Source organism: Emys orbicularis, chromosome 2 (assembly GCF_028017835.1).
Source record: "Emys orbicularis isolate rEmyOrb1 chromosome 2, rEmyOrb1.hap1, whole genome shotgun sequence".
Taxonomy (NCBI): domain Eukaryota; kingdom Metazoa; phylum Chordata; order Testudines; family Emydidae; genus Emys; species Emys orbicularis.
Window position 1 is genome coordinate 293,350,923 of NC_088684.1, and position 144,179 is coordinate 293,495,101.

The following is a 144,179-nucleotide window of genomic DNA, read 5'->3' on the forward strand; positions in this document are numbered from 1 at the left end:
GAGCAAATGAGATGAGCTGTACTGTCTCAGTTCCCTGAACAGAAATCACCCATGGGAAAAGCTCATGGTTACCTTGCATTTCCTTGTAAGGCATCCTTCTGGAAAGACTCAGCCTGGGCAAGTGCAGCTGGAACTGCAGAGCATAAAAACATCTGCCATTCCAGGGACGCTGGGACAATTTGTATGGAGGGGCTCGGGGGGGGGGGCTGAGATTCACTGAACCAAACAGCAAACCCTGTATATGATGGAAACGACTTCAAGCCAAGGGGTGCAGCAGTACCCCCAGTTCCAGCACCTATATGCCTTTGTATTTAAATTGTAATGCAAGAAAGCAGCTCTCTTGGCCATATTTATGCATTTATTCATAGACTCATAGACTTTAAGGTCAGAAGGGACCATTATGATCATCTAGTCTGACCTCCCGCATGATGCAGGCCACAAAATCTGACCCACCCACTCCTCGAGTAATTCTCTCCCATGACTCAGCTGTTGAAGTCCCCAAATCGTGATTTAAAGACTTTAAGTCGCAGAGAATCCTCCAGCAAGCGACCCCTGCCCCCTGCCCCATGCTGTGGAGGAAGGCGAAAAACCTCCAGGGCCTCTGCCAATCTACCCTGGAGGAAAATTCCTTCCCAACCCCAAATATGGCGATCAGCAGAACCCCGAGCATGCGGGCAAGATTCTCCAGCCAGACCCACATTGACCATTGATACTAATTACCAGCGATGGCACGTTATTGACTTATTGACTAAAATCACATTATCCCATCAAACCATCCCCTCCATAAACTTATCAAGCTTAATCTTAAAGCCAGAGAGGTCTTTCGCCCCCACCGTTTCCCTCGGAAGGCTATTCCAGAACTTCACCCCTCTGACGGTTAGAAACCGTCGTCTAATTTCAAGCCTAAACTTCCCGACGGCCAGTTTATATCCATTTGTTCTCGTGTTCACATTAGTACTAAGCTGAAATATTCAACAGCCCCTCAAGCCCCTGCAAAGAGCTATTTTCCGTTCTCCACCAGAGGACCCAGAGCTGGCTAAACACGCTGGCGGAGAGAGTGCTTCTCCCTAAAGGTCGTTCCTCACACAGGCAGTCGGTCCTCATGGGGAATAGGAGCTGGAAAATGCTTCTACGGCTAACAGTGAATTTGTCTTTACATTATAACATTTATTTTTAGCCTCTCAACTACCTACGCCGTGATACAAGTGATCAGCAAAGGGGAAAAACAGCCCTTCCCCCACCCCATTAGCTTTAATAGCTCCGATTTTTCAAGTTACTCAGTGATGATCTTAGGTGCTCGGTAGCCGTCTCCATGCTGTGATGTGCTCAGGACCTTTGAAATGCTAACAAGTTACCTGAGCTACTTTCCGCTTCCTTTTTTGTAGAGGGCATGAGGCGGGGAAGAAGCTAACTGAAGATGGATGGGTGCTCTCTCTTGAAATTGAAGAATGGCATGACTGCAGTGTAACTACAAGGGACCAGATCCTCAGCCGGTGTAAATCAGTGCCACTCCTCTGATGTCAGTGGAGTGTGAAGGAAAATATGGTGGGCTTACAACTTTGGCCAGGCTTTTAGGCCTAAACTTTGGATAAGCTTGTTTCTAGGCTGTGTTGAACTTTGGTTCTGCTTGTCTCTGTGTATAAGGGGCAGAGAGGAGGGGGACAGAGTGACGAAAGAGTGATGGAAAGTTGCTTCTGTGTGTCAAGGGGTAAAAGGAGTCACAGTGGAAAATCTCCAAACAGAACCATTTGTAACAGCCCAAGCTAAGGAACTATATAACCTCAATAGCACTGTTAGAAAAGTCAAACTGCAAACGAACCAGACCGTGAATAATAAGAAGGGTGATTGTTCTTTTTGCTTTTGACCTGTATTAATTTTGCAATGTATTCCAAATAAGGTAATTAATACGGAAGTATGTGTAATTTGTCTGTGGTTTTAAGCTTTAAAAAGCTTGTGTGTTCCTGAAATCGGGGGGCAGCTACTGGGAGCTGTTACCCCCCTGCGCTTGTATCAATAAAGGAGCCTCAGGCTGATCTGATCCAAACTCAATGTGTGGTCAATTTTCCACAACAGGAGTAATGCTGGTTTACACCAGCTGAGCCTCTGGACCTGCAAATGAACCGTTCTCCGGCACTTTCCTTCTGCAGAACACTTTGTGAAAGAGAGGAACTCTCCCTCCAGGAACCCTGGCCTCTCCCAACATCACTATTTCCAAAGGAATGACTCGCACATCCTACATTCCACCAGGAACGGCTCACTGGTGATCTGAGGACCACAGTCGGAGACCCACTATCCCAGAAGGCATGGTCAAATCCCGCCTCATACAACCCTGCTCTACTGTGATGCCTACAGGAAATCCAACAACTAAAGATGGCTGGGTTGACCTCAAGCCAGAATTATATTGCTTATTTTTTAAAAAATAGAATCATTTAACTGAGCACAATTTGATCCTACAGAACCAAGCATTGTTGTTATTTATTTATGGAATAGGCAGCAGGTTGAAAATAAACATACGGCAGTACTTCTTCATACAACGCACAGTCAACCTGTGGAACTCATTGCCAAGGAATGTTGTGGAGGCCAAAATTATAATTAGATAAGGTCACAGAGGATAGGTCCATCAATGGCTGTAGCCAAGATGGTCAGGGACACAACCCAATGCCCCAGGTGTTCCTAAACATCTCACTGCCAGAAGCTGAGACTGGACAACATGGGATAGTTCACTCGAAACTGCCCTGTTCTGTTCATTCCCTCTGAAGCATCTGATATTGGCCACTGTTGGAAGATGGGACAATGGGCTACATGGACCATTGATTTACCTAGTATGGCCATTCTTATGTTCCTATAATAGAGAAAATCTTAGATGCCCCAACTAAGATCATGGCCCCATTGTGCTCCGTTCAGGCACATAGTAAGAGGCAGCCTGAAGCCCTAAAGAGTTACAGTCTAACTATAATCCACAGAGGGGTGAAGTGACTTGCCCGAGGTCACAATGGCACTAGAGAAGATGGATGGTCCAGTGGTCCGGGCACTAGCCTGGGAATTGGGAGACCTGCATTTGATTTCCTGCTCTACCACAGACTCGACTCCCCATGTGATGTTGGTCAAGTCATTTAAAGGCTGTCTACCCAGCGGGAAAGAGGCTGTGTTGCTAACTTGGGTTTAAAATAGAAATGAAGACTGGGCAGCTTGAATTCAACCCTAGGGGCTTAAATGCAGAGTTGCTGTGTCGTCACTGCTACATTAACCTGAGTTAAGAATACACTTTTTTTTTGCAATGAAGACATATGCCTTAATCTGCCTGGGCCTTTGTTCCTCATCCGTTATATGGAGACGATAGCACTTCCCTATGCCACAAGGGGGGTTGTTAACCTATGTGAGGGGTTGCAAGCTGCTCAGATAACAGGGGCATATAAGTACCTTAGATAGAAAGAACCCAACTCTCTTTATTCCCAGTACATTTCTTTAGCCTCTAAACCACCCTCTCTACCCTCACCACACCACATTCTTATTCGTGCTTCCCTCCCCATTGTTTGCTCCACCTACTTGTGGCATCTGGTTTCAAATTAGACTGTAAGCCCTTTGGGGCAGGTGCCATGTCTCGCTAGGTGTTTGCAGAGCACTCAGCACAAGGCGACCCCAATCCTGATCAAGGCCTCTTGTGCGCCGCCACCAGACGTGCAAAGCCCAGGATTGTGCCTGTCATAGGCTCCGAGCAAGCAAACAAAAGCTCTTTGCCCACCAGCCTGTGTGCACTCCTATGGGGCAAGGTATAGTCTCACCCCAAGTCCTGTTTTCTAGCTGAGATGTACGATAGAAGCCATTAAAGTGTCAACCACCACCACCGCCCACTTACCACCAAGATCTTCTTGGTTATGTGCAGGGAAAACCTGTGATAATCTCAGCCTGACAACGTTTGAACACCCCATTAGCAGGGGCTGGTTTTACTGAGAAAGGACTAAGTGGATTCTGCTGGTTCAGCAGGGCAGGTCACTGGTTAGTCCACCTGGAGGGCTGGAAAGAGGATCCAGTGTACGGGCTGAGCAATCCTGAAGGAGGAACTCTAGGAGCTCCCAAGCCTGGGAAGAAGGTGTGAGCTGATCTTTAAGTTGGAAGTGGAAGCTAGACACATTCAAAATTGAAATAAGGCACAAGGTTTTAAAAGTGAGGGTATTCAACCATTGAAATAACTTATCTAGGGATATAGTGGATTGTTCATCACCTGAAGTCTTTACATCAAGATTGGATGTCTTTCTAAAAGAGATGCTATAGGTCAACCAGAAATTATGAGCTTGATGCAGAAATGATTGGGTAAAGCTCTCTGGTTTGTCTTCTACAGGAGGTCAGACTAGATGATCAAAATGGTCCCTTCTGGCCTTAAAATCTATGAATCTATGTATGTTACCTCATGGCTGTTTTGCTTGTCAATAAAGGCACCGCCTGGGAAGGGATGAGTTTGGACTTACTATGCAGACTGTTTGTGGAGCAAGCAGGGATAGGTGCCTACAATATCCAGATACCACCATGTGGTTGGAAATTGCTGACTCATTCAGGCGACTGTGCAAGCCATTAGCCATGGATGTCCAGATCCTCAAAGCTATTCAAGCACCTAACGCCCACTGAAATTAATATAAATTAATTAGGTGTGTAAGTACCGCCGAAGATCCGGGCCTTATTAATTGGCCCTTCTCGCTCCATTGAATCCTTTGCTCTTAGGACCAGATTGCTTTGAAATGCCGGTGTATGCTCCATTTTGGGTTCTGAAAAGTGAAAAACTAGTCAATAAGGCCAATCCGTTCCCACAGTATTTCCAAGACTTGTAGACTCATAGACTTTAAGGTCAGAAGGGACCATTATGATCTTCTAGTCTGACCTCCTGCACAACGCAGGCCACAGAATCTCACCCACCCACACGTGTAACAAACCCCTGACCTATGTCTGAGCTATTGAAGTCCTCAAATCGTGGTTTAAAGACTTCAAGTTGCAGAGAATCCTCCAGCAAGTGACCCATGCCCCATGCTGCAGAGGAAGGCGAAAACCCCCCAGGGTCTCTGCCAATCTGCCCTGGAGGAAAATTCCTTCCCAATCCCAAATATGGCGATCAGCTAAACCCTGAGCATGTGGGCAAGACTCACCAGCCAGCACCCAGGAAAGAATTCTCTGTAGTAACTCAGATCCCACCCTATCTAGTGTCCCATCACAGGCCAACGGCATATTGGGCTGTATTAGTAGGAGCATTTCCAGCAGATCGAGAGCAGTGATTATTCCTCTCTATTCTTTGCTTTCTCCCTGATTCCCTGGTTCAAAAACAATTTGCCACTCCAGTCTCCTGCCAGGACAGATGGTGCAGGAGAGCCCAGGAACGGCAGATTGCAAACTGAGCTGAGCACAGCGTGAAATGGAAACAGCTTAGTCAGTTGATGAATACGGCGTATTAAAAGTCAGGATGGTTTAACCACAAAGTGCTCTCGGATTTCCCCAGATGGCGTGAGGAAGGCAAGGGGCTAAGCTGGCGGGAGTATGTGATACCAGCAGTAAATGAAATCATGCACCAGTGCAACTGATTTGTCTGCACCTGGTGACTGCTGTAAGAAATAGCAGCCAGTTGGGGTGTAAACCTGGTTGTAAAGGGATTTGCATTTCAGTACATTATATGCTTCCAGTGTCTGTGGCTCCAGGGCAGTCCTGCCATGCCAGGGCCTCTGTGTTCCTTTCAGTGGAACTGGAAGCCTGGAAACTCTGGTGTAGTAAGATGAGGCCCTGAAACACAACCTCTTGTGTCAGAGGCCCAGTCTGAGGCCTGAAGCCTGAACCAAAGTACTTCCAGGCATTGCTAAGCAAAAGCCGGGCTGTGAGCCAGATGTGGTACCACATCTGGGAGCTCCAGTTTTAGCTGGGGCTCATCTCCCACCTCTACCACTACCGTGGGGCCATGAGTTTGGAGGTCTGGGATGGGCTTCTAAGGTCTACAACTCCAGGGCAGCCCTATCCAGTTCCAGGGACAGCAGAGCTTCCAGACTCCCAGGCCAGCTGGCTAGCGAGTTCGGAAGCCCTGGTGTCCCTGGCCCTGAGGCTATCCACATGGTGGGGCTGCCCCACAGTGGGTGACTGTAGGAACCCTGGCTGCTGCTAAGTGAAACTGACATGATGCTTGTCAGTTTCACCACTGCTTGCCCCACTCCTAATGAGGTCAGTAATTGAACAAGCTGAAAAATTCAGGGGAGGAGAGGGAATTGCCAAAAAAAAAATAAAAAAAAAATCGCAGTCATTTTCATTCTGCAGCCTTTGGAAGGGATCTCCTTTTAGCTCATTCAAAAGTTGTGACAACCATTTTTATTGAAAAATATGTCTCAAATATTTTGTTTTTTTCATTTTGGGGGGGTGTTTTGTTCCATCATTTTCCCCACTTGTTTCCCTGCTTCCCTCCCTCTATGCTATTGTTTTTCATTTTGCCCCTGGGGGTTGTGGAGAAAAGAAAGAAGGAAATGGGCTAGAGGGGAAAAAAAAGAAAACTGGAAAAAAAGGAGAGAAAAGGATTTTTTTTTTTTTTTTTTTTGCTTTCCAATTTTGAAAAATTAGAACATTTAAAAAAATCATAACCATTTCTGATTTCAAAAAGAGGCTATTTCTGTCTTAACAATGATTTCATATAAAAATTTCCCCCCAGCTTTAATGAACAGTGATTGAGCCCAAAATGAATGTCAAACCAGTGGGGTGAAATATTCCACTTATGCTAAGGAAATCCTAAACCCATAGTCTCCTAGTCAGACTAGAACAACCGCTTTAAGCTTCCCTAGACTATTGCATGTTCTTTCTGACCTGCCTCCAAGGCACATTTTCTGCTTTGATGGTTTATTTTGGTCACTGACAGGCTGCATATGCATGGTCAGTTTGTCCTTGAAATTCTTCATCCAGCACCTGTTCAGCATTAAAACAGAAGACTCTTCAAACGAGCATTTCCCAACCAGACGTGAGGAACGTGGGAAACTCTGAACTCCGATGAACTCTCTTCTCCATTAACTTTTATAGTGGACGGTGTCCTTCATTTTTGAAAGTCGATTGAATGGCCTTGGTTAAAGAAGAAACAACCTTGAGATCGGTTGAGCTGCAAGCGGCTCCTATTGAAAACAAGAGCTCGGTCTAGCTTGCCTCTTTTAGCTTGCTGCAAAATTGTGGCCAGCATATATACCTATTGGAAAACAGTTGGTCTTTTGAATTGATGCTGCTTGCCTTGAAGGTGCCATGGGAAAGGTATTTTCCTCTTGGAAACGGAGACTAGAAACATGGAAAAAATAAGAAAAGAGAAAATAAAACTAATTAAACCCGAAATTAGGGGCTTTTGTCTCTCCCCGTATGGAAGCTGTTCTATATCCTTGCCCTTCTCTGAACCTTTTCCAGTTCCACTCTATCCTATTTGATACGGGGCAACCAGAACTGGACAGAGTATTCAAGATGTGGGTGTACCATGTGTTTATATTGTGGCGTTATGATATTTTTCTGTCTTTTCGATCCCTTTTCTAATAATTCCAAACATTCTATTCGCCTTTTTGGCTGCCGCTGCACATTGAGTGGATGTTTTCAGAGAACTATCCACGATAAGGCCAAGATCTCTTTCTTGAGTGGTAACAGCTAATTTCTCATCATAGATGCATAGTTGGGATTATGTTTTTCAGTGTGCATTACTTTGCACTGATCAACACCGAATGTCATGTGCCGTTTTGTCCCCCAGTCTCCCACTTTTGTGAGATTCCCCTATAACAATTCGCAATCAGCTTTGGACTTAACTATTATGAAAAATGGTGTCTCATCTGCAAACTTTGATACTTCATTGCTCACTCCTTTTTTGAGATCATTAATGTATATGTTGAACCATAGGCACCGACTCCGTGGATACTCCGGGGCTGGAGCACCCATGGGGAAAAATTGGTGGGTGCTTAGCACCCACCGGCAGCTCCCTGCCCCATCCCCCCCTCCCAGCTTACCTCTGCCTCCGCCTCTTCCCCTGGGTGCACCGCATGCCTGCTTTTTCCCCCTGGCTGCAGGCGCTTGCGCCGCAAAACAGCTGATTCACACGGCAAGCGCTGGGAGGGAGGGGGAGGAGGGGGAATGCAGCGCGCTTGGGGAAGAGGCGGGGCCAGGGTGGGGATTTGGGGAAGGGATCCAATAGGGGCAGGGAGGGGGTGGAGTTGGGGCAGGCACTTTGGGGAAGGGGTTGGAATGGAGGCGGGGCAGGGGCAGGGAAAGGGTGGAGTTGGGGTGGGGCCAGGGGTGGGGGGGCGCGAGCACCCACTGGCACTGGGGAAAGTTGGCGCCTATGTGTTGAACAGCACAGTTCCCAGTACAGATCCTTGGGGGACCCTGCTGTTTACCCATCTCCATTCTGAAAAGTGACCATTTATTCCTACCCTTTGTTGCCTATCTTTTAAGCAGTTACTGGTTCATGAGAGGACCTTTCTTCTGAGCCCATGGCTACTTAATTTCCTTAAGAGCCTTTGGTGAGGGACCTTGTCAAAGATTTTTTGAAAATCCAAGTTCACCATATCAACTGGATCGCTTTTATCCACATGCTTGTTGACACCCTCAAAAAATTCTAATAGATTGGTGAGGCATGACTTCTCTTTACAATAGCCTTGTTGACTCTTCCCCAACAAATCGTGTTTATCTACGTGTCTGGTAATTCTGTTCTTTAATATTCCATATATACTCGTTCATTAGCCCGTTCATTTATAAGCCGACCCCCCAAGATGGTGAGGTAAAAATAGCAAAAACTGTATGACCCTTTCATAAGCCTATATTTCAGGGGTTGGCAAACTTTGGCTCCTGGCCCGTTAGGGTAAGCTGCTAGTGGGCCTGGACATTTTGTTTACCTGGAGCATTCACCGGCACGGAACCCCTCAGCTCCCAGTGTCCGCGATTTGCCGTTCCCAGCCCATGGGAGCTGTGGGAAGTGGCACACCACTTCCCGCAGTTCCCATGGGCTGGGAACGGCGAACCGCGGCCACAGGGAGCCGAGGGGCTCCGTGCCTGTGAACGCTCCAGGTAAACAAAACGACAATGCATTAGATATTTAATTAAATGATTCCATAGAGTTTAAAATCACCAAAAATATTCGGCTTATGAACAAGTATATACGGTAGTGTCTACCAATTTGCCTGATACTGAAGTTAGGCTCAGTAATGGCCAGGGTTGCCTCTGGAGCTCTTTTTAAAAATCAGAGTTACATTAGCTAACTTCCATGCGTCTGGGACAGAGGCTTGTTTACATGCTACAGTTACATACTATGGGTGGCAGTTCTTCAATTGCATACCTGAGTTCCTTCAGGATTCTTGGGTGACTCTCATCTGGTCCTGGGGACTTATTCCTGTTTAATTTATCAATTTGTTCCAAACCCTCTTCTATTCCCTCCTCAGTGTGGGAAAATACTACAGATTTGTTACCCAGAACAACTAGCTCTGATGTAGGTATCTCTCCTGCATCCTCTGCAGCGAAGACCAGTGCAAGGAATTTATTTCGCTTCTCTGCAATGGCCTTGTCTTCCTTCAGTGCTACTTTAACACCTTGTCAGCTAGTGGCACGACTGCTTGTTTGGCCGGCTTCCTGCTTCTGATGTACTTAAAAAAATTCTTCCTGGAAGCTTTTGTGTCTTTAGCAAGTTGCTTGTCAAATTCTTCCTTAGCCTGTGTTATACTTTTTACACTTAACCTGCCCGAGTTTGTATGCCTTCCTATGATCATCACTAGGTTTTGATTGCCAAACATCAAAGATGCCTCTTTGCCTCTAACAGCCTCCATTACTCTGCTGTTTAGCCATAGGGGCATTCTTTTGGTCCTCTTATTGTCTTTTCTGATTTGGGGTACACATTTAATCTGATCATCTCTTATGGTGGTTTTTTAAAATAGCCCCCATGCTGCTTACAGGAATTTAACCCTTGTGACAGCTCCTTTTAATTTGCATCCTCAATTTTTACTAGTTCCCCATTTTAAAGTGAAATGCTACTGGGGTGGGGTTTTTTGGTATTATCCCCCCTACACGGATGTTAAATGTAATTGAATGATGGTCACTATTACTAAGCAATACAGCTATCTTCAGCTCTTGGACCAGATCCTGTGCTCCACTTAGGACTAAACCAAGAATTGCCTCTCCCCTTGTTAGTTCCAAGACTAGCCGCTCCAAGAACCAATCATTTATGGCAGTGACTCTCAAATTTTTGTACTGATGACCCCTTTCACATAGCAAGCCTCTGAGTGCGACCCCCCCCCCCCACTTATAAATTAAAAACACTTGTTTATATATTTAACACCATTATAAATGCTGGAGGCACAGTGGGGTTTGGGGTGGAGGTTGACAGCTCGTGACCCCCCATGTAATAACCTCGTGACGCCCGAGGGGCCCCGACCCCCAGTTTGAGAACGCCTGATTTATGGTGTCAATAAGTTCTATGTCTACATCACGCACAGAGGTGACAAATACGGTCTATGTGGGGATAGTTGAAATCACCCACTATTATTGCACTTTCTGCTTGTGTAGTCTGTCTACTTTCCTTAGCATTTCACAGTCACCATCACCTTCCTGGTCAGGTTGTTGGCAGTACATTCCTACTGCTATATTCTTATTGTTCAAACACGGCATTTCTATCCATAGAGAGTCTACGGTACAGTTTGTTTCATGTAAGATTTTTACCTTAGAATCATAGAATCATAGAATATCAGGGTTGGAAGGGACCTCAGGAAGTCATCTAGTCCAACCCCCTGCTCAAAGCAGGACCAATTCCCAACTAAATCATCCCAGCCAGGGCTTTGTCAAGCCTGACCTTAAAAACCTCTAAGGAAGGAGATTCCACCACCTCCCTAGGTAACCCATTCCAGTGCTTCACCACCCTCCTAGTGAAAAAGTTTTCCCTAATATCCAACCTAAACCTTCACCACTGCAATTTGAGACCATTACTCCTTGTTCTGTCATCTGGTACCACTGAGAACAGTCTAGATCCATCCTCTTTGGAACCCCCTTTCAGGTAGTTGAAAGCAGCTATCAAATCCCCCCTCATTCTTCTCTTCTGCAGACTAAACAATCCCAGTTCCTTCAGACTCTCCTCATAAGTCATGTGCTCCAGCCCCCTAATCATTTTTGTTGCCCTCCGCTGGACTCTTTCCTTATTTGACCCTATGCTGTCTTTTCCATATAGTGCGACTCCCCCACCAGCGTGACCTACTCTGTCGTTCCTATGTATTTTATACCCTGGTATTACCATGTGCCATTGATTGTCATCATTCCACCAAGTTTCCATGATGCCTAATATAGCAATATCTTCATTTAACACCAGGCTCTCTAGTTCACGCATCTTAGTATTTAGACTTCTAGCATTTGTATATAAGCACCAGTGTATTTTGTCAATATTCAGTTGCTTGGATGGGAGAGGGAAGAAAACTGTTGACTAAATGAAGCTACAGGGGTAAGCAGAATGTACTAATTACTCATCTGGAATATAGCCAGACCATTGGGGTTAACACCTTTATGCCTGTGAAAATTGGCACGGAATCCTTAATGGCCAGAAGTGGTGAGGACTTTGACATTACATTTTATTTGAAAGATACCACCTGCTCCAGCAACATGGCATCCTCTAACACTGTATGGGGCCAGATCCCGGGGAACATGACTTACAAGGAGAGGCTGAGGGAATTGGGATTATTTAGTCTGCAGAAGAGAAGAGTGAGGGGGGATTTGATAGCAGCCTTCAGCTAGGCTGTTCTCAGTGGTGGCAGATGACAGAACAAGAAGCAAGTTGCAGTGGGGGAGATCTAGGTTGGATATTAGGAAACACTATTTCACTAGGAGGGTGGTGAAGCACTGGAATGGGTTACCTAGGGAGGTGGTGGAAGCTCCTTCCTTAGAGGTTTTTAAGGTCAGGCTTGACAAAGCCCTGGCTGGGATGATTTAGTTGTTGTTGGTCCTGCTTTGAGCAGGGGGTTGGACTAGATGACCTCCTGAGGTCTCTTCCAAACCTAGTCTTCTATGATTCTATGATCCTCAGCTGGTGTAAATCTGCGTAGCTCCATGACCCAGAAGCAGTTCATAGGGAAGATCTTCTGCTATTGAATCACCACCCCTTTCTGCAGAACTTGAGTTTTCCATAGAGATCTCCCATCCGAGTTCTGCAAAGGACTTTCCTCCATTTAGGAGTCCATGGCCCTGGCTTGCTCAACAAGGGATGGGTTTGAATCTCAGTTTAAAACCACAGAAACCTGATGTTCAAACAGAGCATATGGACTAAATATTTAGTGTTGATCCCACAACGCTTGGGGTCAGCCCTTGGGAGAAGAGGGAAAGTTACATAGCCAGAGTCTCTAGTCAGCAAAATACACATGGGAGCTGACCTTGTAACAAATGGGAGTGATTTGGAAAATTACTGAGGCATTTGAGCAGTAAGCGACGCTGCTCCTCCAGATGGTGGGAGCTGTGTTCCCTTATCGTGATTGTATTGTCGTACTGCCTAGGGGCCTCCACTGAGATCAGGATCCCATTGTACTCGGCGCGGTTCACACGCATAGGTAATGAGAGATGCCAGCTTGCATACTAGTTACATAGACAAAGGAAATACGGTCAGCTCTGATTTACAGATGGGGAACACGGGCACAGAGAGATGAAATGACCCAACCAAGATCAAAAAGGAGACTTGCAACAAAAGCCTGCAAATGAACCCAGAATTCCTGAATCTGATGGCAGTGCCTTAGCCACAAGTTTTCCTCTGTAGCCCTAAAGAACTCTGGCCCTTGCTTTGAAGGTGAACCCCAAAGTAGGGGCAGCCAGTGCCTACCTTGAACGTCCTGCCCTAGAGAAAAGAACTCCTGGCTTTCTTCAATCATAAATGCTTCTTGTCTCCGTCTTGGACTAATTGATATAGTTCTTTTAAAATCTTTACAGCTTTGGGTTTGCAAGTCAATAACATTTCCCACGCTATTCCCTGTAACAGCATAAAATATATACTTAGTAAAGGGAATAGCTAGGGAGAATCGTGGTAAAGCTAATTGCCAAGGCATCTGTAAAGGGTTTAATGGTGACCCTTGTATAATGGCGTCACTGTTGCTGACTTTGGGAATTTGTTCCACATTTTCCACACCCCCTCTATAAAGAAATCCGTCCCAAATATTTTATTTGCTGCTTTGCCTCCAGCCCATGTCCTCTTTTTATTCAAATCTGCTGTAGAGAGTGTAGACCATAAGTAGTTGATTTACTCTGCCTAAATCTGTTAAGGTTCAGGCTTTGCACAAAGGTTTTTTTTTCCCCCAAGCAAATAAAGGGTTAATATTTGTGTTGATTGCACATAGGTTAGTTAGAACACTAACGGATCAGCCAAGTATTGTGTGAGAGCAGACAAAAGGTGATGCGCTGTTGCAACTAGTGTTCTAGCCAACACCTGCTTTGTGACTAAGTATGGACACCAGTCACCTTATACTGCTTCTGCAAAAAAAGTGAGAAATTATGCATAAAATTAAACACCTGCACATTTCATACTGATTTTAAAGTCTGAAACTGAGCACCCCACTGCACGGGTTCCCCAAATTCAGCAACTACCTGCACATACATACATCAATCCATCCTGCTCCCCCATAACTCTTATGTTTCCCCACAGGCCACGGCCCTGGCCTCTAAGCTCAGGGTACACAGAGCACCCTATCAGACAGCTAGAAGGGACCACAGCCTGTAGTGGGGTCAGTTACAGTGCAATCAACATCCGTTTAGCCCTTGACTTGCCTTCTGCAATTGACAACAAAGGTGCCAGTTACTGCACTGAAGTCCCCTCCTCCTTATTTTAAATAGGTCACTGATTAGCCATCAGGGGCTAACGACTTTTGGTTACTGCTCTCCTTAGCTAGCTTCAAACCAGTGACCTCCCTGTCACCTCCTTCTCTTGGTGCCAACCCCCCAAGGCCTGCAGTAGTTGCCTTCCCTTGAGCTTCTGCCATCAATAAGAGCTTATCCTGATCTCATTGGGTAGTGCTGGCCTTCATGCAACTCTCCTTCCCCATGGCTCTGCAGGCACTGGGGTTGATGGGACAGTTTTGGTCCTAAAGTAGGTAAGGTGCTTCCCCCATTACTGTAGTAATGTTCAGTGTTTAACCCTGACAGCCCCATTGCGAGGTAGGGCAGTGACATTGTCCCCATGTCACAGATGAGGAACTGAGGCCCAGATCCTCAAAGGTGTTTAGAATCCTAGCAGCATAGAAATGTCAGAGGAAAGGTTGAACAAAAAGGTTCAATTTTTCATTTTGAAATGGCTTTTCGAACCGAAATCCCTTTGTTTTGATACAAAACTATTTTAAAGCGTTTTTAAAAGGTTGAAATCAGAGCAAAGAGGTTTGGTTTTATTAAAATGAAATGTTTCAATTGATGCAAAATGAATTTTTTGAGGCATTTTGCACCAGGGGAAATTTTTGTAAAGTTTTGATTTTCCTTCCATTTCTGAATAAAAAAAGATTTCAGCACTGTGGACTTCCACAGGAAGTGCAAAATCCAGGTCCCACCCCGCTTTACCCAGAAGCTCCCTCAGAGAATCGTGTCTGGCTTGTCTTTTTGACTGAGAACAACAATAAGAGGACGCTGAGCAGTCAGGGCTGATCATGAGAGCAGCTCAGGACTGACAGGAAATGATGGCTAATGGAAAAGTGAATTTTCAGTGGAATGAACATTTTCACTGAAAGTGTTTGTTTCCCTTGAAAATTTTCGATTTTCCACTAGAAAACAAACAAACAAAATCAGAAAAAAACCCAAAACAAACAGTTTGGGCAAAAATGTTTTTATTTTGGGGGTTTTCAACAAAAAAGTTGATGGCTTCTGTGGAAAAATCCCCATCATTTTCCAACCAGCTCTATCTGCAGCTCCCAATTGGACTCCGTTCCCCACACATTTAAGGGCCAGGCTCCATTTTGGGGACTGTAGACCTGAACCTCCTTTTGAGGCCCACCCATTGAACCGTTGTGCCCTCTAGCATTGGTACGTTCATGTCATGAGGGTGTTCATACTCAGGTTAATTGCCCTGGGAGCCAAAACAAGCATTTCTCTGCTGCTGAGGTGAGAATAGGGTGACCAGACAGCAAGTGTGAAAAATCGGGATGGGGGTGGGGAGTAATAGGAGCCTATATAAGAAAAAGACCCAAAAATCAGGACTGTCCCTATAAAATTGGGACATCTGGTCACCCTAGGTGAGAATGACCAATAAAACCTGGTGAAAGGGCCGTCCCGTTGCACTGTTGAGAAGACACTTGCTTTGCGATTGACTCAGTGGATTTTTGGTTACAATGAATATCACACTACCCTCCTGTTGGGAGCGATGAAATGACTCCCAGGTCACTAATCCGCTGCTCTCAATTGCTGCCAACTGCCTAGGGATTCCCATCTCCTGCCCTCCACCGCTCACCCCCTTGTTTGCTGGCCTCTAAGAAACCCCTGCTTCTAGAGGTGCCAATGTTTTTCCAAACCTGTTAGGAAAGTTATTTCTGGAGAGGAGCCGATGTTTTTTAAACAGTTACCGGGGCCTAAAAGTAGTTCATGTGCACAGAATTCCCCCGCCCCCCAATGATCTATTAAAAGGCAGCTTTCGCCAATAGCAAGAACCCATTCAGAGGTGTGAGAGATTTGGGATTTAATATTTAACTGTAAAATAAATATCCTGCCAATTTATAGAGTGGGATTCAAATGAGCCATGACCTTTTCTGACTGAGCTTGTTTCCTCCAATTGATTGAGCTGGAGAAGGGGATTGTGGGGGGTGGGGGAGGGTCGGACGAAGTGGGTATTCACCCACGAAAGCTTATGCTCCAATACTTCTGTTAGTCTATAAGGTAGCACAGGACTCTTTGTCACCATATGCATATGTACATTTTATGCACAATATCCCAGGCTTTTTTGCTGCACCAGTGCAGGGGGGGCTTGTTCATAAAACATAGCTGAAGGGTAGAATATTAGTTGCAACAATGTCTCATCTTTTGTATGTTCCTAGGTGTTTACAGCTGACTGGAACACTGGGTTTTCAAGCTAAACCAGGTGCGATGGGCTCAAATTGCGGCTTTTTTTATTTGATGGAATAAACTATTGCCTTAAACACTTACCTACTAGCAGGAGGTAGGATGGATAGTTCAGTGGTTAAGGAATTAGTTTGGGATTTAGAAGAGCCAGGTACAATTCAGTGTTCTCTTACGGAGTTTCTGAAAGATCTTCATCTTTTCTGTGCCTTGATTTCCCTTCTGTGACCCAAGACATTAGCACTGTCCTACCTCACAAGGCTGTTGGCAGGCTAACTATATTAAAGATTGTGAGGTGTTCAGATACCATGGTGCCTGGGGCCATATCTAAGAAAGATAGCTAACCCATTGATTTAGACGCGTCTTTCTCATGGTCTACCCTCTGCAGTGTAATTTTAAATCAGGAGGTCATACAGGAAACAGGCCATCTGGGATGAGTTCCTTTCAAGGGGGATTGTGAAATGTGGAACAGACTTCCCAAGTCGGGTGATGGGTAGCAGATTGAAACTGACCTGTAATAGGCAAGGAGACAGTAATGGATATGGAATAACTGCTCCTTTTGGCACTGGTCAGTCAAATTCAGAAGGAGGAGAGAATGCCACGTCCACCCACTACCAGTCCGTTTGAAATCTGCCGTTTGCTGCCCTCCCAGCCTCAGCAATGCACTCCTGGCTTACGGCTCACAGTCCTGAGGTCTGGAGATGGGAGTATTTATGGAAAGAGGTGAGCTTTGGATTTCACATCTGCAAGAGTTTGGGGTTGGGGCAGGGGACGTGAATTTCTCGTGGTTTTTTAATTTTGCCTTTTACAACATATTTTCCCCTCTTTTGACATCATGGTTATATAGATGAGAAAAGAGTAACCAGCAGTTAGATATTTACCCTCAAACCACTAAATCCAAGCAGTGGAAATCTATTTGGTCGTTTCGGTGCACACAGGAAAGCTATTGATGAAAGTTATTCCTTGGTTTCACTGCTGTAACGTGGGAGCATGTGTTACAGCTTTGAGGTTCCCTGTGGACGGTCCCTTAGCAATTTTAATCCTGAATGTGGTCCATCGCAACGGGATTCTATTTATAATGCCTCAGAGCCCAGCCTTTGGCTGCCTGTCCCTGCTTTTCATCTTCTCCTTGTCTCTTCGATTAGCGTGGCTCAGCGGGATGGACGTAGCTCCATGAGTCCCAGGTAACCTAGGGCCAATCCAAATCAATGGAAGTATATGGAGTCATGGTCTGACACAGTCCAACCTGGGCCAGGTGACCCAACGGTGCCGGGACCGGGAAGGTGGTGGGGTGGGGGAGGCCCCTGCCTTTGCACTGTAACTAAACCCAACAGTCTGGAGCGGGGAGCTGGGCCAGCCCCATAGGAGCTGCTGTGGGGTGAGTGTGGGGCAGGCTCACTGTCCAACCACCACCCGGGCCTCCCCTCCCCCTTGGGGCAGGATCTGACACTTCCCCTTAGCCCCACACTTTAAATGGTGCTTCGCAGCCCCTGAATGGGAGGCTTTCCATTGACTTTGATGAGCTTTGGTTCAGACGCTCACAGCAAAGAGGGCTGTTACTGAACACGCCATTCATGTCACGACCTCTTTTTGCAGCCATTGGGCATAAAACAACAACAACAAAAACTCTTCCATTGGCAAGAGGGAAACTCTTTGGTGGGGCCTTTTCCTGGCATCTTTATTTCAAGAGGGAGCCGTGGTTGCAGCCCAATGTGCCCAAGAGGATTTGAAGAACAAAATCCCCAACAGCTGAACTTTAAAAATGTCCCCCCCCCAGAAACTCCCAACTCTGTGTGCAGGAGATGAGAAAGGGAATGAACTTAATTCCCATGTGTCTTGGCTGCAAGGCGGTACTGTACCTAGTTGAGGTCTGAGGTCACCTCATTTTGGGACCTCTATCTGCAAGGTGCTAAGCACATTCAACTTTCATAGTCCCAATCCAATATTATTAAATGATAAAAAAAAGATTTAAAAAAGAATACCACGTCGAGCTGAAACTGCAGTGGGACTACAAAATGCTCAGGGCTGAGTGTGGCCAGGATAAATGAGAATTACAGACCGACTCATGCAAAAAAGTGCCATAGGGCCATGGTTTTGCCAGTGTGTTTAAAATATTCATCTTGATCTCTATTGATATATACTCCTTAGATCATGTCACTAGACATCAATAGACTAAATAGCGCCTGCTTACACCTGCCATTGGGCCAATATGGAACAGCTTCCATACAAGGAGAGATTAAAAAGACAGGGAGCGGTCAGTTTAGAAAAGAGACGACTAAGGAGGGATATGACAGAGGTCTATAATTCATGACTGGTGCGGAGAAAGTAAATAAGGAAGTGTTATTTACTCCTTCTCATCACACAAGAACTAGGGGTCACCCAATGAAATGAATAGGCAGCAGGTTTAAAACAAAGATAAGGAAGTACTTCTTCACACAACACACAGTCAACCTGTGGAACTCACAAGTATAACTGGGCTCAAAAAAGAACTAGATAAGTTCATGGAGGATAGGTCCATCAATGGCTATTAGCCAAGACAGTCAGGGATGCAACCCCATGCTGTGTTCCTAAACTTCCAACTGCCAGAAGCTCGAACTGGACGACAGGGGATGGATCACTTGATAAATTGCCCTGTTCTGTTTATTCCCTGGCCATTGTTGTAAGACACTGAGCTAGAAGGACTATTGGTCTGACCCAGTATGGCCGTTCTTATGTTCTCATGCTTATGTTTTGATTATTATTATTATTTAAAATTAACACCTAGAGGCCCTGTAAGCGTCCGGACTCACCCCTGTGGAACCTCCTGCTGGTCGTCTGTGGGAATTAGCTCGTCCCAGCTCCAGAGCGCCCTCTGCAGGCCGGTGATCCACCTTACCGCTGCTGGACCCCGTGTCCCAGGACCCGGTGCCCCTTCACTGGGTTTCTGCCCCCCTTGCAGAACCCTTCAGGCTCAGGGTCTCCCCCTCCCAGGGGAACCCCCCACCCACTAGCCCCACTTTGCCTCAGTCTTGGCTACTGCCGGTCATCACTTAGCCCCCATTCACTGGGGCAGACTGCAGTGTATCAGCCACTCATCACCGGCAAAGGGCTTTGAACCTGCTGCCTCTGCCTACCCGTGGGCTGCCCCTTTGCAACCCCAGTACCCAGTTGGCCTTACCCTAGGCCTGCAGCCTGGGGGGTTTCCAGGCCAGAGCTCCCCAGCTCCTCTTGCCTTCCCCCAGCCCTGCTCCACCTTAGGTACCCAGGTACACTCCTTAGCAGCCAGGCCCTTCTCCCTCTAAAGGCAGAGAGAGAGTGTTTGCTTGAGCTCCTGGCTTAAGCCTTTATAGGGCCAGCTGGGCCCTAATTGGGGTGTGGACTCAGCTGAGCCTGCTTCCCACTCAGCCTGGGCTGTTCTCCCAGCCCTCTCCCTGGGCTGGTTTTAACCCTGTCAGGGCTGAAGCGGGTAACCACCCCGCTACAGGCCCCAACAGAGATCAGGGCCCAGGGACATCAATGGAAAGTCTCTCATCGACATCACTGGGATTTGGATCATGCTTCAAATAAACAGGAGACAGACCCCGGCCTCAAACTGCATGCCCTGTAAAGAGAAAAATAAAGCAGTGTTAACAGTCCCATATTATAGATCACAAGCTAAATATGAGTCAACAGTGTAACACTGTTGCAAAAAAAGCAAACATCATTCTAGGATGAATTAGCAGGAGTGTTGTAAGCAAGACACAAGAAGTAATTCTTCTGCTCTATTCCGTCCTGATTAGCCTTCAGTTGGAGTATTGTGTCCAGTTCTGGGTGTCACATTTCAGGAAAGATGTGGACAAATTGGAGAAAGTCCAGAGGAGAGCAACAAGAATCATTAAAGGTGTCGAAAACATGACCTCTGAGGGAAGATAGAAAAAATTGAGTTTGTTTGGTCTGGAGAAGAGAAGACTGAGAGGGGACATAGCAGTTTTCAAGTACATAAAAGGTTGTTACAAGGAGGAGGGAGAAAAAATGTTCTCGTTAACCTGTGAGGATAGGACAAGAAGCAATGGGCTTAAATTGCAGCAAGGGCGGTTTAGGTTGGACATTAGGGAAAAGTTCCTAACTGTCAGGGTAGTTAAGCACTGGAATAAATTGCCCAAGGAGGTTGTGGAATCTCCATCATTGGAGATTTTTAAGAGCAGGTTAGACAAACACCTGTCAGGGACACTCTAGATAATATTTAGTCCTGCCATGAGTGCAGGGGACTGGACTAGATGACCTCTCGAGGTCCCTTCCAGTCCTATGATTCTATATATGGAAAACTGAGGCGCAGGGAGATCAAAGCCACACAGAAACTCTGCACCAGAGCTAATAATTGAACCTGGATCTCCTGAGTCCCAGCCCAATGCCTTAGGTTCAAAACAATCCTCCCTTTCCTGGATGCTAGTAATGAAAATGAAGAAACTGATTGAGCGAGGCCGTCCCTAGGGACCCACTCCTGCTACATGCGGAGCGGCTCTGGAGAGTTAGTGGAGCATCTTGAGTGACCTGAGGAGACTTGGCACTGCTCAGGAGGTTCTCTGGGCTTTGCAGACCCCCGTAATGTATTCTTTCTGCAGAGTGACATTCACCCCTGTGCTGAGCCCCATCACAAGGTTCATGCTTCACTTAAGCCCTACGTAAGGCCCACATGGTCCTTGTGGTTAGCCTCTGCTTAATTACACCCTAAGCAGCGCAGAGTCTGCTCATTTGAGGAGCTGCTGAGTTGTCACCGGAGAGACAAACCCCAAACGAGCTGTGTGTTCTCGCCCTTTTTTGATTTTGCTGGTTTCCGAGGGCTCATGTGGGTGAAGGATATTTGCTGAGTGAGCCGAAGACCAGGCCTGCGGACTGGGCAAAGACCCTCCGAGAAAACATTTGTTCACCCTTAGGAAAATATTTAACTTGTCTGTCCTTTCCCATCCCCGCATCCCTTCATCTCACTGTATTGTAAGTCCTGGTAAAACGCACAGGCTATGACTTCTCTGGGAAGCCAGGACTGGGTGAGGAAACTGCCCCCCAGGAAGCAAATCCACCCAGAACGGGCAAACTGATCCATGTTTAGCACCGGTGTGGGGGCTTGGGTGTAGCCCAAAGCTGTTTTCTTTGGCAGAGTCACTCTGTCACCAGATGCTTTCGGTCTCTCTGAGGTTTCCTTCTTCCATACGGTAGCTGGCTCTTCCTTGATATTCTAGCTCCTTTCCCACATGGGAAAACAATTCTTTGTGTATCCAGTGACAGAGGGAGAAAGAGAGAAAAATAGGACCTTTCCATAAAAAATAACCCATCTCTCCACTAAATCTCCGGAGAACTCTTCCAAGGACAGTGCCCTGAGATAGACTGGCTTTTATGAATAGCCAGTGGCTTTAAAAAAAAAAAAGCTTCCAAAGCAAAACTAGCGATCCCAATTCCCCCCCCTTGCATTGCACACATCCTCCATTGAAGAAGAGAGAGGCTGCTGGAGTCTACCTGACACTGGAGATGGTATTTCCTTTTCATCTTTAAGTTATACAAGGCAGACCACCCTGCGTCCCAGCCAGCGTGCAACTGGGGACCTAGCCCGTGTTGTTGCTTTGCTTAAACACTGGGGCTCGGCTGAGTTCCTGCCACATCCTGCTTTGCTCTGGAGTGCTCCAGATGCCACGTCTTCCACTGGCATTGTCGCTTCCTTCCCACGCACCCTCTTTACAGGGTGACACACATTCACAAAAGTACATGGGCATATTTGCCCTTTAAATACACCCAGAAGCATGTATTCAGACACACCTGGAGACAGACACCCATGTGCACACCTGGACTCAGACACACACACATGCATAATCACCCAGATTGTCCACAGACACCAAAATACACCTGTATGTATAAGCACACATATGCAGAGAGGTACATGCACTGTTAGACCCAGCTGCATGCAAAAACATGTGTAATTATACATACACTCAGGTAAACACAGTACCCACGCACATAGAAACACCTGCACACACCTACTTGAAACACACATACATGTGCATATGGGGGGGAGTGGATTTGTTCATGAGTAGCTGAGGTGTTTCTAAATTATAGTATCATAGATTCTGACAAGAACAGGGATTCCGTAGAAGGGAGGAGGGAGCTGTAGACGGTTGGAGTTCATCTGACTCCAACCTTCAAGTCCACCTTGAGTCTAACCTCCCCAAGCTGAACTGTAAGGAGGTCCAGAGCTGAGCAAAATTTTTCAGCTGAAACTTTTTGGGGGGAAGGGGAAGAGGTGCTAAAAACGTAGATTCAGTGACACCAAAACTTCTGGCAAATTCATGTCAGTTTCACTGAATTGTTTGTGTCCAAAAAAAAAAAAAAAAAAACCAACACAAACTTCTGAAAAAGTCAAACTGTTTCATCTGGACATTTTTGAAAGGAAACGGTTTTTGTTTCAAAATGTCCTTCAATTTTATTTTTAAAAATTCAAAAACATTAACCAGTGGTTCAAACAAAAACAAAACATATGCTTTCGGGTCCAAGAAATGTCTCATTTCACCTTTAGAGATTTTTTTTTTTGACTTTTTGATTCACTGAAAACTTTGAATATTTTTGTTTTTCACCCAAAATTATTTTCTTTCCCAATTTTTCAGAATTTCCAGCAAATTGATAAATCTGGTATTTGCACAGCTCTAATCATGAATTGTGCAGCCTGGTCAGTTACAGGATAGCAGCCTACTATTGCAGGCAGCTAGTGGAGTTACTCTTTTAGCTCACTGTGACATACCAGGGTACAATCCAGACCAGTGAAGGGTTGTATCACCCATGCCCTGTAAACTGGGGTGCCTTGCAATGTTATAGCATCCAACCTGGACTTCTCAGCATCAGCCACCAGCATGCAGATCACTCTCAGATGTGTTTGTGTAACTGCAGCTTGCCAGTCACACCTTGGCTTTCACCACCCTTTGTTATACTGCAGAGTGACCCCAATATACTCCTAGTCCCGGACTTTCCCCCAGAAATGTGTGTCCTTCACTGCCCAGCCCTCCCCTCGACAGTCCAAATATATTAAGTATTTTATTCCTTTAAGGGAATAATATACAGCTTATTCCCTTATACAGAGTTACCCAGAAACTTCAATTTACACACACTGGATTAGATAAAACAATAAAACAAATTTGTTAACAACAAAGAGAGAGATTTTAAGTGAGTACAAGTAATGAGGCATAAAAGTCAGAAATGGTTACAAGAAAAATAAACTTGAAATGCTTTCTAGTGTCTAACTTAACAAAATAAGTTAGGTTCAAGCAATGTTTCTCATGACATGCTTCCAGCAGATTACTCGCCAAACACCCCCAGAGTCCAACGGCTGTGTCCTTTGTCTTCTCAGGTGCAGAGAATGCCATGGGCAGGAAGAGAGAGAGGTGTCCCTTGGGTATTTGCCCCTCCTTTTTATAGTTTCATTCCCAATCTTGAAAAACATTTCCAGCTGAGAACCAAGAGACAGTCTATGTGGAAGGATGTTCCCTGCTGGGTTTTTTTCACCTGTTTGAGCTTTCTTTGTTTTCCCTTCTTGCTTGATGACTCTGTTTACTGCTTATATGCAAATTAAGCAGTGCACACATTCCTTTGTTTAGGACAGACCTCTTTGCCAACTTCTGCCTGGGGAGGGCTGTGGGGTTTGGAACATGTGTTAATAACGTCATACAGGGGGGATCTTATAAGTTCATGTACAATGTTGTCACACATATTTTATCAGGACAATACTGACCAGCAAATTATGAGTTTCCAAATGATACCTTACAAAGCCTACCTTGTACAAAGATTGTTATAATAGTGTGTAGGGTGTATTCCATCACACTCACATGTAAGAGGTCTGTGCTGCGCTGCTAGCATGCCAGGTGTGAACCCTGCTGATGGGTTCTCTGAGGGGCGAGGGGGTTGTTACACCAAAATCTCACAGCTCCTTCTCTGACAGCAAAGCAGCCCCTGAATCTTTATCCACTGCTCCATCCATTGCCTTTTCTCTCCACTTCCTTTGGTTATTGAGTTCTCAATGGCTCTTTGAAGTGATCCTGGGCATAGAGCTGTGTTTGGCTGCTTCATATAAAACAGTGTCTTAAATTAGCTTCAGTGAGTTTCCACAGCAAGCTGCTTCGTTTTCTCATTGAAAGAACTTCTATTAAATTTTCAGTTGGTGGCTGTATTTTAATCCCAGCCTGGGAGCAGCTAAGACACACCCAAAGCCACCCACAATTACATACATTTCACACTCAATATAACCCTCATTGAGAGAGAGTATTTGTGAATTATTCCAAAAATATAAGTGTGACCCTAAGAGCCCCTGAATGGCAACTGGCAAAGGGTTCTCCCTTCTACAACAGCAACTCCTATCAGGCCAGACAAACTCACTACACATAACACACTGTTTTCCTAGTATTTATCCAGAAGGGGTTGTGAGAGGCATCTAATAAAAGCTTATGTCACACTGAGCCTCGTGACCGAAGGGAGATGTATGTACGGGTGATATGTAAGGAGTAGCAAAATATATTTTGCAGGCTGCGTCCCAGGCAGGGTTGGCGAGCAGGTTTTGCCAGACAAAGCCATGAATCTGCATCCACCTGCCTGCCGAGGTTCATATGTCAATTATGCATTGTAAGCCAATGCCAGGGGAACCCGTTTTGCACAGGGAGTCAACATGAGGATGTGAAGACAACTTGGAGCCAACACACCAGGAAAGGAACCCAGGGGGTTAGCCTGTCTCTGGGACAAACGATTAAGTTTTGGGGAAAATAAACAGAAGCAAAAGGACATGTTGTTATCCCTCACTGAGGTAGCAAAAAGGACAGCGCTTTTTGTATTCATGAAAGACGGATCCCAGCCAGGTTGGGTGGTGATGCTGGGAGATTGCTGTAGGGGAGAAATGACTTTAGACAGGGATGTTAGCCTACTGAAGTTAAAGTTAAACTCTAAGAAGTGTGTTATCCTTTTTGTTTTATATGTGTAAGCAGGGTCTGAATGAGCTCTCCACTGACATCTAATGACGAGCTGTGGAAGAGGACTTCAGGAGCTGATCTCGTTTGCACACCCACCCTGCCTAGGTGCTCAGCATGATGGGATTGCTTGCCCAAATGATCACTTTTGGCTGGTGTTGGATCCCCAGTCCCCTTGTTATTGGGACAGGAATTATAAAGGGTTGTTATCCTTGTTGTGAATCAAGGGCAGCAGAACTGTGCTTGGCATACCCTATTGAGGGAATCACCCTCAACTAAATGGCACTCCCTAGGCAGGGGACATGGGTTCCAAAGCCTGGTGGGTGGAGAAAAGGTGGGTTGTGTGTTAGGTGTCATGTGAGTCCCCTTCTTGCTACCATGTAATAAAAAAATAAAAAAAAAAACAACTAGTTAAGCCTCAATTGAGAGTTTTGTTATATACACTTGAACCAAAATCACTGATACCTATGTCTAGGCGTTAGACCTGTTTTGGGACAGTGTCTCTGATGCAAGAAATTGCCCAGTGTGCACCAGCAGTGAGGCTCCCCCACTAACAGCTGAAATCACTGAGAGCTGTGTTAAGTGGTGGGACCTGAAGACATCCTACTGCGAGGGTGGCCTGTGGAGGGGAATGGTAAGTGAGTGCCTGGACAGCAGAGTGAGCAAGGTGTCTTCTTACCTCCCATCCACCCAGGGTGGGAGGTGAACTTGGCAGATGCACCTTTGGGCCTGCACTGACCAAGGGCAACAACTGTGAGTGGGCTGTAGAGAAGGGACAGGCACATTGAAGGGACTTTTGGTTGCTGGACTTAAGTACCTGAGGGAAAAGGGCACTGCCCAACTTACTCGGGGGTGGGTCTTTTACTCATGGTTTATGTTATGAACCCTGTTTCCAGCATTTTCCCAAATTAATGCTGAGTTACTTCCCTCCTTTTATTAAAAGTTTCTTTGCTACACTCAGACTGTGCTTGCGAGAGGGGAAGTATTGCCTCTTAGAGGCACCCAGGGGTGGTTTGTAAATGTCTCAGGTCCCTGGATGGGGGCTTGAGCTGGTTTTTGTGTCGTATTGTTGAAGAGGAACCGCTAGATACTGAACCCGGCCCTTGTTGCTGCCAACTGTGACTGGCAGAAGGGTCACATATGTGACCATTTCTGTTTCCATTCTCCTTATTCAGAGATTGTCTGCACTCACAGCACTGCACCGGTGCAGCTGTAGCGCTTAGTAAATCATAGAATCGTAAAGTCGTAGGACTGGAAGGGACCTCGAGAGGTCATCTAGTCCAGGGGTTCTCAACCTTTTTCTTTCTGAGTTCCCCCCAACATGCTATAAAAACTCCACAGCCCACCTATGCCATGACTACTGTTTTTCTGCATATAAAAGCCAGGGTCGGCATTAGGGGATAGCAAGCAGGGCAATTGCCTGGGGTCCCACACCACAGAAGGCCCCACAAAGCTAAGTTGCTCAGGCTTCAGCTTCAACCCCAGGTGGCGGGGCTTGGGGCAGAGGGGCTTTGGCTTTCTGCCCTAGGCCCTAGTCTGTCTAATGCTGGCCCTGCTTGGCAGACCCCCTAAAACCTGCTCACGGCCCACTAGGGGGCCTCGGACCCCTGTTTGAGAACTGCTGATCTAGTCCAGTCCCCTGCTCTCATGGCAAGACTAAGTATTATAGATGCTTCCTACACCAACGGGAGAGCTTCTCCCACTGGGATGGGTACTCCAGCTCCCTGAGACACAGTAGCTAGGTCAATGGGAGAAGCCATCCTGTCAACATAGCACTGTCTACAGTGGGGGTTACATCCATTTAACTGCATTGCTCAGGGGTGTGGTTAAGTGGTTAGTGCCTTTACTGGAGAAAAAAAGGAATCTGTGTTCCATCCCATCTGTCCCCAGGAAGTGTTGAGGAATAGCAGCATTAGGACAAGCACCAGGTGATCACAAATTTGTTAAATCTTTACCTGTCTCCCAGGGGTGTCTTGAGGCTCAATAGCTGTGAAATATTCAGCAGGTGAAGAAAGTTATGGAAACATATGGAGCACAGAGTGGTAGCAGTGTTAGTCTGTATCAGCAAAAAGAACGAGGAGTCCTTGTGGCACCTTAGAGACTAACAAATTTATTTGAGCATAAGCTTTCGTGGGCCAAAACCCACTTCATCAGATGCATGCAGTGGAAAATACAGTAGGAAGATATATATATATATAATATACATACATGCACAGAGAACCTGAAAAAATGGGTGTTGCCATCTCAGCTGTAACGAGGGTAATCAATTAAGGTGGGCTATTATCAGCAGGAGGGGAAAAAAAACTTTTGTAGTGATAATCAGGATGGCCCATTTCCAACAGTTGACAAGAAGGTGTGAGTAACAGTAGGGGGGGGAAATTAGCATGGGGAAATAGTTTTTACTTTGTGTAATGACCCATCCACTCCCAGTCTTTATTCAAGCCTAATTTAATGGTGTCCAGTTTGCAAATTAATTCTAATTCTGCAGTTTTGTGTTGGAGTCTGTTTTTGAAGTTTTTTTGTTGGAGAATTGCGACTTTTAGGTCTGTAATTGAGTGACCAGGGAGGTTGAAGTGTTCTCTGACTGGTTTTTGAATGTTATGATTCTTGACGTCTGATTTGTGTCTATTTATTTTTTTGCTTAGAGAGCACTGTTTGTAAAACAGAAATAAATGGTCAAATAACCCTCCAATAACAAATTTATCCCCCATTCTTCACTGTGGATGTCTCTACCAGAGCTCCATAGATCCTGCCCCATGTAGTATGTCTACACTGCATCTGGGAACACGCCTCCCAGCGCAGATAGACAGACCTGCACTAGCCGCCCAAGTACGGCCCCAGGGAGCCAGATGGGCTTGCACTCAGGTGGCTAGCCCACGCCAAGGTCTGCACTAGTTCTAGCAGAGCTAGTGCAGAACGTCAACCCAGGCTGGGAGGCACATTGGCCACAGGGGCCATATCCCCCCATCTTCACCTCTCTTGTCCTCTGCCAGCCCCTTTCAGGAAGGCTAGTGCCATTTATCACTGGGCTCATCCAGGCAGGGCCGGCTCCAGGCACCAGGCACCCAAGCAAGTGCTTGGGGCGGCACCTGGTAAGGGGCGGCAGGAGGAGCGCGGCTCGGCATTCGGCGGGGGCGGGCTCCGGGGGGGGGCGGCGCTCGGCGGGGGGGGCAGCGCGGGGCTCGCGCTGGGGCGGGGGGGGGGTTCCGGCGGCGCTCGGCACGGGGGGGGCGGGCTCCGGCGCGCGGCAGTCGGCGGGAGAGGGCTCCGGCACGCAGCGCTCGGCGGGGGGGGGGGGGCGGCGCGGGCGCGGCGCTGGAAGGGGGGTTCCGGCGGCGCTCGGCAGTGGGCGGGGGCGGGCTCCAGCGGCGCGGCGCTCGGCGGGGGGGGGCGGCGCGGGGCTCGCGCTGGGGGGGGGGTTCCGGCGGCGCTCGGCACGGGGGGGGCGGCTCGGCGCTCGGCTGGGGGGAGGTCCGGCGCGCGGCGCTCGGCGGGGGGGCAGCGCTCTGGGGGGTGTTCCAGTGGCGCTCGGCTGGGGGGCGGCGCGGCCGCTCGGCTGGGGGGGGTGGCGCTTTTTTTTGCTGCTTGGGGCAGCAAAAAAGCTAGAGCCGGCCCTGCATCCAGGCCTTGCCCACAACGAGCACAAGGACTGGGGATGCAACTAGCCCCAGAGCAGGTCCACAATTGAATAAAGTTCTTGAATCCTTTTCCTCACCAACCTTCATGCACCTGTTCCAGCTAGCTGCAATCTAGCCCTATAGCGGCATCTACACTACAGAACCGAGCTCTTCCTAATTAAACTGGTTGGACTGCACTGGTTCAAGTCTGAGCAGATTCATCGCTCCCAAGGCCAGAAGGGACCACTGTGATCCTCTAGGCTGACCTCCTGCCTAACCCAAGCCAGAGAACTGCCCCAACACAATTCCTAGAGCAGAGCTTTTAGAGAAACATCCAATCTCAAATTAAAAAATTGCCAGTGATGGAGAATCCACCATGATCATTGACGATTTGTTCCAGTGGTCAATTACCGTCACCTAATAGTACAATGGGGTCCTGGTTCATGACTGAGGGTCCCAGATTTTACCGTAAAACATGTAATAGCAATTAAAATATACCACAGCTAACACAATGAGGGCCTGGGCCATAACTGAGTCTCCCAGGTGCTACCATAATACACCTAATAGCAATAAAAATGTACAGCACCTATCACAATGGAGGCCTAGGCCATCACTGGGGCTCCTGGTTCGCACCACGACACCAAAATTAAATAATAATAATAATAGTTAATTAATAATGTCTGCTCACTCCTGTTTTCTCTTCACTCCAAACACGGTTCATCGTACTATAAATTCATTCTGCTGGACTGTTTGTTCCTAGTAAACTCAGAGTAAATTTTACTTGTCCTATTAGCATGTCTCTGAAACAGGGTAACTGGACCCTCAAATGAAATCAGGCCCAGCATGCGTGTCCCAGTCCAGGTGCATGCTGATGTTGTATAACAAGGAGGGCGGGGCTGCCCTTGAGAGTTATGAATGAGAGACAGCCCAACAGCAACTGGAGTCCAGAGTCCTGAGAGGAATGAAAAGGGAAACTGAGGCAGACACAACATTTGTGCCATGGCCTGCTGCAGGACGGCATCCCAGTAAAACAGGAACATATTAGCATGGATGGAAGGTGTTCTATAAGCACAGTGTTGTTATTAATTTATTAGTAGCATCTAGAGGCCACAACTGAGAGCAGAGTAGTTCCTACTGCCATTCCTACAGCAGCTCCTTGGAGACTGGCACCCTGGGTGCTGATGCCCCTCTGCCCCCCTCCCAGCTGCTGTGCCCTGTCCTGCCCCCAACCCCCATCCCCAAGGGCCGGCACATGTGCTCCTGCCCCTCTGCAAGCCAGGTGTCTCCGACGGGACCAGTGGCACCTGGAAGATGTGGCCAGGCTGGGCCAGGGAGCACTATCCAGTACATGAACTTGGCACCATTGTTGCTAGCGTACTAGGCACTAGATATTTATGTAACTATACCCCGGCTAGTACAGATATCCCCATCTAGGACAAGATAAGATGGTTTGACAAAACAATGAATAGGGATGTTTTGCCCAAGACATCAGGAACAAGGGGAGGTAACAAACAAATGTCATGATATACGTAAGGCGGGGTGTAAATTGTGTATGTTAGTTGTTTGTTTTAGCCTATAAATGTCGGAATACTTCGCCTTCATTCTTTGTTTGGCCGAGGGGGCAGCGGAAGTTCCCGCCTCTGGCTGAGCCGTTCCTTGCCACAGGGCACTCATGTGTCAGCATAGCTGTAACCACGGAGCCAAGGCGCCAGAACTGATGCCAATAAACCTGGCCGAGTGCCTTTGTCACTGAACCGTGCCTGTGGTCTTTCTTTATAAGTAACATCAAGATCTGGTGAATGAACGTGCTGCACTATCTACTAATAATGTTGAAGCTTCAAGGACAGAAGGCCGGAGCAGCCTAAACTGTGTTATCGAGGTAACGACATTCCAGCCGTCAGTACTTAACAACACCGGGTAGTATGATCGAGACCTGCTAACCCAGCTAGCTGTGCAGGGCTGGACCGCACACTGAAGGAACACACAAGCATGCAAGCCCACTGACAACAGCCATCACACAAACCAGCTGGAAAGATGTCTAAGGGTACGTCGACACTGCATTGTAAACCATAGGTGCCGAGTTTCTCATCTGCCGGGGGGGGGGAGTGCTCCCCCCTGGCTCCACCCAGGCCCTGCCCCTACTCCACCCCTTCCCCCACTCCCACCCTGCTTCTTCCCGCCCCTTTCCTGCCCAGTTCCGCCCCCTCCCCCAAATGCGCTGAGCCCTCGCTCCTCCCCCTCCCCCGCAGCGCCTCCTGACACCGTGAAACAGCTGATCTGCGGCAGGCAGGAGGCGCTGGGGGGGAGGGGGAGGAGCTGATAGGGGGGCTGCTGGTGGGTGCTCAGAACCCACCATTCCCCCCCCCCTCGCGGGTGCTTCAGCCCAGGAGCATCCACGGAGTTGGCGCCTATGTTGTAAACCCAGGTTTGTCGGATGCCGGCTTGTGGACTCAGTGTTTCCAAGCCTGTGACAGAGCATCCTCAGTGTATTGTCAACCTGGGTTTACAATTGCTCGACCCAGGTCCCACAGCTGTGCTAACACATCCATACTGCACTGCACAGATCTTCCGGCTCGGGTCTGTGGCTGAGCTGAATCTACGCCGCAAAATGACAGCGCTTGGACCCAAGTGACAGGGGGACTCGGGCTCTGACCTTCCCCCTTCCCCTCCCCAGCAGGGTCCTAGGACCTGGGTCATGAGTGCTTGCTGTCCCTAGTCACACTAATTTGTGTGTGGACATAAGTGAGGCTTGGGCTCAAACCTGAGTCAGAGCCTGGGCTTAGTGTATAGTGTAGACATACCGTAGAAGGCCAGCTGTGCATCCCCCTGTGCCAGGACACCTGCTCCATAAGGCAAGTCCAAACCATTTTAATCGCCATCATTTTTGCACTTCTCATGGATTATACAGGCCTGGGCAGCCCAGAGAGCACTGTGTACCTGCTATGGGAAGCCTCACTTGGCATCATTGTGAGATTCCATTAGAAGCTTGCAGGGGATTGGTGTGAAGAGCAACAGCACAGCTGAAACAAAGGGTGTGGCCGAGCAAATAGGCACTGGGCCTCAGGAGACCCTGGTTCAAATTCTGGCTCTGCTACTGAGTGACCTTGGGCACTTCTCTCCCTGTGCATCAGTTTCCCCAGCTGTAAAATGATATTGATCAGCTTAGTAAAGCACTTTGAGATCTATTGATGAAAAGCACTACATAAGAGCAATTGTAGGTTATTATTGTATCTCCAGCAACATGATCTGGCAAGATGTCCCTGTTATTAACCCAGTAGGTCATGTATTAGACAGTAGGGTGGAAATCCAGTTAGACTTTCCCCTATAGGCCACAGTTTTGAAAGCAGTCGATTGGCCTGTCAGGTGAAATGTTCAGGGAAGGGTGGGAATGGCAGGAGATAGGAGGCAGGTGGTTGGGTGGACCTACTCTCAGCTTGGTATTTTCTTTCATCCCATTTCTTATTCCACCAACGACCTCTTCATTTCATTGGGCCAAATAAAATGCCATTCCACTCTTCAGAATCCCATCTTCGCACCCAGGTCTTTTCAAAGCTTTGCAAGGCCAGTTGGGTCGGAACGTCTGTCATGCTTGACTTATGCGCTGTAACATGCTCTGGACTTGTCTATACGAGACAGTTACCGCAGTTAAACTTAAGGTGTGATTGTAAACTGATTTAGTTATAGCAGTGCAAAAAGCTGTGTGAACGCTCATATTTTGGTTTAAACCAGAATTATTTCTATTTAGCTTAAATCCATCAGAAACAGGTTTAAGCTAAACCCAAATAAGCCACTCGTCAACCAAAATCAGAGCACCCACACTAGTTTAATGAAATCTGTTTTAAACCAGTTTAACTTCTCTGTGTAGACAAGACCTATAAATAATTACATAGGGAAAAAAGTAGGTGAAAATAATATTATTTAGTGTGAACATAAGAACGGCAGTACTGGGTCAGACCGAAGGTGCATCTAGCCCTGTATCCTGGCTTCTGCAAAGTCAAGCTCTCACAATTTAGGAAATGCTCAAATTAAGGTTGCCTGGGTAACCTTAACTGTACCCCCTTGTGGATCTACTTTATGATACAGTCTTAGACATGGTCACATACTATTTGTTTCATGATGGTTGGCAGGGGTTAGCCCTGAGACCAGAATGATGCCTTTTGCTGTCCCTGCTCTGATTTAGCTGAGTTCAAAGTTGTCTTCAAACCGCTCCAGGAGATTGGCGGAAGGGTATTCCTAAATGACGGAGGTTAAATTTCCAAAACTAGCATTCAAGTCAACGAGTATTGTCAATGACCTCAATGGGGGCAAGATTCGGTCCTTTGTGGTAATAAATAGTCAGAGCTGTGCTAACCACCAGCAGATGGTGAAGTGAGCTGTTATGAGAAAGAGCCTGTTCTGTGTCAGAAGCCAATATAACTATATTTAGCTCTTGATAACAACTGCACATTGAGACTGGGGCAAAAGTACAGAACCCCTCAGAAGAATACTTGGGGGGGATGGGAAGGTCTTGGTGGGGTGAATTTATTGCTGTGAATAGTTGAGGCAGCAGCCAAATGCCCGTATTTCAGTCATTATCAGCTCTACCCACCTGCGTCAGACAGCTGGGTGGATTAAGCTCTCCGTTTTGTTCCTGCTGGCAGGTTTTGTGCGTAGGTTTTTTTTTTTTTTGGCTGGGTGGGCAGGTGTTCGTGTCATAAAACACAGGAAGATTGGCAGGAGAAAGTCAGGACAAAGTGTCACATGCCTGAGCCGTGAACAATGTACTCCGAAAAGCTAAAATTATCAGCGGGAACAACGATGACGCCGACCCCCCCGCCGCGCAGAGAGACAGACAGCGAGGCTGTGATGGAGGGGCAGGGAAGCTGGGCTCAGCATACATTCATGGCTTCTAAGGCAGCTGAACAGAATGAGTCAGGTTTTATAGGTTTGGGGGAGGGGGCCACAGAGCCAGTCCCCATTTAGTCAACAGCCATAAGAGCTGAAGACGTTGGTGGAAAGCCACCAAAGATGAAAACTGGGAAGAGGGGATTATTAGCTAGTTAGGAGGAGGAGGAGGGGAGCCAGAGTCCATACTGCAAACTCCCTGTTTGTCCTTCAACAAGAAATTGCTAAAATCCCCAGTGAAATCATCTAGGGCAGCAGTTCTGAACCAGGGGTCCTGGGCGGGGGGGCCGTAAGCAGGTTTCATGGGGTCCATCAAGCAGGGCTGGCATTAGACTCACTGGGGCCCAGGGCAGAAAGCCAAAGCCCCACTGCATGGGGCTGAAGCCCAGGGCCCTGAGTCCCATCACCCGGGGCTGAGGCCAAAGACCTGAGCAACTCAGCTTTGTGGGGCCACCTGTGGCATGGGGCCCCGGGGAATTGCCCTGCTTGCTACCCCCTAACACCGGCCTTTTTCTATGCAGAAAAACAGTTGTGGCACAGGTGGGCCGTGGAGTTTTTATAGCATGTTGGGCGGGGGGTGCGGAGGGCGGGCTCAGAAAGAAAAAGGTTTGAACCATAAGAACGGCCATACTGGGTCAGACCAAAGGCCCATCTAGCCCAGTATCCTGTCTTCTGACAGTGGTCAATGCCAGGTGCCCCAGAGGGAATGAACAGAACAGGGAATCATCAAGTGATCCATCCCCTGTCGCCCATTCCCAGCTTCTGGCAAACAGAGGCTAGGGACACCATCCCTGCCCATCCTGGCTAATAGCTATTGATGGACCTATCCTCCAGGATCTTATCTAGTTCTTTTTTGAACCTTGTTATAGTCTTGACCTTGACAACATCCTCTGGCAAAGAGTTCCACAAACTGACTGTGCGTTATGTGAAAAAATACTTCCTTTTTTTGTTTTAAATCTGCTGCCTATTAATTTCATTTGGTGACCCCTAGTTCTCATGTTATGAGAAGGAGTAAATAACACTTCCTTATTTACTTTCTCCACACCAGACATGATTTTATAGACCTCTATTATATCCTCACTTAGTCGTCTCTTTTCCAACCTGAAAAGTCCCAATCTTATCAGGGCCGGCTCCGGGGTTTTGGCTGCCCCAAGCAGTCAAAAAAAAAAAAAAAAAAGCCGCGATCGCGATCTGCGGCGGCAATTCGGCGGGAGGTCCTTCGCTCCGAGCGGGAGTGAGGGACCGTCCGCCGAATAACCTGCCGAATAGCTGGTCTCTCTCCAGAGAGAGAGAGATAGCCCCTCTCCAGAGTGGCCGCCCCAAGCACCTGCTTGCCAGGCTGGTGCCTGGAGCCGGCCCTGAATCTTATTAATCTCTCCTCATACGGAAGCCGTTCCATACCCCTCATCATTTTTGTTGCCCTTTTCTGAACCTAGATGCGGTTGCTTTGCCTTGTCATAAGCAAAAGCAAACAGTTTGTGTCTTTCGGCTATAAACAGGGTGGGTTCTGTTTTGTGTTGGAGGTTAATTTCTTGGCATGGGCCAGTAGCTAGTGCATTGGAGAAGGAGCCAGGATACCTGGACTCTATTCCTTGGTCTGCCAGTGACCTGCTGCAAAGCCTTGAGCAAGTCCCTCGAGCATCCCCATCCCACCCTTTGTCTAGTTAAAGTAATGCACATTGGAAAAAATAACCCCAACTATACATACAATATGATGGGGGCTAATTTAGCTACAACAAGTCAGGAAAAAGATCTTGGAGTCATCGTGGATAGTTCTCTGAAGACGTCCACGCAGTCTGCAGAGGCGGTCAAAAAAGCAAACAGGATGTTAGGAATCATTAAAAAGGGGATAGAGAATAAGACTGAGAATATATTATTGCCCTTATGTAAATCGATGGTACGCCCACATCTTGAATACTGCGTACAGATGTGGTCTCCTCATCTCAAAAAGGATATACTGGCACTAGAAAAGGTTCAGAAAAGGGCAACTAAAATGATTAGGGGTTTGGAACGGGTCCCATATGAGGAGAGATTAAAGAGGCTAGGACTCTTCAGCTTGGAAAAGAGGAGACTAAGGGGGGATATGATAGAGGTATATAAAATCATGAGTGATGCGGAGAAAGTGGATAAGGAAAAGTTATTTACTTATTCCCATAATACAAGAACTAGGGGTCACCAAATGAAATTAATAGGCAGCAGGTTTAAAACAAATAAAAGGAAGTTCTTCTTCATGCAGCGCAGTCAACTTGTGGAACTCCTTGCCTGAGGAGGTTGTGAAGGCTAGGACTATAACAGGGTTTAAAAGAGAACTGGATAAATTCATGGAGTTAAGTCCATTAATGGCTATTAGCCAGGATGGGTAAGGAATGGTGTCCCTAGCCTCTGTTTGTCAGAGGATGGAGATGGATGGCAGGAGAGAGATCACTTGATCATTGCCTGTTAGGTTCACTCCCTCTGGGGCACCTGGCATTGGCCACTGTCGAAAGACAGGATACTGGGCTAGATGGACCTTTGGTCTGACCCAGTACGGCCATTCTTATGTTCTTATGAGTTTGTACAGTTCCTGGCACAAGGGGCCCCTAATCTTGGTAAAGGCACCTAGGAACACTTGCCATAATAATACTGTACCTTTATGACTGTCAAACAAGCCCCTGGCCACCAAAGCTGCGGCAGTTGTCAGTATGTGACATGCTGCGGCCTCTCAGAACTGTAGGGAAGCCGGGAGAGGATGCAGGGCTTTCAACTTCTAAATCAGTGGTTCTCAAAGTCGGTCCGCCGCTTGTTCAGGGAAAGCCCCTGGCGGGCTGGGCCGGTTTTTTTACCTGCTGCTGCAGGAAGCGGTGTGGGCCGAGGAATGTACTGGCTGCCCTTCCCGCAGCCCTCATTGGCCTGGAGTGGCAAACCGCGGCCAGTGGGAGCCGTGATCAGCCGAACCTGCGGACGCGGCAGGTAAACAAACCAGCCCGGCCCGCCAGGGGCTTTCCCTGAACAAGCGGCAGACCGGCTTTGAGAACCACTGTTCTAAATGACAGGCCCCTGTCACCTGAACAAAAGGAGACTGCCAGCTGCTGCCGGGACAGAGCTCCAATGGAAGCTTACAGAGTCCACTCTAGGTAGGACCCTATCCAATTCATGGCCATGAAATCTGGTCTCCCCGCATGAAATCTGGTCTTTTATGTGCTTTTACCCTATACTATACAGATTTCACAGGGAGACCAGTGCTTCTCAAATTGGGGGTTCTGACCCAAAAGGGACTTGCAGGGGGATCACAAGGTTATTTTAAGGGGTGGCAGTATTGCCACCCTTACTTCTGCGCTGTTGCTGGCGGCCGATCTGCCTTCAGAGTTGGGCAGCTGGAGAGCGGCGGCTGTTAGCCAGGTGCCCAGCTCTGAAGGCAGCACCACCGCTAGCAGCAGCGCAGAAGTAAGGGAGGCAATACCATACCAGGCCATCCTTACTTCTGTGCTGCTGCTGGCGGTGGTTCTGCCTTCAGAGCTGGGCTCCCGGCCAGCAGCCGCCGTTCTCCTGCTGCTCAGCTCTGAAGGCAGCGCTGCCGCCAGCAGCAGCACAGAAGTAAGGGTAGCAGTACTGCAATCCCCCTACAATAACCTTGTGCCCCCCCCCACAACTCCATTATGGGTCAGGACCCCTACAATTACAACACCATGAAATTTCAGATTTAAATAGTTGAAATAATGAAATTTATGATTTTTAAAATTCCATGACCATGACATTGACTAAAATGGACCGTGAATTTGGCAAGGCCCTAACTATGGGTGTGTATATACACTCTAGATCTGATCCTCATGTGGTGTAAAATAGCATAACTTCAGCGGAACTATGGTGATTTACACCTGCAGGGACTATGACCTTATGCCTAGCTGTATAATTTGAGCTTGGCAAAAAATACAACACAGTACAACCTTGGTTATTTGAACCTTGAATCCCCCCACATGTCCTGTTATCCACCATAGGGTCACGTCTTCCCACAATTGCTGTTAATACAGAAATTTCCCTGGATAACCGGAAGCCTCCACTCTCCAGGCATAGCCAGTGCCCCCAGTGCTAGCTGGAGAAGCAGGATGCTGCAGCGTATTGAAAGTGCCACAGAAAAACTAAAATGAATGCTTTCAGTTACAAAACCAAAAGGATTTGTGCTTATGAACTAGCTGTTCCCTGGGTTCTCTCTCTCTTCACCACAGTAAAAACTACCCCTAGAGAGTTATGACTCATTTAACACATAACAGACAGGAGAAGTAAAGACACAGATTGCATATTTGTGCAACTGATGCTGAACGAGGCTGAAGTAACTGGGATCCAGTCAGGAGAGCAGTTAGTTTGGAACTGAACTTTCTTTTCTCCTCACCAGGAGGCGTAAGCCACACAAAGGAGCTGTTCGAAAAACAGGAAAGCTATTTTGTGAAAAACTTCCGAATTTCGCAGTTGTTTCCATTTGCAGAGTTCAATATGGACCCATTTCCATCTTTTTTTCTTGCATTTTGTAAATCTCTTTATATACATTGTAACTGAATTTTGATAATAATAACACCTAACTCTCATGTAGCACTTTTCATCAGTAGATCTGAAAGCACTTTACAAAGGAAGTCAGTATCATTAGCTCCATTTTACAATTGGGGAAACTGAGGCACAGAGTGGGATAGTGACTTGCCCAAGGTCACCTGGCAGTCCAGTGGGAGAGCTGGGAATAGAATCCAGATCGCCCGAGTTCCAATCCCACTGCTCTATCCACTAGGCCACGTTCCAAATCATTACCAAAAGTTTTTGTACGCTGTGACTACCATTATTACACAAAACAGAGTTGTGTCACTGTTGCCCTGTCCTTCCCGTTGTATCCCCCGCTTGTTCATTGTGTCCACCTGCTGTCTCTCATCATATGCTTCGATTGTAAGCTTTTGGGGGTGGGAACTGTCTTTTTTATTAGGTGTGTACAGCACCTAGCACAATGCAGCCCTGATCCCTGACTGGGGCTTCTAGCCGCTACTACTAGGCAAATAAATAAATAATACTGTGTGCTGTGTCTTTTGCTCTTTACCCAACACACTTAATATAAAGGCACAGCGGGAGCCAGATAACTATGGACAACATGCCAGGCCTAGCTCCGTATTTACACTGCTACTCTGGTGTCTTTCTAAACATAGAACACAGACAGCGCCACTCAAGAGCCCACACACTATTTAAAGGGATACTACCCTATGGATATACCCGTCAAGGGTCGTGTTTCATGAGCAAGACTTGACACAGGAGTTGCAGGAAAGAGAGCTTTATTAAGCATGGTGAGAGGCCAATGTTACGCACTGATGCTCTAGAGTGGGTTAGCAACGAGGCTTCTGTTTGCGTTCTTGAGCCCAGAGGGTCTGTCTACACTGCAATGTGAGCCCAGGGTTAGTAGAACTCGCATTAGCAGACCCCAGGTTTGTTAATTTAGGGCTTGAGCGTCTACACGCATTTGTAACCCCATGTTAGGCATGGTTGATCCCTGGGCCCCTACCTGGGGCTCCAATGTCTACACTGCATTATGCCGGTCCGAGTCCAACCCCCATATCCCAGACTTCCTAGCACCCTCCCAAAATGTGGCCACCAGCCCTTTGTTCGTGATGCAGTATAGGAAAACTTGACTGGCCATCAAACTTGACTGTGCAGAGCACAAAAAAGTCAGCCCATGGGAGGGCTAGCTCAGTGGTTTGAGCATTGGTGTGTTAACTCCAGGGTTGTGAGTTCAATCCTTGAGGGGACCACTTAGGGCTCTGGGGCAAAATCAGTACTTGGTCCTGCTAGTGAAGGCAGGGGGCTAGACTTGATGAAGTTTCAAGGTCCCTTCCAGTTCTAGGAGATAGGATATCTCCATTTATTGTGGGATAGTTTTGGCAGATGCCCAGAGTACGAATCCGGTGGGGCTGTGTCTACACTGCAAAGCAATAGGGCTTGAACTCTGGGTACTGCTTGGACCCTCCACCCTTGTAGGGTCCTGGGTTAGTATGATTTGTGTGTAGACGGAAGAGAGGGTTAGGCTTAGTCTTGAGCCTGAGTTCGAAACCAGGAATTACATTGCAGTGTAGACATACACTTAAGTGTCACACCAAACTAGGTCCCTCCTGAAATCTGACCCTCTTTCTCCAATTCCACTCATCATAATACAGTACTAGATAAATGTAAGTTATAATGATTCTTTATTAAAGCACTATTGAAGTTACATCCCAGAAGCCTGCCCTTCCCGTGTGGTTCTTATTATTCTTATTATTCCAATCAGGGCTCCATTGTGCAAAGCACTGTACAAACACAGAGCAAAGAAGTCAGTTCTGGCAGCAGAGGATTTAGGAACAGACCTTCAAAGGTATTTTGGCACCTAACTCCCTTTTATTTCACTGGGTTTTTTTTAAATGGAAATATCCTATCTCCTAGAACTGGAAGGGACATTAAGTCTAGCCCCCTGCCTTCACTAGCAGGACCAAGTACTGATTTTGCCCCAGATCCCTAAGTGGCCCCCTCAAGGATTGAGCTCATAAGCCTGGGTTTAATAGGCCAATGCTCAAACCACTGAGCTAGCCCTCCTCCCCAGCTTATGCTGAGATGATAAGGCCAGATCCTCAACGGTACTTAGGCAGTAGTTAGGCGCCCAAGTACCGTTGAGGATCTGGCCTTATCATCTCAGCATAAGATGAGAGACAAGAAGTGGATGCACCAAACTGATGAGGAAACCAGGGAAACAGTTATGAACGAGGCCCTGAGAAAATCATGGATTTTCCCCCCCCAAATGCATAGCAGTGTCCTGGCTAACAGTTTGAATTTCACGGGCTAGGCACAGGCGTCGAGTCCTCCCCATTCCCTGAACTACTGTGATTTTTTTGCAACAGCAGGGAGGTGGAAGCGGGCATCCCAGCTTCTGCTGAGGCTGCAGCTACTCCTGGAGGGTTAGTGGTCCCATCCAGGAGTGGTGCGGGAGTGTGGAGTGCTGGTTCTATCTCGGGGGGGCAGAGGGCGGGTCTCACCAATGGCCAGGGTGACGAACACCACCAGCAAGAACCAGCTTAGTGTGTAGATGAGTGAGTCACATGGTGCCAACCACTCCAGCCCAGCCTAGGTTGGGGATCCAGGCCGCTCCACACTCAGTTCCGGCCCAGGCTGCCTCTGCTGCTTCCTGTCCGGCCAGCAGGGGGTGGTGCTGACAATGATCAGGAGGCCCGGCCCAGCTCGGGGGAGACACCGCAGTGCTGGCTGGTGAGGAGCTGAGATAGGGATCCATCTGGCTACCCCAATCCCTGTGCTGGGGCAGGGCCCCCCCACACACAGCTGCTTGTGTTCCAAGCTGCAGCAGTGCTGGGTACTGCTGGCTGCAGCGGTGGGATGGATCCTGGTCTCTTTGCTTCTTGCCAGCTGGTTCTGTGGTATCAGCACCCCCTTTGCCCTGCCAGCCAGCCAGGAAGCCGCAGTCCGGGCCAGAGCTGATCACCGAGCAAGTTGGGCCCCGATCCCGGCCCTGGCCCGGCTGGTGCCACATGGCTCATCTATGCAGTGAACTGGCTTTCGCTGCCTATGCAGGGGGCGTTTGTCACCTTAGCCATCAGTGAGACCCACGCCCTGCCCCTTAGGATAAGACAAGCAGAGGTGGGATAGCGCCCGCCTCCCCACCCCTCTCCAGGAAGGAATCAGCCTGCTAACCCCCCACGAGCAGCGTCAGCATCACAGTATTGGGCTAATTTCGCGATTTCCACACGATCCATGAAATCGCATTTTCTCAGGCCCATAGTTCTGAGCAAGGGAAGCCGAGTGAGCCCTGCAAACCAGCCGCCTCCCCATTGGCAAGTGTTTCATAGGCAGCACGGCCAGGCGAGTTATCAGGCGAGCCGCACACAGCGTGGCCCAGCCGGTTTGTTACATCCTGCAGCAGCATCTGCACGAAGAGCTGTCATACTGAACACTGCTGCTGAACGGGACAGGGTCATTCCAGCAAAAGCTCTGGCGGTCAATGGGCTCAAACTGCCCAAACACCTAATGTCTGGTGCTAGAAAAATCAGCAGCGAAGGCGGCGGCCCAGACGGTCAGTCCATGAGCAGCTTAACCACAGCAGATGTAAAGCCACCAGCTCTACTCCCAAGTCTCCCAGCGAGCCAGATGCTCCTGCTATAAAAAGATCGGCAAGAAACTTGGCAAGTCTCCGGGCCCCATTTTAGAAAAAAAGCAACATTCTCCAGATAGGATGTTGTTTTCTTAAGGGGGGGGGGGGGAGGGGGATCTTGTTTGTTTATTCTTGTTAACTTATGAGTGAATCTTGTGCTCATGAAAGCCAAACGCTGTAACAGCACGTCCTGGGACAAGCTGAGCGCGGACTGAACACTAGGCGAACTTCCAGCACTCTCCCACACACGGCTCGGCCAAGTCGCCTCAGCGCAGCACCTCCGGCTATTCCAGTCCCGTTCCCACAAATAGCTCTGCTGATGCACATTACCTGGAACAGCGCCTGCTGTTTCGGTCTCGCCCCCTCACCCTGTTCTGCCAATTCACCTCCTTCCTCCCCGACCTCACGACCTCCGTCAGTCCAGCCCAAGGGCCCTGTGACTGCCCCCTCCCAAGAGCCCTCTGGTGGCCCAGGGCGGCCCTGCAGCATCCTGCCTCGGTTCCCTCCATAGCACCACAAAGGCTTATGGGTGGGACTTTTCGGTGCCTAGAAAATTACAAGGACGCGAGGTGGGGAGGTGCCTAAGCTAGTCAATGGGGAAAGCCCACCAGTGGGGGGCACCCCAAGCCCCACCCCGCTCTCGGAGTTCGGCACCTAAGTCCGGACCGCCGGGAGGTGCTTAGGTCTGCTTGTGATCCACAAACCAGGGGGAAGATGGGCGTTCGGGGGCTGATCCAGTTGGTGTGCCCGGAGGGCGCTCACCCTGCCGGGTCCTTCAGGAGAGTTCACACAAAGCAGCCGGGGGTTGGGGGACCACTTCCCTTATAACATGTAGCCCAATGGTTAGGGTACTCAGGTAGGGTGTTTGCCATGTCCCCCAGGTCAAGTCCTGCTGCTACCTGATGGGGAGCCGGGATTTGAACAGGGCCGCGCTATTTCTCGAGTGAGTCCCTAACCACCAGGCTCTAGAGTCATTCTGACTCATTCTCTGGCCCAATTAATATTTAATTATTCAGTTACTTAATTAAAATGGACCAGCTTCAGTAGGAGAGACTGGGGGAGCCTCCATGGGAGAATATCACAGGGTTTAGAGCACTTACTGCTGAGGTGGCAGATCCCAATTGAAATCCCCTCCTCAGGTGGAGAGGGGACTTGAATGGGGGAGGGTCACCCACCCCCAGGTGAGTACCAAACACTGGGCTAAAGGTCATAAGGGAGCTCTTCCCCTTCCCCCTGCCCAGCTGTTTTGTGTTGAACCTGCCTGAGGGGCCCAATCCAGCGGGTGGACTCTGAGCACACCTACCGGGTCGGGCCCCGCATGCAGCGTAGACGGCCGAGCGCTCGTCTTCCCGGGGTTGTGACTAGCTCTGGGGCCCAGTCGGGAGCGGGGCGCCTCGAGAGAGGCAGCTGCACACAAGCCCAGAGGCAGACGCATCGGCGCCTAGAGAACTTTCGCTGCAAACACTTAGGCGCCAAGTGAGGTTAGGTATCTACAGCATTCGGCAGGAGTTTTGTGGCGACTAAAACTGGGCCTCGGGCACGTAAACCTGAGATTTAGGTGCCTAAGTCTAGGGTGTAGTAGCCTGTGTACCTTTGTGGGTCCCACCCTATGTGCCCAATACCAACAACCCATCTTGGGGTCTGGTTTAGTCACCTAAAATTCAAGATAGACACAGAAGGCCCTCTTCTGAGCAGCCGCTCCCAGGCCTGTCTCCCCAGAGTCTGTCCCTGCACTTTATCGCTGCAGGACCCCCAGACTTTTCCACCTGGAGTCTGCCATAGGCTCACAGCAGCCAAGTGACCCTCCCAAACCCTTCCGCCAGCCAAGGGTCTCCTGAAGGGGTCTCCGGAGCAGAGCAGCTGTGGTCACAGCTTCTTTTCTCTGTTTCCTGGCCCCTTGTGGCTCTCAAGAGATACCAGCTGTTCCCTAGCACAGTGGTTTTCAAACGTTTTTCCTCATGACCCAGTTGAAGAAAATTGTTGATGCCCGTGACCCAACATAATTATATCTTTTGACTAGAGTTTTCATGAAATCATAATATTGCAATACATTCCAGCTTACCGCACTTTACATAACACTAGACACTGGCCTTAGTAAGCCAATGGTAAGGAGTGTGGGAGGTGGCCTAGAGTAGGGCAGAGGGTGAGGGCTCTCTATCTGGGGCTGAGGGCTCTAGGGTGGGGCCGAGGATGAGGGGTTCAGGATGCAGGAGAGGGCTCAGGACTGGGGCAGAGGGTTGGGATGCGGGGGGGGGGGGAGAGGGTGCGGGCTCTGGGGGGGGGCAGGGATGAGGTCTTTGGGGTGCAGGCAGGCTGCCCCAGGGCTGGTGCCAGAGGACTGCCCCTAGCCCTCTCCCCGCCGGCAGCAGCTAGTTCCGGGGAGGGGCTTCTCTCTCCCTCTGCACGGAGCTCTGGGGGAAGGGTCCCTCTCTCCCCACGGGCAATGAGCTCTGGGGCTGGGGGAGAGGCCCACAGCAGTCCTGCAAGCCCCAACTTGATCTCCTCCCCAATTCCCGCCCACCCTCTACCTCTCTCCTCTCCAGTTCCCTGCTGCACGGCCCTTTAGAGCTGCTGCATGGCAACGATCATTATGATTTGGCTCAGCGCGGTGACCCAGTGCCTGACATTCCATGACCCAGTACTGGGTCACGACCCGTACTTTGAAAACACTGCCCTAGCAGGCCCCGTTAAAAGGCTTTTCAAGAGGCACAGTGGGCTGGACCCAGTCCCTCTTCAAGGGCCCAGCTCTGCCGGTGCTCACGGCTCCTAACGAGCGATGCTTCATGGTTGTCCAGTCCTGGGCTCTCACCCAGTTCTGCCAATGACCCTCGGTCCTTTCCTGCAGTGTTACCTGCCCTCATGGTTTTATTGAGAGACTCCTGATGTTTGGAGTTTTCTTAAAGTTCCAACTCCTGGAGTCAGTTGAGTGTGTCTGCACACTAGGGTAGGAGGCCAAAGTTTGGATTTTAGTATAGTTTTGTAATCTGCACCTTGAGCTCAGCACTCCCTGGGGCCAGAAGCATCCTGACTCCTGCATAAAAAGGACACCTACCAGCAGCGATCATCAGCCCTTCTGCAGTAACTGAGAAGTCCAGAGTCCTCTCTGAACCTGAGGCTCATTCACAGAATTATGAGTCACCATCTTTTAGTTAGCTAGTGAACTGTGTCCTCAAGCCAGGGGGTCAGGGCTTGGGAATTTTATTACCTGTTGCCCATTAAACCTGTGGAGGGTCTTACCACCTTATCCCACTTGTGAGTGTTTGGGGCTGTACTGAGCCCAGTCAGCCACATCGCTAACTGCTGCACAGAAGATATCGTGGTCACAAGTCATCAAGGGCCCCTACAAAATATGTGCACCAATGAGATACTCATTTTCATTGGTTATATCAGGTCACATGACTGGGAAACGTCACAGGTATTATCAGCGTGGGCACAGTGACCCTGAGAATGTTCTGCCCTGTTAGGTTATATTTCTCTCCTGTGTAATATAATGACTTTGTTTGTGTTTGTGTTATTTCTTGGAAGTCTCCAACTCTCTGGAACGTAAGTCGGGGTCACCCTGTGGTGAGAATTTTCCTCCCAAGCTGCTCTGGAGACCCTGCCAGGAAGGAGCAAGGAGGGAAGGGAAGCACTGCCAAATAAATTCCAATGGAAAGAGAATAAAGAAGGTACACGCTGATGGGCGGGTGGCAGGATCCAGAAGAACCCAGGCCTGTCCATCACAACCTGTAAGCAGATTGGCATTTAAGAAGGTAACTGGGTGGATAGGGGGTACTACATATGCCGCTTCGTCAGTGCCGCCAAGGTTCTATCACTTGCATGGGTGGCAAGTATTTGCAAAATGTTTTATATATAACAGTGCATAGCAAATTTCATTGTGACCTAAATCATTTTGGGGGCTTGTCTAGAAGGCATCTAAGTGATGCCTTTGTCTCCCCTTGGAGAAAATGGCTGAGTTTTATCTATGCAGTTGGACCTAACCAGAATCTCAGCTCTAGATTCTTGCTTGAGACTGTACAAACCGGCTCAATAGATCCATAGGTTTTAAGGCCAGAAGGAACCACTGTGATCATGGACTCTGCATTCCTGCATAACACCGGCCATAGAAATTCACCCAGGGATTTCTGCAGTAGAGTGAATTAAGCTCAGAATCCAAATGTCCTGCCATCAGATTTTGAATGCATCTCAAATCACCACATTACGGAAGGGTTGGGACCATGATTTTATAATGCCCATCATAGAAATGAGAAATTCAGACCCCCAACTGCAGTTCAGACTTGTGGCTTTAGCTATCGCCCCTCTCTAATACACACTTACACACACACGCACACAATGCCGCAAACAAGGAACAAAGACCCCCACACATGAGAAAAGAATGCTTTAATGAGAAAAGCTACAATAACAAGAGGCATGTGTATTAGAACATTCTCCAATCTGAACTGGGGTAGATGTTTCACTTACTCCATCATTCGGGCTGTTGAACTGGAAGAGACCTTTATGGACAAGGTGGACTTTGTGACACCTTTTAACTAACACAAAAACAAGTTAAAATGCTCACACTTCATGCCAAAAAAGGTGCTTTCTTCAGGTTGAAACTAAACTTGAACCTTCTACATCCCAGAAGCTGGTGCATTAGGTTGCATTTGATGGTGCATTGGTGGGTATTACGCATCCCTCCCCTACATTTCCTCAAGGACCCCCGAGAATATTTCCTGCACACCAGAGAGATCTTTACACTAATCAATGTTAATTCCACCTATTCCATCCCACTTGTGAGCTAACTTTGAAGCCTCAAATTCCTCCGGATGCAACAAATGCAAAGAGATGGACACAGTTGTGTTAGGGGGGAAAAAAATCTCTGCTAAATTTCAGATCTTCCAGTTCTTTTTGGTATGAATTAAGTGAAATATCCGTCCCCCCAGCCTATATGTATCAAGTCGCTGTTTTCTCTCTTGTATCAGAGAGCAATGAGAGTGCCAAGGTACTCATAATTCAGACCCCAGTTCCTTCTGGTCGCCACATTTCTGTAAAGGCCACCCATCCTCCCATGGGGGGAAAAAAATTATCCAAATAACCTCAGGGCTGGGACATTTTGTAGCTTTGTAAGAGGAATCTGGGCTGGAAAATGAAGAGACATTCCGTTACGTCGAAATCCAAGGCCAGCATCGGGGGTTCGTCAGAATCTGTCTTGTCCTAAAAACAAAGTTATTTTTAAACACGAGGGGGGGGAAAAAACAGCAAAAAGCAAAGCCCCAACCAGCTCCAGATTCTCTTGGATCTGCACTCGGATTATCAATAATGAAACATCACGTGCGTCTGACGAAGTGGGTATTCACCCACGAAAGCTTATGCTCCAATACATCTGTTAGTCTTAAAGGTGCCACAGGACTCTCTGTTGCTTTTTACAGATCCAGACTAACACGGCTACCCCTCTGATACTTGACATCAAATTGATTCTCACTCTAGTGTTATTATTTATATTGCAGTAAGGGCCAGAGATTGGGGTCCCACTGTGCTAGGCACTGTACAAAGTGAAAGACAGTCCCTACCCTGAAGAGCTTAGGGTCTTAAATAAAAACACAGAAAAGGGAATAGAAGAACAAAGAGGCAAAGTGACTTTCCCAAGGACACGTGGCAACCCAGTGGCAGAGCCAGGAACAGTGAGTTATAGCCCAGTGTCCTATCCTCGATACCATACTACCTCCCTATCTCATTTCTTATATTGCACTCATTACTCTTATCTGACCACACTTTCCATCCCACAGAGAGGGAACAGCATTGCCTGTGCCTTGTACCTTTTCTGAGTTATTAGCGTAAGAAGTGAAAAGATCATCAAATCTGGGAATGCTTCCCTATGGCCAGGCTGAATGTGAAGCAACAACAGCTGGCTGAGAGCCAGAAAAGCACTTGGCTCAGAGATCTAACAAAATAAACCGAGGATTCACTAGCAGAGTATGTAACAAATTATACTGTATTATCAAAAGTTTGCAGCAGCCGGTTGGAGAGTAAGTGGAGGGACCAGTCTGTGATTGAGAATAAAGATGCAAACAGGCAAACTAGTTGTGATAACCAATGATCATAAACGAGAAAAACACAGATCACTTAAGCTGCTACATTTGGCTCCAGATCCATGCTTCCCTCGGTGCTTGGGATGGTCAGGCCTGATGCTTTGGTTTGACCCATTAATCAAAGCCACGCTCCTAATTCAGATTCAGATCTAAATCTCCACAAACTTCAGATGGATTCATATCCAGGGTTTGGAGTTGGCTTGTTATACGGTTAGGGGTCTGTTATCAATTTGGGCTCCAGATCTGAATTTTCCCAAAGCTGCGGTGGGGTGGCACGCATTTGATTTGGGACTATCTCTAAATAATAATCATGATAGCTGTGGACACAGTCCATTCTGGATGTGGGCCGGGCAGACTTAAACATGCTAGGCATTAGCTAAAACAGTGTGTATGTTGGGATCAGAGAGAAAGGCCCGAATGAAAGAGAACTGGATGGTGACAAGAAAACAGCAGCTGTTTAAAGCCAACTCACATTTTGGTGGCAAATTATATTTTGGAACAAAAGTACTGGAGACCTGGACTTGACTCCTACTCAAATGAACTCACTCCCTTGGGCCTCAGAGAACACAAAACCAAAAAGCTACTATTTTGCTGTCCTATCACCGTGGGCTGTGACAGTGTCAGATCTCACAAGCTAAGCAAAGTTGGGCCTAGTCAGTACATGGGTAAAAAAATAAACCAAAGCTGAAGAGAAAGGAACTGGTCCAAATGAAGCCAATCTCTTTCCTGGCCTATCAGATCCTTTGCGAAATAAATGGGGTGGTTGGTTCTTAGGTCAAACTTTTCCCATGGGCTGTCAAGATATATATACTGGGATAAGACACTCAGAAATGTTTTCCAGGAAGGGATAAGAAAACCATGGGTAGTAAATACTGGAAATGAAGTTCAGCCAGTTTGGAACGGCGAGACTTGGGTTTGGGGTACTTAAGCTCTATTGTGGTTTGGAGAACACATTACTGAACGGGAGGCCAAAGGTACTGCCTGGAACAACTGAGGGCTTCATCTGGAAAACTGGGATAGCTGCCCATAAAGGTGGAGAATCAGTGTTGTAAATGGCCAGTGATACGCCTGAGAATCTGGGTTTAGATCCATAAGCTTGAGTAACTTCTTTCTATTTAGACATCCTTTTTCGTTTACCCGTGACTTCCTCCTAATCAGTTTCTTCTCGTCTTCCCTACAGGGAAAGACTATGACAGCAAAGCAGGGGTGAAAGTAAAATTGAGCTTTTACCGGTACGGGGCCAGCTCTGCCCCCTCACCCCCGCAGAAGGGGCGGGGCCTCGGGCAGAAGGGGCGGGGCTGGGGTCAGTGTCCCCCAGCCAGCCCAACTGGGCTGGACCGTGACTTCAGCAGCAATTTAAAGGGCCCGGGGCTCCGGCCGCCGCTGCTGCTACTGCAGGGTCCTTTGCCGGGGCAGAGCTTTAATGTCGCTGCCTCTTTTACGCCCCTCATCGGCGGCCCTGCCGGGTCATCGCTGCCCCTTTTGTGCCCCCCCCCCATTGACGGCCCTGCCGGTAGGGACCCAGCAGGGCCGCCAATGAGGGACGCAAAAGAGGCAGCGATGTTAAAGTGCTTCCGGGGCAGCGCTTTAAAGTCAGCGGTACGGGCCGGTACTGGCAGCTACTTTTTCCCAGCACGCCGTACCGGCTTACTTTCACCCCTGCAGCAAAGCCTTTGAATTACACAGCTATATTTTCTAAAATTATGAGTGATTTTTAGGATCCTCAGTTTTCAGGTGTCCAGCTTGGGACACCTCTAAGGGGCCTGATTTTCAGAAAGTGCTGAGCGCCCATCTTCTGAAAGAGATGCCCTTTTAGGGGGTCTTACATTGGACTACCAAAAATGTAAGCACCCTAAATCACTGAGTTTTCAGAAGGTAGGTCACAGGGTCATTGTACTTTAGTTCCAGTGCGGTGTGGAAAATTATGCGTAACTCCCTTGAACGGAAGTTCTCGGCCGAGTTCCTCCTACAGCCCACTGAAAATGTTCATCCCCAGTGACTGATCATTTGCATTTCACACAATGATGGGTTTTCCAAGCCCAACTCAGAGACAGATTGCTTCCATGCTCCCCCCATCCACCCTCTTCTCAAAGGCCTATATTATGGCAGCTAGTAAGAGATAAGCCAAAACTAAGGGTGAGTTTCATTTTACTCCCCCCAAAATTGGTGGGGTGGGTGATCAGACAAATGGTTCTGAATTGGGCCTCTCGTTATCAGGGTAACGGGGATACATTATTTCCAGCCTCTTGTGCAATAAACTATCGATTTAAGAGCTGAAAATCTAGCCCTGAAAGATCTCGCCTCTGAAATGCCCTCACACCCAAAAGTGCTGTTTTCCAGAACAGAGATGGAAGAACAAATTGGAAATATAACCCTGGACAAAACTGAAATGAAAACATAGCTTCAGATTTCATCATAAGAACATAAGAACATAAGAACGGCCATACTGGGTCAGACTAAAGGTCCATCTAGCCCAATATCCTGTCTACTGACAGTGGCCAATGCCAGGTGCCCAAGAGGGAGCGAACCTAACAGGTAATGATCAAGTGATCTCTCTCCTGCCATCCAGCTCCACCCTCTGACAAACAGAGTCTAGGGACACCATTCCTTACCCAACCTGGTTAATAGCCATTAATGGACTTAACCTCCATGAATTTATCCAGTTCTCTTTTAAACACTGTTATAGTCCTAGCCTTCACAAACTCCTCAGGCAAGGAGTTCCACAAGTTGACTGTGAGCTGTGTGAAGAACTTCCTTTTATTTGTTTTAAACCTGCTGCCCATTAATTTCATTTGGTGGCCCCTAGTTCTTGTATTGTGGGAACAAGAAAATAACTTTTCCTTATCTACTTTCTCCACATCACTCATGATTTTATATACCTCTATCATATCCCCCCTCAGTCTCCTCTTTTCCAAGCTGAAAAGTCCTAGCCTCTTTAATCTCTCCTCATATGGGACCCGTTCCAAAACCCTAATCATTTTAGTTGCCCTTCTCTGAACCTTTTCTAGTGCCAGTATATCTTTTTTGAGATGAGGAGACCACATCTGTACGCAGTATTCAAGATGTGGGTGTACCATGGATTTGTATAAGGGCAATATTCTCCGTCTTATTCTCTATCCCCTTTTTAATGATTCCTAACATCCTGTTTGCTTTTTTGACTGCCGCTGCACACTGCGTGGACGTCTTCAGAGAACTATCCACGATGACTCCAAGATCTTTTTCCTTATTCGTTGTAGCTAAATTAGCCCCCATCATATTGTATGTATAGTTGGGGTTATTTTTTCAAATGTGCATTACTTTACATTTATCCACATTAAATTTCACTTGCCACTTTGTTGCCCAATCACTTAGTTTTGTGAGATCTTTTTGAAGTTCTTCACAGTCTGCTTTGGTCTTAACTATCTTGAGCAGTTTAGTATCATCTGCAAACTTTGCCACCTCACTTTTTACCCCTTTCTCCAGATCATTTATGAATAAGTTGAATAGGATTGGTCCTAGGACTGACCCTTGGGGAACACCACTATTTACCCCTCTCCATTCTGAAAATTTACCATTTATTCCTACTCTTTGTTCCCTGTCATTTAACCAGTTCTCAATCCATGAAAGGACCTTCCCTTTTAAGGTTGACCGTTCACAAGGGTATTTGCCTTGTGATCTCCTGAAAATGATCTGAAGGGGATAAATATCCCCAGTATATAAACTGAACAATAGATACCACCTCACAGTGGAGGGCTAGCTGGTCAGGCAATTCTCCTCAGCATCCAGGGCATCTTAGACCGTGGCTTTGGAAACAAGGTCTTTGGAGAAAAAGGCTGAGTTCCAGCTACATGTGACCCCCACACCCCCAAGATGAGGAGGAGGCTGAAAAGCCAACAGGGAAAACTGAAAAAATGATGGGATTGAGGGATGAAGAAGGAAGAAGCTCACCTAGTGTTCAGCTGGTCATGATGTGCTTCACAAAAGCTGAAATGAATAGAAAGAGATCGTTTAGCATCTATTTCCTTCACTTCGGGAGCATTCTGCATCTGTTCAGCACTGTTGTTATTTAATTCCATTCCCCTCTCATAGTTTTGCATAATGAATGCAATTTAGCTTTGTAAATAAGCCCCCAGGTGCCATGGTGACAAGTGCTCTACAGATCCTTAAGTTAATATCTACAGTATGTTCTAATGGCCTCTCTAGCCCATATCTGAGTGGCCAGCCCCAGCTGCTTCTGCGGAAGGGACAAGGAATCTCATTGTGGACAATGGACTTGAACTGGATCGTGGCACCCAAACTTTGGGGAAGGTCAGATCCAAATCATAGCTTTGCGGTTGAGGCCCATCGTTGAGCCAAACTTTCGCAGGCTTATTGACACCAAGCCTTGTGAGATGAATCCAACCCTAACCACCTCGTACCTTCATAGTTGATACAACCATTGGCATCTTCCTGGCCAGCCATTAGCTTATCGACCTCCTCTTCACTCAACCTCTCACCTGGATAGAAAAAAACAAATTCCTGCTCAGTGTTTAGGAGTGTTGGTCCTGCTTTGAGCAGGGGGTTGGACTAGATGACCTCCTGAGGTCTCTTCCAACCCTATGATTTTATGTGTCCGAACCATCGCTTGGGTTGGGTAGTGGTCACCGTCCAAAAACTGCCTACACAATAACAGCACCTTCTTACTCATCTTAGCTGCTATCTGTCGGTTTTTCTGTCTTCAAGTCATAGCTGCTGACTTGGTGTGGAGAAATCAAACTTTTCAATTCTCCCATACAGGTGTGGGCGAGAATCAGATTCTATGCTACCTCGCATACCTTCTTCATTTCACGCTGACGATCGAAGTAGCAAAAAGAACCCAGATGAAATAATGTGTTGTTAATGTGCGTTTTTAATACTTGAGAAGTGCTCAGGTGCTGTGGTGATGGATGCCACATAAGAAAAGAGAGAGAGCGAGAGATCCCAAGTTGAGTTTGCAATGTTGAGTGTTAAAAATCCACTTTAGGGCTTGCAAACGGAGGAAATTTGATCTAAAAGCCAGTGACTCTGAACAAATGTGGATATCCTCACCATATCATTTTCACATTATCACCTTTCTAAGTATAAACATACTTTAGGGGCAAAATCTTAAAGCCCTAAGGTCCAGATTTTTAAATGTGTTTAGGCACCTGACTTCCACTGAAATTAATGAAATCAATTAAAATCAATGGGACTTTGGCATAAATGGGACCTTTTCCCTTAGTTATCACTCAAGGAAAACTCATAGTAAAGTCACTTCAGTTTAGCTTTGAGTTTTAGATCCAGGAGGGATCCAAGATGTAACCAAGGACCTCTGGTCTTTCAGGGTCTGCTCCTACTCCCACTGAAATCAGTGGCACGACATATATTGATTGAAATGGTGCTCTTGGGAGCAAAGCATGGAGCCATCTGGAGAGGTAACAGAGACTAATTTATAGAAATAATGTATTTTAGATCGTACTAACTATGGTTATGATTTACAATGTTGCCAACTCTGGCAATTTAATTGTGAGTATAGTTTTCTTAAAGCCCCAGCTCCGGGAGTCCTGTGATTAAGTGAGAATCTCAGCTCTCGTTTTTTTTTCTAAAAAAGCGAGTTTCTAGTTGTAGGGAAAACCCTAAGAACAAGACCCAGGTTAACCTAATTGCTCTGAGACCAGAAGACAAATAAAAAGAACCTAGTTTATTTTTTTTTTAAATCTCATGTTTTTAAACTGATCTCATGATTTTTGAAGACTTCAGGTTAGCAACACTGTGATTAATATTTTTATGGTAGTGCCTAGGGACTGCTTAAGAATGTGGCCGCATTGTGCGAGGTGTTGTACAAAGAGTAAGATACAGTCCTGGCCCCAATAGTCTAAATAGTAAGACAGATTCAGGGTAGGGGACAAGGAGCACAACATACAAGTGGGGTGATCATTTGTGATGGTCGGCAAATGTCATGTTAGTGCCACGATTTTTCTTTTGAGTTCTGCTGTGTTAGGAGGGGATCAGAGAATGGAAAGGCAAGGGGACGGAGATGACTTAAAGAAGGAGGTCCGGGCAGGGCAGAAGAGGGAGGAGACGGGGGGGGGGGAGAATGGAGGGCAGTTGGAGTGAGGCTGAAGTGAAGATATTGTGGTAGAAGGGTTGGGGAGAACAATCAGTCAGCACAGGGCACGGGCTGTCCAGAGTCCAACCTGTAGGAAGCATCCAGATGACATCATCAGTGCCTGGCCAATCCCTGCTACAGTTTCTGCACGGGCTGCTACTCTGCCTGGCCCTGTCCACAGAGCGGGAGGCCGGAGCGTGGGTCCTATTGCCTCCATAGGCTGGGAGTTCTCCCCTGCACTGTGCTGGTTCTGTGGGTGGGCCCCATCTCCCCTCACCTTCCCCCAGTGTTGCAGAGACTGCACAATCTCTCCTGACCCTTGGTTTGGATTGAACTTTCCTGCCCAAGTGACCACAACATGAGCTGAGCATTTAGCCCGTTCCCTAGCTCCCGGTCGCACCTCCCTGCCCCCAGCCTGCCATGGTCTCTGCCCCTGCGCCCATTCCTGGCTTGTCTGCTTGTCTCCCCCTTGGCTTCCCTGCACCTTAGCACGTCCCATTTGAAACTGAAGACTGGCGCGGTGTCTGCTTTAAAATCTGAATTCTTCAGGACGGCCCCATCACAACTGCACTGGACCAATCTGGATTTCAATGCTGGTGTAAACAAGAGCAGAGTCAGGCCCATGGACTAGTCACATGACGAAAGGAGCTTCTTCCTCTCTCTGGGCCCCTGTTTCTTCTCCCAGCCTGTGTCTGTCTAGTCTCTTTAGAGTGTAAGCTCTTTGGGACTGTCTCTTTTATTGTGAATGGGGCCTCGGACTTTACTGGGACCTATAAAGCAACCCCATAGTAGCAGTATATAATGATCACCTGGTGCAGGCCCACAATGAGCTGTCTAACAATTTTACCCAGCTTCGCATACCTGTTGCAATGAAACTTCAAAGTCGGACACTGACAGAACTGCCCACTGGTGTGCAGAACGGGCCAAATCTTCAGCTGGTATCAACTGCTGGAGCTCTATCGAAGCCAAGGAAGCGACACCAGTTTTCACCGGCTAAAGGTTTGGCCCTGCTCAAAAGTCCTTTGAAGTCAATGCAAATCTTTCCAGTGACTTTCGTGGGGTTTGCTTAAGGGTCTTATTCAGTACCGTATGTGACTGCCAGGAAAGTATGTTGCAATTAAAGTGTCCATGATTGTGAAGTCACACTCAACAGGTTTTCTATTAACTGCTTAATGGCGAATTGAAAAGCTTTTCCCCCTGACATATAGAGCCAAATACATGCAAAAAGCCACTTCAGATCTGCTAATCAGTAACAAGATACGTGTGCAGATTTAAAAATGTTGGTGTCAACCTATTTTTCAGCTGGAAAGTGAAATTGTCAGGTAGCTTTAGCCAAAAATATAGATGGCATTTAAAATAAAATATACTGGGCTGGCTTCCCCGCTGTGTTAATCCAATTTTACACCATTGATTTTGAGTGCATTGGGCCAGCTGGTGGAAATCTATGTCATTCCACTGAACCCAGATTTACACCAGTTGGGGCTCTTAGACGTCTTAATCTGAATTAAAATGTACTGACTTTTTTGCTAACTCAATGATTTTCCTTTGGATTGAAATATTCCCCATTGGGGCTTGAAAGTCAGACATTACAGTGTTGTGCTGGGGCAGGAGAACCAGAAAGGGGAAATGTCTAGCTAAATTGACAAAACTGAGCAAACTAGTTTCTTTGTCCAAGATGCTTTGAATGGACGCAGCTCCCCTGACCTCACTGGCATTGGGACCACTTGCCTCGGCACTGAATTTGGTCTAGTGTGACCAGATATCAAGTGTGAAAAATCAGGATGGTGTGTGTGGGGTGGGGGTGGGAGGGGTGGGGGGGTAATAGGTACCTATATAAGACAAAGCCCTGAATATTGGGACTGTCCCTATAAAATCGGGACTCTGGTCACCCTAATTTGGACCCCAAAGTAAACAAACAGCGTAAATGGTGAAAAGGGAATTTGACATTTAAAATTCTATTTTAATCTTGTCAAGTGTCATTAGCAGAGATGGACCTAAAATGGAATGACTTCACCATAAGTCTATGCAACTAAAGAAAAACAACAAAGACACAGATGAGTTTTTCATAGTTTACAAAGAAAGTGTCTTCCAGAGCTGGGCAATTCTTTGGCCATATACATTAACAGTTATCAGGGGGAATAGAATGATAGAGCTAGAAAGAGAGAACTCAGAACTCGGAAAGAGAGAAAACCTGTGAACATTTGAGCTGAAAGACAATGATCCTGAGCTGGAATCATTTTAGGACTTCTTAGAACCCCTGCCACTAGACGGTGACATAATCATCCCAGATGCTTGAGTGCACCTGTCTTTCTGTCCAGCAGAGAGCAGTGGTGCACATTCACACCAGTCGGTAAGTTACCAGCTGTGTTGAAAAGACCTCAAAGTTGAAATTATATGAAGAAAGCTTTTTCTTACCCAGGGTAGCCAAAACATGGCGGAGCTCAGCACCCATGACCGTTCCGTTCCCCTCTTTGTCAAACACCCGCAGGCCTTCCACAAAGTCCTCATAGGTGCCAGTGTCTTTGGTCTTGGAGATGTGCTGGAGCATGGGCAGGAAGGTCTCGAAGTCAATCATTTTGCTGTTCATTTCTGTAAGAGCACAGGTTAAAAAGAAAGATGTGAGAGATTCTGTGGAGACGGCGGGGCTCAGGGCCATTCAGAAGGTGAACAACACCTTGCAGGATGTGTGTGCTAGGGAGCTTGGCAAACTGTCAACTAAATGGAAGGGCAGGAACATGGGACCATGATAATAACAGAGAGAGAGAGAGAGAGAGAGAGAGAGAGAGAGAGAGAGAGAGAGAGAGAGAGAGATGTATGGAGAATGCTAGATAGATGGATATTTGCAGTGATGTTGTAGCCATGTTGGTCCCACGATATTAGAGAGACAAGATGGGTGAAGTAATGTCTTTTTACGTCAACAGAAGTTGGTCCAATAAAAGATATTAGCTCACCCAGCTTGTCTCTCAGATAAATGGATGGATGGATGGATAGATAGATGGGTATGAATGGGGATAGATAGATAGATAGATAGATATGTGTGAGTGTGGATGGATGGATGGATGGATGGATGGACGGATGGATGAAAGGGTATGAATGGGGATGGATGGATGGAAGGGTATGAATTAGGCTAGATAGATAGATGGGTATGAATGGGGATGGATGGATAGATGTGTATGTATGGGGATAGACAGGTGGATGGATATGAATGGGGATGGATGGGGAGATGGATGGGGATGATTGGATGGATAGATGGGATGGATAGATAGGTGGAGAAGAATCAGGATGGATGGATGAGTATGTATGGGGATGGATGGATGGATAGATAGATAGATGGGATGGATGGATGCATAGATGAGAATGTATGGGGATGGATGGATGGATAGATAGATAGATGGGATGGATGGGTGCATAGATGAATATGTATGGGGATGGATGGATACATGAGCATGATTGGGGATGGATACATGGGTATGTATGGGGATGGACAGACAGCATCTGCAAGTATTTGAAATATGTAAATGTCAAGGAGGGGGAAACAATTGTTTAGGGTTAATCAATGCTTATTAATTAAGACCAAGTAGATGAAACTGAGCAAATGAAAATGAATATCTGGAAAACAGCCCTGGCAGTGGAATCAGTTTTGCTGTGCGGTTGTCTCCCAAGGGCATCAGGGCAGTGGTGGCAGCCCTGTAGCATAGGCATGTTTAAAACTGGGGAGCAGGCAGGAGAGGGGCTGGTTATCAAATGGGCCTTTTCCAGCTCTAATTTCTATGATCCTGTGCCCCTCATACTGAGCTAAGGAACGAGGTCCTCGTAAGGTACAGTTCTTTCTTGGATAGCCCTGAAGTCCACCCTTGTGTCATCAGCCAAACTTGCTGTATCTTGATTTATCACAATTATTCAACAAGAGCCTGATTCTCCAAGGTGCTGAGAGGCCTCCGTTCCAATTAGCTTAAATGGAGGTGACAGACAGCGTGGGCAGGTCTGCAGGGCTAGATCATAGTTGTGGGTCCGGGAGTCTCAGCCCTGCATTCCTATGAGCAGATATATTGTGTGTGGGGAGCTTTCAGAGGAGACCTGAAAACCCAACACTAAAGTTCACATGACACTTTTTTTTAAAGAGCAGGGAATGCCCTACAATCCAGTCTACCTATCTGCTCATTTGACCCTCAGAATATCTGAGCACCTGCTAAACATAAATGAATTTCATCCTCAAGGCAATCCTGTGAGGCAGAGAAGTATCATTATCCCCATTACAGAGATGGGGAATCGAGGCAGAGAGAGATTAAGCGTTGAGGGCTGAATGCACAAAAGGAGATAGGTGCCCATGTCCCTGTTTTAGGTACCTCAGTCCCCATTTTGGGAGCACTGCGATGCTGAACCCTGTAGGCACCTAAACACGCTTGGCACCTATGTTTCTGCAGTGTGAGTTCCCTCGTCACCTATGTTTCTGCCTTTGGACATGCACATAGCTGCCTCCTTGTGGGTGCCCAGGGGCCTGAGACCCAGAGCCATCCACAAACCGGTGGAAGATGGGCACGCTGATGCCTCGCTCACCAGAGGGGCCCGATCCAGCAGGCGTGCCCAGAGGCTACCTGCAAGTCCTCAGAGGGGAGCTTACCCAAAACTGAAGGGGGCGGGGAAGAGGAGAAGATGTAGAATAGACCTTCCCTCATAACTTACAGCCCAATGGTTAGGGTACGCATCTGGGAGAAGGGATCTGAACAGGGATCTTCCACCTCTCAGGTGAGTGCTCTAACCTTTGGGCAATGGGCTTTTCTCATGTGGGGCTCCCTCTGTCTCTCCTGTTACAGACTCTTTAAGACACACGGCGAGAGGGAGGGCACACCCACATGAGCATGACCCCATAGCCTGCAGGTTAGAGCACACCCAGGATGGGGGAGACCCAGGATCCAGATTTCCTGCTCCAATGGGTCCTTAATTATATATCTGCAGTGCAACAGCTTCTCCACTTCAGGCAGAAGGAGACGTGAACCTGGAATCTCCCACATCCCAGGTGAGCACCCTCACCACCGGGTGAAAAATTATGAGGAAAGGCCTCTTCTTCCCCTGGCTTCTTGCTCAAATGGCATAAGGCGCCTAACTCCAAGGAGGGTTCTCAGCTTCAGAATCACAAGCTGAGCTAGGTGCCTCCCTGCAGCTGGAACTTACGTGCCTATCTCTGTGAGAGGGGACACACCCCTCTGGCCAGCATCTCCCAATGGCTAGCTTAGGCAGCTGCCCGCCTAGCGTGGTGGCTTTGGTGAATGACAGTGCAAGGTGCCTAACTCAGGCTTTGAGAATCGCCATGATTTTTACAGGTACCTAGAAGTTAGTTGTTGTGACGCTCAGCATCACGCCTAATTCCTTTTGAGCATTCAGCCCTAAGTGACTTGCCCAGGAAGTGAACGGTAGAGCTAGGAATTGAGATCAGAGACCCCAGATTCTGCTCAAGTGCCTTGACCACATGATCATCACTTCTCATTGCCCCTGATTGACTTGGAGCCACAGAGGAGGCTGTTCCAGGTTGTTATGTTAACCTCAATCAATCTTTCCACCAACGAAGGTAGACATGATCTGATTGGCCTGACAATTTACTCCTGGGGATCTCTCCCTGAAAACAAACAGAAAGAGGGTCACTGACCTTCTGGTTTGGGTCTGCCAAGGACTTTGAGGACCTCAGCTTGGGTTGGATTCTGCCCCAAAGCCCTCAGAACATCTCCACACTGTGCATATGTGATCTTCATCTCAGATTTAGGAGTTCTGTCGAAGAGCGAGAAGGCTTCCTTAAATTCTGGGAGACACAAAGAGAAAAACACAAAGAGAGAGAGAGAGATAAAGTAATAGCCAACCCAAACCTTCCCCCCAAACTCTCACTCAACCTGACCCTGAACCTTTTGTTTTGCAATTTGGAAGAGTTGATTAACATTGTTGTTGTCTGATATGTTTGCATTCCTCCTCCACCACACTTCCTGCTTCCATCCGGGAATGGAATTAAACAGGTCAAACGGTTCTTCTTGTGGTATTTCCAACTCAGGGGAAATATAGGAAAGCTCATGGGAAAGCCAGACCTTGAGATCTATGCAGACCAATGAGAATGCTCTCCCTGGCCCAGAACTCTCTTTGACTTCAATAGCAGCTCTACATGTTAGTTGCTTGGGTAACAATCCTCTGCGTGAGTCATCAGTAGGGTTTTACAATACAGGAGCTTTCTATTCCATCTGAGTTAAAGGAGCATCTCTACTATCTGGTAGCATTTGTAGACTGTTATCTTGTAGTGGATGGTCTCTTGACACACACTGCCAGTGTGGGGACCAACCCCCAAGACTTTGGGGTGCTTATCCAGGGTGAACCCTACCTCTGTCACTTGAGGTGACTAATTATAATACAGCCCCTTCAAGAGGTATTGTCAGTAAAGACAGGCTAACGTAATGGCCTAACTGTACAGTCCCTTCTCAGATAAAAGCCCATTGACCATAATAACTGAACAATGATTGAAAGAATTCAACCTAAGAGAACTATATAGTGAGAATAATGACTGCTAAAGATGACCAATGTAATAGTAGTTAGCAACCAACTAGAAAGTTCCCTCTTGGCAATCTGATGAAGCAACGGTAGAATGGGGAGCATTAGTGTTGCTATTTGAAAGCCCTGGGAATCAGAAAGTCTTGTAGGCCTTAAAAGTTAAGGACTAGATTCTGAGCAGCACAAAGGAGGAGCAGAGTAGCACAATGGAGCCAGAATTTGGCTGTAGTTGGAAGGGAATTCTCATCTAGCGTAAAGCTGGTAGGAATCGGTTCCTGTACCAACAGGTCACCTTTACAGCATAGGGTGTGTGTCAGGGACAGGCAGAGGCAGGCCGTGGGCATGCAGGGGGTAGCAGGACAGAGCTCCCCTCTCCGCTACTTCAATGCACAGTTGGCATATGGTCTCTTAGGGATCGTAAGCCGTTGTCATAATCAAAAGCAGCCCCTAGGCTACTCTAGCTGCTGTTGGGACAGCTTGAAAATCAGCGAATAACTTCCTGGGTGAAAACATCTGTTCAATTAACCTCCACAAAACGTTTCCAAGAATGACAGATGTTATCGGCTGGTGGATTTGAAAAGTTCTGCTCTGTGATAGGGAAGCGACTTTGCAACACTAGGACGGTCAAACTTCCTGTTTCGCTGTTCCCGCGTGAACTTTGCTTTGCTGTTAATGTGAGGATCTTGTAGTGCGGCGATAAATACATAACCTCGTGGTCAGTGCCATGTTGCCACCCCAATCTGTTATTTCAAATTGGAAAGAAAGGCCCAGGCAGTCAGTGATATGCCCATTGTCACGAGTTCTCCTGGTTGGACTGGGAATGGATTGAACTGGCATTGGCAATGGGTATGTATTGGATGGTGTATTTCTGGTCTTTTTGGGACCTGATTCCTTAATGGTTGGATGGGGGAGAAGCATACAAGCTATTCAAGCTGAGAATGTAGGTAGCAATTCGTCATAATAATATATCCACTGAATCTGCCAGTGGTTTAATGGCTAACTTAAATACAAAGGAGGGAAGAGCAGCTGCAGTGTCACTGCTTTGAGGGCAACTGTGTGAGCCCTTGAGCTCAGAAAGAGGGATGCTTTTGTATATGGACACAAGTGATCCCCCAAAGCCCTAGCCCTTGTGCTCTGGTAAGAGTGCATTCTCAATAGGATAAAGAAACCACCTGAGCTGCGGGTGACTCTGGCACATCATGGCCTATTACAAGATGCTGCAAGAGGCCCAGTTTCAAATCAAGTTCAGGCCTGCTCTTACGCTTTCTCAGGGCTTCCACGGCATGGTGAGAGGTCCTGAATCCCAAGAGAACCGCTGGAAATGGACCAATCCTATTCAACTTATTCATAAATGATCTGGAGAAAGGGGTAAACAGTGAGGTGGCAAAGTTTGCAGATGATACTAAACTGCTCAAGATAGTTAAGACCAAAGCAGACTGTGAAGAACTTCAAAAAGATCTCACAAAACTAAGTGATTGGGCAACAAAATGGCAAATGAAATTTAATGTGGATAAATGTAAAGTTATGCACATTGGAAAAAATAACCCCAACTATACATACAATATGATGGGGGCTAATTTAGCTACAATGAATCAGGAAAAAGATCTTGGAGTCATCATGGATAGTTCTCTGAAGACATCAACACAGTGTGCAGCGGCAGTCAAAAAAGCAAACTGGATGTTAGGAATCATTAAAAAGGGGATAGAGAATAAGACAGAGAATATCTTATTGCCCTTATATAAATCCATGGTACGCCCACATCTTGAATACTGTGTACAGATGTGGTCTCCTCATCTCAAAAAAGATATACTGGCATTAGAAAAGGTTCAGAGAAGGGCAACTAAAATGATTAGGGGGTTGGAACGGGTCCCATATGAGGAGACATTAAAGAGGCTAGGACTTTTCAGCTTGGAAAAGAGGAGACTAAGGGGGGATATGTTAGAGGTATATAAAATCATGAGTGATGTGGAGAAAGTAGATAAGGAAAAGTTATTTACTTGTTCCCATAATATAAGAACTAGGGGCCACCAAATGAAATTAATGGGCAGCAGGTTTAAAACAAATAAAAGGAAGTTCTTCTTCACACAGCGCACAGTCAACCTGTGGAACTCCTTGCCCAAGGAGGTTGTGAAGGCTAGGACTATAACAGGGTTTAAAAGAGAACTAGATAAATTCATGGAGGTTAAGTCCATTAATGGCTATTAGCCAGGATGGGTAAGGAATGGTGACCCTAGCCTCTGTTTGTCAGAGGGTGGAGCTGGATGGCAGGAGAGAGATCACTTGATCATTACCTGTTAGGTTCACTCCCTCTGGGGCACCTGGCATTGGCCACTGTCGGCAGACCTGATCCTGGGCTGGATGGACCTTTGGTCTGACCCAGTACGGCCGTTCTTATGTTCTTATGTTCATTTAAATACCACTCACTATGGCGTTCTCTGTCCAGCCATCAGCAAGGGTACCATGAGATGAGCCCCAGGCTGTAGCAAATCATTCCCAGGGGATCTGGTGTCTGCCCTGTCGATGGGGACAATGCCCAGGAGAGGGAAAGAGAGAGAGAGAGCAAGAAGAAAAACAAAGACAGATACAGGGAGCGAAAGAGAGACTGTGCATATCTAGGAAGGGAGAGGGGGATGCAGAAAGAAGCAGTGTAAGGAAAGAGAAGGGGGTAGAAACAAGCAGAGTGATGCAGGAGGAAAAATGAGAGTGGAGGAGGAAGGGACTGAGAGGAAAAGAAAGAGAAAGCTGCCGGGAGATGCCAGTGGAAAGAATGAAAAAATGGAATTAAAGGAGAAAGGTGATAAAAAATGAGAGAAGAGAAGTGAGCAAAAGTCCGAATGCAAAACTAATGAATAAGTGACTGAAACAGGATCCAGAGAGGGCTAAGGAAATCTAGTCTAGCCAGACTCCCGGGAGATGCAGACTGGGGAGAGAAAAGCAGACAGGAGAGGAATAACAGCAGTACTAAGGGCCAGATTCAGAAAGGTGTAGCTGTTCAGGCTAGAGTGACAATTGTGATCATCCAGCCGGGGGTCCTGCATCACACAGGCCAGAGAACCACATTCTTGTATTGAGCCCCAGTTGGTGAGCATGGACGCCAGTGAGACCGCCCGTGTGAATAACTGCTCATCAGCATCAGGGGCTCATCCTCTGACCCATAGCCCACAGAGCGCTAGGAGGTGGAGGAGAGATGGAATTAGGGGAAGGCTGTGATGGGAAGTACCTGCTGGATGATGCACCCAAGCACAAGGGGTGCGAGGTGGTTATAAAACCAATTCTTTGGCAACATTTACTTCTCCTGACATGAGACACATTTCTGGTGACTGTTTTTGTTGGCGTACAAAGGTGGAAAGTCTCCACAAGCGATCAGAGCTGGAACCAGGCTCTGGGGCATGGATTGAAGGGTTAGAGGATCTTTCTCATAGACTCATAGATTTTACGGGCAGAAGGGACCATCATGATTATCTAGTTTGACCTCCTGCACAATGCAGGCCACAGAACCTCACCCGCCCACTCCTGTAATTGACCCCTAACCTCTGGCTGAGTTACTGCAGTCCTCAAAGCATGGTTTAAAGACCTCAAGTTACAGAGAATCCACCATTTACACTAGTTTAAACCTGCAAGTGAGTCATGCGCCATGTGCAGATGAAGACGACCCCCCCCCCCCTGCCAGGGTCTCAGCAAATGTGACGTGGTGGGAAATTCCATCCTGACCCCAACCATGGAGATCAGTTAGACCCTGAGGACGTGGGCAAGACCCACCAGCCAGACACTTGGGAAAGAATTCTCTGTAGTAACTCAGAGCCCTCCCTCTCTAGTGTCCCGTCTCCAGCAGTTGGGGATTTTCTAGATTTGCCTGTCCTCGTTATTAACTGACTGCTAGCTTATTGGGCCTGATTCACCCAAAGGCCCCTTTACGTTCTTTGGCAGTGCAAAGGGACCTTGACGTGAATGTAAATGACCCTTTCCACCAGAGCCTTATTAATTTAGTTTCCCAAGAAGCAGCCCTTTCACCAGAGAACCATCCTGTCTTGGCCTCGCCTCTCCTGTACCACCCCAACACGCGTGTGCTTGGCTTTCAAAACCGTTTAGTTTGTGACCCTCCAGCAGCTCGTCTGTGACAAACCAGGGTGACATACGGACAGGCACAATATGCTGTCAGGGCGGATTGCACCCGGCACTTTCGGCACCCAACTCACAGGCTAACGGTAAACTCCCTTAGGTGTAAGTAGCAGGCCACACACTAGAGGGTGATATGATCCTGGGATATGCTTATAAAGTGTGGGTTCTGTCCCCCTCCAGTGGCTGCACAATGCTGAGGATAACAGCCTGCTATTGCTGCCAGCTAAAGGAGTTACTCCTTCAGTTCCTGCGGTGGAGGTCCGTGCTAGATTTAAACCCTGCTGACTGCTGGAGGCTACAATCTCATCTCTTCACCAGCAGTGACACACCCAGACCACAGTCTGAGAATCACAGAACTAGATCAGGGACCGCTCAGGGCGCTGAAGGCTGGTTGTCTAGAAACAAGAACCATAGACTGGTCTTGGCTAGGCTCCTGCACTTTGATGGTTTGCCAGGGACAGAAAGAGGCTCCTTCTGTGCTCTGACCAACTAGACATCTCAGCCTCTTAAAAATGCACGGCCTTTGAGATAGAAAGCAAAATGCCCTTTTATCGTACTGCCTGGAGAGAAACAAATTGATGCCTCTGGAAAGCAGACGTGGAAAGAGAAAAACGTGGGGATAGAAGCCTGTTCAGATTCCACACCAGACACGGCACAATCTGTCTGTTTCCTCCACCCTTTGCTGCCAAGAATGAGTTTCTCCCCGGCCTGGCTGGTTATCACCCCTTCATTTGCTGCAAACCTGTCTGAGGATCATGGCCTTTACATCACCATGGGCTGAAGGCGAAAGTGGCTGCTCTGGCCTTGCTGTGGCGGCCCTTGCCCAGCTGCAGCTGAACAAACACACGGGGTTTTGCTCGCAGCATTTCTCTCTCGTTTGCTTTGGCCTATCCTTAACTATTTGAAAGTCCTTGTCAGCAGGAGCTCCGACCTCCGTCTGGCTCATTTGGTAGCACTCACAAAGCTGTGGCTTTGAGTTCCACCGCAGACCTTGGGCTGATGCTGCCGTGCATTGCTCGGGGGGCAGGCGGGAGGGAAGGGCTGTTGCATTGTGGGAAACAGCTCTGCTCTGATTCCATTAGTCCCCTCGGCAATGCTGTGATTTGGAAACTTCCACCCAAACACCCTCTAGAAGACATCGCTGAGGTTCCCATGATCTATCCGGCGTCTTAGGCTGACCAGACCAAACAGCAACGGGACAGGCCTCTCTCCATTTCCCCGTCTCCGTATTTCTCCTCCATCCTGGGCACTCTTCATTTTGGGGCTCTTCCCCACCCCATCCCTCTGATCTCTCCTCTCCCTGCAGTAGCAGGATGAGCGGCAGTAACCGCACTCCACTCCAAGGGGGGCGAAACTCACTCGAATGCCTCCACTCAATCTCCCTCTGCCTGCTGCAAAATCAAACAGACTAGGTTGCTGTCATCAGTTTCTTGCTGCAGACGACTCCTTACGCAAAGGGAAAAGGGGCCAGGCATCTCCTTTGATGAAGCTCCAAGACTGAGCCCAGAAGGGAGCAGAGAAAGATCAGGGCTTGATCTAAAGCTCATTGAAATCAATGGAAAGACACCCACTGCCAATAACTTCAGGGCTCCAGTTCACAATGAGGGTCAGGAAAGAACTGCACCAAGGACCGGACGGACGGGCAGTATTTTCAGCTCATTCAGTATGTGATGCCTTTACTGCCCGGTGCTTCTGCTGACAGTACCCTTGCAGCACCCACACCACGTTATGTGGAAACGTCGAGAGTGGAGTTGGCATGGGCTGGGATTTGGTGTCCTGTAGTGTTCTTCCTCCCCTCAGTAACTCACACTGTTGCTGATGCAGTGCTGGAGGGGTGTGTGGCACTTCCTGGCCGCATGGGCTGACATGTTCCCTGCCTGCGGGTCCCACTTTGAGACTGTCACTAGATAATATGGCAAACATGGATTCTCAGCTCTGCCTGGTAGCCTGTGGGTGCAACTGCTGGGGTGGCTGTGAAGGAGATGGGAATGGTTCCCTGATTCCAGGGATGGTCTATACCAGCCCATGACCTGCTGCACTTTAGAGCAGCCTCAGGGCTACTCCAAAATACACCATCTATCTGTGGTCTCCAGAGGTTCTCTCCTGGCTGAAGGTCAGCAGAGTACAGCAGTGCTCCAGCCATGCCCTCTCCTCTACCCTCCCCTACATATCCCCTATACCAAGGGCCACTGGGACAGTGGAAGGGGACAGAACATAGGAGCCAGCAAGGGACTCTCCCACCTTAGGGGAATCTCCTTTTAGGGGAGATCCAGCTGTTTTCCAACCCCTTTGTGCCACTGAAATGGTGCAAGGGGGCCGGCTTGCGGCTCAGAATGTGGCACTGTGCCACAGCATTTGCTCACACACAACCTTGGATGCCAGCAGCTGTGTTCAGTGAGATGGAAACTGTTGTCCAAGACATGGGGCGTTTCTCTTACCCTTTGTGGAAAGCATTCTGGGATATGCTTCGGTGCAGCATCTCATTGGGAGCAGAGTGGCTCAAGCCACACAGTCTGGGCCCCAGAAACGGACGCACCTGGAATCTCTAGTCATTTTTTTTAAATGATCTGTTATTGTCAGAAGGGAAACTGAGGCATGGGGTGGTGAAATTACTTTCCCAAGGCTGTGCAGTACATCAGTGGCAGAACCTCTGGCTCAAGACAAAAGGCATGAATCCAGTACATCCTGGATCAGAAAAACCCTCCAAAGTAAGAAACCTATCCTCCTTCCCTTCAATCAGCCTGTGGTCCCATAGCCATAGGGGAGTTTTCCCCTGTGCTGTTTGTCAGCTCTACCTTTCAAGCATTTGAGAACCTGTTAAAAACTCCATCAGACGTTCAACCACAAAGCATCAATTATGTCTAAACAAATGACACGTTGGGTGCCGAGCTACTGGCAGCCAGCTACAGCATGTGGTATTTGCAGCACCACATGAGATCAGCTTCCGCGTCAGTTTCTGGGACCGGGGCAGCCAGCTAGGAAATTGAACTTGACGTTGCCTTCGAATGAAATAAATTAAAATAAAATAAATGCCCTGAGTTCCATTATGTAGCTGCAACAGATTAAATCCAAATTTAACTCAGGGGAAAGTTTTCAAAGGCAAAGAAAGGCTGGTTGTTGGGTTTTTTTTTAAAGGAAGGACAAATGGTTAGATCGGGTGATTTTTATTCTTTCTCATTGGGGCGCTTGTGTTGTCCTTAATGTAATAAATCTGCTTTGCATGTCTGTAATCTGAACAATGTGTGATTTTCAACCCTCTGCCGAACACCGCAGAGCCACTTGGGAATTTGTCTTAATTTCATCAAGGAGCAAATTAAAGGGACTTTCCCCTCAGTGGGTTGTGCAGCATGTCTCCATGGCAGGCATGGTAAGAACATGGTGGATATGGCTCAGGGATCAAGTGCTGTGAGACCAAGAATGAGATGTGCATAGCTTATGAGAAAGAAAGGGTTGGTCATTGTGGGATAAACAAGCTCTGCTCATCCAGGTGGGTGTGGGGTCAGGAGATACACCTCATCCAAAGGGACAAACAATGGCGCTAAAAAAACCACTTACTGTTCTGAAGGAACAGCCATGTGGAAAGTCTCTGTTCCCCTCTGCAGCATCTCCGTGTGAGCCAACCGTCACCAGGCCAACCATATGGCCAAGTACCATCAATGATCACTTCTCCAGGCTCCGCCAGGGGGCTCGCCTCACCCCTGCTTTACATGCTAGATGGTGACTTGCCCAAGGAAGTCAGTCTCTCTTTCACCCCTCCAGGGTCTGCCCAGATCTTGGGTCCAGCAGCACAGGGGCCAGAAGGTGCTATGCACCTGCTTACTCCCTGCCCAGAACAAGGGGGGGGCACTGGAGCCTTGGCTCTGTCTCTCCTCTTCGCAGGTTGGAGCAGCTGAGATGGCCTGGGGTGGAGGGATGTTGTAAATTGCTTCTGACCTAGACCACTACTCTCCCCATCACGTAGCAAGACACCAATGTGCTAGACACTGTACATACACACAGCCAGGGGACTGCTGTGGAAGGATCTGGACCCAAACAAAATTAGCCATCAAAGTAAGGAAGAGAAAAAGAAGAGAGGGACATTTCAACAATTGTTTGGTGCACAGGCCGAGTCTACACTACAAAGTTATGCCAGCACAGCTATGTCAGCAAGGAGTATGAAAAAAATCACACACAGTCCAGCCGATATAGCTATGCTGGCAAAACCCCTCGTGTAGACTCAACTAGGCCATACGTACAGGATGGATGGTGGGGGGGGCTCTGTCCTGGGAAGCAGTGACTCTGACAAAGATTTGGAGGACATGATGGATAATCAGCTGAACATGAGCGTCACGTGTGACTTAGGGTGTGTCTATGTTGCTTTTAGACACCCGCCAGCTGATTCGGTCTAAGGGGCTCGGCTAAGGGGCTCTTTAACTGCAGTGGTACGGGCCAGCCACGGGTTTTTAATTGCAGCACAGACATACCCACTCTGACCAAAAGAGCTAATTCAATTCTGGGATGCATAAGCAGGGGAATCTCAAGTAGGAGTGGAGAGGTGATTTGACCTCTGTATTTGGCTCAGGTGCAACCGCTGCTGGAACGGTGTGTCCAGTTCTGGTGCCCACCATTCAAGAAGGATATTGATAAATTGGAGAGAGTTCAGAGAAGAGCCATGAGAATGATTAAAGGATGAAACACATGCCTTATAGTGATAGACTCAAGGAGCTCAATTTACCTTAACAAACAGAAGGATAAAGGGTGACTTGATTACTGTCTATAAATGCCTAGATGAGGAACAAATATTCAGTCTAGCCGAGAAAGGTCTAACACAATCCAATGACTGGAAGTTGAAACTAGACAAATTCAGACTGGAAGTAAGGCATACATTTTTATTAGTGAGAGTAATTAACCCCTGGAGCAATTTACCAAGAATCAAGGGTCCTTCCATGGATACAGGGGACTTGACTAGATGACCTCTCAAGATCCCTTCCAGTCCTATGATTCTATGGTGGATTCTCCATCATTGACTATTTTGAAATCAAGATTGGATGTTTTCCTAAAAGATCTACTCTAAGAATTATTTTGGGGGAATTCTATGGCCTGTGTTGTACAGGAGACCAGACTAAGATGATCACAATGCTCTCTTCTGGCCTTGGAATCTATGAATCTGTGGCGAGAAAGTGCTAAAGTTGTATGGGGAGGTGGTGTAGCCATGCCAGCATGTCTGTTGGCTTACACTGCATCTCCACTAGGGGCCTCTGCAGGCATAGCTATACTGGCAAAGGCTCCATAGTGTAGACAAGCCCTAAGAAACATGACCACTGAAATCACTTACTGTAGCTGAAATCAGTGAAACTACCTCAGTTTACACCAGCCGAGGATCTGGTCCCAGACATGAAATTAGGAACAACTCTATTTTGCTTAAGCACAGAGAAAACCACAGTTGCGATGTGTCTTTTACTCACATTGGAGTACGCACCCACTATTAGGTTCTGTGCCCCTGCCTTTAGAGAGAACTTGCCCTGACCAGAGCATTTATCTGTTGTCATGGAATTAGCCCAGCTGGACTGCAGGCATTATAGGGTAGAAAGCAGGTTAGAAAGCTGGGGTGATATGACAGTTTGTTCAGTGACTAAGGCACTGGCTGGGAACTTGAGATAGTGAGGTTCTAATTCCCCATTCTGTCCTGCTGGATGACCTTGGGCAAGTCATTTGCCCATCTGTTCCCTCCCTCCCACCCCCGTTGTCTGTCTTGTCTATTTATCCAGTAAGGGGCAGGGATTGTCTCTTTCTATGTGTTTGTACAGGACCTAGCGCAGTAGGGCCCCGATCTCAGTTGAGGCCACCAGGTGCTACCATACCACAAATAGCAAAGCCATTAATTAAGTCTCCTCTTTGTCAAGTGAATTATAAGCTCCGGAGGCTGTGTTCATTCCGCCCACCGCCACCGCCTGGAAAGAGATGCAAATCCTCCTCACCTTCAATCTGATCGTGTGTGAATTCAAGCTGAAAGAGAGCAACAAAAAAGCCACAGATTAGCTCCTGTGCTGATGTACCTCAGGGATTGCGATCTCTGCCGTAGGGTGCTGGCCACTGCTGGAGAAAGGCTACTTGGCTAGGTTGACCCCTGGTCTGATCCAGTCTGGCATGTCCAATGGGCCTATGGAAACCCTCTGTGTAGAGCGGGTCAATGTGAAATAGGATGAGGAAAATAGGGCCCCGCCACTCTCAATCCAGAACCTTTCTCTGCTCTGTTTCTGATCAAGGGTTGCTTTTTTTTTAAACTGAAAATATGTCCCATTTTCACTCGGATGGATGGAAATCAAAATTTGAAAACCTGGCCACTTACTTAGGTGACTCAATCAGCGCTGATAATCTGGCCCATAATGCCCAAAGCCACGCGCTGACGAAATGATTTCACTAGTCACTGTTCTTTGCCTCAGTTTCCCAATCTGTAAAATGCGGATAATGATACTGACCTCTTTTGTAAAGCATTCTGAGCTCTACAGATGAAAAGCACTAGAAAGATCTAGGGATTATTCTCAGGGTAACTTTTTTTTCCCAAGGACAATATTTTACACCCACTATTACTTGCGAGTGAACCATGGTGATTGTTTTAGCATTATGCTGTTATTTGGAAAGAGTTCAGCTTTCATTGGTGTTTTCTCTGCCAGCCATTGTGTTTTTGAGCCCTTTGGGGCAAGGACAGTTACTGATTATATGTTTGTACAGCACCTAGCACAATTAACTCCATGTGGTTGTGGCCTTTGTGTGTGTGTGTGCAGGGAGTTCTGGGCTCTCATCCTAGCTTGGCTGCTGATTCATTGCATGGACTTCTGCAAATCTCTGACACTTCTTGTTGCCTCATCCTCCTGCCCCCTGTAAAATGGGGATGATGACTAGAGCACTGTGTGGGACTATTTTTTTAATCCCATTCCTGTCCCGCCCCGCAATACCGACTCCCACTTGCACTGGCATTGTTTCTTGCATTCTTATCCACTCCCACCAGCAAAAACCTTAGATCCTGCAAATCCCGCACGAGAGACAGATCTGCTATGCTACTTAAAAAAACCAATCAGACAAAAAACCGGTCGGTTAACATATTACATATATAAACAGAATTCAGACACAATTTTTACCACTCAAAGAATTAAACAAATCTTGCTTAAACCATTTGTTGATATAGAGTTTTCCTGCAAATTATCACAGTCTTATTTTTTATGCTCACCCAATCCCACCTGCAACAAAGAACATTTTACATTTTAGCCACTCCCGCTATTATGGCAGCGGGTCCTGCAGGACCCGGGGGATCCCAGTCCCGCTGCAGGTCTCTGATGGTGCCCTGAGAGCAAAGGGACTGGACTGGATGACCTCTCGAGGTCCCTTCCAGTTCTATGATTCTATTCTATGATTCTATGGGGACTTTTGTTGCACAGAGTTGTTGTGAATCTTCATTCATTTATTTCCACCATGATTGGAAGGTGGTGCACCGGATCCTTAAATGATCATCGCTCTATTGACTTCAATGGAACATCTCTGGGTTACACCAGCTGGGGATCTGACCCTCGTGTTAAACACTATGATTAGTGCCCCGCCTTGTGTATGAGATATTGTCCAATTTTCTGAGCAATGGCACAGAAGTATTTTATCACTGAATCAGAGCGGGTGAGAGATGAATGGAAGCCAATCAGATCATCCAGTCTGTCCCCAGGCCAGTGCAGGATTATTTCCTAGAGCGCATTTTATCCAATATCCAGTTTTGCTCAGTTCCAATATCCCAAGTGATGGGGGTCCAGCACTCCCCATGGGAGATTATTCCACAGCCTAAAATAGCTCAGTGTCAGGAAGATGTTTTTTACACCTCTATCTCAGTCAAGCAGAAGATTACTAGGAAATAAGTCCTATTAATAAAACCGTGCCAGTGCTAAACTGGCATTTATTAGGGTATCACAGGGAAAGCATTTAAACAACGCAAACAAGGAGTCCCCAAAATGGAACCAATGCATTTCTCTTCTACAGCAGGCTAAGGAATTCTAATGTTAATAATGAGGTTCTTAACTAACCGGGGCAGGGGCTGGGTTGGAAAGAGGAAGAGACTTTTTCACAGGAGTCCAATTTAGGGATTAGAAATGTTGAGGTTGGGAAGAGGCCCGGAAACCCATCCAGGTCTGTATCATGGTGATGAGGTGGCATTTGTGCCCTGCAAGATTTTTTCCACTATTTAAAGCTATTAACACACATTGTGCTGGGCAGCAAAACCCACAAACCCATCAGTTTGTGCACAGAGCTATTCCGTGGCATGCAAAAGCCTGCAGTGCCCAGGCCCATGCCTTTATTAGTGTCAGGTCATGCTCCCTGGTTCAGTAGTCCATGAGCTCTGGTACCATCTGCTTCTTGAAATTCTTTCTGATCTGTGAATACCTGAGGTTCTCCATCGCATAATCCATACAAGAGAGGATGGAGAGAGAGAAATGTGTGTAGGCAGGGGAATGAGATAGATAGATAGATAGATAGATAGATAGATAGATAGATAGATAGATAGATAGATAGATAGATAGATAGAAAGTGTGTTTATGGGATAGATATAGAGGTGTGTATGGGGATGGATGGATGGATGGATGGATGGATGGATGGATGGATGGATAAATTAGATAGATACTCAGGCTGCTCTTAATACTAAGGATGAGTATTATTGTCTGTGCAGTGACCTCTTTAACCTTCTTACCAACCCACATCTGCCTCAATGCTCCCTTCCACCTCCTGAACCTACTACAAACCCTCTCATAAATGTTCTGCTCTGAATCGCCCCCTTGCTGGTCAACCCACCCACTAACCCTTTCTCCTCCAAGTCCCCACGCCCTCCTACCTCTTTCCCAGCCATTGAATCCTCCCGATCCCCTCTTCCCCTGGAAGGCAAATGGGAACCTGCTCTGGGTCCCAGGAGTTCCCGAGCTTGCTAAAAGAATAGGGCTTGGCTGGAGCAAGATATCATGGGAGTTGCTTGACTGGGGTGGCCCAGGAATGGCCTGTTATTTGGATTAAGTGCCCTTCCCGATTATCGCTAGTCACATCTTCTGTAGTCATTGTGGAGCACAGAAACTCCACAGGGATCCCCGCGCAGCTTCTATGACTCACAGCAGCCCAGGTGGAGTGACTTGCCTCAGGCCCTGACAGAGCTAGGAACAAAACCCTGGTCTCCGAGCCCTGCACTGTAATCTTAGCCTATTCTTCCTCTCCTCAGGTGTAAGCAGGTCATCTGAGATCTGTCCCCATTAACTGGGTTTCCTGAGTCTCTCTGTCCACATTACATGGTAGGTGACGTATCACCGTTGTCTGTCTTGTTATTCCACCACTTATACTCATGGTCCTGGTACAAATTAAGGCCCAGATCCTCAAAAGCCTTTGGCAGTTAGGAGCCTAAATACCTTTGAGGATCTGGGCCAAATTTCCTGGGTTTGGGGCAACCACTCAGGGGCACTGTGCTGGGAAGAAGGGAGGTAGGGCCAGATCAGGGCTTTAGCCTGCAAAGATCCGGACAGGATCTGCCTAGGAAGGTGGAGGAATCTCCTTCCTTAGAGGTTTTTAAGGTCAGGCTTGACAAAGCCCTGGCTGGGATGATTTAGTTGGGGATTGGTCCTGCTTTGAGTAGGGGGTTGGACTAGATGACCTCCTGAGGTCCCTTCCAACCCTGATAGTCTATGATTCTATGATGATTCATGCCAGGAACCTCTCCCTTCCAACCTGCACTCTCTGACCCTTCTCCTCCCTCAAAGCCTGTTGAGAAGCTAGGTGGGGGAGGCTGGCTGCATGGGGAGCAGTGGCTCGCTGAAGTTCTGGCAGGGGTCTCGTCGTTGCTCCATGCAGGGACCAGTGCTCTCAGGTGAGGAAGAAGCATAAGGCTCTCTACTTCCTGTGTGAGAAGCTGCGGGAGGCTGTGGCGAAGACTAGGGAGAGGGAGGAGAACAGTGCTGCAGCTGGGACAAGGGTCTGGCTGGTTGACTGGCCTTGCTTAGAGAAGGGCCCAAGCTACAACACGTAGCTGCAGGTCTGCTCAGGGGCAGGGTTTCGTTGCGGGCCCATCTCTCGCAGGGGAAACAAGAATTCCGTCTTCTGAAAAATGTCAACATGGCCACATTTGTTTTTGTTTCCACATCGGAACGAGCCTAGCCCTAGCGAAAACGTTCATGAAACCACAATGAGAGCCCCACCCTGTGAGAGCCACTAGCCCACGCGCTCCCTGATTCAGAGCAAGGTCTTGAACTTGGGTTAGGTTAGGGCCTTCAGCTGAGCTGTGGGAACCCGGGTGCTGGGCTATTGGCTATAACGGGGCAGGCCAGAGATTCTACCCTGGACCTGAGGAACCTTCCTGACATTTCTGTTGGCACTGATACATTTTCGCAAAAAGTTGCGGTTTTGACAAATTGACACTCTCCGATGGAATAAGCGTTTCTGTGAAAAATTCCCAACCAGCTCTAATCTCTAGCTTGCAGCCGATAGAAGAGAAATCCACAAACCCTCAGGGTGTTAAAGGCTAAACCTAGCAGCCCACGGGGAACATGAGTCTCCAGCGCTCAGTCACCACTTCTCCAGGGCCGCCAACCAAAGAGGAACACGGACCCCATGTTCACACTTTAGTCTCTCCTTTACTATTGGTACTTTGGTCCCGGCCTGTGGCCAATCCACCCTGAGGTCTTCGGGTGACTGACGAACAGCAACCCACCTTGACAGGGGACAGCCAACCCCAGCCTCCTCCTTGCTAGCGTACTTTTTCAGAAGAGAGTTTTTGAGGGCCTGGGGTCGGTCTTTGTTCTTTTAAACGTTAAGCCAAGTTGGCAGGGAGGCTTCAGTCTGTAAAGAGATAGCCTCTTTCTGTGATTGAGAACATGTTCCTTTTCCATAGCATGGGGAATTCTGAGGCATCAGCAGGAGAATTAGAGCCGCTTTGGAGAAACGGAGACAGTTTCTGGCAACGTTCGGCACCAGAAATGTAAAACATTTTAGCCTGACTCTTCCCCTGCAGCAACATGAGCTTGGATTCTCTGACCACTTATTGAAGGCTGGCTCACCTCCTTTTCTCCCCCACCCCCCACACCACAAGCCTTGCAGCAGATGTTTGTTCAGATGTTCTCAACCAGCAAAGTAATATGAAAAATTAAAACCACCCTTGGATAAATGGCAGGAGAAGTCAAATGTTGTGTGTGCTGGCTGCTTAAAGGAGAAGACCATAAAGGGCTGGGCTGGGTAGTTGGTGTGTTGCAGGGATTACCCTGTAGCTGGGACTCCAAGGGTATGTCTACACAGCAACCAGACACCCGTGGCTGGCCTGTGCCAGCCGACTCGGGCTCGCGGGGCTGTTTCATTGCTGTGTAGACGTGTGGGCTCGGGGCTGGAGACCCCGCTCTAGGACTCTACCGGGTGGGTGGGTCCCAGAGCCCAGATGTCTACACAGCAATGAAACAGCCCAAGCTGGAGTCATCTGGTGCAGGTCAGCCAGAGTTTTTCCTTTGCTGTGTAGACATACCCCAAGAGTGAATTCTGGCTGACTCAGAATTTCCATTGAGTCACATAGCAGAGGTCCAGGACTGACTGGACTATAGAGTCCAAAATATCTTCTCACCCCTAAAGACAGTCCTCTCAGACACAGCCATGTTGTTTTTCCACAGCTCCAGTCCCATATCAAACAATAAAAAGGTTTAAATGCTCACTAACTGTATCAGGAAAATTGCTCATCTTTTGCAGTAGGCCAATGTCCCTTCCAACTCTTCAGCAAGAGTTGGGGCTTCCCGTTGGACAGAAGGGCCTGGCCCTTCTCTGAATCAAAATGAAGCTCCTGGGTCTGTTTAAACTCAACCTTTTATACCCAAAGCCTTCTCTTTGTCTCTTGGTCTCTGGAAATGAGATGAAACCAGTCCCTTGCCCTGCCCTGCGAGTCAAGCTGTATAGACAGGCTTGGGACTTTGCAATTAATCGCCCCCTAGTGATTCCAGGAACCCACAAATACACATCACCTGTATTGATACAAAAAGTCTATGAATGTTATACAACTCATCACAGAATCACAGACTTTAAGGTCAGAAGGGACCATTATGATCATCTAGTCTGACCTCCTGCACAACGCAGGCCACAGAATCTCACCCACCCACTCCTGTATCAAACCCTTAACCTATGTCTGAGCTATTGAAGTCCTCAAATCGTGGTTTAAAGACTTCAAGGTGCAGAGAATCCTCCAGCAAGTGACCCCCACTGCAGAGGAAGGCGAAAAACCCCCAGGGCCTCTGCCAATCTGCCCTGGAGGAAAATTCCTTCCCGACCCCAAATATGGCGATCAGCTAAACCCTGAGCATGTGGGCAAGACTCACCAGCCAGACACCCAGGAAAGAATTCTCTGTAGTAACTCAGATCCCACCCCATCTAACATCCCATCACAGGCCATTGGGCATATTTACCGCTAATAGTCAAAGCCTCATACTGCCTGGTCCATCTCAATATAATGGCTTTTTGAGATTTTCATACTTTCAATGTCAAATACAACATGGTCCCCAAAGATACTGACTGTGCTTGCAATATATGTCACAATCATAAAATCGAAGGACTGGAAGGGATCTTGAGAAGTCACCTAGTCCAGTCCCTTGCACTCAGGGCAGGACTAAGTATTATCTAGGCCATCCCTGACAGATATTTGTCTAGCCTACTCATGACTCCGTGACACTGTGGTGAAAATCCCACAGCGCTGTCATTATGATTATAACCGGCAGGCCATAACAGTTTTAGTTAGGCATGCAACAACTCACTTGCACGCCGTAGGTGGTCCAAAATGGAGTCCTCCATGTGGCGTGGACAGAGATCATTCGTCCGGTTACAAACTAGACACCTCTTTTGGGGTGTTTTGTCCCCCGTCTGCAGGGGCGGCTCTAGCTTTTTTGCCGCCCCAAGCATGGCAGGCAGGCTGCCTTCGGCAGCTTGCCTGCGGGAGGTCCCCAGTCCTGCAGCTTCAGCGTACCTACCGCCGAATTGCCGCCGAATCCGCGGGACCGACAGACCTCCCGCAGGCAAGCCGCCGAAGGCTACCTGACTGCCGCCCTCGCAGGGACCGGCAGGGCACCCCGTGGCTTGCCGCCCCAGGCACGTGCTTGGAGCGCTGGTGCCTGAAGCCGCCGCTGCCCGTCTGGTATTGAGACAAAACCGGATGTGGGTTTGTCCAGTATGAGACAGGGGACGCCATAATGGAGAATGCGCCACTCTGCCCCTGCCTGCGTGACCTCAGGCACACCGTACATGCGAGGTCATGCCGGTGGGGGCGACGCAGTGAGCTCTTCAAAATGACATCCCTCAGGAGGCATGACCTCACATGCACCATGCGTATGCAATCACGCTGAGGGAGGCGAGGTCATACTAGCGGGGGCAGGTTCATACCATTCCTGAAAGTACCAGAATGTCTGGTATTCCAGGAATGTGTGAGTGGCCACCCTGACCGTGCGCATATGGTGTGTGAGGTCATGCCGTGCCGAGGTTTGTTCTACAAAATGGCGTCCTCCATGGGGGCCAAACGGAATTGTGCTGTGGGCCAGATCTGGCCAGCAGGCCACCAGTTGGACAACAGCCAGCCAGTCGGCCATGCAGGGCACACAATGCTTGCCTGGCATACATAGATGCCTCCCCACCGCCATCATGGCCCCACCAGTCTGACTTCCTGATGCTGCAATGAAGGCCTCCTGATATCGTGACACAAATGTCCCAACAGTGCAACCTACACTGGAATGGTGCAACATGCCCTTGAGGATCCAGGCTCCTTGTAGGTTGAATCCGTGCCTTTGCACTTGACAGTATTAAAATTCCAGCCGTGTAAATCATATCTACCCAGCTAGAAATGTCACACTGCCTGCTGTGCTGTGTAACCGCGTCCCTGAATAATTAGGGTCACTCTGGCTTTTCCAAAGAATCGCTGCGATAAAGAATTGGCACTACAGAGAGCTCTGGTTTTGTTTCAGAGTTGGCAGTCAACCTACATGCCTCTCCCGAAATAATCATCCTGGAATTCAGCCATGGTCTTTAATGGGCCAAATTGATCCCCTGAGCAAATCATCACATTGATGGATCTGCCCCCGGGGCACAATTGGACCCATTATTGTAATTTATTATTGTCCTACAGAGGACACGCTTCATTGCAAGCTGACAAACATTGTGTTCTGAGCTTTCTTTGCAATCCCAACTGTTCCAGACACTTAGCCTGGATCGAGGAGTTTGCTAAAAAAAAAAAAATGGGAAGCTCAGATGAAGTTTTCTGGTCAGTATTGTTGGAAATGTTAACATTTTGATGCATTTTTTTCAACAAAATTTCAAATTATCAAAAGGAAGGAGGATTAAAAATTCTCCTCCCTCACACACTTTTAGGGCTAACTTGACCCACGTCCCAGCTGCTTTGCTGCTGAACGAGACGTGGGTTGCATCTGCAGTGCTGAACCCAGATCCAAACCTTTCCACAGCTCAGGGGTTTGGATCCAGGTATTTGGTTCAGCCCATTAGAGCATCCAGGCTTGAAGTTTGGAGCCAGATGGGTGTGTTCAAACTTTGGCAGTGTTAATGAGGTGTGGACCCTGACTGGTCCAGGCTGTTTAGTGAATCTGGGAGTTAGAAGCCAGAGAGAACTACACAGTTTGTCTGGGTCCAGCAGCCTCATAAAGAATACCCATTGCATTCGCACAGCTGAGTCTGTCCCTTTTCTACCTCAAAGGATGCAAATCATTCAGATGAATGGATTGTGGGTCAAAATCTTGGGAAATCCACTCTCTTGCCAAGTTTGGACCCTAAACCAAGTGAATATTCTGCAATTTTTGCCTGTATTTTTCTTTCAGTTTGGGCTCAAACCTGTCATTCAAAATGAAACTCAGGGCGAGGAAGTGTCCAAATCCAGACAGATCCAAGCCCCAAAATATGTGCTAGCTGTAGAGGGAGACAGGCCTGGCTGCAGGGAGTTAGAGAAGGTACCTGGAGTGGAGCAGGGCTGGGGGAAGGCTAAGGGAGCTGGGGAGCTCAGGCCTGGAAACCCCCCAGGCTGTGGCCTAGTAGAAGGCCAAACAGGTATTGGGGTTGCTGGGGACAGCCCAAGGCTAGGCAGAGGCAGCAGGTCCAAACCCCACCTTGCCTGTGATGCGTGGCTTTTACTGCAGTCTGCCCCAGGGAACGGGGGCTAGTTGGTGACTGGCAGTAGCCTATGACTGAGGCGAGGTGGGAATAGGAGGGTGGGGGTTCCCTGGGGAGGGGAGACCCTGAGAGTGAGGGGTTACTGCCAGGAGGCAGCACCACAGCTAACAGGGCACTGGAGTCCAGGGAGGGAGGTGTGGGCCTAGCGGCAGTGGGACACTGGCCTGCAGAGGGCGCTCCAAGGCTGGAAACGAGCTAATTCCCAAGACACCAGCAGGAGGCGCCGCAGGGGTGAGTCCCACACCATTACAGTCTGATTGATGGTGGCATTATTATATGACTATCCAGACGTGCTCACGCACATCAGTGCTTGCAGGCTCGGCTGGTTGTCTCAGGGGAGAGATCAAGGACTTAACGCCATCATAACGTCTCGGCGCGATCCCTCCCTGCACATGAGTGGGGTGATGTGGGGGGGAAGCTCGCCCCTGCTGCATCTGTTTTAGGGCTGGAGAGAGGCCTTCTCTCTCCAAGGAGGTCATGCCATCACCTCCCCCCAGCTCTGTATTCATGTGCCATTAGCACCCTGCCCAAACTGCAACCAAGGGGTGGGAGACATAAAGGGCCATATCCTCCGCTGGTGCAAATCACCCCAGCTCCATTGACATCAATGGGCCATATCCTCCTCTGGTGCAAATCAGCCCAGCTCCATTGACATCAATGGACCATATCCTCCTCTGGTGCAAATCAGCCCAGCTCCATTGACATCAATGGGCCATATCCTCCTCTGGTGCAAATCAGCCCAGCTCCATTGACATCAATGGACCATATCCTCCTCTGGTGCAAATCAGCCCAGCTCCATTGACATCAATGGGCCATATCCTCCACTGGTGCAAATCAGCCCAGCTCCATTGACATCAATGGGCCATATCCTCCACTGGTGCAAATCAGTACAGCACTATTGAAATCAATGGGCCAGAGCCTCAGCTGGTGTAAATCAGCACATTTGCATTGAGATCAATGGACTGTATCATCCACGGGTGTAAATCAGTGTAGCTTCATTAGACTCAATAGGCTGGGTTCTCAGCTGGTGCAAATCAGCCTAGCTTCACTAAAGCTAATGGGCCAAATCTGCAGATGGGTGTAGCTCCCTTGAAGTCAGTAGCTCCTGGATATGGACAGATTTTGTGAATTCAAGAGCTCTATGCCGATTTTCACCAGCCGAGGATCTGGTCCTGAGTGCAGAGAGACACCACGAGTGAATGCATCTGAATCGTCCTCGGGCACTATTATTAGCAATGATAACCCCCGGCTCCCTGTACGTGACCATTTGGTACATGATTCTAGGAAGCAGCCATCTCATCCAGGAGAACTTGGCTCCTGGATGACCGCATACCCTTGGCATAACTTAACACTTTCAGTTTAAATTTAGATCCTCTGATGCCCGCTCCTTGTGATTCAGAGTACAGGCCAGACAGAGAGAGCAGGGAACAATGCCTTATAAGATGTCTGCCTCCAGCGCAAGATGAAATTACACTCCAGAAGGGATTTTGCTCAGGAACAATTCTAGCGCGCTGCGGGCTTGTGGTTGCATTGTCCCTCTGGCCATATCGCTTCCCTTTCCTTTCCCGGGTTTTTTTCCAAACCTTGAAACTTGCCAGCATAAAAAAAAGAGAGGATTGCCGAGTGTGCTTCCTGGCTCTAGCCCAGACTTGTAGCATGACCTTGGGCATGTCTCTTGACTTTTCTCAGCCTCCAGTCCCCGCTTGTCGGATAGGATTAATACCTCTCTAGCGCTCCTTCGAGTGTTCATTTGCCTGCCATTGCAGGGGTCCCGTGCACTGGCGCAGCTCGGCCCCTCCTGTTCTCTGCCTGTGGCACATAATAATCTAGTCTCCTGTGGGTTTCATTTCCATTGCTGGGTTTTGTGTGGAGTAGCCAGGTGGTGGGCGTCAGACTAGATGGTCTGGTGGGCCCGTCTGGATTTAAACTGGATGACTATGACATAGTGCTAACTATAGGAGGAGGCAGTGACCACTGACCTGGGATACCAGAGATCTGGGTTCTGCTACTGGATGATTTTAGGCGAGTCCTGTCCCGTCCCCCTGTGACTCAGTTTCCCCATCCATAAAACGGGGTAATGCTACTGGGAGCTTTGAGGTCTACAGATGAAAAGCCAGCGTTGGTACTATCCCCATTTTACACATGGGGAACTGAAGCAGAGAGAGGCTAAGTGACTTGTCCAAGGTCATACAGAAAGTCTGTGGCAGAGTCAGGACTTGAACTCACATCTTGGTCTACTGTTCCAACCAACAGACCAGCCTTTCTCCATATACGAATATCTCCATTGTCTGGCTGGTCTACTTAGATTGTAAACTCTTGGGCTCAGGGGCTGTCTCTTACTGAGGGCTCAGTTGTGAACCCAAGTGATCTCTCTCCTGCCATCCATCTCCACCCTCTGACAAACAGAGGCTAGGGACACCATTCCTTACCCATCCTGGCTAATAGCCATTAATGGACTTAACCTCCATGAATTTATCTAGTTCTCTTTCAAACCCTGTTATAGTCCTAGCCTTCACAGCCTCCTCAGGCAAGGAGTTCCACAGGTTGACTGTGCGCTGGGTGAAGAAGAACTTCCTTTTATTTGTTTTAAACCTGCTGCCCATTAATTTCATTTGGTGGCCCTTAGTTCTTATATTATGGGAACAAGTAAATAACTTTCCCTTATTCACTTTCTCCACACCATTCATGATTTTATATACTGCTGTCATATCCCCCCTTAGTCTCCTCTTTTCCAAGCCGAAAAGTCCCAGGCTCTTCAATCTCTCCTCACATGGGACCCGCCGGGAAATCAAAGGGCATAAGAAAGAAGCCCCTTTAAGCCCATGTATATCTACCTGCATTGCCACAGCTTGGAGGGAGATAGCAGCCAATGATAGGCAGGGAGTGGGTGGACCCTAGGCTCGGGGTCAGTAAGTTGTGCCAAGAAAGGGACTGGTCTCCATGCCTACAGGTTGGCTTTTGAGTCACTTGGGGAAAGTTTAGCACTTGGGCTCCAGCATCCTGCATGCATTTAGTTGTGAGTTTAACTTAAATTTAATAGAACAGTTATTGCACATTAAACAAATAGCAATTAAAACCACATTTATTGAGGTTTAGCAGCTATGTGAGAAATGCAGATCTTATTACAGAGTTGCTCGGTCTCCAGAGTGTGCTTTTAATAACTCTCTGCTCATCAAGACGCACCGTGGTTGGGTGTTAAAAAGAATCGACAGGGGAGGGCCAGGGTGCGGGAGGGCTAGTGGATAGGGCACCGGACTGGGAATCAGGAGACCTTGGTAAAATTGATAAGTCAGGGAAAAATTGCCCATGTGATCTGAGGTAAGCTGCTTAAGCTCCTCTGTTCCTCCATTCCTTATCTGCGAACTGGGAGTAAAACTTCCCTGCACTTGTAATGACTGTGAGGTGCTCAGATACTACAGTGATGAGGTTAGATAAACATGCAGCTAGAGAGCAAAGAAGATACGTTGTTGGTGTAAATCCGGGTAGCTCCAATGTCAAGGTATACTAGCTGAAGCACAGCGCTACTCCCCAATCTTCTGACTGGTATCAATAACATTTGTCACTCTGCAGACTACGGTAGCAAAGATAATACTAAATAACCCTCATCCTTCAAAGCACCATCGACTAGCCTGTGAGGGTCAGGAAGGCATTCTACTCCATCCCCCAAGGCCCGAGTACATTGATGACTAGAGCTAACAGGCTGCATTCTCAGCTAGTGTAAATCAGGGTAGCTCCATTGAAAATAAAGGCCAGATCCTCAGCTAGTGTAAACCAATGTAGCGCCACTGAAATCAGTAGGCTGGATTTTCAGATAGTATAGCTTCTCTGAAGCTAATCAGCTTCCCATTGACTTCCATAAGAGCTGGATGGGGCTGGAGATGCACGCCAGGTCCTTTGCAGGAGCAGATTCTGAGCATTATTAGACATGGGTTATCATTAGATTAATTACATCAGTGTCCTGATCCGGACACAGCTCTATCCCTGCGCTCCTGCTTTACTGAACATTCCTGTTGTGACTAGAACCTTAAAAGCCACCGGCCTCACCTGGCTGACACCACCTTGGCAATGCAGTGGTAGCAATCTCAGCACATCCTGACTGAGCTCAGACAGCGACTTTAAAGCAAAACCCGAAAAAAAGATTTACAAACAGGGGGCATCTATAATGCTAATACTTAGAGCTGTGCAAAACTTTTGTACCAAACTGAGATGCCAGGTGAGACTCTGAAAGCAGGTTAAACTCACCCACCTCTGAGTTTCATTACAGAGCTAAAATTCAAGCCAGAAACTATGATGATGAGAATCATATAAGTATGAGAGAGAGAGAAATGGATACCTATGGAGATGATAGAGAATTAGGTGCATAGATGGACATGTATGTATGGGGATAGATGGATGGACAGGTATGCTTAGGGATAGATAGATAGATAGAGGGGGTGTATGGGGATTAGATAGATATGGTGCATGGGGATAGATAGATAGAGGGGGTGTATGGGGATAGATAGATAGATAGATAGATAGATAGATAGATAGATAGATAGATAGATAGATAGATAGATAGATAGATAGATAGATAGATAGATAGAGGGGGTGTATGGGGATTAGATAGATATGGTGCATGGGGATAGATAGATGGGGTGTATGGGGATGGAGAGATAGATGATGGAGAGAGGCGGGGGGGTGTATGGGGAGAGGGGGGGTGTATGGGGATAGATAGAGGGGGTGTATGGGGATTAGATAGATATGGTGCATGGGGATAGATAGATAGAGGGGGTGTATGGGGATGGAGAGATAGCTGATGGAGAGAGGCGGGGTGTATGGGGGGGTGTATGGGGATAGATAGAGGGGGTGTGTGGGGATTAGATAGATATGGTGCATGGGGATAGATAGATAGAGGGGGTGTATGGGGATAGATAGATGGATAGATAGATAGATAGAGGGGGTGTATGGGGATAGATAGATAGATAGATAGATAGATAGATAGATAGATAGATAGATAGATAGATAGAGGGGGTGTATGGGGATTAGATAGATATGGTGCATGGGGATAGATAGATAGAGGGGGTGTATGGGGATGGAGAGATAGATGATGGAGAGATGCGGGGGGGGTGTATGGGGAGAGAGGGGGGTGTATGGGGAGGGGGGGGTGTATGGGGATAGATGGGTTTGGCTGGTTTTGGGGTAGTTTGTGCCAGGAGTTGCCCAGTGCCAAGTTCAGTTTTAAGCAACCCAGGGTCTGCTTTCGAAGAGCCCCCAGCTTGAGTGTTGAATGTGCCCAGGCCTGAGTTTCCTGCGGTTCCATAACCTGGACTGAATTAGGGTAAATGGTGAAAAACATGTGACACTTGGGGGGGTCCCAGAGTGGCTCTAATCTCCTGCGCCCCAATATAGTTCCTTAACCACAAACCCTTTCTTCCGCTTGACTTGCTGATCCTTCGATCTGCCCTTCTGTATCTAACCTGGCAGCTCTCCTGTCCCTATTTCCCCATTACTATCTTTCAAAACCAGTTCCTTCTGGGAATACCCCTAAACATTGGGCCTGTTTGTGCTCCAAGAGCTGGAGCAAGTTATGGTGACTCAAGCCCCACCTCTACTTACAAGGAAAGGGCTCGATCTTCCCCGCTTCCTTACTTGAGTAACCCCCAAGGGACTGTCAGGTCCAGGCCAGTGCTACTGCATTCACTTGAGTCCAAATACCATCCGCCGCATCAGACAGTAACCTGCAGAGTTAGTTGCCAGATTCAAGTCAACCCAAGCCAGCTGCTCAGAAGGGAGAGAGGGGGGAAAAGGTGCTTTCTCCGATGAAGGACAGTCTGTACCTCTGGCGTTACAGGCACTGTGATAAATAAAGGGGTGAACAAAAGAGCAAAGCTGTCTTTAGAACTGTCCTATGACTGTCTGGTGTTTCAATTATCTCTGCTGCTGGGATCCATCCGTAAGCGCCAGAGTAAATTACTAATAGGGTATTCTAAGCATGGCATGGGCTGTATTGCATACATAAAACAGACCCAGGTTTGGCTGCAGGCTCCCGAATGCTGAGGGAGAACCGGCCGGAGGTAATTGAAGACAATAGCCCTTCGCCGCAGAGGAGGCTTGTGAGAGGAAACAGAGATTGTGTTGACAGGCCAGATCTGGATTCCTCTTGCTGAGATGCCCCCTCCCCGGGTGTGTACGCTGTGTGCAACATCACACCCTCCTGTTACAGAAAGGAGACACAGCGGGGGGGAGGAAGAAAGACCCTTCCATTTATAGAAGACAAGAGCAGAAGGGAGGCAGGCCTCAGCTGTGGTGTATGCCGAGGGTGGCTGCTGGACCCTGAAAGAACACTGCCCGATCCAAAGCCCATTGAAATCAACGGAAAAACTTCAGTGAACTTTGGCCCAGGCCAAAACGCCAGCAAAGATTGCTACTCAAAGATTGCGACTCAAACTTCTTTTGGCTCAAACTCTCAGGGGGAAAAAATCACTTACAGGCAGAGGAAATAAAATGTCAGCCTAACAGGTGACCACTGAAACTTATAAGTGTGTGAGCAGAGGAGGCTGTAAGGAAAATTGCTCTTCAAGTATAAATCCACTGGACAGCACCATGCACCAGTAATAATAATGGGGGTGATCATTAAAAATATATTACCTAGGAGAGAGGAAAGGGGGAGGAATGAAAAGCAATGGGAGAAAGAAAGGCCAGACTGTAGCCAATCTCTGGAGACTATAAAAAGTTTCCACCTCCTTCTTGAGCCAGATCAAGCCAGAACCCCAATGAGATTCATGTCTTCTGGCATCCTGAAAGATGCCCTGTGCCCCAAGGTGGGTAAGACCACGTCTCTACCTTTTGCCCAGCCAGAAGCATACTCTCTACCTCTTCAAGGATGACCGTGCCAGTGCCCACGCGTGCTGCATGGGATATCCAGGGTGAATCCCTTCGGAGTCAGAATTTTAGTTCATAGAATCATAGAAGATCAGGGTTGGAAGGGACCTCAGGAGGTCCCACCCCCTGCTCAAAGCAGGACCAAGGGCGTAGTTGCTACACCCTTCCTGACATTACGCAGAGCACCATATAGCCCGTGCAATAGGACTGGGGGAGCAGACAGGGTGTCTAACACATGCACTGTTTCAGTGTCCTATTCTGACATGGTGGGAAAAGTGACACAAATGTGACCGATTTTCCAGTTTTTCCCAGTGAGGAAATACCCAGAGATTGGATCGTTTCCGTCTTTTCTTTCCCTTCTGGCCCACAAACTCTTTAAAGAGATGTGTAGGATTCCTCCAGGAGGGAGGGACGAGGTTTAGGATCAAGGCCCTCGCTCAGCCAATTTTGAAGCGCGTGCCCAACTCCAAGCACGTGAGTTGTCCCATTGAGCAAGATCGCGCAAGTGATCCTGGGTGCCTGTCTTGAGACGCCAGAAAGGGGCCTGATTCTCAGAACGTGCTAAGCAATCACCCTCGGAACCTCACTCTCTGCTGAGGTCCTGGCCCACCATTTGGTAATGATTTAAACTGGTTATCAGCTGATGGCTGTTGAGTGACTGATATGAGCAGAGCTGGTGGGTCTCAGGCCATCTCTTGTGGGTTCATGTCTGTAGCGGGGCAGTTACCTGGCTCCTAGGGAAAAGGGTTGATTGGGGAGGCAGTCACAGCTGTGGTCACACCCAGTCAGGCCACAGCTGGCCCTGATATAAGGGCTAAGGGAGGAGTTGGGTGAGTCTCACTCCAGTTTGGAGTGGGAAGGACTCGGCTGCCTGGGAGCACAGGGTACCTTGGGCAGAGCAGTGCTGGGGAAGGGCAAGGGCTGAGGCCTTGTTAAAGGCCTAAGGAGGTCCTGGGGCTGCAGAGATGCAGGCCGGGGCTAGGCAGAGGCAGACGGTCCAAGCCCCTTGCCAATGATGAGTGGCCATTACAGACTGCAGTTTGCCCCAGTGAGCGGGGGCTAGATGACGACTGGCAGTAGCCACTGAGGCAAGGTGGGTATAGGGGATTAGGGGTCCCCTGGGAGGGGATACCCCAAGTGAGGCAGAACCCCAAGGGTAAGGGGCACCAGGGTCCAGGAGTGACACAGGGCCTGAGGCAGGAGAGTGCTGCGGAGCTGGAAGAGCTAATTCCTGGACTGACCAGCAGGAGGCGCCGCGGCGGTGAGTGCGCGACATGTTACAATGTCCCATAAGCAACCTTCTCAACGGGCCCTAATTGGTCTTGTCCAAGGCAGGTTCAGCAGAGATGCCAAAGAACGACAGTGGCTGGAGAATGTATGCAGTGTAGTAGTAGCCATGTTGGTCCTATAAATGAATAAAATTCAGTTCTCCTCTCACTCTAGGGTGGACCATGTGGCTCAGGGTTAAGGCATGGTAATGGACAGCGGGGGAGAAGCCAGCACTTTTGCTGCCCATTCTGCTCAATAGAGTCAGGGCTCCAGATCCCAGGGCTGCCAATCTGCCAGCTTTCAGGACATCCCAACCTTAATTCCAACCGGTGGCTTTTTTCTGGCCACAGAAGCCCCCTTTGCATTTTCTTATGCAATCAGTACATTTACCCTTTTCAAACAAGCCCCATTCCTCAGCCCCGCACACCTGTCACTGGCTATTTAGGATTCTAACTGTGGCCAGCATACAAAATCTCTCTCTCGCGCGCACACAAACACACATACATAGCCTCTCTCCGGCTCACATGTGCACACAAACCCACCCTCACAGGTTGAAATCCTCTTGCGTCCCCTACGCGCACACAACCCCCACACCCCTCCCGCTTCTTGTCCATCTGAGTCTGCCTCTCCTCCGCTACCCTGCCAGGGCACAGCACGGGCTCTCCGAATGCTCTCCGTGCCTGTGACCTGAACCCACGCCTCTGAGAATTGGTAGGGAACTCATCTTCCCTGTCACCCGCTGCAGTATCTGCTTCACTCCCTCATGGCTGCAGCAGTCCCGGAGCCTTAAAATCCTTCCTTTCCTGCCAAAAGAGGAAGGGAGCTTTTTAACCAGAAACTCAAGGTTATACCAAGGGGTGCAACCTGCAAGGCAAGAAATCCCTGCAGGAGAGGTGGGCTTTCAAGGTTCTAGGACGGTAGGCGCCCAGTGAAAATAAACCACGCCCATCCCGTCTCCAAGACACGTACGTTCGTGAATATTGTTACGAGGGCGTGTGGAATGGAGACATCTGACCAAGCTTCTGGAATTGTGACCATTAGCCCAGCCCTTCTAGCTCCCTGCATAGACCTAGTGGGTGTTGGTCCTGCTTTGAGCAGGGAATTGGACAAGATGACCTCCTGAGTCTCTTCCAACCCTAATCTTCTATGACCTACTGCACTTGGTCTTCGGACTCAGAATCCCCAGGACTCTTCACAGGCACCACTCTGGGGCCAAATCCTGCCTCAATTTATACCCTGTGCAATCCATGGGAGCAGAATGCAGGACAAAATTTGGCCCCCTGCTACATTAGGAGCACGCTACAGGGAATGAAGGCAGTTTGCGTTGTGTGTATAAAGAACCCAATGTTCTGGCTCCAGAACGTCTGAAGGACAACTCATCCCTCAGAAGCGGGAGGCTCGGGCGCAGATTTATCAATGCCAAGAGACTGTGCAGAAAGTTCATGGTATTGGTCACAATGAGACAAAATCCAGGGAAGGACTTATGTTCTTCATGGGCCCAGTCCAATGCCCACCAAAGTAAACAGAAACCTTTCCACTGACTTCAATGTGCTTTTGATCCCATCTAATGTCCTTTCCAGTACCAAAGTGTCAGACCAAATCCTGCGCTCCCATCCACCACTACAGCTCCTGAATCACTCCATTGACTTAAATGGAGTTACTCCAGTTTTACACTAATGTAACAGAGACAAGAATATAGGGCCTGATCCTGAACCCATTAAAGTCAATGGCAAAAGTCCCATTCATTTCCGGAGTGCAAGATCAGGCTTTTAGTCCATTATTTATTAAGATAGAATCTAGAGATAGAAAAGACCATTTATCTCAGGCCCCGAGAATCAGAGTAGCTACGCTCCCTGTTGTGCATTTACTAATGTTTAGCCAGTCTAGTTCTAAACATGCCAAGTAATGGTTTTCAGTTGGTTCCCATGGAGACCATCCCACAGACCGATAGATCTCACCACTGGGAAGTTTTTACCTTTTCCCACCAAAAAATGGCCTTTTTCCCTTTTATAAAAAATGTTGTATTTGAAAATTCTGGTCTGGGAGGATGAAAGATCATTCCGATGGAGAAAAGGTGCAGCACATTTATTTTAAAATGAAAAATCTGCCCATTTGGAAAACTAGTGGCACGAAACTATGTTCAGACGTTATGAAAAGTTGGTGAATTTAAAATATATATATTTTTTGAATGTACTGATACCCATCTCTCTAGCCTACTAATATGGCTCTCATTACTGTAGAATCTGAGCGCCTTGTAGCCTTTAATGTATTGAGGATCAGAACGCACCATGAGGTAGGCCGGTGCTGTTATCCCCATTGTAGAGATGGGGAACTGAGGTACAGAGAGGCTAAGTGACTTGTCCAAGGTCCCACGGGAAATCTGTGGCAGAGCATGGACTGGAACCTACCCCTCCAAAGTCCTAGGCTAGACTCATAACCACCATCATTGGAGTCCTTTTATGCCTGTTTGTCCTCTCTCTTACTAGGATGCTATAGGTCTCCTCTTCCTGGTCCGCCATTTGCAGACACTTATGTCTGGGGCCCTTGCTATGTGAAAGAAACCAGAGGAGGTCCCAGCCCAGCTCTTCCTTTCTCGGAAACCCTCAGCTGGAATGTGGGGTGACAATCTCTCTGGGAAGCAAAGCACCCGCCATGTTCTGCTGCTCCGCCTGTGGGCCAAGTTGCTCTGAGCTGAACGAGCACGCCACGTAGGCAGCAGAGTGACCCAGTCATGTCCTCTGGCGTTCCCCGGCTCTTTGATGTGCCTTGACTTTTTAACTAGCAGGAAAGGCTGCTGGAGGTATTGTCCTCCTTCTCTCCCCCCTCCCCCCGCCCCACACACATCTGATAGTTAATCAATGCCTCTTTAGAGAAGCCGGGCCGGATCCTCAGGTGGTGTCAATCAGCATGGCTCCATTCACCTCAGTCAAACTATGCCAATGTGCAACAGCTGAGGGTCTGGCCCCATGGACTTTGTACCCCAGCTGAGGATCTGACTCCATTCATTCAATGGAGTGACACCAGAGGCTGTTCTGCTGCAGGTTTTTTTGCCCCCGGACTTACCCATTTTATCACCGTGGCCTTAAAATCTTCTGCTCGTCCTAAATGCTTGGGACACTTCCCAAGCAACAAGTTGGATCATTATGAAAGCAATGGGCCAGATCCTCAGCGGTTGCACCTTGGCATCGTTTTAAATCAGTCCGTGGAAATATTCTGATCGGGCTCACGTTCCCACCAGAGTTCGCTGTATGAATGGCCACGGTGGGTCCTTCATTTCCTAGCTCAAAAGCAAACCCTTTGCAAAAGGCAGACAGACCTGCCCCTGCCTGCAGGGCCGGCTTTAGGCCAATTCCACCGAATCGGGCCCCGCGCCTAAGAGGGCCCCGCGCCCAGTGGCAGGGCTGCCGGGGTGGGGGCAAGTGGCCAAGAATCCTTTCCCTGGCTAGAGGCTCCTTTTTAATTTTTACTCACCCGGCGGCGCTCCGGGTCTTCGGCGGCACTTCGGCGGCGGGTCCTTCACTCGCTCCGGGTCTTCGGCAGCACTTCGGCAGCAGGTCCTTCAGTGCCGCCAAAGACCCGGAGCGAGTGAAGGACCCACCGCCGAAGACTAGGAGCGCCGCCCGGTGAGTACAAGCCCCACGTGTTTTTTTACGTGGTTTTTTTTTTTTAGTCATCCCTGCCGGGGCCCCGTCGAAACTGTTTGAATTGGGCCCTGCGCTTCCTAAAGCCGGCCCTGCCTGCCTGATGGCTTCCGTCTGTTGCGTAGCCTTTAACGCGCCAAGGGTGTGAGAAAGTGATTCCTAAAGACATCTAGGGGGCGTCTGGATTACAATCCGGCCCAGAAAGAGCGAAGGGTAAATGTAGCTGCCCCGCCTTCAAATCTTTATTTCTTCCGTTCATTTTGTATGAATCGACGGGGCAAACCCTCCGGTAATTCATCTCTGACATTGACATTTGGATGCGTTCTTGCTCTCTTTCTCAGTCTGGGCCAGATCCTTAGCTGGGGTAAACAGCCGCCGCTGAAGTCAATGCAGCCAGGGCCGGCTCTAGGCACCAGCAAAACAAGCTGGTGCTTGGGGCGGCACATTTTTAGGGGCGGCATGGCCGGCGCCAGAATGCTGCCCCTAAAAATGTGCCCCGGCCGCCCTAGCTCACCTCCGCTGCTGCTGCCACGGCGCGCGAAACAGCTGATTCGCGCGCCGCTGCTCCCCCTCCCTCCCAGGCTTGGGGAGCCTGGGAGGGAGGGGGAGAAGCAGCGCCCGCGCCGTGGTCTCCCCCTCCCTCCCAGGCTCTCAAACCTGGGAGGGAGGGGGAGACTCCGAGTGGCCGCGGCGCGGGCGCCGCTTCTCCCCCTCCCTCCCTCCTAGGCTTGAGAGCCTGCGGGGAGGAGGCAGGGCTGGGGATTTGGGGAAGGGGAGGAGTTGAGGTGGGGCCAGGGGTGGGGTAATTAAAAAACGGGGGGGGGGGGGGGCAAAATTGTTTTTGCTTGGGGCGGCAAAAATCCTAGAGCCGGCCCTGAATGCAACGACACTGATTTACACCAGCTCAACATCTGGCCCTCTCTGTGCTATATCGGAAAGGAAATACACACCAACACAGGCATATGAACACGCCTTAACCAAATACTCAAGGGATCAACAGGATCAGCTGTGTAACAGAGATGATCTAAGAAAGGTAGAATGGAATTAGGCTCATTGCACTTGGTTATCCTTTGGGGCAGTCCCTTAAGGCAACAGGATGCTCAGTATGCATGGCCTTTCGCCCGGGCTGCTCTCTGCATACCTAGCATATGTGCACACTGAAGCTTCATACGCCACTGTGTCATGCTGCTCTTAGAAACCGTGGGTGGATTTACTCACTTGCTTTAAGGCAAACAAGTCTTTTCTATTGGCACGGCAAACCCCGCTGCGTTAGATTTCCCATCCCCGGGTGGAAAGGCGGAAGGGGACGGAGCTGCCTCTAACCATGCCTGCTGCGGGGAAGGGGATCAAATGGAGCCCTTGTCAAATAGAGTTCAGCCCTCAGCTTTTCTCTTGGGAAAAGAGAAGCCCTAGGAGTTTGATTATGTTGCTCATCTGCAGATTTGACTCCAAGAGCTGGCCCTAGGGCACAGCCCCTTTGCTGCCCACCAACCCCAGCGGGACCTGGCCAAGTGACAAAGGGTAACTCCAGATAGGCTTGGCCCTAACCTCGTAATGCCCAGAAGGCAACAAGCCTGCTCCAAACAGCTCTGACCGCTCCTCCTGCACTAGGTCGAAAAGATACCTACTTGGATGTTAGCTGGGTCAAACGGGACTTCCTTGGGGGGCTCCGGCTCTGGTGGTGGTGCTGGCTTAGGTGCTGCCTTCGGTTCCTCTTTCTTTGGTTCGGGCTTCTTTGGCTCAGGCTTCTTGGGGGGCATGTTGCTTTTTCGACTGTTTTACAAAGAGGGAAAGAAAGAGAGGGAGAGAGAGACAGAATAGATAGAGGTGGCTGCTCAAGGATAACGCAGAGCACCAGTCACTCCTCCAGCAGAGGTCTTTATCCCTGCCGGTCCCTTAATGTCACGCATTGTGTCATTCACCCAGCCCATCACATGCCAGGGCCCACAATAGGGGCACTGCTATAAAAGGACAAGACAGTTCCCCTGCTATTTTAGAGCCGTCGGTTATGGCATTGTTATGAATTAGCACTTAAATGGAAAGAGAGTTTAGGGATTTTAGGCATGAGGTTGGAGCTTGATCAAATTTTTCAGGGGGTGTGTGTGTAGGGGAGGGGGGGAGCGGATTACACTGCAGGTTCCCATCTCTTTGTTTTATGTCCACCGGACTCTGCCAGGTATCTTTAAAGCTCACCTGTTGCTGAGTGAGCCGCTCTTCCAGCAGTGACGGAGCTCTGTGCCTTTGCTGTCCAGTACTTAGTTGATTGTCAGTCTTAGTTCCCATCTGAGACAAGGCCGGTCTCAACTTTAGACGTCAGCTCTCTGATTCCTAAGAGAGGATAAGGCAAAACGGGTCCGTCCACACTGCAATTAGACCCCCGTGGGCCAGCTGTCTCAGGCTTGGGCTGCTTAACTGCGGTGTAGACGTTGGGCTCGGGCTGCAGCCTGAACTCTGGGACCCTCCCACCCTGCAAGGCCCTAGAGGCAGGACTCCAGCCCAAGCCCGAACATCTACACCGCAGTTAAACGGCCCCGTGGCCTGAGCCCGAGGCAGCTGGCACGGGCCAGCCACGGGTTTTTAACTGCAGCGTGGACAGACCCTAAGAACCCTGGCACCATACATACAGGCCTCTCCCAAGGGAGATTAAAGGTGGCCGGATATGTAGCCGGCATCGTTTATCCAGCAGAACGCAGCGATGCGCACAAGCATTCACATGCTAGTGCGATACTAAAAGTCTCTATAGAAAGAAGGGTTTGACCATAATGGCTGAGATTTCTGAAACTGCCTTAGGGACTCGACTGATGAGTTCCCATTAAAATCAATAGGACCTGTGTGCCCAGTTTCCCAGGGAAGCTTTGATAATGTCAGCTTTTGTTCTGATTAAAAAAAACCTCACCACCATCAACGTAGGGACTAGGGCAGCCTGACTTTTTTCGAAATATCACCATTTTTCAAGCATCCCTAGAAATGATGCAACTTCCCCAGTTCAAAATCTACAATGCACGGGGAGTGTCCCCAATATTTCAGAGGAACAGCAGTTCCAGCAATATTCTCTTGCGCTCTATCTTTCTTTCTGGGTTAATGCAACATTCAGGGGTTCCATCAGGCAAGCCCCTATGGGACCTATATTGATTTATGTTTGACGTCATTGGTAGCTTACGGTCCCTGTCCATCTGTCTGTCTCCACCTGTTGTCTCGCTTCTACTTAGATTTTAAACTCTTTGGGCCAGAGACCGTCTTTTTGTCCTGTGTTTGGACAGCGCCTAGCACAAAGAGGACCCGGTCCATGACTAGGGCTTGTAGGTGCCCGGGTAGTACAAATGATAAATAATACTACTATGTTTATTTATGTGGCTTGAAAAACCATGATTGTCTATTATGTGTTGTCCAGCCAGAATTTTCCTCCTGTAAGCCAAGGTGGATGTGAAAATAATCCAGATGCTTGGTCTGCTTTTCCAGCCTGATGTTCAGTTTCATTCTGTGTTCCGCTGGCTAGTCACTGATTTCCAGAGATCACTAGTGAGCTGTGGATTATTAGAGTTGAGGATCATTTTTTTGAAAAGTAGCTCCAAGTTACTGTACTGGCTCCTACTTGTGACACTGCTTCACCCTAAATATATGGAGATATACCTATCTCGGAGAGTGGGAAAGGACCTTGAAAGGTCATCAAGTCCAGTCCTCTGCCTTCACTAGCAGGACCAAGTACCATCCCTGACAGATTTTTGCCCCCAGATCCCTAAATGGCCCCTCAAGGATTGAACTCACAACGCTGGGTTTAGCAGGCCAATGCTCAAACCACTGAGCTATCCCTCCGCAGCTTATAAGAAAGGCAGAAAGGATTAAAGCTCCTATTTGGCATTTCGGAGGAGGCCAATTGATAGGCCTCAGAATCTACCGGCCAGTGAGCACACTGAAATGATACGTACCAATAGCCCCTGCCAAACGGAAGGTCGTCTGTTCTTCGGCAATCTTAGACTGAATGCCAACGAGAGCTGCACGCCCGGCCGGCATCTCACATTTCTTTCTGCTCTATTTGGTCCTGCCAGAGCTCCCGTCTGCAGTTGTCTCTGCTCAGGCACGAGCCAGGTGAAACGCGAAGTGCGAGAAGCGCTGGGGGTCCAGCTGAAATGACACGCTCGAGAGCCCCCCCCCCCCCCCCCCCCCCGTGACGGGACGAGCACAGCAGCTACCTCGCCGGGGCAAAGGTCGGACAAGCCTCCCGGCATCTAAAAGGAGAACGTCGACTCAACGCTTCCCAGCCTTCTTTGCTTCTCCAGTTACTAGGGCAGATGCTATGCCAAAGCCATGTCACCTGGAGTGTGAGAGATGAGAGCAATCAGCAAGGGTGGTACTTTGTCTGCTCACGCTAAAAGGACGCTGCATTGCTGACTTGACGGCCCTAGAGCCTGACACCTTCTCGCAGGGGCAGGACTAGGGGTTGCCAACTTTCTAGCTGCTGAAAACTGGACACCCTGCCCTGCCCCTTTCCCCCCAGTCCCAGCCCCGCCTCTTCCTCCAGGCTCTGCTCCCTGCTCACTCCTCTCCCCCCTCCCTGCATTGTCACTCCCTCCCCCATCATCTCTTGCTCCCCCCCGGTCCCAGGACTCACCTGCCGCCTGCAGAGATAGGCTGGGAGGAGCTGATGCGGAGCTTGCCTGCCTGCTCAATCAGGACATGGCAGGGCAGAGGGAGGGGGGTCAGTGCCTGGAGCGAGGGGGCGGGGGGCAATTGAGGGACAGCAGGGCAGACAGGGGGCGGACAGGATCCCCTCCCCATACCTACTTCTCTGCCGGAGAGGCTGGAGCCACTCAGAAGCCAGCCGGCCACTTCTGTCCATGAGCAACATGAGATGCCGCAGCTACTGCTCTTCCTGCCCCATGGTGGCAGAGGCCGGTTACTGCAGGTAACCGGACTATTAGTGTCCAGTCAGCACTGCTGACTGGACACTGCCAGGTTCCCTTTTCGACCAGACTCACCGGTCAAAAACCAGACACCTGGAAACCCTAGGCAGGACAAACTCCCATGCCAATGTGCCTTAGTGCTGCCCTGCAGGGGGGCTCTACTCATTGGTCTGTCTTACAGGACTGACACCAAAAGGGGTTCATTAATGCCAGCTGTAACAGAGATGCCAGTCCACTAAGAGCAGCACTCAGTTCCAGCCACTCATTTCACATAGGCCAGATTCCAGTGCTGTCAGTCCGCACAGGCCTGTGGGGGACATACCTATGGGGGTATCCAGCGCCCTTAGTGTTACATTTTTGCACCATCACAATCGAGAGCAGAACTTTCCCCTCCCCCTGCAGGAAACTGGTTCTGCTGCAGTAGAAAGGGCAGGGAATGGAGATCAGATGTTAGAGTGACAATGAAGGCCATACAAGTGCAGAGATGGACAGACAGCGTGGCAATCCCACGAGCACCCCACTTGGTCAGAGTGGGCAGAGATAGATGTTCATGACCTTGCTGAAAGCAGAGGGAGGGAAGAAGATGGCCATATCCCAAGCCTTCCTCTACGTATTGCAGTGCAAGCATTGACAGAACTAGGATGCATCAAGTGCAACCACATTTTGCATGCATGTGACCACCCATGTGCCACTTAGTGGGTTATCCCCATACGGGGAGGTAGCTGAAATCCTGCCATCCTTTATGCCTTCTAAAAGGTTGAGTTGCCTTTATTGTAAGTGTCCATTTACCTTTTTTCTGACTTTAATGCTGTCTTGAGGGAAATTCACTGCCGGAGAAAAGTGCCAAATGGAACACTGAATAGAATATAGAATATCAGGGTTGGAAGGGACCTCAGGAGGTCATCTAGTCCAACCCCCTGCTCGAAGCAGGACCAATTCCCAACTAAATCATCCCAGCCAGGGCTTTGTCAAACCTGACCTTAAAAACCTCTAAGGAAGGAAATTGCACCACCTCCCTAGGTAACCCATTCCAGTGCTTCACCACCCTACTAGTGAAATTTTTTTTCCTGATATCCAACCTAAACCACCTCCACTGTAACTTGAGCCCATTACTCCTTGTTCTGTCATCTGGTACCACTGAGAACAGTCTAGAGCCATCCTCTTTGGAACCCCCTTTCAGATAGTTGAAAGCAGCTATCAAATCCCCCCTCATTCTTCTCTTCTGCAGACTAAACAATCCCAGTTCCCTCAGCCTCTCCTCATAAGTCATGTGCTCCAGCTCCCTAATCATTTTTGTTGCCCTCCGCTGGACTCTTTCCAATTTTTCCACATCCTTCTTGTAGTGTGGGGCCCAAAACTGGACACAGTGCTCCAGAGGAGGCCTCACCAATGTCGAATAGAGGGGAATGATCAGAAGTTCTCCATGAATAAAGAACATGGGTCTGGCAAAGGCAGAGCCCACACAAGCTTCCACCACATTCCCCCTCGAATGTGCCTCAGCCTAGAGGGACCAGCTCTGAGAGTGGGGAGCGGGAGTTCAGATTTCCATTTACTCCTTGATCTCATGGCTGAATCAGCCAAGCGAGGGTGCTAATGCGTGCTCAGCATGGGGGCGGTTTGGGGGCATGGATAGCAGTTCACTGGGGATCGAGCCGCCCCCCGATTCATTTCACACAGGCCACTGAACATCCAGCAGCTCTTATTTCTGAATTGGACATGGCCATGAGGAGAGGGAAATATCAGGCATGTCAGTGACAGCTTAGCAGCAGCTCAGCATCTCGTCACCTCGGAGGTTACAAGGTAATCATAACAACAAGGCGTTTTCTCCATTCAAGAGTTCACAGATTGCAATTAATTTCTCAGCCCTATTCATAAAAGGACAGTGGAGGACTGATAGTGCAGGTGGAAGACCTTGTCAGGTCAACCTGTATACACTTGAAAGCCCATCACAGTCTGCTTGTACGCCCAAGTCCTGACAAGGGGACAAAGAGAATTTAGCCTACACAAATGCCTGTCTGGAATAAAGAGTCCCGTAAATGCTGAATTCTCATTGGGCTCTTAGGGACTGATCCAAAGGACACTAAAGTCAATGGGAGGCTTTCTGTTAATTTCAAATGGCTTTGATTCAGGCCTTGCTGGAGAGATGCTTTTTGCCCTGGGCCACCAAAGACACAAGGCAATTTGTCATCAATTAAACATTGTTCTCAGCCATGCACGGCTCTGGGATGGGATCTCGTCAGCGCTCCAGCTAGCCAGCTCTTTGGTGTTTTGAGGGTGGACGTTGTGAATTAAGAGGAAAATGGGCAGTTCTCAGATGCCAGATGGGACCCCCCCCAATAAAGAAAGGCTGCTTCAGTCAGGAAGAGAGCGGTGCACAATGTAGGGACAACAGTGTTTCACATACCCAACACCTCCATCTGACCTCAAAGTGCTAACGATGTAAACCTAATAACATCCCTCTGGAATGACTATGTTTTATTATTCCCATTTGATAAGCTGGTAAAGCAAGTCACAAAGAAGTTCAGTAAGTTGCTTGACATCAATTATAGAGCTGGACGTAGAAACCAGGAGTCCTGATTTCCTCATCCAGTGGTTCGCAACCCTTTTTCATTTGCGGACCCCTAAAAATTTCGAATGGAGGTGCAAGACCCCTTTGGAAATCTTAGACATAATCGTTGGAACCCCAGGGGTCTGCGGACCACAGGTTGAAAACCACAGTTCTATGTTAATGGCACCTGTTCGCGGATGTCTTACACATGGTCTGCGGACCCCCAGGTTGAGAACCACTGCTCTAATCCCTAGCTGCCATGCCATAGCTATTCTGTTGGCATCCCGGGAGCAGCAACAGATGCAATAGGCATTAGCAACAATTTTTCTTCCTATTAATAGTCCTTCAGGTGCAGAGAAATGTGTTTTTCTGTTTTCAGTCATGCTCACACAACAGAAAGCTGTTCTGGAGTCACCTGAGCATCTTAGACAACATAAGAACATAAGAACGGCCATACTGGGTCACACCAGCGTCCATCTAGCCCAGGATCCTGTCTTCCGAGAGTGGCCAGTGCCAGGTGCCCCAGAAGGAATGAACAGAACAGGTAATCATCAAGTGATCCAGCCCCTGTTGCCCATTCCCAGCTTCTGGCATAGGCTTGTTGTGGATCTATTAAAATACTCTTGTTTATTACATTTTGAGAAGTTCCACCTGGGAGCTGGGTTGGGGTAATCACCAAAGACAGTAGAGCTCATCGGAAAATGGGCATTTTCCACAGATAATTTCACCTTTTAGCCAAAAAGAAAAAAAAAAATCAAAAGCCAAAATATTTCAGGACCAAACCAGAATATTTCAATTCAGAAATGCTGCCGTGGTGCCTCATGCTCCCATTCTCCTCCATCAGTCCAGCTCCCTACTCGGACAACACCTCCTGTGCTCCTCACAGTGAGGTGAGGAGAGTGCATCATGGGAATTCCTGGGTATGGTGAAAATGGGAGATGGAGGCCAGCCCATGTAAAAAAATGAGGGCACAAGGAAACTGACCTACAACACAGTGGGATATTTTAATTTAAATATTTTGATTTTCAGCCAAAATTCTTTCAGGTGCTTTTTTTTTTTTTTACAAAAAAATGAAATTTTCCATGGAAAGCAGACACTTTTTGTGAACATGTCATTTAGTCAACATCTCAATTTTCCATCTAAAACTGATGGAAACATTTTTACAAGACCTAAAACAGATCCTGGTGGCACCTCACAGGAGGCTGTTGTGTGGCATTCCCCAGACAGGAATCCCCTAAGACAGTGGGCACTTTCAGCATCTTTCTTGGAGAAGAATAGCAGAGAGGTTTTTGCTGACTTGCCTGCAGAAGCTGGTGCGTGTTCATGTTCCTTCAATTCTCACCCCACCAGACGCCATGTCAGTCACTGAATGGAAAGGGAAAGCACCAAACCATATCAGATGGCGAGTCGAGATCTACACACTGAAATGGCCAAATATTTCAAATTTTCAATAACATTTCAAATGTTGACAATTAAAACAAAACACTGGAAAAATTTATATTAAATTGTCACCATTCCCCCCCTATTTTTGAACAATTGTACAGCTGTTGAAATTCTTTTCATAGTTGGAAATGTTGAAGTTCACAAATTGAAATGTTTCAGTTTTCAAAATTTCAAATTTTGGAAAAAATGGGGGGAAATTGTATAGCATTGTCCCCCCTTCTCCCCCCCCTCCAGCTCTATTCAGTTAGTTGTGTTGAAAAATCTGCTTTAATGTATGTGCAATTAATATATATATGTTTTCAATTTGTAGTCACTTTATGTTAATCTTAGAAGTGGAGGGTAAGAGAAGGGTTGGAAGACCCAAAACTAGATGGATGGATGTCATACAAAAGGAATTGATTAGCTGAAGAGTTTCCCAGGAACTGCTTCAAGATAAAAAGAACAGGAGTACTTGTGGCCCCTTAGAGACTAACACATTTATTTGAGCATAAGCTTTCATGGGCTACAGCCCACTTCATCAGATGCATAGAATGGAACATATAGTAAGAAGATATATATATACATACAGAAAACATGAAAAGGTGGAAGTAGCCATACCAACTCTGAGAGGCTAATTAATTAAGATGAGCTATTATCAGCAGGAGGGAAAAAAAACTTTTGTAGTGATAATCAAGATAGCCCATTTTAGACAGTTGAGAAGAAGGTGTGAGGTTACTTAACATGGGGAACTAGATTCAATTTGTATATGTATATATATCTTCTTACTATATATTCCATTCTATGCATCTAATGAAGTAGGCTGTAGCCCACGAAAGCTTATGCTCAAATAAATTTGTTAGTCTCTAAGGTGCCACAAGGACTCCTGTTCTTTTTGCGGATACAGACTAGCACAGCTGCTATCTGAAACCTGCTTCAAGATAGAGTCCTTCTTATCCATTCCAGTCTAAGAACTGACCCCATATAGATGAGAATAAGGCTAGTAGAACAAGGAGATTTTTAATCACTTTATTACTTCTAGCACGATGGAGCAGCACAACCATTGTGTGATAGACCTCTGGGCAACTATCAGCTGACCTGAACTGGTGTGTGTCGTGGATGACTATACCAGAACATAGACGTTAGTTTCTGCATGTCTGTATCCACATGAAACCTTCTAAAATGCTGCTGTAGGAAGATGTTATTAATAGAGTTGGTCAACAGTTTTCCAACTTGAAAAGGCTGTTGACATTTTTCCTCAAAATGTTGAACGTTGATGACAAAATTCGCTTCACCCAACGGGCTACAGTGGACCTGGGCCGACTTTCAGACTCTTTCCGAGTCTTCCCCTCCCCTCTTCCTTTCCTCTCTCTCTCTCTCCCGCTTTGGTGACAAGCTAGATCCTAGGGTCATATGATACTGTGACTATTTTTTACAGCCTTCGCCTGTCCCCACATGTACCGCAATGCGGCTGCTGTAAATTAAAAGAGCTGAGCATTGCGGAGACAGCTGCCGGGCAGGGGGAAGGTGGATTTCTTTTCTTCTCTCCGGCTCTGTTGTTTCCAGCCGGGTCGACTGGAAATCAATCCTGGGGCCATACAGTAACAGCTGCTTGCTTCTGGCAGCCTGTAACGCATGTAGGAGTTGACATAGGCCTAGACGAGGCTGGGAATATGACCCACTCCGTGTCCACAGCGGAACCAGCGCTGCATGTGGTTTGACTGAAAGGTTGGACCAGGAAAATACATGTTAAAACCTTGTCAGGGTTTTCTGATGCAGCACTCAGTCGGCAATTAAATCATGCTCCTCCCTGTAGGAATCAGAAGGAGAATTTTAACTTGGCACGTTAAACACAGGCCTCCACCCCTTCAGCTAACTTCTTTAGCTGGTTGTACGCTGTGATCCTGCCGTGTATCCGCCGTGAGAGGGGAATGCAGCCCATCTTCTGCCAGAACATCACTCTGCAGCCCTTATCATAGAATCATAGAATATCAGGGTTGGAAGAGACCTCAGGAGGTCATCTAGTCCAACCCACTGCTAAAGCAGGACCAACCCCAACTAAATCATCCCAGCCAGGGCTTTGTCAAGCCAGGCCTTAAAAACCTCTAAGGATGGAGATTCCACCACCTCCCTAGGTAACCCATTCCTGTTATCAGCAATGGCTATTTCTCCTACTAGTGTAGACAACCTGAGATGGAAAATAATCTGCCCTTGTGCGACCTGCACTGTTCAGAGTGTGCTCTGGGTCTCCCTTCAATGGCTTAGGTTTATGACTTGGCTGCTGCTTCTACTTGTCGGGCTTATTTATTTAGCTCAAGCAGTAGCGATTCCTGTTTTCAGCACTGAAGGAACTGGCCACGGGTCCTGCTGTTCACCACCCCTGCTCCAAGGGAAGCGTGAAAAGCCTGCAGGTGAATGTGAAAACTGAGCTTGGATCCAAACTATGGGCTTGTCTACACTACCCTCCGGATCGGCGGGCAGCGATCGATCCAGCGGGGGTCAATTTATCGCATCTAGTAGAGATACGATAGATCAACTGCTGAGCGCTCTCCTGTCGACTCCGGTCAGGGCCGGCTCCAGGCACCAGCCCACCAAGCTGGTGCTTGGGGCGGCACCTGGAGGGGGGCGGCGCGGCGCTCCGGCCCGAGAGCGGGGCCGCGACTGGGCTCGCCGCCCTCCCCCTGGCGCTGCCTCTGGCCGCCGGGGAGAGCGGAGCCCCGGCCGGGCTCGCCGCCCTCCCCCCGGCGCTCTGGCCCACGGGGAGAGCGGAGCCCCGGCCGGGCTCGCCGCCCTCCCCCCGGCGCTCTGGCCCCCGGGGAGAGCGGAGCCCCGGCGGGGCTTGCCGCCCTCCCCCCGGCGCTCTGGCCGCCGGGGCTCCGCTCTCCCCGGCGGGGCTCGCCGCCCTCCCCTGGGGCGGGGGGGGGGGGGGGGGGGCGGCGGGAGGCTTTTTTGCCTGGGGCGGCAAAAAAGCCAGAGCCGGCCCTGACTCCAGTATTCCATGAGAACGAGACGTGCAAGCGGAGTCGACGGGAGAGCGTCAGCTGTCAACTTACCGCAGTGAAGACACCGTGGTAAGTAGATCTAAGTACGTCGACTTCGGCTACGCTATTCACGTAGCTGAAGTTGCGTATCTTAGATCGACCCCGTGCGGTAATGTAGACAAGCCCTAAAAGTGCAGCCCGCCCCCCCCCCAAGTCCTTTTTTAAAAATAATTCACATGCAAAAAGCTCACAAGTAAGAGTAAAGACACAGATCCGTTCTCTTACAGCTGTTCTCTCTGCCCGTGCCATGGACATGTCTGGCAGGGGGGCTGGAACAGTTTGTACAGTGGGGGTGCTGAGAGCCATTTAGCCAAACTGTAAACCACTTCAAGCCAACGGGTGCGGCAGCTCCCCCCCCCCCAGAACCCCTAGTTCTAGCACCTATAATGTTAGGGCTCTGACACAATGAGATTGTGTTCTAAGCACCAGTGTTTATGGCTGCAGAGTTGTAATTACATCACAGTGTGGCTGTGGGTTTAATATCCTCTTAAACTGAGTTCTGACAAGCATCTGCTCAGGTTAAAACTGTAGGGATAACGTAACCCACTGCTGTGTCTTATGGGATTGCCGATGGGCCTGATGCTCAGAGCATAGGAGTGTGCTACAGCCCCTGTGGGGAAGCCCAGCCTCCTTAGCTTATGCTGTAACAGCTTGGGCTGTTAGCTCTGGAGGTCCCTGACGTGCCAGCCAACCCGGCAGCCATCACAACAGCACAAAACTGGCATCGGTGCGGGAAGGTGTTTCACTGTAGCTCCTTGACTGATGGGGTGGCAGCAATAGGAGGATAGGGAAAGAAGAGAGAAATGGTTCCTAGGGATGCTTGGGAGAAGCTGATGAGACGGGGACGGACCCAGCAGCTGTGGAACATGGCCCAGAACACGGTTGAGTGAGAGTACTCATCCCAGCAGCACTGAAGAGCCCAGCACAGGAATGGAAGAAGAATGGGTGGGTGATCCTGAGGCTGCCAGGGAATTCTGGAATGGGTAACCTAGGGAGGTGGTGGAATCTCCTTCCTTAGAGGTTTTTAAGGTCAGGCTTGACAAAGCCCTGGCTGGGATGATTTAGTTGGGGTTGATCCTGCTTTGAGCAGGGGCTTGGACTAGATGACCTCCTGAGGTCTCTTCCAACCCTGATCTTCTATGATTCTATGAATAGCCAGGGCTTTGAGGCAACTGGGAAATAGCTGAGGTGCAGGACCACCCTGGCCTGCCCATGAATTGGGCCCAGTGAAGTAGGTATCAGAGGACCTGAGCGTGACAACTGAGCAGGTTCGGAGCACTTGCAGCTCCTGTTGAAGTCAATGGGAGCTGAGGGTATCTCTTGGGATCAGGGGATCACAATCCAGAGATGGAAAAGAGTCCTGTCCTAACATGCCCCGGGTTGAGCGTAAAACCGGGGATGAGCTCTCTTCTTGGGTTGTTCCCAAGTCCAGGGGAAGTTCGGTCAGGAATCGGGAAGGGACGTTCCCAGGGCATCGCAAACCTTTCCCATAAGCACGCACAGCGGCGCTAAGAGTGCGCTGGAGACGCTCCTGTGCTAGTGGTGGCGATCATACGCCTAGTACACAAGATATGACTCCCCCTTAGATGGGAGTCGAGATGGCGGGAAAGCCCAGCTCACAAGAAAGAGCCAGAGCCACGTTAGGACCCAGGACGCTGGTGGTGCTTTCTGACCGGATGTCAGCAATAGAGCGGCTATGCTCAGCGGCGTTCACGTCAGGCTTGGTCCTGACAGGAGCTGAGCACGAGCAACTCCCATTAGAGTTATATGGGCCAAACGCCTTTAGGGCTTATCTCTTCTTTCCATGTCACCAGAGCCCTGCTACACCCCAGCCTTGGTGCAGAAAGGGGACAGTGTCCCCAGCAGCCCTGGTTAAAGCCACTCGAGCCCTATGATAATTTGTATCTCAGGAGCACTTTGAGGCCCTGTTGTGCCTTGGCTATCACCTGCCTCTATTTCCCCTTCCCCAGCACCTCTTTAAGAACCCACTGTTTCCCATTTCCTCCTCAGCCCAGAATCCTTTAATTCACCATTCACCAACCGTGCTTGTCAAAAACAGAACTCAAAAATCCCCCCAAGAGTACAAAAGACCCCCCCACACCTTTCATCAGTTCCAGCTCCACACAGTCTCCTAGGGTTCCCCAGCTCCCTGCCAGGTAGGGTGGCCAGACAGCAAGTGTGAAAAATCGGGACAGGGGGTGGGGGGTAATAGGCGCCTATAGAAGAAAATGCCCCAAATATTGGGACTGTCCCTATAAAATAGGGACATCTGGTCACCCTACTGCCAGGCCTCCTGGCTTGAATAGTCCCAGTAACTCCTCCCAGCCACCCTCCTCCCTGCCGCATCCTGCTGCCTTTTATATTTGGAGTGCCTGGCTCCTCTCAGGAGAGTCTCCTCTTGTAACCCAGGCTCTCCAGCCCTAGGACAGCCGCCCTGTCCCAGGCCCCACCAGAGACTGGAGCCCCATTGCATTAGGTGCCATACAGACATGTAGATACAGATAGTCCCTGCCCTGAAGAATTGACAATCTAGAGAGACAAGGCAGTCAGAGGGAGTATTTTCATCTCCATTTCGCAGGTGGACCTGAGGCACATGGAGATTAAGTGATTTGCCTGTGGTCACATAGGAGCTCTGCGGCAGAGCTAGGAATTAAAGCCAGCTCTCTGAAGTCCCAGTCTAGTGCCTTAATCCACAACAAGACCATCCTTCCACACGTTATTATACTACCCAGTGGCTGGCTACAATCCCTCTATAAGGCTCCTTGCAGGAGCGATTATTAATTCCCATGATAGTGATTCTCTCTTATCGTGATAATATTGACGGTGATCAATTTCTTTGGTGTGAACTTGGATGTTTATAACAGGATTTCCACAGGGGGCTTGGCACGCAGACATGGAATCCTTTTGCATGCTGTCACGCGTGTACAGTAACACCGCCTCCCAAAATACACGCCTTCCTTTCTCACTCAGTGGAATGTCTGGCCCGAGAGTGAAATCCAACTCCACTTGTGAGAGCTGTAACACAATCTGCAGCAGGAACAATGCTTGCCCGGGCTGACGGCAGAGGCATCTAAAGCCTAGCCTGGTGGTGGGGATTTCTGGGCTGCCTGTCTCCTCTCTGTGCTCTCGAAAATGTGGGACACTGGATGACAGGTCACTTGGGTTGAGAAGTGAAGCCAAGCATATTGGAGGGGGCTGGTGGCATGGAAAAGATATGGGCCCATGCATCCAAATTAGGATCCAAATCCAAACTTCTTCAAAGCCCGTGGGTGCTCAGATGCGGCTTTGGTAGTGATTCTTTATAGAAATACAGTCCAGCCATGGAGTGGGAATAGCGATCCACAGTTCACAGGTGTTCATCCAGGTCTTGGCTTTGGGCCCATTTCTATTTAGAAGCCACGCTGTATCTTTCTTGTAGTATGTTACTCTCATTCTTTACTGCCAGGAGCGTTTACCGGGAATGGAGAAGCCAATTCCCATGTAGAAAGCACCAAGCTGAGCCCACTCCCCAAACTCTAACTGAATCTGCCTTGAGCTGTGAAAGCTTTGGTTAGCTTTTCTCTCCTGTTTTGGGTTCCACCTGTACTTTTGGGCTCCAGCTGTGATGTATCAGGAGAGATTTCCAGCCTCGTTTTGCAGATTCCAGAGGGTTGGGCGAGGTTCAGATACACAGCTGAAGTTTGAGGTGTGATTGGACCCTCCTGTGGGGAAATAGAGCAGGGTGGCCTTCTTTCCGATAACCAAGATCCTGGGCCTGAAGACCCTGAAACATCTCCCCTAGAAATCTGCCATACTGAGGACTTTCGTGGGTAATGGGGTAGGCCTAAAAGCCTGAACCAAACTGCTCAAATCAGCTTGTGAGGCTATGCCCAGTCAAAAGCAGCAACAGAGGAGGGAATGGGAGAATAACCCCCCCCCCCCCCCCCCCCGCAGTAGTACTAATGAAATATGTTCATAACTGATGAAATATGATAACCGCAAGCTACGGAAATAACGTAAGAAGCTACGGAAATAACGTAAGATGCTTGTGATTTGTAAATTGTTTTGCAGAGAGTTAATCATCCTTGCTGCTATAACTATTTGCAATTTTCCATAGTCCAGCTATCTGCAAACTAGCCCCCCCCTTAAGCCTTTGCTGAAATCCCCCGGAAAATGACATAGTTCAAGTCTTAAGAAATGTACCCAAGCTAGGGCCGAGCACCACCCCTGCGGAAACCACCAAGCGCCCTTCTACCCAAACAAACACCCACTCCTCGGAAATTAGGTCAGAGGGTAGGGAGGGGGGTGAGAAGATTGACCCCAACCCCTGCTTCCTAGCTCGTGATCAGCTCGTGATCACCCCAAACCCAGCCTGTGATTTGCCCCCGAGCTCGTGTTTACCCCATGCCCAGCTTATAATTGGTCCCCAATTTCTTAACTCATGAAGTATTGTTTGTACCCTGCTTGTGGTTTAATGGAATAAAAGCTGCCTGTGAGCTGTTGCTAGGTGTGTTGGTCTCCGGACTACACCCCAGTGCACTGGTTTGTATGTCAATAAACTGGCCTCAGGCATGAGTCTTTGAACTAAAATGACTGCGTGGGGGTCTTTGACCACGACACTCCCAACTGTTGTCTGTTGCTAATATTTGAAGGGACCTTTATAATCATCTCGTCTGACCTCCTGCATAACACAAGCCAGAGACTTTTACCCAGGCACAGGCCAGAGAACTTCATTTGCTCCCACTGGGTAAGGGCAAGTCTACACTACAAAATTAAGTTGACCTAAGTGTCGTCGATGTACAGTCATTAAATTGCTTTTGCACGTCCACACTATGTTCCTCGTGTCAGCGGTGCGTGTCCTCACCAGAAGCGCTTACACCAATTTAACTGTCAGTATGGATGGCGTCTGAAAAAGCTAAGGTTCAAAAAATAACTAGATAAATTCAATGGCTATTAGCCAAGATGGGCCGGGAGGGTGTCCCTAGCCTCTGTTTGCCAGAGGCTGGGAGTGGTCGGCAGGGAATGGATCACTTGGTGATTGCCTGTTCTGTTCATTTCCTCTGGAGCACCTGGCTTTGGCCGCTGTCAGAGGACAGGATACAGGGCTAGATGGACCTTTGGTCTGACCCTGTACGGCCGTTCTCATGTTCTTAAAGGCAGCAACGGGTGATGTAAGCAAAGCAGTGTCTATACGGACACTACATCAACCTAACTGCATCGACCTAGGCAATCCGCCTCTCACGGAGGTGGAGTTATTAAGTTGGTGTAGTGGGTGAGTTCCATCGGTGGGAGTTACATTTCAGTGTAGACGCTTATTCAACATAAGCTGTCTGGCATCGACCTAACTCTGTAGTGCAGACCAGGCCTTAGAGTCACCTGAAGTCTCTCCTTTTGGCATAGAGCTGTAGCTAATAGCAGTTGGGCCATGCAAGCCAGCTCCCTGCATGTGAACGGAGTGTTCTCTACAGGGATGTCTACATGGACGGCGGACACTGCACGCCCCACTAGCCCGGGGTTAAATAGCAATGTCGACAGTGAGGCACGGCTTAGGTGAGCAGAGTAGGGCACAGTGCCCTATACACCTGAACCCTAAAGTATATACCCTCCCTGGCTCCCTACACACCCAAGCAGCGCCTCCCACGCCTGCACCTCCTGCCTCCCCTTTGCCAAGGCTTTCCCTGCTGCATCCCCACTGCCAGAGCCTTTCACCGCGGAGTGTAGCGATACGCGGTGTGCCTATACGCTACATGCCGCCGCACATGTAACAAGGCCTATGCAATACTCCCCCTTCACTGATCCAGTGCCGCTGGAATGACCTACCAGGCATGTGTGTACATGCACACGCAGGGCTTCTAGCTTTCATTGGTCTCATAACTGGTGATTGGATGAAGTGAGATAGGATGGGAGGAAGGAGGAGGGCTGGTGCTCTGGGTGTTTGATGCCTCGTAACTCCTGTAGCTTTAAATGTAAGACCTGGGCATCCAAAATGCCCTTTGGCGTGGAGTATCTTTTAGATCAAGCACTGTCCCTCTGAAAATCAGGGCTCCTTAAGGCATCTCGAGTTGAGCAGCCAAAAATGGAGACACCCCAACTCACCAGTCACTTTGGAAAAATCTTGACCTAAATGAATATAATAAACAAACACCGGTCTGGTCTTGTCAGGATCCCATTGGCTTGACTAGGAGATGAGGCTGGCAGGTGCGTGGCACCTGAGAGGATTGGACCCAAAGAGGGGATTGTGACATCAGATGGGGAACAGGCCATGTGAGCATAACCCTCTGGTGAACGTGTGTGATGTATCCCCCTCTGCGCCAATCCATGAAAGATACAAACCTGTTACGGCAAGAGTTCCGCAGTCGCAGTGCTCTCGCTCAAGCGATTCAGCAGTTAGCTTCAGAGGTGGTTCAATCCCTGGTGTGCTGGTCAAGATGGGGGCCATCCCGCAAATACTCTGATAATTACAGAACGGGGAAAGCAAATGATGATAACGATCTTACATTGCTAAAGAGAACCTTTCATCCACCTGGGCCTGAGTGTGCGTCACACAGGTTACTAAAATACATATCTCCAGGAATGATTCCACTCACCACAGAAATACAGCTACCTCTGGAATAAAATGTGGCAGCGGCTTCTCCAGGTGCAACCATTGAGGGAGAGGACATGAAGAGGAATGCTGTCTCCTAACGAAACCGCAGGGGGAATTTCACATAGGCAGAATGCAATTTAGCCACAATGCTGGTGCCAAGACTCCAGCTCATGTGATAAGTGTCATGTGATTGTTACTAACTAAAAGTGGTCAAGTGCTTGGTTTTATGACCCATCCCAATGACGTAGTATAGAAGCAATATGGTTAAGGACAGAATGAGCCCAATTCATGCTTGTTCACATCCATTGATACCTTGTGGATGAACTTGACCAATCTATTTTACAAGAAATGCCAGTGGTCGTATCAGAATGTTCTGAGGTTCTGAAATCAAAGGGTCATTTCCTTTCCTTCCTACAAGCTCTATTGATTCATTTGTGGGAAGAATAACTGTATTTTTTTCTTGTGTTCTTTCTTTGTACATTTGAAGAAATCGATTGCCCAATTTTTTTTAATTCATGATAGTCATACAAGACTACAAAGGCTCAGGAAGGATAAGATGAATGCTAGGATGATGAAAGAGACAAGTCCTTATTCATGAAAGGAATGAGGGGGTAGGACTGTCAAGCAATTAAAAAAAATAATCTGGGTGAATCGCGAAATTGAAAAAAATTAGTCACGATTAATCGCAGTTTTAATCGCACTGTTAAACAATAATAGAATACCACTTTAAATTTATTATACATATTTTGGATGTTTTTCTACATTTTCAAATATATTGATTTTAATTACAACACAGAATACAAAGTGTACAGTGCTCACTTTATATTATTGTTATTACAAATATTTGCACTGTAAAAAAGATAAACAAGAGAAATAGTATTTTTCAATTCACCCCATACATGTACTCTAGTGCAGTGGTTCTCAAACTAGGGGCCGCCGCTTGTTCAGGGAAAGCCCCTGGCAGGCCGGGCTGGTTTGTTTACCTGCCGCGACCGCAGGTTCGGCCGATCGCGGCTCCCACTGACCGCGGTTCGCCGCTCCAGGCCAATGGGGGCTGCAGGAAGGACGGCCAGCACCTCACTCGGCCCGCGCCACTTCCCACAGCCCCCATTGGCCTGGGAGAGCGAACTGCGGCCAGTGGGAGCCACGATCGGCTGAACCTGAGGACATGGCAGGTAAACAAACCGGCCCGGCCCACCAGGGGCTTTCCCAGAACAAGCGGCGGCCCTAGTTTGAGAACCACTGTTCTAGTGCAATCTCTTTATCATGAAAGTGCAACTTACAAATGTAGAATTATTATTATTATTTATTATTATTATTACATAACTGCAGTCAAAACCAAAACAATGTAAAACTTTACAGCCACCAAGTCAAAGCATAAATGTTTAGCATATCTGGCATGCAAATACCTTGCAACACCAGCTACAACAGTGCCATGTGAATGCCCGTTCTCACTTTCAGGTGACATTGTAACTAGGAAGCGGGCAGCATTATCTCCTGTAAATGTAAACAAACTTGTTTGTCTTAGTGATTAGCTGAACAAGAAGTAGGACTGAGTGGACTTGTAGGCTCTAAAGCTTTACATTTTTTTTGTTTAACAGTGTGATTAAAACTGCAATTAATTGTGATATTTTTAAATCTAGTTAATTTGTTTTGTGTTAATCACATGCATTAACTGTGATTAACTGACAGCCCTCGGGGGTAGCTTTACACTTATCAGACTGGTCAGATTTCAGTTTGTTATTTATTTACCTCCAGTCTGCAGCATGATCATCCCAATACCTTTCACCAACATAGAGTTTGGGTCAGGGTTTGTTTCATAGCAACTGCTGGCCAGGAAGTCTAGCAAACTCAAATACAGGCCCTTTCAGCCTGCATTCTAGCGACAGCTCCTGGGAAACAGGGCTCCCATGATGGCTGCATGGTAACCACTAAACCTTGCATCCATCGATTGAGCCACCACCTATGAATCATCAGCAGAGCGTGAACCCTTGCACTAAAAGCATGAAGAATTTCTTGGGATAAAGGCCAAAGGTCCACATTCTTATGGGTATTTAGACACCTAATTGATTGATTTCGATGGGAGGTAGGTGCCTAAATACGTTTGAGAAGCTATGCCAAAGTCCTGTTGTTGGAAGCAATCGCAGACTCCTAAATCTATTATGTGGAACATTCACTAGAGGGCGACAAAGACCCAGATTCTGCCAGCATGAGTTCCCCAAAGATGACTTTGGTATCGCCATGTCCTCATGCAATCACGATGAGGCCAAGCCTTCCTGCAGGAACAAAATGGAGTGGATCAATAGATGGGAAAGCAACTGCCTCTGCCAGGTGGGGCTTGAATTTCCATCCAAACCTTCTGCCTAAATTTATCCCTGCAGAATGGGGGGCGGGGGGAAATCAAGTCTACCCTGTCTGACGTGCAATCCTGCTGCTTGCGGTAAATGGCAGCGGATGCCAAGCAGTGAATCTTCAGCGGGTATGTCTATTTGTCATGAACTGATCTAATTTTCCACTCTCAATCAAGCAGCGGCCTTCCAAACTTTGCAGGCATTAAGGCATATCCCTTACATGACATTCACACCTAGGATCAAATCCAATTTCTCAGCGGGCAGCCATAGTCTAAGTGTTTGGGCCACTGACGTAAGAGGATGAGCTTTTTGCAACGGTACGGTCATCATCTGCTTGCTATTTGCATTTGAGTGCTTGCAATCCATCCATTCCAGCTCTCCTTCCCCCCTCCCACAGCCTGCAGGAGATTGATGACAGCAGCGTGCTTTCACTTTGCTTTTCCATCACATCATCCCAGACCTTCAACAACCTCGGATCCTAGGAGTCAAGAGCAGTCGGTGGAAGGCCATGTTCTTGGTGGTGAATCGCTGCTGAAGACTCAGCAGTGTGTGGGCCTATGGTATAATTCCAGTAGAGACACAGTCCTCTGTAACTGGAACCATGCCAAAGGCAACAGTTGTCTCAAACAATGGGCCAACTCCCATCGCAGAGACAATGGACGCTAGACAGGAAGCGATTGCTGGTCAGGAAGTCATTTTCTTTCTAATGTGCAAAATTTGGAGGTTTTCATCAAAAATCCAAAATTTCTCAAAACATTTTAGCTTTTCACCCCAAACTCAAGCATGCTTGGGGGTTTTTTGGCAATCAAAAACTGAGTCGTTTTGGTTTTTGAGGAAAACGAACATTTTAAATGGAAGTGGAATTTTTTTCTTTCACAAAAAATGTCTGTTTGGTTGGAAAGTTATGGCTGGAAAAGAAGTTTGGACAAAAGTTTACAGTTAGTTGTGCATTTTCTTCTCATTGCATAGTTAGGCATGCACAAGGTACTTATCCGGCCCTCATCACTAGGGCCCTACCAAATTCACGGTCCATTTTGGTCAATTTCATGGTCAGAGGATTTAAAAAATCGTAAATTGCACGATTTCAGCTATTTAAATCTGAAATTTCAGAGTGTTGTAATTGTCAGGGTTGTGGGGGGTCTCAAGGTCATTGGGGGGGGGCTTACTGCTGTGCTGCTGCTGCTGCTGGCGGTGGTGCTGGGCGCCTGGCCAACAGCCGCCGCTCTCCAGTTGCCCAGCTCTGAAGGCAGCGCAGAAATAAGGGTGGCAATACTGTGACCCCCATCAAATAACCTTGCAACCCCCCCCCTGCAACTCCCTTTTGGGACAGGACCCCCAATTTGAGAAACGCTGGTCTCCCCCATAAAATCTGTATAGTACAGGGTAAAAGCACACAAAAGACCAGATTTCATGGTCCATGACGCATTTTTCACGTCCGTGAATTTGGTAGGGCCCAACTCATCACCATAGTGTTTTTTTGCCTCACAATCTTTCACCTCCTTACACCCCGGTGTGGGAAGTGCTGTTATTACAGAGGCGTGTCAAGTCTAAGGGTAGGTCTCCACTGTAATAAAAAACCCACCGCACCGAGTCTCAAAGCCCGGGTCACCTGACTCAAGCTTGCGGGACACAAAATAGCAGCGTCGATGTAGCCCATGCTCTGAAACCCTCCCTGCTTGAGTGATCTCAGTGCCCAGTGCAAGCCCCAACATTGACACTGTTCTTTTTTAGCCTTGCAGAGTGGGAGCCCTAGTCAGCTATGGGGCTTTTATTGCAGCGTAGATGTTCCCTAATCAACTTTCTCACAATTACACAGAAAGCCTGTGATAGGGCAGGGGACTGAACATGGATCTTCTGAGTCACACGATAACATACTAACCGCTGAACCAGCCTGCCTCTCTGCTGCTCCAGATTGGCTCTACTCTTTCCATGCTTTTTGGAGACTGGGTGATGTGATCAGAACCAGGACTCCTGGAGCCTGGTTTTGCTCAATCTTGCTGCGTGGAGAGGAGCAGCAGGCCCAACAGGTCGGTGGAAGGAAGTTGTGCGGGACCTATAGAGGGAAAGTCAAATTGGTCAGAACAGTGCTCCCTATAAGCTCTGGAGAACTTGGAAGCTTAGCAGAACCAAAGCCCCACTTCAACTCTTTTGAGGTTCACCCCTCAGTATTGAACTGAATTGAACTCAAAATGGAAGCTGGACATTGACAGTAGCACAGTGTGTGTCACATTACCCTCTAGTGGACGGTCTGCATAAAAAGAAAACAGCCTACTATTGCTAGCAACTAAAGCAGCCAATCCTATAACTCCCATAACAGAGGTCTGCACTGCAACTTTCCTCCAGACATACCAACTTTGAAAACTATGTTTTGTTTTTTAAAAAAAAGGAAGAAAGAAAGACAGAAAAAGTGAAAAAAATCAAGTGTGTGAGAGAAACCGTGCCAGGTGGGTTTTCTGAGCTGTTAAGAATTCGTAATTTACCCTGGCTGTGTGCTTTGAATGACATCTGTAATGAGAACAGCCACATGTAGCCTAGAAATTACACATCTTGGAACACAGCAGCTTGCCACTGTCGCTCCCAGCTGGGTTGTCAAGAAGGAAAGACTTAAGTGTGAAGTGATGGCAGTGCTGCGCTCCTCATTGTCTCATAAAAAGCAGAGCCTGCCTCAATTTGTCATTTGCACTGTTAGCTGGGAAACTCATGATTTCCCCAAACATCAGATAACTTTGCAGCTTTCAAGGTGTTCATAATATATTCAGAACTGTCAAGGCGTTGTGTGAAATGACAAGTGCAGCTCATGGTGAGAACGGCTAAAGAGAGGCAGAGAGAAAAGTGGTCAAAAACTTTGACATGCAGCGAACTTTTTCTCGAAAATGGAAAATGTTCAGGAAAAACCATCCGTCTTCTAGAAACTTTCCACTTTTCACAACAGTTTCAATCCAACTGTTCAGCACAATTAGTCCTTTTTTTTTTTTTCCATTTACAAAAAGGGGAACATTATAAAAAAGATTTGGTAAAGATTTGAGAAAACGTTGATTAAACAATCGCCCAAAGAAATGTCAAAACAGAAAATGGGCCGGTCCATTTCAAACCTGGTGAAATGCGAACAACTCTGAAATTGTTTGCAAAATTGTTTTCCCATTTTTCAACCACTTTCGACGGATTGCTAGCCAGCCAACAAACACTTGTTCACTAAGAATGGGCTAGAGCTATATTTGTTCTCACGTAGGCCAGAGAGCAGATTCTAAAAAGGTAATCGTTTTTGGTTATAAATCTAAACTACAACCTACAACAGAGGTAAAACGCTCCATTTCCCATTGCTAGTCCCCTGGCACATCCTTCCTCTCATTAAGCGCAATTTAATCGTGCTTTGCCATTGCATTTCTTCCAGAGCACTCTCTCGTTAGAAGATAGCAATCAGCAGTTGCCTGTTATTGCTTTTTTGAAATTCTTTTCAGTCGTGTTGATTTAAAAAAAACACCAAAAACAAATATCACTAAATATAGCTGACGCCAGCTGGGTTTAATTAAAATAGTATAAACTCATGCCTGCCAAAAGCAATCTACGCACAGTCCCGTTTGCATTATATGTTGATCATGCTACAGCTTTGGGGTTTTGTTGGTTTTTCTTTTTCCATTCCCCTCAGTGAAATCATGCCCCGGTGTAACAGGATCTCAATGCATTCCAGGCATATCTTTTTGCTGACAGTCAGTGTTTTGGATGCAGTGGAGTGATTGGTGCCATACGATATCCAGGCTGTGGTTTGAAATGAGAACATCATGTCGGACTCTGCCATGGGATCAAGTTACCAAGGTGATCTCATGGACAGGATTCTCTGTAGAGATAAAAAGAGGTGTTAGCTGGTCAGAGAAGTGTCAATGAAAAAAATTCCACAAATTTCCCTTCCATTTTCTGACCAACTCTATGTCATCGCATTGAACAATGAGCTGAGTTTTTGTTGGATTATGCCTGGGTCTTGGGTCAGGTAGGGGGTGCTAGACCAAGGATTGGGGAAAGCCTCCTGAGATAGGGTCAGAACTCATGTTTCAATAGCTTGTTAACCAGTCCCAACTTCCTGCTACTGGATACCCTTCCTGATCTGTAGAACATGGGCTCTTTGTCGACAGACTTCCCAAGAGCAGGTTCATGACCCAGCCATTGATGTCAAGTTACTACTTTGGGGAGTGATTCTGAGGGAGACGGCACATCTAGTAAGGAAGTGTGGTAGAGATGAGGTTCTCCCAGGGGGTTGCAGGACAATAAAACTGCAGGAAACAAAATCTGAAATATCCTCTAGGCAGTTAAGGCATAGAGTTGTCCAGTAACTAGTGGGTCCAGACAGGCAAAGAGGAGAGCTGAGTTCTGCTACGCTTTGAATTGCAACTGAGTTGCTGGGTGACATTGGGCCAGTCACTTCCTCTTGCTGTGCCTCAGTTTTGCCATCTGTAAAATGGAGATAATGACACTAACTCACCTTTGTAAAGCACTTTGAGATCTGTAAACACAGACAGTATGTGAGTGTGATTGTAACGCGCAGTATTTGTAAGGCTCCATCTCTTTGTGGAAGGGATCCTGTGATCTGCATAAGCTGCAAACCAAATACCAAGGCTCACAGCAGGCAGCCAAAGGGGCGAGGAATATTAAGGGCAGAAGTATGTGTAGTGATGGCTGGGGACTGTGCAGCTGGGAACATATTCCTGTTTCCCCACAGCTGTCTCTGGACTGTGCGTGATAATTAGCCCTTTGGCTTCAGCTAATAACAACATTCATTGGTAATGGGGTGTGTACCCCACACAGGTGATGATGGGTTAACTGGAGCTGGAGAGCTCAATTAAGGCACCTGGGGGGTGGGCCAAGCCCAGCTGGGGGAGTAGCTGGGTAGTGAGCATAAAGGGAGGAACTCTGGAGCAGAAGGGGGTCTGAGGGGTAGGGCAGGCTGGGGAGCTGAGTCTGAGGGGAGTGGCTGGGCTGGGCTGATGTGTGGCCGGCTGAAGCTCTGGCTGGCAGGCCAGGCGGAGTGAAATGGAAGAGAGAACAAATGAAACTGAAACCAAGGTAGAGCATGAGAACAGGGAAAGCATTGAGGGAGACGGGATGCAAACAAGGACAAAGAAAGGGGTAGATTCTCTGGAACCAGAAGGAGGAGCAGCAAATGGGGGGGGGCAGGAAAGAGAAATGGGGGCAAATTACATACAATTGTGAGGTAAAGAGATAAAGACAGGGAATCCCAACCCCCTGAGGATTTCAGCGGGGATCCAAAAAAAGGGCTGGAGATCTAGTAAGAGCTAAGAAACTACCTGATGGGGACTTGCTGGTGGAATGTAAAGCAAAGAAGAAGTAGGAAAGCTACTAAAGATGGCAGGTAGAATAAAAATAAGCTGTCAGCAGCCCAAATTCCTCTCAGAACAAGAGGGGTAGTATATAGCCAAATGAAATATCAGAAGAGGAAATAAAGCAAGGAGTAGGTGAAGATAAGGTGATACTTGCTAAGAGGCCAATTAGCAGACAGCTAGCAAGCTCTCAACAGCTGTGCTGGCCACATTTAAGAGAAGGATGCCACCAGATAGAGTAACTTCAGGGTATCAGATGATCTGGACTAAGCCAAATATTCTTCTGCTTCTAAGATGCTTCAGATGCCAAAGATTTGATCATGTAGCAAATAATTGCAAAGGGAAAACTCAGTGCAGGAATAATAGAACCATAGAATATCAGGGTTGGAAGGGACCTCAGGAGGTCATCTAGGAAGCATGGAGATGACTATTCATACCATAACTGGGAGGAAGGGACAGAACACAAATGCTGCAAATGGGGAGGAAAACACAGCTCAGCATATGAAGGATGTACTGAGGCAAAGCAAGTTACAGAAATGCAAAACACCTCCTAGGCAGAAGCTGCTGGGAGATATCTAAAAGAGGAAAAAAGACAACCTGATATGAGAAGAGGTATAACCAGCAACAAATGAACGGGAAGGAAGTAATGAGTTACACCATGGTGAAAGGAGATGACATCCGAGTTATAGAAACAAAGAGATTGAGTCATTGTGTTTATGGTTGAAGCAATACATCGTTTGTCTCAAACTGGAAAGAAAACAGAGAAAATGAGAATTATAATTAAAGCTGCTGAAAAATATCTACGGGGTAGCAACTTATCAGTGGAATGACTTTATACATTCCTAAGTGAAGGAAATGAAGTTTAAAAAAATGGTGGTGATTGTTTTCAGAGGTTATGTCTGCACATGGGCAGAAATTAAAGAAAAATATTGACCTGAAAAAGCCTGACCTAGTATGCATACAAGAGAGTTGGCTAATAGGAAAACTAGACTCTAAAATCCCAGGATATGGCATATACAGACATGATAAAGAAACAGGAAAAAGGTGGATCTAGCTGCACCTTCATTAAGGATAACTCCTTGAAGTAGAGGTTAAAAAGCTAACTATTGAGTATAATGCCCTTGAGATACCGATACAAAACAATTCTGTGTCTGTAAGACTTTATAATGTCTATAACCCATACAGGAAACTAGAGACTATGGACCTGAAAGAATTGATTGCAGATGTCACAAGCCCGTTCATTATCTGTACTGATCTGAATAGCCACAACAGATTGTGGGGAAGTGAGGAAAATGGAAAATGTTCAGAGCAATTCTTTATGGAGAATAATTTAGTAATATTAAATGATGGAGCACTGTGGATTAAATAGTAATTTATTTGCAATTAAAATGCACAAAGATGGTTGATGTGTAAGGTCCAGGAAACAACAGATCATATCCTGCCCCAGTATCCGCCCCCACTCCACCCCTTCCCCAAGGCCCCACCCCTGCTCCACCTCTTCCCGCTCCCACTCCTTCTTCCAAGCCCCAGCCCCCACCCCGCCTCTTCCCGCCCCTGTTCTAGCCCCACCTCTTCCCACTCCCACCCCTTCTCCCAAATCCCAGCCCCCACCCTGCCTCTTTCCGCCTCCGCTGTACGCCCGCCCCGCCTCTTCCTGCCCCATTCCACCCCCTCCCCCAAGCAGGCAATGCTCTCGCTCTTCCCCCCAGAACCTCCTGTATGCCGGGAAACAGCTGATCATGACAGACGGGAGGCACAGGGAGCGAGGGGGAAGGGCTGATTGGTGCGGCCTGCTGGTGGGTGGGAAGCACGGGGGGAAGAGGGGACCTCATAGGGGAGTTGCTGGCGGGGTGCTCAGCACCCACCACTTTTTCCCTGTGGGTGCTCCAGCCCAAGAGCACCCACGGAGTCGGCGCCTGTGCTATGGACAGATGACCCCTTTTTTGAGGGGCTGCTGCCGCTCTATCTGCGAAGCATCCTCTCGCGTCAGTTCCTTATTTCACCAACCAGCTTTCAAAGCACTAATGGCTAGTGTGTGGATTTACCATTAGCGGGGCGTCAGGGACGTGGATAGCTTCCCTGCCCTGGGGGTAGACCCGACACTGAATTCTGTCTCAGTCACAGTTTGGACCTTGACTTCCCCCTTGCTCTGGAGGAAATGCCTCAAATTATTCCCCAATCTTTACCAAGCTCAGTTGACCACCACCTTCCTACAGCTCCGCTGTGCTGGCTGATTGATTGGGGCTGGAATCACGGCTCTGCCCACTACCTGCTCCTGCCCACCCAAATATATGTGGAAGGGGAAGCTGCATCCCCACAGGGGCTGTTCCCCCTTTCTTCTATGCTGTGACTTGTGATGGGGTAGCCCATGCAGGGGAGCAAGAAATCACCTTACCCTCATTTACTTCCCTGTGTGGGCACACAGGTTGAGCTGCGTTCTTGCCCTAAATAACCTGGCTTCATAAAGCATGGACATCACCAAACTTCTGAGGGAAAACTGGATTTTTTCCCAAAATTCTCCTGGAATTGACATCTCCTCATCTATTATTGGGAGTGGACTACATCCACCCTGATTGAATTGGCCCTGTCAACACTGGTTCTCCACTTGTGAGGTAACTCCCTTCGCTTCATGTGTCATTATATAATGCCTGCAGCTGTAACTTTCACTCCATGCATCTGAAGAAGTGGGTTTTTTACCCACGAAAGCTTACGCCCAAATAAATCTGTTAGTCTTTAAGGTGCCACCGGACTCCTTGTTGTTTTTGAGGGGAAACTGTTCAGGTGGGAAATTGTCTATCAGCTCTATTCAGTGTACGGGAACAAGTGGCGGTGGGAACAATTAGAAGGTGCCTGTACTATAGAGGAACTGAAAGGGTCCTAAGGTCTCCTGACCTCTCCTGCCACCAAGACTACGCGTTGTTCTGCTGGGTCAGCCCACTGCCAGGGACTTTCTCACAGGGAAGCTCATTTTAAACTGGGGTAGCTTCTTTAATTGAGCCTGCTTAACAAAACATAATCAAACCCTTAGCAGATGCTTCCTTCAAAGTCTGTGCAAGGACAGCAGTCCTTTCCCTACACTAGTCTCTCACACCAGTAATCCCAGTAGCAGATTTCCTGGCTCTGACCTCAGAGCCTCGGCAAAACAGAGCTCCCAACCAACCACCCCTTTTGTCCCTTTGGTTTTTCTGGAGCACTTCCCCTCAGCAGTCGCTTCAGTAGCAGTTTGTTGAGGCGCCACCTCTGACCCGTCAACCTCCTGGAGGGTGTTGCAGTTTTTCCTCCCCCAGCCTTTTCCTTTTGTCCTCTTTATATAAGGGGCAACTAATTAAGTTCCACCTCTTTCTCGGGTGAAGCAGGCAGGGCTAATCTGACAGCCAGGCCAGCTCCAGGCCTCTGACCCCAAAGGGATGGAATCTCTTGTTCCTTCACAAGCCGGAATCTGATCTTACTTATGCCAGTTTGACACTGGCATAAATCCCTTTCTAGCTAAACTCCACCCACTCTAACCCCAAGAGAAAAATTGTGGAACTAACGTGACATTTGCTGCCATTGCATTGTGCACTTTGCTTGTGCGTTATATCCCTTGTGCCTAATCTGAGTCTATCGTCTCTATTTGGATTGTTAGCTCTTCGGGCAGGGACTGTCTACACTCGTGTTTGTACACCACTTAGCACGATAGGGCCCAGCTCTCATCATAGAATCATAGACTATCAGGGTTGGAAGGGACCTCAGGAGGTCATCTAGTCCAACCCCCTGCTCAAAGCAGGACCAATCCCCAACTAAATCATCCCAGCCAGGGCTTTGTCAAGCTGGGCCTTAAAAACCTCCAAGGAAGGAGATTCCACCACCTCCCTAGGGAACCCATTCCAGTGCTTCAGGGCTAAAATAGCAAGCGTGAATGCTCCTGCTCACGGGCTCTGAGACCCGCTGGACTCTATCCAATTTTTCCACATCCTTCTTGTAGTGTGGGGCCCAAAACTGGACACAGTACTCCAGATGAGGCCTCACCAATGCCGAATAGAGGGGAATGATCACGTCCCTCGATCTGCTGGCAATGCCCCTACTTATACAGCCCAAAATGCCGTTCACCTTCCTGGCAACAAAGGCACACTGTCAACTCATATCCAGCTTCTCGTCCACTGTAACCCCTAGGTCCTCTCAGCTGGATCTTAAGTACTACAACAATAATAATCAAGTTGTAACTCTCCAGACGTCAGAGGCATTATTCTCAATTTCCACCAAAGTAAATGAGAACAGAATTGGACTATTATCTCCACAGCAAATGGATGTACTTCAAAGGGGAGTGGGGGAGGAAAGGCAGAATAAAAGGATGCAATTTTAGCAACAAAATGTTCCTCTGCACTCCACCTCTCTTTGGTGCAGTGCAGAGCTCCATGGCATTTTGAATATTCATTCCTTGCTTGCCAGGATAATTAATTAATATGGAAATTCTGCACCCAGAACAAATGCACCCGATAAGCAACAGGAAGCCAGCAGTGCAGTTGGAAAGGGGAATTTTGCCCATTGATTGGAGCACATGTGAGTGTGGGGGTTCTATAAAGTTTATATCACCACTTATTCGGGGAGCTCGCTCTTGACTAGCATATCTCCGGCTCTGCTGTTGCATGAGTTCATGTGGTTTCTCCCAAACGTGTGGCAATAAACACTTCACAGGACCATCACATTTGTATACCATAAGAAATACAATTAGGAAAGTGAAAGAAAAATTGGCTGTAGTTACATGAGAAGGAAACTGAACAAGGATTGTTGTGTTACAGCGTGACCAATAAATATCACAGAGAGACGGAGGCTAGTAGCTTGACCGCACTGAATGAAATCACATTGGGCGTTTCTTCATTGTGGATGGCAGGAATGTATCAGACTGCTCCTTTTCATATCCAATCCCAGGCAGAAAATGGCCCATTAGATGGGATGCGCAAATCAGTAAAATCCCCTTGGATGCAGGGATTGACAATAAAAAGACAATCAAGACAGTTGGTGCATTCTGACGTTCCTGCATTACTCATAGGTTTTCCAGCCAGAAGGGACCGTAGAATGAGAGGGTCAGACGGGACCACAAGGTGGGGTGAGGCCGCCCTTTGAGAAGAGCATTATATGAAAATAACATAGGGCCAATTACATCCCCCCAACTGGCACTGCTGAGCTTGTCCCTTAAAGTGGTACATGTGGTGCTTGGGCTGTCCTTTTTATGTGCTACCACCCCAGGAAACGTCTCTCCAGTTCAGTTCTTGCAGCCAGTCTGGAGGATATTGGTCCTGATACACATGCCCCATTCTAACCCCTAAATAGTCCGGGTGTATCCACCTGAAAGCAGATCAAACAAAGGTAACGGCTACATATAGAACAACCTTTGACTATTACACAGAAAGCTCTTTTCCTTTAGTAATAATAATCATACATGTCTATAATGCTTATCATCTCAGAGTCCCAAAGCACGTTGCAAACATATATGGTACATATATGTACATATGTTTATATATGATATAACATACACACATATGTTCACACATGTGTGCGCACACACAAATCCTGTTGTGGAGCAGTTAAGGCTGCTACACCCATTTCTGCCCCTCTCAGGTTCCATTGTAGTTCCCTGGATGGCTCTACCTCAGGGTTTCCCCTGTAGGGGCCTAACCTGCTCTTATAGAGTTTTTCCTCCGTTTCCTGTTTGGTCAAATATCCCAGGGCTCCTCTCTACCAGAGAGACCTGTCCCCTCTTCAGTCACCCCGCAACTGAGCTCCCTGTGTCTACTTATAAGGCCTAGGTCTGCCTCCTCCATAGAATCATAGAATCTCAGGGTTGGAAGGGACCTCAGGAGGTCATCTAGTCCAACCCCCTGCTCAAAGCAGGCCCAATCCCCAACTAAACCAGTCAGGAGGCAATTTGTTAATCACCCACAGGTCTGGAGCATGACTATTTGGGGTTCTTCCCCTTGGTGGTGGGGATAAGCCCCAGCACATGGTCCTTCATTCACGTGAGAGTTTGTTTCACAGTCTTGGATCAGCCCCTGAGAGAGAGATTAAGCAGATGTAAACCAGCCTGACTTCACTGAAATGACACCAGTTTATAACATCTAAAGATCTGGCCTCACACATTTTAAGGGCTTTTAAGTTAAACACCTGAATCCCTGCTAAGTTACCTAAATCAGCAGCCTGATTTTCCGAAGTGCTGCGTGTCTCGCAGAGCCCTTTGCCTTCAGTCAGAGCAATGTGAGCTTTTAAATGTGCCCTTGTCTAATTTATGTAAACGTGGCTAATTTTGGGCCAATCAATCTAAATCCAAAATGCAGTAATACAGCATGTACTAATGTTTGCTAAAAAATAACAAGATTTTGAGATTCATAGATTCCAAGGCCAGAAGGGACCATTGTGATCATCTAGTCTGAGATAAGGTACAAAGCATTATAGGTTGCTGTTAGGGGAGAAAAAATTGGTTTGGGGGTCGCAGGTGGAAAAAAGTGGACATTTTTGGTTCAGGGCTTTAGCCTATGACCTGTTGTAAGTAGCCCCATTAGGTCAATAGCAAGGTTTGAACGTAGTACCAAAAGACCCACATTCTCCTAGTGTTACACCCCTCCCCCTTGCCTGGAGAAGTTTGTCCTTAGAATCTGAGATCTAAATGCTTGAGCTAAATGGTAGCTGTAAATTGGTATCTACAGCAGGGGACTTACATACAAGTACATGAATGGAGCACTTTCTAAAGGTGAACAAGCTTCTCTTTCAATGCATTTTGATTTTAGTGAGAGCATGGCCTGATTGTACACACAGCATCGGTATTTCTATCCCAGAGGATTATTATTTTTTTATTTGATCCATCAACACATCATTGATGGGTTGCTAATGGAAATCTAACACACTTAACTGCCTGGTGAAATGTCAGGCTCTACAAATCTATTTAGCCTGTCTCGTGTATTACATCATGCTTGCGGTTCGTTGTCTTATTAAACAAAACATTTTGGTTCAGCTCACTGAAGACATCGTAATACTTGGCATTATCATCAATCAAGTCATGTGATCCTCCAAAGCAGAAGAGAATGTTCCTCTCCTCTGACAACCTTTGAACACTACGATCACCTAAAGATTCCAGGTTGTTGCTTCAAATCTAAAAAGGGCTTATGTTGCTCATTAAGTAATAAAGAACAGACAGAAACTGATGTACTAGAGGAGATGGCATATTAATGAATCTGTAGATGAAGGCAGTTAATGTTTTGTGGCTGCAAAATTCAGCAAATCATCCTCTAATCTGTGCAGTTTATGAACGGAGATAAGTATTCATGGCATCAAAACAACAGATCCATTGAAAGTCATCATGTACTAGACATGCTGGTGGGAAAAGAACCTCTTCTGAGGGAGAAGATATCTTCCCCTGAGGAACCCTTGTGTCAACTTGAAAACATGCCTTCCTTCAGAGATAACCAGGTAATGTGACAGGCTTTTGTCTGGATCAAGCAATGCCTCAGTTGGTCACCATTTATTGTTGGATATATATCTCAGATCTTTTTGCCTAGTCAGCCATCACCTTCTATGGAAAGGCCATCAAAGATTTCTGGTCTGAGTACCAGCGTTTATATGTGATAAAGCTCAGATGCAGTAAAATGTATGCTCACCCAGCTCCTGTTCCGCTGTAAGAGAAACATTTTACAACTAGAGGTATCTTGACATTTTTTTGAATTTGATTTAAAAATTCATCAGAAAGGAGGAACATTGTACATATTCATTCCCTTCCCCTCGCCCCGCAATTTCTCAATCATCTATAGAGCAGCTAGAAGTATTTGACTTCTGAAATGGGTGATATTAAGAATAGCCCAAGGGCAGAGGGAAAGGGGCACCTAGATACCTGGTAATGAACTGAAGCTCGCTCAACCAGTTCAAATATACCCCCAATTCTTTAATGTCATGAAACGTACCTGATAAGTGTCATGCAAGGTGTCATGTCAATGAACAGCTCATGACTCACTGGTTAATATCATCACGGAATGGAGGTACAAGCAACTGATGCAAAGTTATGGGCATAAACTGAAATGATCATTCTTAAAATGTGTTTGCCAGCCAAGCTGGCATTACCCCACCCTGAACAAAAGAATGTAGTTTCCCCACCTGGTAGTTACTTCCAAAGTACTTTGAAAGACAAAGATAATGTATGTATATATCGCATAGACAGACTTATCGAGATAACAAGGGGCGGAGGCAAACCTCAAGTTATTACAACAGGGAAAGAGATTAACAATCACATGTATAATGTTCATTCGTTTGCACCAGAGGGGGCCAGGAACTAAATAATTTGCATTTTAGCCGACAACCCCAGGGTGGGAAGAAGCAGTAGGACACTTCCTTCAAGACAGACTCCATGTTGCCTATTCATATCTGGAAATAGACTTTTATAGGGAGAGATCCTTCAGAAGAATCCATTTCAAAGATTCAATGGAATATAAAAGGGAGGAGTACAGAATCCCAAATTATCTGTCTTTCTCCTAAAAAGACAAAGATACCAACCCTTTTAATCTGGGTCAATCTGATCAATCCCAGGAGTTCAATCATCCATCTTGATGAAAACATGGTGAGGATTTTACCATGAACCAAGTCTAGCTTGTTAAGTGTTAGTTACTAGGAAGCATTTCATCTTTATTTCCATTGTAACTATTTCTGACATTAAGCCTTATGCTTGTATTCACTTAAAATCTAGCTCTTTGGAATTAAATAAACTTTTTATTTTTAGTCCAAACCTCTGTGTTTGAACTGAACTATTTGGTAACTCCAGTTAAAGCAACAAAGGGTTAGACCTTGGCTCTTTAAAAGAGCAATGAATATTTCTCTGATTGTCCCAGGACAGGGCTGAACATTTCAGAACACATGTTTCAGGGGAAATTTGGAGCTGGGGAGAGCATGGTATTCTCTGATCAACTGTTAACCCAGGCCGGTGGAGACCAGTGGAAGTCTGTGGTATTGCAGGCAGGGTCCTGGATCCAAAGCATTGGACCAGGGCTGACCAATACATAGACATACAGACATGCTTGTTGCTGACTGCTACATTAACAGCTATATTAGCAAAGCTTTAAGGCACTTAAGGTTATAGTGTAAGAGTGAAGATACCTCTTCACCGGTCTGGATTACAACCCAGAACGTAACAAAATGTCAACCACATTTTGAAATCCAACGAGGGGGGAAAAAACCCACGAGGAAGAGTGAGGGATGTGATTTCACTGCCACCACCTCTTTTTTTCAACCAGCCCCGTTTCTACCACTTAGTGTTGTGCGACATCCTGAGAGGTGCTAAGCATCTGCTCAGCAGTTGTTGGGGTTGAACAACTGCCAAGGAAACCTCATGATTTGGTCTGTAATTAATATACGAAGTTAGAAACTTGCTCTGAAGGGGAGTTGTCTAAGGGTTAGGGCAGGGTACCAAAGGCAAGGATGCTCTGATCTTGTTGAATTGAGCTGTAGCCGTTTACACTAGAACCCCAGTGTAGCAAGGTACTTACGCATGTGCCTAACTTTAAGCATGTGAGTATTCCCACTGACTTCAGTGTAACTGCGTGGTACTTAAGTTAAGTGCATCCTTAAACATCCTTACTGAATTGGACCCATAAAAGGGTGTAACCCAATCCAGTACTGGACTCTTTCACCTCCTCAGTTTCCCCTTCTTGTGTTCCCCTATAACCACACACAGGATCTTGTGTAAGAGGAATTGCACGCATTCTTGGGGGCTGCTTTATTAAAACAACACAGTTCAAATGTCAGCATAAATCAAAACAAGTCTTTCCCCCCACCCCGCAGTCTCCTCAGCTGCTAGGTGAGCTCAACGGTTTTTGTCCCTAAAACCTACGTCTTGCTGTGTGGAGTTTCTTCGGGCCTCTTCAGGATCCTGTACCAACCAAGCCTTCTGACCCAGCTGATACGGCAATATTCTTCCCCAGTGCTCTCTGACCTAGCAGCTCCTGCAGGAAGCTTCCTATTAGCTTCTCAATAATAGAGCAGGTTCTCTCTTACAAGAAGCCTTGACCTGGGCTACTATCAGGTGACCTCTGTCACTTGACCTAACTACTGGCTGGAGACCAAACCCATCACCTGGAGAAAGATAGGCTTAGCCCCACCTGTGCTTAGTCATCTCCCTAAAGGAACCAGCTCATGTTGCTACAAGAACCTAAATGAGGATCTGGGCCAAGGACTTGAATTACTCAACTCCTGATCTAAGAGTTCAACTGGGCCCTCGAGTTCTTTATTCCAATGACAATTTCTATGCAAATGCTTATATTTACATGACAATTTGCATGTTTGCTCTATGAGAAAGATTCACCTTTTCTGCTGCTGGATGCAGTATTTTCTAGTGAAATTCTCCTTCCCAGAGCCAAAATTGCGACTAGAGCTGGTGAAAGTATTTTCATCAAAAATATTAGGGGAAAAACAATGTTTTTCATTTCAATGAAACAAAATAAATGTTTCATTAAATTTAGTTTCAAAACCAAAATATGTGTGTGTTTGTTTTTTCCTCCCTTGGAGATCTGGGGGGAGGGAGAGACCCTCTCCCCCGCAAATTACCAGTTTTCAAGTACCAAAAAACAGAATACTTTTTTGATTTTTTTCAATGAAACGGTGTTTCCATTCACTTTATTGATTGAAACATTTCAAATTCAGTGAAAAAAAAATGTTTGGGGGGAAATTGTCCATAGACGATACCTGCTGGATTGTGATCTTTCTGTAAATTTCTGACCAGCGACATACTCATCATTTTTACCGAGAAATGCCCCCCATTTTGTAGTAGTCACTACCCAACTTGGACAAGTACCTTTCTTTTTTTTTGTGTGCGCGCACACGCAGTTTTAGCTGGACTATGAAATGTAGCCTCAGACCAACATTTTCAAACCTGGCTGTCTAAAGAGAGCCTCCTAAATCTGTATTTAGGTACCTGTAAGAGGGTGGCTTGTCCTTTAAGGTCTGGAGGCCTTAGGACCAGCCAACCCTGATTATTGAAGGAACTGCTCCAGTTAAGGTTGCCAAGTTTGGTTGGACCTATTCCTAGAGGTTTCATCACATGGTGGTTAAGTACTCAGAGCCAGGAGGCTGAACTCCTGTCATTTTGGGAATAAGTGTGAACTGGGACCTACCTCGGGAATGAAAGGACAGGCACATCCTACCTAAGGGGAGAGAGATATTGAACTGGGGTTGAGGCCTGGAGGGCCAGTACGTACCTACAGGACTAAATTGGATCCCCAGAAGGAGAGAGATTTAATTACCTCTGAACAGAGTGAGTTATTAAGGGGCACTGAAGAGGGAGAAACAGAGGCCGGATGCCACAGAGTGACCTCCGGCCATCAGAGGGTGCTCAGACAGTGGCTGCTCCTGCTACAGTACCCATTTAAAGCTGTCCTGATTATCAGAACTGCAGAGCACCCACAGATCCCATTGAAGTCAGTGAGGGCTGAGATGCTCTACACCTTTGAATATCAGGCCCCTTTTATCTGGGCGCCCAAATAAGGCATTAAGGTCAGATTTTGAAAAGGGTGTTAGTCACCCAGGTGCTTTTGAAAATCCCACTAGGCACATATCTGCCTCTTTAAGCACCTAAATACCTTTCAAATACTGACCCTTAGGGTCTTGAATCTACACTCATTGAAGTCAATGGCAATGCTCCCATTGTCTTTAATAGATAAGGCCAAAATGGACCACTGTGATTGTCATAACTATAAAGGGAAGGGTAACAGCCCCCCTATGTACAATACTATAAAATCCCTCCTGGCCAGAGACTCCAAAATCCTTTTACCTGTAAAGGGTTAAGAAGCTCAGGTAACCTGGCTGACACCTGACCCAAAGGACCAATAAGGGGACAAGATACTTTCAAATCTTGGTGGGGGGAAGGTTTTTGTTTGTGCTCTTTGTTTTGGGGGAGTTCGCTCTTGGGACTAAGAGGGACCAGACATCAATCCATGCTCTCCAAATCTTTCTGAACAAGTCTCTCAATTTCAAACTTGTAAGTAAACAGCCAGGCAAGGCGTGTTAGTTTTATCTTTGTTTTCTCAACTTGTAAATGTACCTTTTACTAGGGTGTTTACCTCTGTTTGCTGTAACTTTGAACCTAAGGCTAGAGGGGGGTCCTCTGGGCTCTTTAAGTTTGATTACCCTGTAAAGTTATTTTCCATCCTGATTTTACAGAGATGATTTTTACCTTTTTCTTTAATTAAAAGCCTTCTTTTTAAGAACCTGATTGATTTTCCTTGTTTTTAAATCCAAGGGGGTTGGATCTTGATCCACCAGGAGTTGGTGGGAGAAAGGAGGGGGATGGTTAATTTCTCCTTGTTTTAAAATCCAAGGGGTTTGGATCTGTATTCACCAGGGAATTGGTGAAGAGTCTCTCAAGGCTACCCAGGGAAGGGAATTAGCACATTGGGAGTGGTGGCAGCGGACCAGATCTAAGCTGGTAGTTAAGCTTAGAAGTTTTCATGCAGGCCCCCACATCTGTACCCTAAAGTTCAGAGTGGGGAAGGAGCCTTGACAGTGATCATCTAATCTCCTCTTCTGTATAACACTGGCCAGAGAACGTCCCTGAATTAATTCCTAGTTGAACTAGCGCAGATCGTTTAGGACAACATCCAATCTTGATTTTGCCATTGATGGAGAATCCATGGAGACTAACTCTGTGGAATCAGGGCCTATGAATCCACCTTTAATCACTCGGGATTGAACATTTTGGCTCAGATCTCTTTCCAGAGTGGCTTCCTCCTACTCTTATTTGCCATCCAATAAGTAGCCAGGATAAAACTACACATTGAAAATCCCAGCTCCAAGCCTTTAAATCCATGTCACGCTTCCCTACCAAGTGCTAATCCATTGTTCTCTGTTAGCAAAGAGCTGCCAGCAGCTGCCACTTGATTTCACCTACATGGCCTTAAATGAGTTCATTATTCAATTAGACAAAGTCAAACAACTCTACTGAGCCTGGTATAATTAGACACACTGGGTATAAAACTAACTCCAGTTTTACACTTGCGTAACTGTTGCCTTCGTGTAGTTACTCTGGATTTACGCTGGGGTAAAGGATCAGGTCCACTAGACCCAGAGATTATAGTGCTAAAGGTGTGTTTAGTGCATTACAAAGGAGTCCTGGTCCATGTCCCATTACAATCTAATTCAGATACGGGCTGAATAGATCAGACACATGTATATACAAAACTATAGGCCTGATTTTCGTGTTGCCAACTCTCAGGAATTCATTGCAATATTTAGTGTGTGTGTGGGGGGGGTTTCTATATCTCTATAGCTCCTAGGTTCATGTGACTATTGGAGAATCTCAGCTTGCTTGCTTGCTTTTTTTAAAGAAAGCTTCTAGCCCTCACGGTTGTGGAGAAAAACCTGAAAATGTGGCCCCCGTTTAACCTAGAGGCTCCACCACCAGAAGGCAAAGAAAAATAATCCCAAATTTATCATACATAAAACCTCATGATTTTTAGGGACCTGAGTGATGACTTCTGAATGCTTGAAGCTGCTGAGACTGCAAATCTGAAATACTTTTATGAATAGGTTGAGAGAGCCACAAAATCTGAGAGTCCGTAGGCCAGACCCTGGGACAAGATGCCCTCTGATTAAGCCCACTATTATTATTATTTATTATTTGTATTCTCGTAGTGTCTAGGAACCACGGACATGGATCAGCACCCTCTTGTGCTAGGCACTGTACAAAAACAGAACAAAAAGGGAGATAGGAATGTCCACTGGAGACGGTTTTCTTGGGTATTTCCCTATCCTTCACTGCAGTCCTCATGGGTGGGACATTACTAGAGATGGAGTCCAACAGCAAAATGCAGTCCAGAGTTCAGCACCCAAAGGTCAAGGTTTTCTGGAATCCCAGTTTTGGTTTGGTGGCATCTCCAAATGCAACAGGCCTGATTCTCCTCTTGCTTAGCTTGGTTTTGCTCCAGAGTGATTCCACTAGTGTGAGTGATGTTGCACTTGATTTACACTATGAATGAAAAAATAACTTGCAATATAGAGGCTAGATTCTCCGCTGCAATGTGGTCCCAAGAGGGTCTGGAAGCGGCAAGATCTCTACAGCTGGCTTCTATGCCACCCCATCCATCCCTTGAGGTAGGAGGTATATCAGGGGCTGCAGAGCTAATGACACTTAGTGCTTCCTGAGAGTGGATGGATCATAGCCAGACAGCACAGAACTGGATAGTCACTATAAGCATCTGCAGGACTAGAACCTGGACCCTAGGTCACTGACCCTTCTACAGCACTATCAGGAGCACAGGGTGGGATTCTGCTGGGTGACCCTGTGAAGCTTGATACAGCAGGAAGTACCACCCAGCAGGGCCTGCGTGGTGGCCCAATGATTGGCCCATGCTGCTATATAAACCAGGAAGCCAGCATGGGGAGCTGTCTGAGCACTGGTGCAGACGCTGCCGGCTGGCTTTCGCTCCAGGCCTCGCCTTGCTGTGAACTTTAGACTCTGGCTCCTGACGCCAGTGTGTCTCCGACTCCACTACTTGCAGCCTGTCTGTAACCTGGTGCCTGAAATGGGCTTGCCCCTAGCTCTGTGTGTCCCTTGACCACAGTAACTGACCCGTGCACACCGGCTGCCTGTGGCCCAGTCTGGATGGTCACAGTCAGCTCCTTTCTGCCTGCCTAGTTGTGCCAAGAAGATTCTGTGCACAGCTGAGAATCTGGCCACTAACCTTTACTGGGTAGATAAGTGAGGTGTCACTCAGGTCCAGCTCCCCAAAGCTATTTAGCTGATTTCAATGGGGTTAAGGGCCTAAATAGTTTTAAGGATTTTGGCCTCAGTGTCTTATCTCACTGGTATGTGCTGTCCTCTCCATGCATTCAGTACTGCACGGGGCCTGCAATTCTAGCTCTAGCAGGGGTGAGGTTTGGAGACAGGTTTCCCGCAGTGCTCCAGGGAGTTTGATATATGTTGGAAAGACCAATACCCGGACGGTTGCAGGGTAGAAATAAAGTGAAGGTCAAAAGTGAGATAAAACCCCAGTGCTTCTGCAAAGACTCAAACTCCCACATGGCTTTTCCCAAGGATCGACCCGCTCTGCTTGGCTGGCCTCTTCCCCTCCGCCCCCACTGCTTTGGCTCACGTCCTGACCTGTCGGGGTGCCTCTAACAAGAACCAGTTATAAAAGCATTGGGTTGGCTCCAGTTCTCCTAGGAGCCATTTAAATGTTAGAGCAAATTATATGGAGATTTTCTGAATGAATAATAGTAGATGGGGGTGACGGCGCTCTCAGAATTGGAAACGCTGATTCGTCCCTTGAAAAGATCTGAACACCTCTGCTTCCTACTCAGAAATGTCCAGTGACCCAACAGGGCTCATGCCCACCTTTCCAGTGTGGCACCTAATGCACAGAGGAAGTTTAGGTGCTCACTGTACACTCAGAGCCTGATCCATACCCCCTGAGGTCATCTCTAATGACAGCTCTCTCTTCTGTCTCCAATAGGTTTTTGATCAGGCCATAAAACAAGACAAAAATAGTGAATACTAATGGAAGTTGCTACAGATTTATATACTGTATAGAACAGCAAGGACCAGATTCTGTTCTCAGTTGCGCAGTTGTAAATCCAGAGTCACTCTGCTGAAGTCCTTGGAGTTATCCAGATGCAAATGAGATCAAAATGTGGTGCCTAGACAGTAGGACGAGGACAGCCGACTGGAGCATCCAGAATCACAACCAGTCCAGAGAAGAGAATGTGGTCTAATGGCCAGGTTACTGGAGTCAGGTGATATGGCTTCTCTTCCCAGCTGTGCGACCTTGAGCAAATCACTTCATCTCTATCTTGTCTATTTAGACTGTAAGCTGTTCAGGGCAGGGACCAGCCCTTCCTATGTGTTTCTACATCACCTAGCACAATGAAGCCCTGCTGTCATACAAATAATAACGTTAGAAATTGAGAGAATCCTGTTAGAAGAAGCTGCCAATGCAGGATTATTCCTTAGGGCACATTTCATGCCCTTATGTAATTAAGACAATCTAAGCCCCGGTGCAGATACCACTGGGTCTACTGAAGAATTCTTCCATTGACCTGGCTACCTACCGCCTCTCAGAGACGTGGATTTACTATAGCAACGGAAGAACCCCTGTGCCGCTGTAGTATTTTTAGACATACCCCTACTTCTATAAATCCGTTTTACAATCTGATGTCATGAGCATGTAGAGTTTTTAAAATAAATGACTTTTTGCTTGGTTAATACTATTATAAATCAAAATAAATTAATAACAATTATCAACACAGTTTGAATGTTTAATAGCATGCCATAGATCAGCTGAAATTCACAAGAAAAAATACAGGATATCATAAAATAATTTCAGCTTATGAATGTATCTGAGAAAAATGCAATCTGCTTATGGAAATGCTATGGTCCCAGGAGTCTAAGAATCACCTTATAGGGTCAGACCAGCATTCTGTCTAATCCAGAATCCTGTCTCCAACAGTGGCCTGTACCAGCTGTTAAAAAGGAAAGTGCCAGAAACCCTGCACTAGGCAGTTATGATATAACCTGCTGAGGGTGCAGTATTAATTGTAGGGCTGGGGGGAGGCAGATGGGGGGCTGGGTGTTAGGCTGACCGGATAGCAAGTGTGAAAAACTGGGACAGGGTTTGGGGGGTAACAGGAGCCTATATAAGAAAAAGCCCCAAATATCGGGACTGTCCCTATAAAATCGGGACATCTGGTCACCCTACTGGGTGTGCACAGCATTGTTTCATCAGGATGTGGGGGCCTTGGGGAGAAACTGGCAGTTCTGCATCAGCAGGCAGCCAGCAAGAGAGTGCTCCTCCACCAAGGAGGCTCTCAGTTCCTCAGCTGTCAGCTTTCTTGGGTGGAGACCTGTGTCTATCCCTCTGGGCTGGGGTTTTTCCTGGCCACACAGTTTCCTGTCTACACTGATACCGCAACAAGCCAGGCAGCCTAAACAGACCAGCATCTGCACTTTGCTTTCTCTTCAGAGGCTGTGATTGTCACCAGCTATAAGTTCCCACACAGCCCTTTCTCGGCAAGCACATTTATTCCTAAGGTGAAAGCGTTATAGAGGAAACAGATCAAAACCAATAAAAGTTCCTATATGCATGCTAAAAGCTTAGCAGAGGTCACCCATCAATCTCACAGGGCCTCAGTGGGCCAAAGTCCTGCAACCTTTCCCAGGAAGGACTGCGATTCCCCCCTGCACAGAAAGACTTGTCTGTTTGCCGGATCAGAAAGAAGGCCCCTAATCCGTTTACACTCAAGTTATTTATCCAAAAGTCTTTTTTCTTTGTCTGGGGATCGCTAGAGAATACAGTCTGAACCAGTATATCTGAGCCTTTCCAGGTAGAACCTCACGGGATGTGTTACAATCCGAGTGAATTTGCCTAATCACTCCCACTGTTCTTACTTCCTGGACAACCTGCGGTCACTTTCCCCATGGAGTTACATACAATCCCTGCCCAAGGATACATAAACTTAATGCCGTAAGATCTCCCAAAGACACAGCAGGGAATTGCCAATCTGACATGCCCCAGCCCCTCTCCTGTTCACACACAAGCCTTTCACTTGAATTTCATGCTGTTTTCAACCCAGGCTAGCTGAGGGTTGAGTTAGAGGCTGGGGGCCACTTTCCCTCACATTGGTAACCTGTCCGCTTTGCAGTGTGGACACAGGCTAAACTGCTCACATGCCTGATAGTCCTCCAAAGCTTTCCCACAATTCCCACCACGTGCCCAGAAGGACAGACAAGTTCTCCCTCCATTTACTGGGAAAGAAACACAGACTGGTTCAGCTTAGTACGGCCCGCAGATAGGGTTGCCAGGTGTCCGGTTTTCAACCAGAACACCCAGTCGAAAAGGGACCCTGGCGGCTCCAGTCAGCACCACCGACCGGGCCATTAAAAGTCCAGTCGGCGGTGCTGCAGGGCTACGGCAGACTAGTCCCTACCTGTCCTGGCACGGTGCTGCACCCTGGAAGTGGCCAGCAGATCCGGCTCCTAGGCAGGGTGGGGGCCACGGGGCTCTGTGCACTGCCCCCGCCCTGAGCACCAGCTCTGCACTATCATTGGCTGGGAATCGCGGCCAATAAGAGCTAGGGGGGCGGTGCCTGTGGGTGAGAGCAGCGTGTGGAGCCTCCTGGCCCCGCCCCACCTAGGAGCCGGACCTGCTGGCCACTTCCAGGGTGCAGCACGGTGCCAGGACAGGCAGGCAGCCTGACTTAGCCCCACTGCGCCGATGACCAGGAGCCGCCCAAGGTAAGCCCATGCCTCAACCCCACGCCCCAACGTCCTGCCCCAGCCCTGAGCCGCCTCAAACTCAGAGCCCCCTCCTGCACCCCAAACTCCTCATCCCTGTCTCCACCCCAGAGCCCATACCCCCAGCCCAGAGCCCGTACCCCTCCTGCATCTCAACCCGCAGCCTCCTCCCGCACACCAAATCCCTCAGCCCCACCCCCCAGCCTGGAGCCCCCTCCTGCAGCCCCAGCCCCACCCCAGAGCCTGCAACCCCAGGCCAAAACCCTCACTCCCTCCCACATCCCAATCTCCTGCCCCAGCCCAGTGAAAGTAAGTGAGGGTGGGGGAGAGCAAACCACCCAGGGAGGGGGAATGTAGTGAGTGGGGGGCGGGCCTCAGGGAAGGGGTGGGGCTAGGGTGTTCGGTTTTGTACTAGTAGAAAGTTGGCAACCCTACCCAAAGAACGAGGGGCATCCTCATGACACCACCCCGTACGGACACAGTATGGCTTGACTATTGCTTGGCAGTGTGACCGCTCATACCTGGGCTAGGCTAACCCAGGTGCCAATCAGCCGGGCTAACCGAAATGAACGTTCCCTTACTCTGTAAATATGGTAGAGTTGGCACCATTCATGCCACACACATCGGGGGTGGGCAAGGGGAGTTCACATTTCAAAAGCTAAAATATGATTTTAAAAAAATATCTGATTTATGGGCCAATCTCATGGATGGGGGGGGGGAGGGCTGATTCATGAGTTTTGAACATTTGAGGCTGACACTATTGATTTGTAGGGCGCTTAGCAATGTTAGGCCCTGATCTCGGTCGGGGCTTCTCTGTGCTACCATAATAACTAATAATAACCAAAGCTGGCAGAGGTGAAAAGCCCTCACTGAGCTGCTTCTCTGTCAGCAGATCTGCAGCTCCAGCGCCTCTGCCCATCCCAGCTGTGTTGGCATCGGGCAGCCAGCTGATAAAATTACTACAGTGCAATCAAAACATGGCCCAGGGGCTGTACAGTATGTCACTCCTCAGGCAAATGGTTAACTAGGAAAAGAAGAAAAGAGAGTCTCAGAGGGGACTCAGCTGATGTGTGGCTTTCTGGGGGTTGTATTTTCTGCATGCACTTGGCTTTCATTAGCAAACTCTGCTTTAGGGAAAGCCCAGTCCTGAAAAAGCAGGTCGGGGTTTTGAGGGGAACTGCCTGATTGAGCGTACGAAAACCAGCCTCAAGAATCAGGCCGTCAGCTTCAGTAGCACCAAATTCAGCCAGGAATGGAGAGAGAGGAAATATTTACTTTCTAACTCTTGCCAAGAAATTGACTAAGCTCCGTCCCCTAATGGAGAAATCTGGTCGGATCCTTTGGACCGTTCATATCCTCATGTGCTGGAGTTAGGCAAAGCGTGGACATAAAACAGGACTTTGGCTGCACATTTGATTTTCAAGGCACACTGGAGCCAATTTTTGCTCTCTTTTTAAAAAAAAATAAAAAAATAAAACAACAAACCATATAATAATAATGAAAAGATTTATCCTACGTTAAATGACTGGCTTTGGGGATTGGATTACTGGAGCAAACTTCATAACTGTGAGGGATTTACAGTCTCTTTTGTGGTGATAAAGGCAAAATTGTTCACAGTCCTTCCCTTAATGTAAAAAGCCTGCGTTCTGCAACAGGGGCAGGTCTCTTGCCACCAAGAGACTGTGCTTTCCTTGGAAGGGGGCTGAGCACAAAAGACGGCAGAGATCCAAAAGGAACAGATTTCAAAGACTTCTGTGGCGGGGTGGGGGGGAAAGGCCCTCTTCCATTCGTAAAACATTCTCCATTACTTGGGTTCTGCGGCTCTCGTTTCTTTCCCCTCCCCGTGGCAAACAGAAGCTGGATGTGCTGCTAATCTTTAGCAAATGTGCTCTTGGCGGTTTCCCAACGACAAGACGTGATGGCAGGGTGTGAGTGCCTAAAAATAACTGGCTCATTAATGCGCACCGATTAGCATTGTGCATCTGTGCAAAGGGGCATTAGCACTGTTTCTGAGTGGAGGGAGGGATAGCTCAGTGGTTTGAGCATTGGTCTGCTTAAACCCAGGCTTGTGAGTTCAATCTTTGAGGGGGCCATTTAGGGATCTGGGGCAACAATCTGTCTGGGGATTGGTCCTGCTTTGAGCACGGGGGTTGGATTAGATGACCTCCTGAGGTCCCTTCCAACCCTGATATTCTATGATTCAATGTGCATCACTTTCAGTAAGGGTCCATCCCCTTCAGATTCCTGACCTTGCAAAGGGATCTACATCCACCGACCTTTAGGTCATTATCATGCTTCCATGCAGCCACAATGTGCCCTGCAAATACCTCCTTTAGCAGGAAGCGAGTAGACCTGGCTGAAACTTTTTGGTCAATCAGTTTATTCACTGAGACATGCAGTTTTGGGGCAATACAAGCTCTTTGTGATTTCAGGTCAGAAATGTAACAAAATGAAAATTCTCACTCTTGGTTTGACCTGAAACACATTTTTTCCCCTAGATTTTTTGGGTTCGGCCACTGAACCAAAAAAAAATCAATTATTCAAATGTAGTGAGACTGTGGTGGTGTAGGCTTCAGTGTAGACTAGCCATCTCAGTGCAAGCCTGCCAGGGACCATGGGTATATGCTTGGGTTGTTGGCACGCAGAAGTGTCTGAGTCACCGTGTCTTCACTCTTATTGTTACCCGCGTTAGCTAGATTAAAGCTGGCACGGCTGTGCCCACCCGCACTACAATTACAACTACATCTGCAGTGTGGATGTACCACCAGTGTGGCTCTTTGTCTCCCTCTGGTGGTTGGAAGTGGAGAAGAGGTTTGAGTCTGCTATTGACAAGGCAATACTGGAGCTGGTGTTTTAGTTCAAGGGGCAGAGACCCCTGATTTTTCTATTCTGGGTTCGCTCCCTGTGGTCTTGTCCAACTAGGGATGTCATTGCCCCTGCACTCTCTGGACTTTAATCAAAGGTAAGGGTGCCGCCTACTTTCACAGAGGCGCATGCTAGCTGTTACTAACAGCCTCATTTCTAGGTTACTGGTTCAAAGCCAGTCTAGGTCAGTAGGAACCAAAGGTTACTGCTGTTCAGGGACTTGAGTTTGGTGGATCTCAATCCAATTCCTAGTGGACAAGTGTCCCCATCAACTAAACATGATTACAGCTGGTGCTCCCCTATTGTCAGTTTTGCAGGGAAGCCAGGCGCTGAACGGGCCGTGGAGTCAGAATGATCAGCTCAACTCCAAGTCAAGGCTGTAGGTAGCAGAGTTTGTATTTTGCCAAGGGACGTGGAGCAGGAGAGGGAGGTTGGTGGATGCTGAACAGATAGGGGACTAGTCCAAATTTAAATTTCTAAGGGTGGATCGGCATTGAACCAGTGAATCCAAGTACAATGTCTTGCAATAAGGTTCCATTCAGCAATACACCTAAGCATGTGCTTAACTTTAACATACCTTGGTAATAACAGGCAAGCTAGAAGGAAATAATGTCACAAACTGGCAAGACAGCAGCTCCAATTACCAGCTTAAACACGGTTTGGTCATTGAAAATCTACAACTTATAGACCAGACTGTGAACCTTCATCTCAAATGTTAGACCCATCTTAACTGGGTTCACAGGTAGTGTTGTTGTAGTCATGTTCATTCCCCCAGGATATTCGAGAGACAAGGTGGAGGAGGCAATACCGTGTATTGGACCAACTTCTGTTGGTGAGAGAGACCAGCTGTCATGCTTACACAGAGCTGAGGAAAACCTGTGTCAGTTTGAAAGCTTCTCTCTCTCTCATCAACAGAAGTTGGTCCAATACAAGATATTAACTCGCCCACCTCGTCTATCTGAACTAGACTTAGCAGAATTTGATTTGTACTTTTTTATAATTTTGACGGATAACAACAATATTTATTGTCAAGCATTTTTTTCAACGTTTATCGATTTAAATTATGGGGGATCAGACGATCGGGATTTAGAAATACTTATTTAAGGGTAGTACACATTGAGATTCAGAAAGTTCGTTTTATAACTGTTAAAACACGAATTGTCAAGAGCACGTCAAAATATACAGAGTAAATAGGCTCAGATCAAATGTTAAGTTCTCAAGCAGCATTCTTCTTACTTTGACTAGCTGTAAATTTTGATTACTATCGATGGAAATACTTTTTTTGTCTGTTTGCTTGTGTACAGTGAAATCGACGTTTACCAATAAAAATCTAATCTTCCTGAAGGACATAAATTCACACCGTGTAGAGGTCGAAGCATAGGGGTTTATTTCACACAGTGCTGGCGGAGTGTCACCTGGCTTATTAGGCTTAGAGACACTGTCAATCAATTGATTACAATGGAATATATAGACTTACCATGGGCGGGGAAAGTGACGGGGTAGGCAGTTCCACACCCCGGGATAGGTTTTGCAGCAAGACATGATAGCACAATAGCCAATGTTTAAAAGGTTACATAATGTCTCTGCCCATGGTCTTAAGTTAGCAAGTTAACATTTAATTAATACTTTGATAAAATGTTATTAGTATAAAATATATATGTTGAATTTTGATTTGGGGTCCATAGGAATGGAGCAACTCCTTTGATTGTCCAACAGATACATTCCTAGGGGTTAAAGCAAAGAAACAGTGTAAGAATATGGTAATACAGATTGTCTTCTTTATGTCTTAAGGCAGGGCATTGGTCTCTTGGAGGAGAGGTGGAAGGATGCCATATCATTATAGTGACATGTGCCAATTTTCATAAACTTAAGGTTGGATCTGTGGGAAGACTGTTTTCCCTTCAGGAGAAACACAATAGAAACAGGGATCCTTTGTTCAATTTGAAACATTGGATGAAACATAATTATTTAGTTATTGCTTCAACATTTGGCATTTCTACTGACCAAGCATATTTTAGCAAAGGCAATGTTATTTTGTTTACCCCAGCTTTCTCTTAGCTGATCACTATTAGCTAGGCCTCTGGTCTCTTAACCAAACTCTGGACTTTGGGTCTGGAAAAGAGCTGGCACAATCCATATACCAGGTTGTTATATGAAATGCACATGAATTTTAATCCTTCACTTCCCAAGCCAAATTTTTACATATGGGGTGTGAAAGGTACAGAGAGACATCTAAATGCCTTTGTAACTCACTAATGAACATGTGACATGTCCCTCTCTTTGCTGATACATAGAGGAGATGAGCTGTTACAGTCAATAGCCATCGTGAGTGGCTCTTTAGCCCAAGTTGTATTGTCTACACTGCCACTTTCAGCGCTAAAACTTTAGTCGTTAAACTATCGCGCTCCCGGTGATAAAGCTACCACCGCTCATTTGGGGTGGGGGTGGGGGTTTATGGCCAGGTAAGCTCTTCCCTGGTGATAAAGCATGACTACACTGCCCGTGTCACAGTGCTGCTTTTAGCTTTGGAGATTCCTGGTTCAATCCCTGAGCTGTCAACAAAGAGGGTGCAGATACCTTAGAAAAATGCTAGGTATTAAATGGCGTTAATTTATACCACCTGTCAAGATTCATCAGAGAGCTCGGCAACCCCTTATCTCTAATGTTATCCAGAAAAGAAGATGGGAGTATTTAGGACTGGTGTTAGGAACGAACCAGGCGCCTGCCGTGTCAGGAGTACCATTAGGCAGCTGGAGTAACACTCAAAAAGGGCCGACTGCAAGAGTCTCTCTGTTGAACAGTGCTCAGAGAGGGAAAACTTATGGGACTTAACACTGAGGACATGCAAAGAGTAACCCAGGATGGCAGCCCTTATTCATGCCCTAAGGAACATCTGATGGCATGCGGAGGATTCCGATAATGTTAAGCCTGTGAGCTGCTCCATAAAAGTCAATACAACTACTTGTATGCTTAAATATTTTGATAAATCGGTGCCTAAAAGGCATAATTCTTAATTACCTACTACACATAAGAGTATTATTATTACTACTTCTATTACCTCTGGGCATATACGCTGCCAGCCTGTTACAGGATACGATCCCCCTGGTTAGAAAATGATCTCTCATCTAATAGTCTCTTTTAACATTGTCGCCTCTGGGCTTTCCATAGAACGATTAGCATTCAACAGATAATAATCTGACTTGCTGGCACAGTGTATAATGATTCCAGCTAATGGCTGGACCAAATCTAGGATAAAAGCTTACTACTGGTGCTAATAAATGCAGTTGTTCCTTTAGCCCAAATGGTAGTGAGCTGAGCGCCTGGGTTTTAGCTGAAGGTCCTAGGTTCGATACCTGCTAATAACCCAACATGAGGGTAATATTAATCTCAGTAAGAACTGTATACCCCACACCACGTGGCACCATAGCAAGAATAGCAAACATCACAGTAGCACATGATGGGTTTTGGCAATCATATTTATAGAGAAAAACAGGAGACTGGTAACCAAGAGGCAGTGTGGTCTAGTGGTTAGATCAGTAGCCTTCAATTTAAGTGATTTGGGAACTACTCCTGCTTCTTTCATTGATCGGCTCTGTGACGTTGGGCAAGTCACTTCCAAATCCCGTGTGTCTGTTTCCCTTCCGAGCTTGCCTATTTAGTGGGGCACAGCTGGAGGCCTGGCGGCCCTGTCTGATCCGGCTGTGTCACTGCTCCTCCCTGACCCCATATTCAAGGCCATCTCTTGAGTTTTGCGAGATAACTTAATGCACAAGGGGAAAAGCGTCCTATGGGTTGTCTGAGTGAACTGAGATCCTGGAGGAGTCTTCTGGTTCCTGTTCGATTGTTTCCATGGGGACGATGCAACCCGGCAAAATACTTTTCGACTTAAAATCACCAGAAAAAAAAAAAGTGTGGAAGTGAAAGAGGGGGCGGAGGAAGGAATGTATTTAGAGAAATTCCCCCCACATGGGTCAACTTTCCTCCTTCCACAGCCTCTTCTCACACAAGGCGGGAGCCACTGCAGTACAGTGACAACTTGTATCCAGCGCCAGGGAGCCAAAAACGGAACCAGCTCCAATATTTATTAGTCTCAGGAATTTGGGGGCACGGCGCAACCATTGCAGTCTTGCTATAAAAAACATCCTGGCATCTATTTTGACCTGGACGCACAGAGGGACAATTTCCCTTTTAGTATCGAGGTACCTTCCAGCTACCCGAGAAAAATCACCATGGCACCGAGACAGAGTGCAGCTCTGTGTTTTAAGCTGATTAGCTCTAACCTCAGGAGGTTCCAAAATAAACCGAGTTTGTGAACTGTGCCCCCTTCACAAGGAAACCTTTTTTTTTTTTTTGTGTATATCAACAGGGTTCGGAGCCTGATGTGAGCTGCAGAGAATAACCACCCTTGACCCTTTCATAATTGCCCAGTGGCTTTTTGGAGATCTGTTTATAGAAAAGAAAAAAAAAAACCCACCCCTTTCTACAGACAGCTGTACTGACTGCATTCTGTAGGTACGTGTGCTTGTGTCCAGACCAGCAGGGCACTAGAAGAAGCATATAATAATGTGGTTAGCTACATTAAAGAGATGCCCTGTGTCATGAAGTCTTGGAAGACCAAGCTCCTGAGTTTTTATTGCGTGTTGAAGGAGGGTTGAGGGGGGCTCCGAGAAATACTCTATGAGAATTTAAGCCCAGGGATATACCCCCTGTAAGGGCATGCCAAAATTTGCGGAAAGGCGCAACGAGATCGCAAAGCAATGGGAAGAGGATAGAGCATTAGTGTGGTATTTTAGCGATCAGAGTCACAGACTTCCTCCATGATCTTGGGCAAATCGCTCAATCGTTACGTGCCTCGATTCCCCATCTGTACAATGGGGATAGTAATGTTCCCCATTGTCTATTTGGACTGCACGTTACTCAGGGTAGGGACTGTCTATTTTTGTTTGACCGGCACCAAGCACAATGGGGCCCTGATCTCAGTTGGGCACCAAGTGCTACTCTGATATAACTGGGCTTACTGGTATCTCTGGTTGGAGAACAGGGCCAGTTAGCAGGAACAAAAAGGTCTCTCCAGCCAGTCCAAATGTGTGAGTGGGATGTGTTCCCACCGAGTCCAGAATTCGGACAGAGGAAGGAGAGAGAAACCCAGAGCTAAACAGACTGGAAACCCGAACTCTTCTCAGGGGACAAATATCACCTTTTTTCATGTAAGCTGTGAAATGTGTCTTTTTAATTTCCTGTAATTTAATTAAGACAGGAAATTGCGTTCGTTAAAACTTTATCTTCTCTGTAGCCCTTTATGTGACCTAGGCAAAGGGAGTGAATGAAGGCTCTGTAGTACGCCGTCGCAGTCCAAAATAACCTTTATTTCGGCAGCATCGCCACATGTTTCTAAACAAACAGCTGAAGCTGCATCTTTCATTTTCGGTCTGAGGCGCCGTCCAAGCTGCAATGGATCCTTGAATTCCTCTCCTGCTTATGAATGGGGAGCTAATCTATATAGCACAGGCTGATTAGTTCCCGGTGCCATGCTCAGTGTGTGCCATTTCATAGATAACTCCTGATTATTAGGGCCCTAC

The 144,179-nt window shown here is 47.8% G+C and overlaps 1 protein-coding gene across 1 annotated transcript; it reads right to left on the reverse strand.

The window, feature by feature from the left end:
• Positions 1 to 51,599: 51,599 nt before the first annotated feature.
• MYL3 (myosin light chain 3) lies at positions 51,600 to 109,672 on the reverse strand. Its single transcript, XM_065398485.1, has 8 exons — positions 109,574 to 109,672; positions 95,955 to 96,049; positions 92,974 to 93,118; positions 59,960 to 59,990; positions 59,395 to 59,544; positions 56,166 to 56,339; positions 52,063 to 52,140; positions 51,600 to 51,628 (listed from the first exon to the last, which is right to left on the reverse strand). The coding sequence occupies exons 1-8, from the start codon at positions 109,670 to 109,672 to the stop codon at positions 51,600 to 51,602; spliced, it is 801 nt and encodes a 266-aa protein (XP_065254557.1).
• Between the last annotated feature and the right edge of the window lie 34,507 nt (positions 109,673 to 144,179).

Excerpts from the sequence above, each read along its gene's own strand:
- MYL3 (XM_065398485.1), bottom strand. The coding sequence starts at position 109,672 with ATGGCCCCCATCTTGACCAGCACACCAGGGATTGAACCACCTCTGAAG. Across the intron at positions 59,991-92,973 it reads TTGACCCAGCTAACATCCAA|AGATGCTCCTTTAACTCAGA; the intron begins GTAGGTATCTTT and ends ACCAGATAGTAG. Across the intron at positions 59,545-59,959 it reads TAACTCAGATGGAATAGAAA|AATTTAAGGAAGCCTTCTCG; the intron begins GCTCCTGTATTG and ends TGTGTCTCCCAG.